This window comes from Adiantum capillus-veneris, chromosome 24, assembly GCF_014529385.1.
Source record: "Adiantum capillus-veneris isolate H3 chromosome 24, ASM1452938v2, whole genome shotgun sequence".
NCBI classification, from domain to species: Eukaryota; Viridiplantae; Streptophyta; class Polypodiopsida; order Polypodiales; family Pteridaceae; genus Adiantum; species Adiantum capillus-veneris.
The window spans coordinates 126839515-126983693 of NC_140954.1; positions in this window are offsets into that span (position 1 = coordinate 126839515).

Genomic DNA, 144179 nt, shown 5'->3' on the forward strand with positions numbered 1-144179 from the left:
ATATGCTCACTTCTCATACCATAGGTGGAAAATCCGCACACCTTAAGGTGCAAATAGAAAGATGATAGGAATATGAGAGGGAGAGAGAGTGTGTGTATATGGTGGCAAATCTGCACACCTCAACATAAGCAAAATGGAAAGAAGGAAGCACAAGTCATACTCACAATGAAGTATATCCCAAATGACACAAGGTATGGCACCAAGATAGAGTGTGTTGATTGCTTGCAAAAGATGAATACAATAGGTAGCGTATGGCAACAAGATGAGAAGGGAACAAGACCGTAGGAGGCATATAATGGAGATATGGGAGTTGATGGCGAGGAATATCGTGAGTGTACCCACCATTCTTCTTCTTGAAATTGTGCCTTCAACCCTTCATTACAAGTGTGTGCATGGTGATGGTGTTGTGATTATGTGATTAGGGTTCATCCTACTAGCATGTAGCACAAGGGTGTGTCTGTGTAGCTATGTGTGTGTGCGTAGTGTCTATGTGTGTGTGTGTGTAGTGTCTGTGTGTAGTGTGTCTTTTGCAAAAGATAAGGCCCCCTTTTATAGTCCAAGAGAGTGATTAGGAAAGAGATTATGAGCAAAAGGAGTTATCACAAAGTAACCTCAAATAGAGGCATTCCCCCAATGAGACAACTCCTGTGCCCTACTTATTGACCAATTTCCTCCTAATCGCCGTCATCATGGAGAGCTTTGTCTCCATGCCACCTTCCATAGCTTGAGTCCAAGAGAATCTTGATAAAACAAGAAAAAATACGGCAATGATGGAGAGAAAACTATAAGAAATTGTGTGCGTCGAGTTGATTAATCATGACTTCTTCTCATGTGGACAGATAGGCTCCACTATTTTGGCCATATATCCCAAATTGTAGCTTCAAAAATTATTTTAAAAATAGGACTGAAAGATCAGCTCAACGCCTACAGCTTTGCTGTTGAAAACATGTTCCAAATTAGAATGGAAAAAATAGAGAAAAATCCCACAAACATAAGTGTCTGTCTTTTCCCTTCCAAAAGTCTTCCAAGTGGTCTCCTCTTGACTTCATGTGCAAGCCTTGAGTCCACAAGTGAATTCTGCTTGAATTTGATAATATTTTGTTGACTCCAACTCAATAATGCATAAGATTCCCCTCCATTTCACTATTGACTTTTACTCTTCACTTGTAGTGACCGTCGGGTAGAATCAACATCCATTGATTTTTTCTTTTCATAGGGTTTGTTCGTACCTCTTCTTACTCTGATATCCAAGTGTGTCAAAACCATAGCTATATACAAAATAAATACATAGTTTTTTTTTCATGCATCAAGGGTATACCAAGAGAGAGGTGGAGCAAAAATTTGAAAAACAGCCATCATTAGCCCTCCCTCTGAAGCTAGAGGCATTTATGTCTCTAGCTCTATACTTGATTCTTCTTCAATTGAAGTGCAAAAGTCTCCCTCCTCAGGGATTTCCATCATAGGTGCTTGATCAAACCTCAAAAAGTACTGCTTCCACCTCCATCCATTGACGCGTGTTTTGTGGAGCCTACCATCTGCATCCATCAATCGCTAACTGCCATTGTTGTAGCGTTTTCTAATGACAAATGGCCCCTCAAATCTGGGTGAAAATGTTTTATCCTTCCTAATGTCAAACGTGTTATCATACCGTGGGACCAACATACATTTCTTAAGACCTTTTTCTCTAAGTTTCTTGTTGAAGGTAAGTCGACGTCTCTCTACCTGTGCTGCACAATAGTTGATAGCGTCTTCTCTGTCTAGTTGAAGCCTCTCTAGATGAAGAATGTGATTGTGGAGATGAGCATTAGGGAGTTGCATCTATCTAGCTAGCACCCCGAGACTAGCCAATTGTAATTCAATGGGTAAAATGGCCTCCTTACCATACACCAAGTGATATGGTGTGAACCCAAGAGATGTGCAAAATGAAGTGTGATAAGCCCAAAGTGCAGCCATAAGATGCTTGTCCCAGTCACTTTTGTGATTTTTTACATGTTTAGTGATGATCTTGCAGATCATACCATTTCTCTTTTCCACCAAGCAATTGCATTGTGGGTAGTAGGGAGTTGAGTGTTTTCTTGAGATACCCAACTTCTCCATTAGCTCTCCTACAAGGTCTCCTCTAAAACCTGGTCCTCTATCACAAATTATCTCAAGAGGAGTTCCAAAATGGCATCAAATATTTTCAAATAAAAACTTTGCTACTTCCTTAGCTGTAATCCGAGTGGTAGCTACTCCTTCAGCCCACCTGGTCATGTAGTCTACATCCATTATGATATACAGTTTACCTGATTGGGACCTTGGCAAAGGCCCAATAGCGTCAATTCCCCAATTCTCGAATGGTCCATAAGAGATTACAAGAGTCTGTGGATCATAGGTGAGACTCCTATCCCCTGCGTTTTGACATTCCTTGCATGTTTTACACCAATGGTGCACATCCCTCTATAGACTAGGCCATACAAACCCGTCTTGTAGAATCTTTCTACTAGTGATGTCAAGTGCAAAGTGTCCTCCACAAACACCATCATGGCAACTTGAAATTATTTCAGTGATCTCTCTAGAGAGAGGTACATGCCTAATAATTTGATCCTTACCCTTGTAATAGAGGTCATCATTGATAAGGAGGTATTTTGTTGCATTGTGCACAAGACACTGCTTTTGTCCCTTAGTAAGATCTTTCGGACACTCTCTTGTGTCCAAGAAACTCATGATCTCAGGCATAGCATCACTACCTTGGAAGAGAGACATCTTCAACTTGATAGCACCCACCACAGGAACATCTTGTAGCTTCTCTCTAGCTAGAGCATTTGCTTCTTGATTTTCTGCTCGAGGGACATGATGTAACTGTACAACTTGAAACCTCCCCAAAATTTCATTAAAATTGCACAAATGGCCTAGCAAGCTATGATTTTTACAAGCCCAAGTTCCTTGTATTTGTTCTATTCAAAGCATGGCATCACCAAATACATTTAATCGTTGATTGAATACCTTGTGTCACACACCACTTTAACCCAAGAGTTAAGGATGCATATTCTACTTCATTGTTGGAGTGAGAATCCAAGAGATGCCCAATGGAAAAAACCTTATCCCCTTGCTCGTTGAAGATGACATTCCAACTGCAGCTTTGTATACTGTCCTCTTGTAGGTTCCATCAAAGTAAAGAGAATGAGCCCCCTCTATCTTTGGGACCTCCAACAAGGGTGTAGTCTCGTGATCATTTGGCTTTATCTTTAGCTTCTTTTCATAGTGGCGATGAGTGAGAATGCCTCCTAGACTAGCTCTTGGTGAGTTCTCCACTTACATCGTGTAATCAAACTCTTGCAACCTTGTGAGCCACTTGGAAATCTTAGAAGAAAACTCCATGTGTTGCATTACATAAGGAAATACTTCTTCCAATGTTAAGATTATGAATGGTCTAGACAGTAAATAAGAGCTAAACTTGGTGGTAGCAAACATTAATGCAAGCACCATATGTTCCACTACCGTGCATCCTTTTTTTGATGGAGTCATCATGCGATTAGAGAAGTAGATAGGAAGCATGAAAGAAGTTTGAGGATCCTTTTGCATCAATACCGCCCCAAGTGTGTCATTGCCCACACTAGGGTTTACATAAAATGTCTCATCCCACTTTGGAGGTGCAATGGTGGAAAGTGAGGGTATAATTTATTTTACCCCATTGAACTATTGTTCATTTTCTTCACTCCAAGTGAAGATCTCTTGATGGGTAACTTGTTGTAAAGGGAGAACCACTTGAGAGAGCAGGTGAATGAACCTACTCAAATACCTCACCTTTTGAAGAAAAGATACAACTGCTTTGTTGTGGTGGGAGAGGTCAAAGCTACCAAGGCTTGAACCTTGCTTGGGTCAGCTTCAATTCCCTTTGCAGAGATCACATGACCATGCTTTCACCAATGTGGAATTTCTCCACGTTGAGTTGGCTACCCAAAGCTTGCAACCTAACTAGAGCTTCATAAACTTTCTTCAAATGAAGAGAGCGGGAGCTATAGATACAAAATTCATCAATAAAAACATGGATTGATTTTCCAAAGAATGGTTGAAAAACAAATCTCACATATTGCTGAAAAGTGGCTGAAGCATTGGTGAGACCAAAAGGCATAACTTTGTAAGCACAAAATTGGTGTGATGAAGGTTGTCTTCTTTTTATCTTCTTCAGTGATGCTAATTTGGAAGTACCTAAGTAGCCATCACATACAATGTAGCGCTCATGTCCTGCTACTTCATTGAGAATTTCATCTTGAAAAGGAAGAGGAAAATGGTCCCTCTTTGTGGCTGCATTAAGAAGGTTGTAATCAACACAAACCCTCCACTTACCATTCTTCTTTGGTGTGGCTACCACTGGAGAAACCCACTCTGAGTCTTCAACAAGATAGATGAAACCTGCTTCTAGGAGTTTCCTTACCTCTTTGAGCAAGGCGTCTTGTTGAATTAATCCTAGCCACCTAAGCCTGTACACTACAGGTTTACTTCCCTCCTTGAGCTTAATGTGATGCTGAACTACTATGATGCCATTGATTTTATGATATTCATCAATGAACAATGTGGTAAAATTAATTAGCATCAAAATATAATCTTCACGCTCCTTTCCATACAACTCACTAGAGAGCATTCATCAATGTAGCTTACTTGCTTCTACCAGAGGTTGTATACCTGGTGTTTCCCCTTGGTTTGAGGCATCAGGTTGCTCCATCTTCTTAGGGTTCTTGAGAATGAACCCCATCACCTCAATGCGACTATCACTTTCTTCACTCACGTTGACTCCTCCTCTGAAGTGGTTGAAGATTCACCCCACTAGAAAACTCATATAGATGTTTCTAGATCCATGTCGCGTTGTTGACCTGTCTTCATGTCATAAAGTATTGGCTTCCCTTTGGCATCCTTAATTTGGATTATGCTAGTGTCCCAATTCTACTTAGCTCTCATAGCCATACGCCAAGGCCTCCCTAGAATGATAGGATACCCTCCCCTTTGAGTGGCATGACAAAGATGTCCACATCTACCTCGGTGTTGAACGCCTTTATCTTAACTGCATTTATTACACCAACACATTTAACTTTTACATTATTTGTAATTTTGGCTCGGCATGGTGCCGGCCGACTCACCTCTAAACCCAAACGGTGCATCATTTTTTCGCTTATGATGCATATTTGTGCGCCACCATTGATGTCGATATTGGAGATGTGTTTCCCTTTGATGTGAGCATCCATCATTGGTACTATGTCGTCTAGATTCCTCCGAGAGATAGCCCCAGCTATCTTTGGATTTGTTCGTTTTGTGCTAACCATCTTTGTCCATTGTCTCCTCGCCCTAGATTGTAGGTGGAGTAACTGGGGCCAGGTGATTTTTGGGCCCTGCACAGAAACATCTTGAACCAAATCATATGGTTTAGAACATTCACATGAAGAGAAATCTACAATGTTAATTTTATGTCGTGACTTGGACGGCTTTTTGCTAGATTCTCCCTTGGATTTCATCTTTTCTTCCTTTTGGGAAGATTCACCATGCCTAGCGTGCTTTACCCCCATGGCATCTACTTCTTTAAACTTGGTCTTACCTTTTGCCACTCCCTTGATACCCTCCTCCACTTTCTCCTTTCCCTTACCTTCAAGACTAATGACACTGACTGCCTGGTTGCCAACTGGTGATGGGGGTAAGGGTGGAATGAGAGGTTGTGGTGGTGGTGCTGGATGTTTCTAAATGGTTGGTTGTAGGATTTTCATGGGTGGTGCTTGTTGTGGTGCCCTTGATGGTGGTGTTCTTGCTCTTGATGGTGAAACTTGGTTTTGTCTAGCTCCTCTGTTGAAATTCTGTCTCCTTGGTGTGGGCAGTAATACATGCCATGGCCATCCTCCCCATAATTGTAGCAGTGGTATTCTTGGTTTTACTTTCGTTGTCCTCTCCCTTGATCTTGATTGCAATTGTGTACATATACTTGCTGCACCAAGTGCACAAATAGATTCTCAAGCTGAGTAGTGATGCGACTCAACAGGTCTTGCTGCTCTTCTGATGCCTCTTGTGGTTGCGTTCTTTGAGTAGTTGTTGTAGTCACTTGGGTTGGTCAGACTGAGCTTGATTCCTCTGACTTGTTGACTCTTGCTTTCATGTGCAGCTTCTTGTCTTTAAGTCGGGCTACTTCCACTACCAATTCATATGTTGCAGGGAATCTCCCCTTCACCTTCTCTTTAAGCGGGGACCGCAGGCCAACAATGAAACGGTCTTTCTTTAGGAAATTAGGCGCTCCTTCACCTTCCTCTAGTGAGGCAACCCAATGCTCCCACAAATCCATAAACGTGGATTCATAAGTGGCATACTCTAGCAGACTTCCCTTCTTTAATTCTATCAACAGATGCCATAACTTTTAAGAGGTTGTGCCTCCATCAAACCTCTTCACAAATGCAGCACGTAGTAGGTCCCATGTATCCTTGGTAGCTTGGGGCAAAGCATTGTACCAAGATTTGGCCTCTACTTTCATCAGTAGAGGAAATATTCTTAACCATGAGGCATCGTCATCCTTGTTGGAAACCACACAAGCGATGTCAAAGTTATCCAGAAAATTGGTGGTGATGTCTTCTCCCTTCTTGCTTTTCCCATTGAATGTGTAAAAAGATACACTTTCCATGGTAGTAAATCAATGAGCAGATAATCACAATTATATATATATATATATATATCTTTTTTGGAATGATTCATAAAGGTTTATACATGGGTGGAAAACTTGAGTAGGAGGTAAGAAGAGCACAAGGCTAGAATAGAAAAAAGATCCTTACAGCCAAAAAGTGGTAGTAATCAAGAAGGGGCAAGATGATGGGATGTGGGGATCTAAGGATTTCATCAAGTATCTCTGCTCCGAATAGGAAAACAAATATTTTTTGGTAGAATATATCTTCCTATATATACACGTCAACATCCATGTGTTGCAAGAAACGGAAAGGAAAGACTTCTGGACTATTTTTGTTATCCATGTTGGGTGTAGGGAAAGTCTTTGACCACTAGATTTGCATACCTTAAGTGTTGACAAGGTGACACCTTCACCACAGGTCTCTACTTCTTGTTGAAGACAACATAATCCTCCATATTGGGTTCAAAACAGACTGGGGGAGAAGAGTCTACCTCAATCGGCTTTCCATTTTGCATGCGGCGATGACTCTTGGATGTTCGTACTTGACTTGAATACTCTAGGCCTAGAGAGAGCGTCGGCCCGCTTGCTTCTCCCAAATGCTTTGGGCTTTGTGGCCTGCACTTTGTGCTTGATGTAGTTGCCGACTCTTCTCTGACCGTTGGAGAGAAAACACTTGGTGCTACAGAAAATTTGACTAATGTGAGAGTGCTTATGCAATTCTCAAAAGTAGTGATGCAAAACTCACCGTTATTTCTTCATCTCCTTTGTCGGAACTCATTGAAAAGATTCTTTGGTTGACAAAAGTCATGACATTTTGTAGCCCTCCCACTTGATGCTCTATATTTGTGATTAGCAAGACCAATGTGAGATGGGGAGCTTACCTCTTGGATATCGACGACGCTACAACCTGGCAGTAGCGCTTTGATGAAGGTCGTTAGTGCTTCTACTGCCTCCTCTTCTTCAGTTCTCCAATTTGAAAAATGTTGTAGCCACTCATCCATGATTGATGGAATGCATGGCCACTCTTTGTCGAGTGAAGTTCTTTGAAAAGCCCTCCTCCGTGGGGGCACTAAAAGGCAGATGGAAGTGCAAAACAGACCCTGTGGCCTCTACACCAAGACTATGCACACTGGCCTCATCATGGGAGGTACACAATAGGGTCACCACCTAGTGAGATATGCGTCTAGGACGCAGACATATACGCAATCATGCATGCCACAAAAAACAATTTCAAGATCCACTCCCGAATGTGGGATGGGGTGGTCGGAAAACAAGATGAGAGGCATGGTGAGTGAGTGAGAACAACCTTGCTACTCATGCATGTAGTAAGGAAGATAATATGCTCACTTCTCATACCATAGGTGGCGAATCCGCACATCTTGAGGTGCAAGTAGCAAGATGATAGGAATATGAGAGGGAGAGAGAGTGTGTGTATATGGTGGCAGATCCACACACCTCAACATAATCAAAATCTAAAGAAGCAAGCATAAGCTATACTCACAATGAACTTTATCCCAAATGACACAAGGTATGGCACCAAGATGGAGTGTGTTGATTGCTTGCAAAAGATGAATACAATAGGTAGTGTATGGCAAGAAGATGAGAAGGAAACAAGACCATAGGAGGCATTATGGGGAGATGGGAGTTGATGGCGAGGAATATCATGACTGTACCCACCATTCTTCTTCTTGAAATCGTGCCTTCAACCCTTCATTACCGAAGTGTGGAAGTATGGTGCTCATTTTCTTTGTGCATGGTGATGGTGATGGTGATGGTGTTGTCATTATGTGATTAGGGTTCATGCTACTAGCATGTAGCACAAGGGTGTGTATGTGTAGGTGTGTGTGTTTCTAGTGTGTGTGTGTGTGTGTGTGTGTGTGTGTGTGTGTGTGTGTGTGTAGTGTGTCTTTTACAAAAGAGAAGGCCTCCTTTTATAGGCCAAGAGAGTGATTAGGAAAGAGATTATGAGCAAGAGGAGTTATCACAAAGTAACCTCAGTTAGAGGCATTCCCCCAATGGGAAGGCTCCGTGTGCCCTGCTTATTGACCAATTTCCTCCTAATTGCCTTAATCCTAGTGAGCTTTGTCTCGATGCCACCTTCCATAACTTGAGTCCAAGAGAATCTTGATAAAATAAGAAACAAATATAGCAATAATGGAGAGAAACCTATAAGAAATTGTGTGGGTGGAATTGGTTAATCATGACTTCTTCCCATGTGGACAAATAGCTCCAAAAATTATTTAAAAAATAGGGAATGAAAGATCAGCTCAACACCTACAGGTTTGTTGTTGAAAACATGTTCCAAATCAGAATGGAAAAAATCGAGAAAAAATCCCACAAAAATAGGTGTCCGTCTTTTCCCTTCCAAAAGTCTTCCAAGTGGTCCCCTCTTGACTTCACGTGCAAGCCTTGTGTCCACAAGTGAATTATGCTTGAATTTGATAATATTTTGTTGAGTCCAACTCAATAATGCATAAGATTCTCCTCCATTTCACTATTGACTTTTACTTTTCCCTCGTAGTGACCGTGAGGTAGCAACCGTCGGGTAGAATCAACATCCATTGATTTCTTCTTTTCATAGGGTTTGTTCGTACCTCTCCTTATTTGGAGATCCAAGTGTGTCAAAACCATAGCTATGTACAAAATAAATACATAGTTTTTTTTTCATGCATCAAGGGTATACCAAGAGAGAGGTGGAGCAAAAATCTGAAAAACAGCCATCAGTGTATGTCAGAGAGAGAGAGAAAGAGACAGAGAGAGAGAGAGAGAGAGAGAGAGAGAGAGAGAGAGAGAGAGAGAGAGAGAGAGAGAGAGATAGAGATAGAGATAGATAGATAGAGAGAGATTTCCTTTACTATACTACAGTGTAGGTGAGAGAGGAAGAGAGAGAGAATAACACCAATGCTTGTGACTGTGTGTGTGAACTTTAGAGAGAGAGAGAGATCCTGTTATAGCTCCAATACGAGAGATAGATTCAGTTAATTGAATGAGCAAAATAAAATGATGATGAAGACAAACTAGTTCCAAAATTGCTGGATGACAAGAGATATGACGATAGCATCAATGTAAAGCTAATTAAACATCTTGGTTAGTCAATTTCAATTTGAAAGTAAAAACATTTTAGAATAAGTCACTACTCCAAAAGGATACGACGACATCTTTCATATTTACAACTACAAAGTTTAGGTCATATTTGCTACCTAAGCAATTTGTGATTCTAAACACGGATGAAATATTTCCCTATGTTGTACAACACATGGATGTGTCTGCTAGAATTACTAAATGGCTAGTTCGTCTGCAAGAGTTTGACTACATGGTACAGGTAGAAAGCACGACAAGGGAAAGTTTGGGGGGACTCATGACCTACCAAGTCTTTGAAGGGAAGGAGAAACAATCTAAGGAAGGAGAAGTCCGATTACCTCCAGTACCACCGATGGTAGAAGGAGCATACTCTCTCTACTTTGATGGAGCCTACAAACGAGCGTCTGACAAAGCAGTTGCAGGCATAGTGTTCGTTGATGACAAAGGGACAAAGGTATTTTCGTTGGGCCAATTGTTAGATTCACATTCTAACAATGACGTTGAGCATGCAGCACTAACCAAGGGTCTACAATGGTGCGTCTCACAAGGTGTACAACGCCTTAATGTATTTGGGGATGCTCTACTTCTGGTAAGGCAAGTAAATGGAGCATGGACATGCAAGAATCCTAGTTTAAGGACTCACTTAAGTGGTGTAAAAACCTTGTTGGGTAAGTTTGAAGAAGTTCAAATACACCATATCCCAAGGGCTCAAAACCAAGAAGCAGATGCCCTAGCAAGTGAAAGACTACAGGAAGTGGTGGTTGGAGCAATAAAACTAAAGCTCCCTCTATTTCAAGGAAGTGATGCCTTGCCTGACATCATGCATTTTTTGGAAACAGGGGAATGCCCATCAGATTTAACAAAGGGACAGAAGCAATGGATGACGCGGAGGGCCACAAGGTATCGACTTATCAATGACGGTTTGCACTGTAAGGGTAAGGACCAAATACTCAGGAAGGTCCCTCTCTCTCAGTAAATCACGGGAGTAATTGCTAGTTGTCACGACGGGGTTTGTGGTGGTCACTTTGCCCTAGACATAACAAGTAGGAAAATCTTGCAGGCAGGCTTCATATGACCTAGCCTCAACCGTGATGTACACCACTGGTGCAAAACGTGTAAGTTGTGTCAAAAGGCCGGCACTAGGTCACTTATGCCTGAACCACAGACACCTATTCTCTCATATGGCCCATTTGAAAAATGGGGTATCGATGCCATTGGGCCATTACCTAGGGCCAACTCAGGAAAATTCTACGAGCACATATGTTGTAGGTTTGGCACACATTTAGAGATCATCTCTGATAGAGGGCCAGGTTTCAGAGCAGACTTGGTAGGAGAATTAATGCAAAAACTGGGCATTACAAGGAGGCACTCTTCACCATATTACCCTCAAGGTAATGGCCTAGTTGAAAAGGTAAATGGAATGGTTTCTAAAATTATTACCAAGCAGGTAAACAATCATCCTGGAGATTGGGATAAGTATCTACTACCAGCTTTATGGGCCTACAGAACTTCATTTCGTACATCCTTGGGATTCACACCGTATCATCTAGTATTTGGTAAGGAAGAAATCTTGCCCATTGAAGTGCAACTACAAAGTCTCAGAGTAATGGCAAGCCAGCTTCAATAGCCCAACATGCATTTGAGAGATCACATCATCAACTTGGAAAGACTGCAGCTGGAAAGAGAAGAAGCAATAAATTATTATGCAGCACAAGCAGAGCATAGACGGCTTAGCTTTAACGAGCATCTCCGGAAAAAATAATTGAAGAAAGGAATGTTGGTGCTCCGCTACGACAATCGCTTTGACACGCGCAAGGATAAGAAACTCCTACTCCGATGGGAAGGTTCTTTCATCGTCAGGAAAAAGTATGGCAATGGAAGCTACCAGCTTATGGAGGTTGATGGAAAACTTCATAAAACCAGGGTAAATGGTTGGCGACTTAAACCTTATTTTCTTCGATTTGACTAGGCTCCACCAATTGACATTCCAGATGAGGACACACCATCAACCGCCACCTTCGACGATAATGATCAAACAGATGAGCAAGAGACATGAATGCCTCTAGCCAAAAGGGGAGGGCTAATGATGGGGGCTTTTCACAAGCCAAGCTCCCATACCCCTCTTCTCTCGTCCCCACCCCATGAAAACCCCCTCTTAGGGAGGGAGTGATAAAAGGCATTGGAAAAAGTAAGAAAAAAATAAGTATGATTATGTAAATATATAAGAAAGGTAAAATAGGCCACCTCATGCCTGCGGGGTAGCCCATCCCCACCTTGCCTCCTTTTTCTTCACTGTTGCCCCGCCGTGTGTCCCTTTTCCTCTCCTCCACTAAAAAGGTCAACCCCCTCTCTCTTCCCCTTGTCCTTTCTCCTTTCTCTCTCCCCTCAAGCTACCCCACCTCTCACCAATAATGCACCCTAACTCACATGCAACTTACCCTATCTTCCAAAATAGTATACCCCACCCCCTCTTTCTCTCTCCTATCATATCCCATGACCCAAATACCCCCCTCTCTCTCTAAAGGGCGCCATATCTCTTGTCTTGTAGCTAAATAACCTTCCCCACACTCACACACACACTCAGTTTCACTAAAAAAGGTGCCCACAGACCCATCCCCACCCAGTGGTTACCTGATTTTTCTTGTTTTCACACACATCTGCACACAGATTCACCTCTGAACACACTCCCCTCTCTCCCCTCTTGTAATTACTTTATTCTCCATGTCACCTCTCACTTTTTTTCATCAACCCATCTCTCTCTCTTAGTCTCTCTCTCATGAGACTGCTATTCTGGCACATATACACACAGCCAGACAAGTGGGTCCCACAGTCACATGGCCTATGTAGATAATGATTTCTTCATTTCTAAATTCTAGAATTCCTCCCCCCTCCTCCCCTATATAAAGAGAGGTCACCATCACACTAAATACACACACAACATCACCAAAGAACACACTATGCACTGTGTGTGCCTAGTGCACACACACACACCCACACCATCACCATCACCGCAATCACCATGCTTGTCTTGAGCATGACCTCTACACCCTTGGCTATGGAAGATGAAGGGCAACTAAATGAAGGATGATGGCCATAACCCTCGTGCGAGTCTTCGCCATCAACTCCCACCTATCCGCCATGTGCTCTACCACTCTCTCCCTTCTCATTCCCCTACCCTATGCTCCCCATTTCATCGCCTTATTCTCTAAATAAAGCTTGAGGTTTTGTGAGTATGTTTTCTTGCAATGTTTTGCCCATGTGAGGTGTGCAGAATCTCCACCTAGTCTTTTGTTTGGAGTGAGCTTGTGTATGTGTGAAGGGTGTGCGGATTCGCCATCCTTTTGTGGTGCCTAAGTACTAAGCCGCTATACCCCCTCCCTCACTCTCTCTCTCTCTCTCTCTCTCTCTCTCACTCACTTGATCTCATTCCCTTTCCTCTTCATCATTACTCCCAAGCATCCATCTCTCTTGGATGAAAAATTTGTTATGGTGGTGTGTTGTTTGCGTCCTAGCCGCTGAAGCTAGGTGGTGCCCCTGTTTTCTTTACCATGACAGGCTCGAGGCGCACCATTCAGTCCTCGGTGTTTTAGAGGCCGTCGAGGTTCAGGGTTCGCTTTGCTCCCGTCACTGTCTACTAGGTTAAAAAACGACTCTCAGAGAGAGAGAGAGAGAGAGAGAGAGAGAGAGAGAGAGAGAGAGAGAGAGAGAGAGGGACATTGGGGAGGTAGAGAAAGAGAGAGGAAGAGGGAGAGCGAGAAAGACATCTAGAGAGAGAGAGAGAGAGAGAGAGAGAGAGAGAGAGGGACACTGGGGAGATAGAGAAAGAGAGAGGAAGAGGGAGAGCGAGACAGAGAGCTTTAGAGAGAGAGAGAGAGAGAGAGAGAGAGAGAGAGAGAGAGAGAGAGAGAGAGAGAGAGAGAGAGAAAAGAGAGAGGGGGAGAGAGAGAGAGAGAGAGAGAGAGAGAGAGAGAGAGAGAGGGAGGGAGAGAGAGAGAGAGAGAGAGAGAGAGAGGAAAAGAGAGAGGGGGAGAGAGAGAGAGAGAGAGAGAGAGAGAGGGAGGGAGGGAGAGAGAGAGAGAGAGAGAGAGAGAGAGAGAGAGAGAGAGAGAGAGAGGGAGGGAGGGAGGGAGGGAGACAGAGAGATAGATAGAGGGAAAGAGAGAGAGAGATAGACATAGATAGAGGGAGAGAGAGAGAGAGAGAGAGAGAGAGAGAGAGAGAGAGAGAAATTTTATTATCATCCTCGAAGGTCAAATATGAGCTATGGGATCAAAGTTACATGTGACGTATTATGTGTATGGCTGATGAGTGACTCTTGATGCTCCAAAATTGTGGTGATGAGAGTCACAATGGATGGGAGAGGAAAGTATGTAGGTCTAAGTCATGGCTGAAAATGTGAGAAAAGCAAGTTCGGATGTGACCAAAAGCTGAGCACTGTAGTAGTGTGTGGTACTCAGACTCTCAAACTTGTAATGAGCATAATGTGCACAGTCAATTTGACTCTTCTCCATTGCCCCAATGCCCTGTCTTGCATTGAAGGAAATGGGAGCTTAGCCGAATGGCTCCGATAATGTGTATCACTGACAAGGGTATAGGCTCAAGCATGTAAGTGAGAGTGCGGTTTCCTCTTTCAGCAAAGAACATGGTTTTGTAGTTGGGGTTAATATGGGTGGTGTAATGTATGAAGCATGACCCACTAGATTTCTCCCAAGCCGTAATACATTGGTGTTGTAGAAAAGCTTCATTCACTTGGGAGTCACTTGAAGCATCATGTAGCAAGTGTAACACATCCCATCTCCCAAACCACTTCTTTAGGTCTTGCCTCCATCCTGTGGTCAAGATATTGCTTTTATGCATCTTTTGAACAATTTTTCTTGCTTCCCATGCAATTGTAAGAAGTTGATGTGAGGGGTTTTGATGCATCTTTATCATGTACTCCACTCCACAACCCTTTCCATGCCCATCATCTCAATTGGAAGAGATCCTGACTCAAGAAGTAGGAGCATATATGGTGTTTGTGTCTTAGCTTAGAGAAAGTTTGTAAGAAAACGCTTTTGGACATTTTCAAACTCTTTCCAAGTAGACTTTGAGATGCTCCCACCCCACACTTCAAATCCATAAAGGAAAACAGGTGTCACCAATTCATCAAAAGGATACTTCTTGAGAACCCAACACTTGATGTTTCCTGCCTTACACATGTTCTCAAATGCATAATATTCTCTCTTTTTTGCTTCCAAACGATGCATACCACATTCATGCAACTTGTGACTGGGCGGAACCTCAAGGACAAGGTACTTAAAGCTCTCAATAACTTCAAGTGTCTCATTGTTGTACACAATGCATGGCTTCTCCTTATGGTTGGTTTTCACAAGCATAACCTTTGTTTTGGATTCATTCACAATCAGCCCACTATGCAAGCAAAATTTCTCAAGGACAACCATAAGCTTTTGTGCATCTTCTAAAGGGTGTGTTAGAAGCACTACATCATCCGCATACAACAAAAGCATGATGACCACATTGCAAATAGTGATCTCTTCAATGCCTTCTTCTTGCATAAAGTCAAGTACTAGGCAAGAGTGCCATAGCCAAGCTCAAGAGAGAGCTCTCCTCCACACTTTGATACCCCCTAAAGTCCACGTTTGGGTCCATATACCCCATGCTTGGAGATCCAAGTTCTGCAAGTGCGTTCATCTTGTTGCCACATGGCACTACCTAATTAACTACCGTTTTGCAAACTCCCCAATATCTCCTTTGATTACCCATGCCTTTGGCCCACCAACTTCATAGCCCTGCTATTTGGGACTCCAATATCCAACTCCCGATCCGTAAAGCCCGATAAAAATATGCCATCCTTGATCCAAAACCCCTCGCCCTTGCCACGTTTTGACTCCTAGGAACTCTCAAAATGAGGTCGTAAAAATGTTAAATTTCATCTGTAAATCAACCTCGAGGAACTTCACCCAATCTTTGACCAGCCCTAACTTGCATTCTGTAGCTTTGTTTGACGAGCAATCAATTTTTGGTAGCTCCTTACACCGCATAGAATGCATAAAATCCTTGGTTAAGCTCCAAAAACACTAGATGGCACGTCTACCAATGTGACCAACTCGGCACAAACCTGGCCCCCGATAAAACCTTGTTTGCTAATAACCTGACATCCGGGACTTGCATTGCCAATCTGAAAAGACTAGCAGGCTCCATAAATCAAGATCTACACACCCATAGCTCCAAACTATCTTGGACCACCTGGCTCCACTTGCCCTTTCTAAGTCAAATCTACATTGCACTACAACTTCAAACTCAATTATCTTGGGCTATGTAGCTTTGTTTGATGACCCGTCTATACCTACTCCTACAACACTTCAAGCTCTTCATTTCCAAGTCCAAAGATTGCACCTAGAACCACCTTCATCTGTCATCCAAATTAGCCCCTTTTCGAGCCCTTCTTGGGCTATAAGCCACATCAGCCATACATGTGTGCTGCTACATGTCTACCCAAGATTCTTCTAGCTGCTCTAGCCCTTTGCCATGCATCTGCAAGCTTGTACATGTCTTCCCATGCCATCTTCTATGGTTGACCAACTTTGGCCATACCATCATTGTCCACCCCCAAGTTGAACATTTATGTTTAACCATAAGAGAATGTTATTCCACTACAAACTGCAAACACTGAGCACACTATGAGAAAACTAAAAAAAAAACTCAATTGTATGTACATAGTTTTATTCCTAGAATATTAGAATCTTGCTTAGGTTGGTTGCCCAACACCCTCCATTAGAACCTGATGCACCATTGGCACCAACTCCCTCTTGAAATAGAGATTGAAACGTACAACATTCACTATGTTCTTGAGAAAGCGACAATCCATCCTCATCAATGAATAGGTACCACTGGGAAAATCTTGGTGGACCTTATAAGGCCCTGTCCACTGCTTCTTGAATTTCTTTAAAAAGGTGAAGTCAAGATAGCTCTCGTACTTCATCACTAGGTCACCCTTCTCGATCAACTTTTTGGCAAATGTTGGTTGAACTTCGTCACTTTTTCTCCTACTGCTTCAGATAGAAATCCATTGCCGCTTCATGATCTATTTTTAAAGTTTCAAGACTCATAATCTTATCCTGCAAAACATCTTGATGAGCTTTATCAATCCACCACAAACCTTTGAGCGCTTCTAACTGCATGTGCACGGGAAACACTGCTTCCTTGCCATAGACCAACTCATAAGGAGTAAAGCTGGTAGCCACTTTGTAAGAAGTCTTGTAAGCCCACAAACATTTGTCGAGGTTAGACTCCCACTCTTCAACCTGCTTGTAGATGTACTTAATAAGCATCCTGACTATCTGCCCATTGGCATTTTCCACCAAACCATTACATTGTGAATGGTATGGAGATCAAAACCTATGTTTTTTTCAGTACACAGCTTTTCCACTAGTGCATGCAGCAACTTACTTTTGAATCCTTGTCCTTGATCATATATGAGCACCCAAGGCACCCCAAAATGGTAGCATATGCAATCAAAAAAAATTTGGGCAACAGTATGAGCATTTACCTCATTTACCGCTTTAGCCTCAACCCACCTGGTGAGATAGTGTATGGCCACCACAATATACTTTTTATCGTTGGGTGACTTGGGCAATGGACCAATAGCATCCAAACCCCGCTTTTCAAAGGCATCATGTGCTACGATAGCCCCTTGATGCTCGGCTACCAATCTTCTTTCCCCAATTACTTGGCACTGATGACATGTCTTGCCCCAATAGTGCACATCCCACAAACCAGAATGCCACCAAAACCCTCTTCTCAAAATAGAAAACAAGATATGATCTTTACCTTGATGTCTCCTCTGCTTGTGGCACTACTCCAATACCATACCAATCTCCTCTTTGTAAAGGACCCTGTGCAACACCCCATCTCAACCATGCATCATTAGATATTCTCCTACTAGACTGAACTTTTGATCTCTCTAAACAATCCTCCTCTTTTGTAGCTTTGACAACCCTTCAAAACATTGACATGTGCTCAAGGAATCATCAATGTCTTTTGAAGTCTCCCTACCTGCATAAGTAGCCAGTGCCAGATACAAACTCAACACATGAGTTTGAACATGAATGCTAGCCAATCAATCTGCCTCCTAGTTTTGTTCCCTTCTAACATTTTTGAATGGCACCTCTTCAAAAAACTTCAGCAGCTTCTTTATAGAAAAAAACCAACTCTTGAGAGAATCCCTCTTTACCTTCCATTGGCCCAAAAGTTGCTTTTGATATCCAACAAAGCATCGCCTTTTACTATCAACCTTGATATGCCAAACTCAATACATTGCTTTAATCCCAAATGTAAAGTAAGATACTCCACCTCATAGTTGGTATGCACCTCTTCGAAGTCATAAGCTTTTGAAAAGATTACTGTGCCATGTGGATCTTGGATAACCACACCTCCACCTGCCTTCTGTGTTACCCTTCTATAAGCGCCATAAACCCACACAATGAAGGCCCCTACCAAGTCTATCTCCTCTTTATCTTCCTCTCACACTACCCTTGGATAAACTGGTAACTCGACTTCTTTGCTCACTAGGATATCCGCCAGATGAGTGTAAAGTGTGAGCTTTGTCCTCAGGTGTGAGTCAAGGAGAGGAGAGTGGATTTATCCCACATACTGTGGAGCAAGGATGTAGAGCTACTTAAAGCTCATTTCTTGAATCAATAAACAACAACTCGTTTTGCACTACATGCTTGTCTATGGTGAGCTTGTGCTAAGCTAAGTCAATTCTCAAGATTGTGTTTATGAGTCCAAGCTAATCCTATCTTGGAACCTAATTCACTTGAGTGATAAGCTTGCTTACACACACTCACACACTTTCACCATGTTTCTCTTTCATCCACCATCGCTAGCACGATCCAAATCCTAACATTTGGTATCAGAGCTACGGTGTGCTAGCTAGGATTGTTGTTGTAATTTTGTGTGTTAGTTTGATTGGCATCTCCTAATCATCATTAATATCCTTGGTATTTCTCTTCTTCTCTTCCTATTGCATACCTTGTGACTAATTAGCATCAATTAGTCACTGTGAGCATGTTCTTGGGTTTGATTCCCTCGGGCCACTACTCTCCTGGCTAATCCTGAGGTTAATTAGTATTATTCTTAACCATTAGGTGTTTCTCTCAATATTTTTCCTACCATTTTTGTGTTCCATTACTCCCAAGTACTCCACTACCTCGCTTTGTCACTATGAGCATCCATAGCGAGTGTCGTGACCTTTGCAATGCATTCTTCCATGCTCAAATTGGACATCTCATGTGAAAATAATCGCTTAATTAATTTTGAACCTTTTTTGAGAGTTTATGCTACCATTTCCTTGTGTTCTACAGCTACAGGGAAGTGTGCTTAGGTGTGTGTGTGTGTGTGTGTGTGTGTGTGTGTGTGTGTGTGTGTGTGTGTGTGTGTGTGTGTGTGTGTGCCTAAGAGAGCATTGAATGCTCACCACCCTTTGTGGAAAAACAAGTCTCAAACTTGCCAAAATCGTGGTGGAAACACCCTTTTTTTTAGGGGGCCTTTAATTTGACCTTTTTAAAGGCAAAGGGGGCCACACACTTGGGCACCCAGGCGGACCTCAAATTGGCACTAGGCCCCTTTGAAATCTCTTTTCGGGTACAACCATTGGCCGATTGTCGCAGGCAAACTGCCGTTCCACCGCGCCCCTCGACCCCCCCCCCCCCCCCCCCCCCCCCCCCCCCCCCTTTTCTTGTCCGATCGGCCGACACAGGTGCCTTCAACACCGTCCGTTTGCAGACCCCAACGGAGGTGATCAACCCCTTTTAAGACAGCTTTCGGGTCCGCCCCTGTAGGGCTCCCCATTCCCACAACGCGGCCTCACAGGCCTTCAAGCTTGGCCTTGCCCTTTTTCCCTTAAAGCTCTTGTTGAGCCCTGCTTCCCGCGTCGCTCTAAGGCATTTCTGAGGGCTTTTTAAGCTTCTGCTCCTACGCTGCTGGCCAAGCCTGCATAAGCTCCCAAGCTCAAGGTATTCCCACCTCTTGGCTCCAGAATCTTATAAAAACAGTGCTTCTAATTAAGCAAGCATTTCTATTTTCGAGTCTGAGGTGGAAACGACAACAAATTTTGCAAAGCTTCCCACTCCAAGCCAACTATCGAATCTTCAAAGGCTCATCCCGGGCATCAAAGAAGAACTCAAAGGTGTATGTGAAGGGTGACTTCACCTCGAGTGAAGAGGTACTTCACATCTCATTAAGAAGATATAAAAATTTCAAATCTTGCAACCAAGCACAAAACTTTTGCAAATAAATTTTCTATCATCGATTGTGCTCGTGTAAAGAGGCAGACACTGGCTAGGAGAGTCTCCTAAGCTAAGACCCCTCTATTGGCACAAATGGGGGACAAGGGAATAGAGAAATTCAATGGGGAGGGATTTCACACTTGGCAAACGAAATTAAGAGGCTACCTTATGAAAAAATGTTTGTGGTCTGTCATTAGGACTGCCCTCGAGCAACAAGCCGAACCCGATGGAATGCACACTAGGGCATCTATACTCATAGCAAGTGCACAAAATTTGGCCAAAGACGAACAAGCACTGGGAATTATCATCACTTCTTAGCATGATAACCATGTGCATTTCATAGATGAATGTAAGCATGCACATGAAGCCTAGCATGTCCTAGAAAGTAATTTTGGAGCTAGAGCCAAGAGAAGCAAAGTTAGTCTTAAAAGACATCTTTATAAAGTTACTATGCTTCAAGGGGAGGACATTGCTAGCCTAGTGAACAGGCTTAAGAGCATTGTCACACAGCTCACTTACATCCAAGTTGAAGTACCAGAAGATGACAAAATGGCCATAGTTTTAAGTGCACTTCCACCTTCTTATGACCACTTAGTCACAATTCTTGAAGAAAAAGAACCAGCACCACCATTCCAAGATGTCATCAACTCAGCCCAAGCAGAAGAAAGAAAGCAAAGAGGTTCACTTACCCCATCAGGAGGAGTTTTCATCGCAACATCTTCAAGGGGAAGATATTCACCACACCAACATCAACAAACGGAAGAAAGTGTTATGACTGTGGAAGAATGGGACACGTAGAGAAAGATTGCTACACAAACAAACCTTGCCACAAATGTGGTAGGAAAGGACACCCTCCTTCTCGGTGCTACTCAAGTGTAGGCAGTAGCAGTGGAGAAAGCAGAAGCAATAAAGGCAAGAGACCTGACAGAGGATCAACTCACATAGTAGAAGACAAAAAGGACGAAGACGAAGGCAGCGTTTGGGAAGACCCATTTTGAAGATGAAGACTCTCTACTTGTAGGGGGGGACTTTTTCCTGTGTGGATACCAGCTTATCATCCTATGTGGACATCACCATCCTTTGTGGATTTTTCTTGTGTGGATATCACCATCCTATGTGGATTTTGTTAGCCTGTGTGGATCATGCATCTTCACTATCTTGTCTTAGTCCAAACCTCAAGGGGAGGATTGTAAAGTGTGAGCTTTGTCCTAAGGTGTGAGTCAAGGAGAGGAGAGTGGATTTATCCCACATACTCTGGAGCAAGGCTGTAGAGCTACTTAAAGAGCATTTCTTGAATCAATAAACAACAACTCATTTTGCACTACATGCTTGTCTATGGTGAGCTTGTGCTAAGCTAAGTCAATACTCAAGATTGTGTTTATGAGTCCAAGCTAATCCTATCTTGGAACCTGATTCACTTGAGTGATAAGCTTGCTTACACACACTCACACACTTGCACCATGTTTCTCTTTCAACCACCATAGATAGCACGATCCAAATCCTAACAATGAGACCGGCTCGTGTAATCTGAGCTTGAACTCAAACTCCTATACCTCTATCACCCACTTCATGATCTGCTTCTTTGTCTTCAAGTGAAGCACCAAAAGATTATTAGCCATCAACACAGAAAATTTACGAATGGTCAAATACACTTTGAACTTCCTATAGGCAAAGACTAAAACCATCACCCACTGCTCCGCTTTAATATAGGTAGCCTGTCGTGGAATTATTACCCTGCTCTCGAAGTAAATAGGCTTATAACGTCTCCCTGCTTTTTGTAGAAATACTACTCCAATGGCCACCGTACCTACCATCATAGCAATATAAAATTCATCCTCTTGGTTGGGAGGGCATCCCATAGGTAGCTGGCATAAAATCCCCTTCACTTTGTCAAACGCTTCTTGAGCTTCACCATCCCATTGAAATCCATGCACTGGTTGATCCCTATTCTGAAGAGGATAAACATACTATGACAACATCCAAAAGAAACGTGACAAATACTTTAACTTATGCACGAACGATGCTAGCCTTGTCGCACTAGTGGGAGGCTCAATGAGAACCGAAGCCTTCACTTTCTATGGATCTGCTTCTATACCATTCTATGAGATCACGTGGCCCAACAGGTGGGCCTGTGGTTGTGCCAGTTTGCACTTCTTTGGGTTTAATTGGCCTCCTTCCTAATCTAGCTTTTGAAAGCACAGCTTCAACTTGGACATGTGTTCCGTCCTGGAACTAAAACAACCAATATCATCCATAAAAGCTCTGATAAACTTACCCAAGTATGGCCCAAACACTTTGCTCATCCAGTCTGGAAATGTAGCATACGCATTCACCAATCCAAAAGGCATGATTCAATAGGTAAAGCACCCCCATGGAGAGATGAAGGTGGTCTTCAACTAATCCTCCAAAGTGATACAAATCTGAAAATATCCTGAAAAGTCATCCATGATAGAATAACACTTCTTCCCTGCAACCTGGTTTAGAATCTTGTCTTGAAATGGCAAGGGCTAGTGGTTTTTCTTGGTTGCAGCATTGAAGGGCTTATAGTCTGCACATATGCGGCACTTTCCAATCTTCTTTGGAGTAATGACAATAGGTGAAATACCTACATCGAGCAACTTGTTGATGTATTGCTAAAGAGATTCCTTCTAAATATCTCCCAACCTCTGTAGCTTCTGTGCTTTTGGCCTATACCTGTCTTCAAGTAGGATCCGATGCTCCACTCCTTTAGCTCCTATCAAATATTTGTACTCAGTCGCAAATAAATTGCGATAGGATGCACATAGATCCACATAACCTTCCTTCTCTTGCTTGGTTAAATCTGTACCTAGCATATCTTCCACCTCTTTAATATTTAGATTACAAACCGGAGCTTATATACCTTCACTCAAACTGGCGGAATCTATGGTGACCCCAAAAAAATTTATATCCAGCTTCAATAAGTCTTCATCACTCTCTTCCTCTTCGACACTAGTGGACCCTTCATCATAGGTCGAGTCGGTTTCATATTTGTAATTGGTGCCATAATCTTTGTTATCACCCCTTTTTTTTGGATGAAAGTGTCTCTCCCTAGTCTTCAGGTCAAGCACAATCTACCCTCCATTCTCTCGATTTGGCAAGGTAAATAACCCTTTCTCCCAATCCTGTTTGGCCCCAATTGCCATCAACCATGGCCTCCCCAATATAATTGGGCAAGAATTCTCACCTACTTTCATGAAAAAGATATCAATTAAGCATTCAATTCCCATGAGCTTTACCTTTACATCCTGCGCCACTCCCAAACATCGAGCTTTGGCATGGTTGGGCATCCATGGAAACCTTTTTCTATATGTTGTAAGGTTTCACAAAGGAATAAAATAATATCATAGAGTTGTTTTACAAGAAGTGTCAAATTTCTCTCTGATTTCTGTCTCGCTCTCGCCTCCTCCTCTACTCTTCCTCGCCACACCATGGCCCTACTACGGCTGCATCCACCCTAGCTGTACGCAACCACACATACACACACACGCACACACACACAGATGCACATGTGAGGTTAAAGGCAATAAAGAGCAATGGTTGTAGCTGAAGCAACCATTTTGTATAGTGCTTTGAAATCGACCTTCTTTACGTGAAAACGGTGGAATTCAAAAATTACTTTATACTCTCTTCTCCTTACCTTATCTATCTTTCTCTCTCTCTTCCTATCTCCTCTCTCTTTCTCCCCACGGATGGGGCGTTAGGTTGGATTGCTTTCAACGATATCATACCTCTACATGGAGGCAGGCATGCAATGCGCATAGTGATCCCTCAAACAAGGAGTTTTTGTGAAGAGATGTTCCACAAGAAGCACGATAAAGAATCTATTCTTCAAAGCACTCTACAAAAGAAGGAGCACTCTTGCACTACGCACAACACAAAACGATGGCGTGCCTCCCCTGACAGAGAGAACGAGGATACTAATGCACTTGTGCCAGGAAAGCATGAGCTCTACTATAGGGTAAAATATGGCAAGGAGGAGGAATTTTGTACAGCACAGGGCAGGGCATTTTGATTCCATCTTCAGATTCTTATATATTTGACGTATCAAAGTTGTTTTTTAAAGTTTAGAGATAAACTACCCCATCATACACGGTACATTGAGGAAGTGTTGCATGTTAGATTTCCAAATGCCCCCGATCAACATTTTTCACAACAGTGGTTGGAGAGCGACATAAAAATATTTTTTGGAAAACAAGCAATCCAGTATACGACACACAGCAGCCAACCAAGTTAGAGATCCAGACAAGAGCTATCATGATGGCAACATGGCAGATGTGGAGTGGGAGTCCAGTATACAGCACGCAGCAACCAACCAAGTTAGAGATCCAGACAAGAGCTATCATGATGGCAACATGGTAGATGCGGAGTGGGAGTGCGCAATGCAAGAAAAGAGCGAGCAGGCTACAACAACGCAAAAGCTCGTGCCAGACAAAATCCCACGTACAATGGCTCGGGATGCAAAGTAGCATGGAAGGACAAATATGTAAGATTGATTAAATTACATCTTAAATTGATGATTATAAAGATTATAGTTGATTATTTGTTATTGTTATTGCTAACGTAGGAAAATATCACTCTTAGTCGACCAACCAGAGAGATGGTCAAGTTTTGGGAGCGGCATATAGAATTTGATGCTTGGCCATGGTTGTTCGAGAACAACCACATCTCTTGTGAGCAGATCAACGTAGCGGTTGGATCTTTACAAATGGTAAGTTTTAACAAAAAAAATTGTATCAATTGTTTTGAGATGTTGACATTTGTTTAATTTGGTTTGAGTTTATGTAGAGTCAAGGTGATCAAATGTATCTGCCTGTGGATGTGCCTGTGGGGACGACGAGAAGGAGGAGGAGGATTAGATAGAAAAATATTTGTCCAAAATTTCATAAAGTCCCAATGTGGCACGATGTATATACAACTATTTTTATTTTATTTTTTATTTTTTTAAATAGTTGATCTTTTGCACATTAAATTGTTAAGGTATAGTAAATTCAATTTCTTTTTTTTGTTTTTTTGTATACTCTTTCAAAAATAATTGATGTTTCATTGTTTTATGCAGGTCAAAAATAAAGGTGCTCATTTGGGCCACCCAAATATCGGTGGCCCAAATGAGAACATTTATTTTTGAATAGGCGCTTAGCGGTAATAAACGCGATAATATCAGTGACAAGGAACGTGGTAATAGCTACGGGTATATTCTCGCTACTGTTGCCACGATTATTTCTTGTAAACCACTACCGCATCTTTTGCTGCGGTTATTGCTGTACAAAAAATATTTTCTCTTTCTATTTTCTTTTGTTTTTCCGCCAAAATGCTAGAGCATGGATTACTCCTCTTATAGTGATGGCTATGGATTGGGAAATATTTGAGTACACTGAAGAAGCAAGAAGACTGGACAAATCCAAATTTTAAGAAGTGAATCCATAAGAATGCTTATGGGTATTTCTTACAAGAGGGGCATTCTTGGAAGCATCCAAAGAAGCAAAAAGGAAGTCCTCAGCGAGTGGTTTGTGAAAAGGTAACACAGCTCCAAGTACTTAAAGAATTCCATGAGTTGCTATGGCCAAATCACGAGGGACTTTGGGCAAATTTTACAAAAATTAAAGATCGATATTGGTGGAAGGCTATGTTTAAATATGTAGTACACTTTGTTGAAGCTTGTACTATATGTCAAATGTAAAGCATCGTAATGGATTACATCCAGCATATCCATTGTGCACGCACTTCAAATGCATAGTCAATTTGATTATAATGCCCACAGAGTTATGGAAAATGAGGTACATTGTGCTTGCTAGGGAAGATTGGACAAACCAGGTTGAAGGGAGGGCTTTGCAAACCAAAGTTACAAGTACGGTATGCAAATTATTACTTGAAGATGTAGTATGCATATATGGATCTGCTGGTAAAATTATTGCAGATAGAGGAGAATTGGATATTGATGAGGCGAGAGACTTTTTTTCTCGTGTGGGTATTGAGTTATCTCTTACTATTGCGTATAACCCTGAAGGAAATGTTAAAAGTGAAAGAGGACATCCTTCCATTATTAAAGCAGTAGCTAAAGCATGCAAAGGATGAATTGGTGATTGGTCTTGATTGCTACCATATTCTTTATGGTCTTACCATACCACAAACACTACAATTTAAGGATTCATGCCATCAGAGCTAATGTATGTTCAAAAACCCATATGCCTCTTGAGGAAATGGTGGATAGGGGGGAGAGGAACATGCCCAATACACAAACACCATTCTCTCTATATCCCAAGATACCCACTGCATCCCAATCCACTAGAGTTCACCTTCAAAACTCACACAATCTGCATATACAAATCATTGTATGCACACATACAAATGCACACACGCTTTGCACAATCAATTGATAGCACACTACACCGGTTTTTCCTGTTTACATAAATTACACAACACACCCCACTATCTCTTTCTCTCTCAAACATAGAAAGGCCCAGGGAGGCACACACACTATTGCCAAATGGTTCGAACAAAGAAAAGATGGCAAGGGGGGGCAAAGGGGATGAAACAAAAACAATCTAGGTATGATTTGCTTCAATTTCAACAAGAAAATAATCTACAATGACACCATGAAATTCAACTACAACAGCTTTTTTGGCACGAGAACGACCACCAAAACCTTTGGCAATCACAACTTTGCCTCCGTGTGGCTCTCCTGGTTGAGAGTGGCAAGAAACCTTTGTGTTGGTTCCCTTGTTTTCACCAAAGCAATCTCAAAGCTTCTTGTTCCAAGAGCTCCTCTCAAGCTTCTCTCCTTCTCCCCCTCCTTAATCTTCTTCGAAAGAGATCCCCCATTGTGGTAAGAACCACCCCCCAAATGAAACATTCAGCCGAGTCTTCCGTTTTTTTCAATTTCCTTGCTATTCTTGGCTTGCATGGCATGTAATGGGTCTCTATTTCTACACCCTGCCTTGACGTCCAAGACACGCAAGACTCTATCCTTAACTGGGGCATCAACGACGTTGTTGATGCTCCTGTTATCTACCTTCAAAACTATTTCCCTTGGAGGGTGCAAGAAGCACCTTATAAGATGACAACTAGGAGAACCACAAACAAAAGGGTGCCACACACGGTAGTGCCACCGTCCATAGCACCAAGCTTTGCCCACGCAGCCCCATGCGCTAGGTGCCATGGCCAACCAGACTTGGAGCTATTTCTCCACAATTCCCACCTCCAGAGGGGTCATCGTTTGCCTTCATACCATGACCTTTGGACCTAGTTACATGCATGTGGGATTTTTTTGTTTCCACATGGCAGCCAATGGGCGATCCACCACCCAATAGCCGTCCAAGTTCTCAAAAAGTTTCTAAAACACCTTTTTTTCCTCCACTTTTAGTGCTTTGCCATTTCCAACGCTGTAATCCAATGCCTGACCTGTAAAATCCAATGGGATCTCCACCATGTGGACTTCGGTCCACTTCATCCATACCACACTTTGAACTTCTTGAGACCTCGAACAACGTGCACCAAAATTAAAAAAAAACACATGGCATCACTTTATCGTAGTTGCTCTCCAGCTTCAAAACTCAGTATCTTGCTGGTCTGGTCTTTGTCTGAGGATTCTTCACTCCTTGCGGCCTTCACATTTTGTGCACTTCACATACATACCCTGGCAAAGCTCCAAAAATCTTAGATTGCACACCAACCAAGGCGATCAATCTAGCACATAACTGGCCTCTAGTGAAACTTAAATTGGCCATAACTTGGTATCTCGGACTCCAAATGATGGTCTAGATAGATTGACACACTCCAGAAGATGAGCATTGTAGGTCCATGCATTCTTATCAACTTTGATCACCTGGAATCACCTGCCCTCCACTCAGATCTACAATGTCCTCCAGCTTTAAACTACCATATATGTCTCTCTATAGCTCCCTTTTGACAAGCTGTCTGGACCAGCTCCCTACACACTTCAAGATCTACATTTCAAAGAAAAAATCAAGCACTTTGGACGCCCTTCACATGTTATCCCATTTGGCCCTCTGTGAAGCCCATTTGGTCTAAGAAACCACATGAAGCATACATCTCCACTGCCACTTGCCTACCCAAGCTCTTTCCATCTTCTCAAGCCTTTTCACATGCACATGTTACCATACATACCACTTGTTGTGCCCTCTACTAGGTTCAACACACTTTGGTTGCACCAACATCTCCCAACCCCCTTGTTGAATATTCATGCTCAACCAAAAAACTTATTTATTCGCCAAAAAATTGCACACACTGACAAACACTATTAGCAAACCGAGAAACCACTACCATATGTACAAGGCCCTACTTCTCCCTATTGCTGCCAAAAATCAAGTGGGTGCCCCACCCCCTACCTCTCTGACCTAGATCAAATGGCCAGCCACTTGCTGCACCGCAAAAATAACCACCAACACCTCCTAGGTCAAATAGTACAATTTGGTCCTCACACTTCACCTGCAATAGCTTACCATAGTGATTCTCTCAAACATCAACCTGCTTTCTCCAATTTTATTTAGCCACAACCTCACCATGTAAATCAACGCATGGAACATTTGAACCTAACCCTTCCTCCCAACCATACAAAGTGAGGATCTCTATACAAAAAACCTCCTTCAAATGGCACTGCAGTTGATTCAAGCACTCCTCCACATCGGCCTCCGTTGGCTCATCTATAGAACATTTCTCATCCACCAACACTTTCATACCTTCATCCATGGAAACCTTGGCATCATCAAGCCCCAATCAACTTCATCTTCAATTCATAGATTCTCCAAAAAACTTGCATTCATAGCATCATCATTGCATCCCATAGGCCATTCTAGCTTCCCCTCTCTTTGGTTAGCACGCTGCACATCATGAGCATCATAAAACATGCCGAACCCTTTGGTTTTCACTTCACCATCATCATCTTGTTGACTTTGTGGGCTAACTTGGCTATCTATAGTGCAACCTTTCCCTTCACTTCATAGCTTCGAACCATGTGCATGACAACGGCACTTGCCACAACAACTACCATGAGCATGGTCACCAACATAGCATTGCATGCCCTCTTTGATAGCACTTTCCACATCAACTCCCATGAGTGTGGTCACCAACATAGCATTACAGGCCCTCTTTGATAGCACATCCTTTTTGACAAGCTTTGGCACTTCAACCTGCTCTTCTTTCACATTGTTGATAACCATGTTATCAATCAAAACAACAAGGTATCTTTACCCTTACCAACACATGTTCATCAAAATCTATTTCCTCGCCATAAGATGTGGCCTTGTCTTCTCTATCTTCCTCGCTTGTTTTCCTCAAAATCGAGGTTGTTTCTTCATCTTCATCAGCACCATATGCAAACTCTATATCTACATCTTCATCCTCCTATTGCTCCAAAAAATCTTGACCTTCATCTAGGTTTTTCTCACTTTCTTCATCTCCTTCCAAGCTCTTGGCATCTGCAACCTAACTGCACTCAGCTACCTCTCCATGCACTTGCTTCACAAAAACAGTCTCTACCTCTTCATGTTGTTCTTGCGACTTCACATCGGCTACCTCTTTTGCACATAGGTTCTCTTTGACAAGAGGCTTATTTTTTTTGACAAGCTTGTACATCATTGGAATATGCACACTACAAACTAGAACACCTCCAAGGAGCATACTATTGGCCTTACCTCAAAAGGTTTTTCACTCTGAACAACTGGCACCACCTTCGGTTGAACCATAGGTATATAATCTGTAGGCTTTAGCAATCTCAATTCTAGCTTCCACTTCACTTTGGACAAATAGATCGTATCATCATAGGTATCCACATTGTATGTGACCTTTTATTTGATTATTGGATGTAAGCACTCGAAAAACATGAAGAGCTTCCTTTGACCCCAATAGCAGCCTCCAATTTCTTCCTGTAGGCTTTAAATTGCTTAAACTGCCGACAACCAAGAGAACCATCAAAAGGGCACCACGCACGACAATGCCGTCATCCACACCACCAAGATCTGTAGGATGTCACAGAGTTAAAGCTTCCAATTGTAGGTAAATGTGTCAAAATTTTGAAAAAGAGGGATGCAGAGCTTCAAATTGGAGATGGAGACTTCAATGTGCATGAAGATAGGGATTTAGATGATGAAGGTGTGTCTTCTAATGAGGATGTTTCCTTGAAGGACTTCAAAACATTGTCACATATTGGAGAATGTGCATATTCAGAGGGGGTAGATGTTGTGCCTCTTTGCACGCATAGGGCAAAAGACAAGAATTTGCATGCATTTTCAAGGTTTTCCAAACTTATGAACAATGCTAGAATCTTATATGTCATCAAGATGACCAAAATGTATGCTAAATGTGGGTTTTGGGATGTGGAAATGAAGTTTGATTCCTGCAAGCCGAGTTGTATGCCAAATGTGTTGTGTTTGATGTTGTTTGATTAATAGGTATGTCAAATGTGGTGTGCTTTGGAAAGCATAAACATGCTTGAGGAGCATTGATTGTCGAATATGACCAACAACGACAAGACTTGGTTGACAAAGAACATCGTGTGTGGCACTACCTTGGTCAACATGTAGACCAAGGTAGTACCACATTTGGTCAACATGTAGACCAAATGTGGTAAAATTGAGGGTGGTTTGCAGATTGGGGAGTGAAAGGGCATACCCTTGTGGTTAATGGATGTGAAGGGGGGGGGGGGGGGGGGGGGGGGGGGGGGGACAGCAAGCAAGGAGGGAAGGACAAGTTCACGAGGCTCGTGTGAGGCCAGGGCAGGCATCGACAAATACGGCCAAGCAAGAAGGCAAAAGGAATCAACAGGCTAGGGCACCCCATTTGGTGCTAGTCACGATTGATTTGGTGCTCCTCCCAACTTGCTATTCCACTTTAGCACCACATTTCCCACAATGCTAGCAACAACGGTGCCGTCGTTGTTAGCAGCAAGCTAACACGGACACCTTTTTTGGAGTTCTCTTTGTAAAACATTTATTATTTTGATAAATTGGAAATATTGTAACTCCTATTTTCTCGGATAAACTCTGTAATTAATGAGCCGGTGCTACAAGCTTGCAGATTGTATCAGCCAATCATTACCCAGCTTTGATAGAACTCCAGATTATTAGTTTTGACCACCCAAAAACCTTGGCTAAGGTATAAAAGCCAATTTTTGTAAGTTTTTTATAAGTTTTTGAATAAGAAATACACGTGAGCTAATGGTGCTCATTCCTCTTCTTCTCGTGCTTCCTACTCCCTCCTTGGTTGTCACATTGCGATTGTGTTTGTTGCATTGCAACCGCAGGTAAGAGCTCTACGCATTGACGTAAACACATCATAGTATTTCATAGCATTTGGCATCGTTGACCAGCGGCCTAATTTCATCATAACTAGGAATCTACATGTTTAAATCAAAAACTAAGCATAGGTGGGGTATTGGGGCATCATGGCTAAGCATTTAGATGCATTCTGGGTCGAAAATGACTAGGTCAAAAATCCACTGCTGTTAATAATTGCAATTTTGGAAGGGGTTTGAGACCATAATCATGTGTGCTTAGGTCTTATAAACATGTCCTAGAAGTTTCGTTACGTTTGGATGTCATTTGATGCTGTAACGGATGTGAATTGTTTGCCGATGAGCGATTGGCTTTTGGTGATTTCAGTCACTTGAGTGTAGCTTGAGTTAGATGCGAGTTTTTAGCTGTTTTCCGAGAGATTGACAACCTCTTGTAGCCTCTATGCACTAGTCAAGTCAGCTTCATCCCATGGTTTGACAAATTAATTGTGGTTCTCGCTAACATGAGCTTCTTCAAAACTTTCAAAACTTTCTTTTAGAAACCGCATAGCTTAAGATTGTCGTCTTTTGCTACGTAGAGGTAGCTTGGAAGTAATTGTACTTGCTGAGTGCCTTTAGGATTGTAGGATTATATAAATAGATTAGGATTTTGAGAATGATTGGTAGACCAGACAAGTCTTAAAGATCGGTGCTCAGAAAACAGTAAAAAAAAACACACACACAAGAAACTAGTTTTATGGATACTTTCCACAACCCCATTGCATGAGAATCTAAGAGTAGGGTAAGTAGGATCCCAGGTGGATTTCGGAACATTGCTCTCTCTGAAAGAATCAAGTGTGAGTTGTTATTGAAAGTTGCAGAATTTCAGGTCTACGCCTAGAAATAGCTCGAAAAGACTCGAAACCACTCAATCCAAGTGAAGCGTAAGCTGAAGTGTTGTATGAACCAGTTCGTAAGCTCAAAGACACTTCGAGCTAAAAATTTCAAAAGTTGGCCAAAACTCAGATTATTTACTATTTCTTTACAATTTAGGCTAAATTAAGTTTTTACTTGATTCATAGGCTTAAAATAGCTCATATAAAGACTGTTTTTGAAAAAATTGCAAAAAAGTGTTCATTTCAAGCCTGAAGTTCATAATCGTGATTATTAACTTTCTGCTCTAAATTGACCAAGGTTCATACCATTGACTCATTGCATGTGTACAAACAACTTTTGTAAAGGCCTAAGAGATTTGGATCACTAAACTGGCAAAAAACTGGGTAAAAACTAAAGTTTGTATTGACCTTTTGAATCTTGAGTGTAAATTGGAAAAAATTTGTCCAAACTTGTTGAAATTCGATTCATGGGCTTATCTTGATGTGATAAACATGTGTACATGCTCAGTTGACCAAAAAAAAAATCAGAAGTAAATAATCATGATTATTTACATTTGTCCCATTTTTCAACTCTTTTGATCAAGTCAGCATACCACTAGTTTTACCATTTTGTAATAAGCCCACAAACTAAATTTGGTAAGATTTGGATCACTGGATTGAAAATTGTGATTAAAATTGCAAAGTTAGTATGCGGACAGATAATTAATAACCATTTGACCAAAAATTTTCCAAACTTGATGCAACTTGTCTACTGACCTTAATTTCAGGTTCGTAATAGATCTGTGTCAAAGTTGGGGCAAAAAGTTGCAAAATTATAACTAGAGTAAATAATCGCTGTTATCTACGTCTGTTTCAAAACTTGAGAAATTTGCAAGTTTGAGTATACCACAAGGTCAAGCATATCAAGTAGACCTCACAAATCAATTTTGGGGAAATTTAGATCCCAAAAGTGAGACTTAACCCAGGTTATTGAAATCGGAGTCTACGGACATAAAACAATTGATACACTTGATCAGATTTTGTCCAAACTTGTTGAAACTTGTCCAGAGACTTTAACAAGTTGTATACTTGACAAATGCATCAAAAAAGTGCAAAAAACTGAAAAAAGTAAATAATCGTGATTATTTACTTATGCTATCCACAGACATCAATTTTGACTTTTGAACTTAGATAGTGTTAGACCAACATAATATAAAGCCACAGAGAAATTTTGGGTTCAATCGGATCAAAATTGATACATGTACACGTATTTTACAGGCTGCAAATCAAACCTTAAAAATTTTGCTAATAAATCGAATCTGAAAGTCAAATTTTGACTCCCATAGCTCCATTTGAAGTGATACACAGAGACCAATCACGAAAGTAGAAAAACACTATAACACAACATGGAGATATCGACGCGCATATATCGACGAAATTAGTGGGCGTCGCTATACGCGTTGATATACACGTCTCAATGTACGTCGATATACGTGTGGAAAGGCTTTACTTCCTACGCGTATATCGACGTGTATAGTGACGCATAAAAATTGGGGGGAAAAAGAAAAACCCGTGAGCAGCAGGGGCCATTTTTGCCTGCGCTCTGCTCACATCTTGGCCTCCACCTGTTGTGCAGGTATTATGGCCCCCCCAACCCCTCTCTCTCTCTCTCTCTCTCTCTACATCGTGTGTGTGTGTGTACGAAAGAGAGAGAGAGAGAGAGAGAGAGAGCGGTGTCGTGCTGTGACACGTACATAGTGGGAACGCATGCTACAAGATCTATCTTGTATTTTTTTAGATACATAATTATATTTCCTATAGTGTACATATGCATATTTAAGTATAATAATAAGCCTTCTATCTTATCCTATTATTTTTCTCAAGGGTAACATATCCTTACTTTACCATCAGAAAATACTATGGGAAAAGCATCAATAGCTCCGCCTCTTTAACTTGGGGCAAAAAGCATTGATTCTTTATTTCTACTATTTCATTATCATCTCACACCCTAGCTAGATCCTATATCTAGGATAAACTCCAATATATATATATTCTATGTATTTTTTATACTTTTCTTATATTTCTTTTTAAATAGCTACTAGGAGAGAATCAAATCCTAGTGGGACACTAGGTGGCATGATTTCAAAGATACACTTATTTTAATGCATTATTGCAAGCATGATTACAAAACTTTGTCAAGGAGCAATGTCATGCTTTCATATGGCATGAGGTGTCCTTTGGAATTAAATGAAAGTCTAGGCTAAGGAGACCACATGAAGACTTTTGCTGCCATAAATGGACCCTATTTTGATGAATTTTTTACACAAGGTTCCAATCCGAATTGGAAAACGATTTTAAAATGAAAATCGTAGCTAATGAGCTAAAGTTTTTGCCCATATTTTTACTTTTTTATTTGGAGCCACGGTTGAGGAGATATAATCAAAATACTGGACCCCAGTCTGCCCACATCATGCAGGGGCAGCTCATTTCCAACTTTTCCAATTCTTGTTCACACTGGCTCCTCTCTTCTTGTGTAAACCCTTGGGGGTTCCCTTCACCTATAAAAGGGGACCTCTTCTTCCTTGGAAGGAACTCAAGCATTCAATCCATTGATGAGAGGAATTCTTGAGGGAGTGAGTAGTAATTCCTAATTGTACTTAGCCATTAACATAAGCCTAAGCCTACACTTTCTCCTAGAGGAAGACTAGCCATTCTTGCAACAAGCTAACTTTGGAAGATCAAATCTAATCAAAGAAGGTCTTGCACTTGATGTATCGATCAAAGTGGAATTATCTACTCTTCTTCTCTCTCCATCAATAATGGTGCCAAAGGGTTTGTCAAGTAAGATGTGTTTTACATTGATGTTTTCTTGATTTCTTGTTGTTTTCAGTTTCATCTCTAATCCAACATATATATATGTATCTAATCTCATCTCCTTAACCAAACATATCTCTCTCACTCTTAGTAATTCATCATCTCTACAAATTTTAGGTTCTCCTTGCTACAAGTACATCTCTCCCCGCAGTATCCTTATTGCCTACGGGCAAGAATAGGGCTTGGGAGGGAAACTTCTCATCTCTTCACTTCTCTCATATCTACATTTTTCTCATATCTACATTTCTCACATACTATCCTAGATGCATAACCCACATGATGATCATTTCTATCGCTTTCACTCTGTACGATCTATTAGAATTAACGTATGGATTAGCCGTAAAATACACTTTCAACAACATATAGTGTTTCTCTTCCGCCCTGAAAGGCTCAATGAAATACTTCTATCACCGGATCCCATCATACTACCTCTCATAGACTATAATTTTTCTTTTGATGTAAGCGTAGTTATCTTGCTATGAACCAAGAGGATTTGTACACACAATTAATCCCAATCACTAGACAAAATATATATATTATGGTAAGCACAAAACTACAATTCCAAAGAACAATTCGTAGCCTATTTGGTCAGCCAAGATTGAATGCCATTAACTCATCTATTAACCCTTTCATATTACCCATGAGACGATATGACCATAGCCTTGATGTTTTCATCTTCGTATTGTTTTGACATTCTCTTTTGCGTTCTTTCTTTGTGTGTGTGAATGCAAGAGAGAAAGAGTGAGTCTTCTTTGATTGCACTTCTTTCCAAACCCTAGTCTTCATGGCATCTATGGTTTAACTTCTTCATATAGTTTTTGTTGAGTTCTCTCACAAACTCTCACAGCCATAAGCCCGGTGCTTTCCTGGAAAGACCACAAATTTCTCGACAGCGGTGTGTGTGTGTGTGTGTGTGTGTAGGAAAGAGAGAGAGAGAGAGAGAGGTGTGTGTGTGTGTGCAGAAAAGAGAGAGAGAGAGAGAGAGAGAGCCGTGTGTGTGTGTGTAGGAAAGAGAGAGAGAGAGAGAGAGAGAGCGGTGTGTGTGTGTAGGAAAGAGAGAGAGAGAGAGAGGTGTGTGTGTGTGTGTGTAGGAAAGAGAGAGATAGATAGATAGATAGATTGATTGAATTATCGTCCTCGGAGGTCAGATATGACCCATGGGACCAAAATCAAAACATTACAACCGCTTCTTCTAAGTAGGGGCAATCGATACATATCAGTTAAGGACTGAGGGTCCATCAAAAGAAAAAGAAAATTCTAAGGGGGGGTCCTATGGATCAGGGGCTGGTTTAGGGGTTCGAAACTCCTGGATGATGGCCTTCCCTCCGCGATATACTGCCCACTTGCCTTTGGCTCGTGCTTCGCGTACTTTTTTCAACTCTTCACTTTTGTGCTTGACTTGTGTCGGGGTGAGTTCTTCGGCGATCCAAAACCTGGTGTCTCGAAGTAGACGTGATTGCTGGAGTAGTCGAAGCCGCTCCTCTTTGTCTTTGAACTCAAGAATAGAGTTTCCACTAGGTGTGCGCTTGGTGTTGAACTTGTTGACGATACATTCTACTGCATCGTAGTCGACATGGACCGGTTGGAGAGTCTCATTGAGAAGATCGATTAACTTGCAGAAATCCTGCTGGCACTCATCCCAGGCTTGGGCCAGCCCTCCGATGCGAAGATTGAGGGCATTCTCTTCGTGAAGCTGATGTTCCCTTATTTATGTTTTCACACAGGTTTCCACTTTGGCGATTGCGATCGTGTGAACTTGAGTGACCTTTTCTTTGACTTCCTTCACCTTATCTGTTGTGAGCCCGATTATGGAGTCAAATCGTGCCTCGAGCGTGCTAAGGCGCGCTTTGAGGTCACGATTTTCGTCCATGACCATGTCGAGGGCAGCTTGCAACTGTCCAATGCGATCCGTCTTACTCGGGGCCGCAAGGACAGCAACAAAACTATCCGGTACCCTTCCCAATGGTTTGTTGATCGTCGTCTTTTCCCTCGCTGGATTCTTTGGTGAGAACATACTCTTCCAAAAATCAAATGTTAACTTTAGAGCTTGGGTGAAGTCACAGAGCTCGGGTTGAACAGATCTTGGATCGGACCGAATAGATTGGGTGAGGTTAGATTGGTCTTGGGTTGAGTGGGCGGCGGATGAGCAAAGCTCGTACCAGATCTTTGCAGAGCCAAGTGTAGCAGAACCGGGTCAGTGTCGTACAGCAGAGGTCGGGGCCGTACAACAGCCGAAACAGCCGTGCTGTGCAGAGCAGGTCTTCAAGCTTATGGGCAGAGGTAGCGCTGGACTGAGCAGAGTTTCAAGCTTAAGGGGCAGAGGCCGCGCTAGACTGAGCAGAGCCGAAACATGCCGCGGCTGTACAGAGTAGGGCTTCGGGCTTCGCTGGACTGAGAAGGGCTTCGATGTTGAAGAGGGGGGGCTAAGTTAAAGTTAACGCCTCCCCCAGGGCAGCCCGTTCGCCTAGGGGGGGCTGAGGAAGATGTTGAAGGTTTCTGCTAGGGTGAGAGAGAGAGACAGAGAGAGAGAGAGAGAGAGAGAGAGAGAGAGAGAGAGAGAGAGAGAGAGAGAGAGAGAGAGAGAGAGAGAGAAGGGGAAGTGTATGAGATAGAAAAGTGGAAGAAATAGGGTATTAGAAACCTTAGTAGCACAGATTGCAAGAGGGCTAGAATATTTTAACTCGGAAGAGGGAGAAAAGCCAAAACTAGGCTGTTGGCCTTACTTCATATCACTCAGCAATTGATGATTAATTAGGTGTCATTTAAGGCACCTCCAAAATATCAACGACTAAGTAACTGTCGGGGGTTCCATCATTGCAATAGATCCAATGACCAACAAAATTGTCAATACGGAGGGATGAGCTACCCTGCTAGGGCATTGAAACACTCACATGGAGGAGCTAAGCCACCATGAAGGGAAATCTCCATATCCACTTCTCTTCACCTCCAATCAACCCAATAACACACACCACGATTGCAAGACGCACACAAACACACTAATCACAAGCACACATACATAGATCTATCGAGCACCACGCACACATAAGCAAAAGAGGGCAATCACACAGGATTAGAGAGGGATTAACCACTAATTAGTTATGATCTAGCTAATCTAAGCATCATAGGCAATCATAAAAAGCATGAGAGAGGCATAGTGAAAGAGAATGAATCATTGATTAGTGTTAATCAAGTCTCATGAGCAAGGAGAAGATCAAGTACTCCATAGCCACACACCTCAAGAGCTCTCACCAAAGAGTGCTCTCAAGAAATGAGCTTGAGAACCCTAATTTCTTTTACACACTGCCTTATATACCTAAGGCTCCACCACTTACTGAATATGCAACCTAGGCATAGTAGCTGACCTATTCTTTACAGCTTGGAACTCCCATTGAGCCCGTAACACATTAAAATATTACAATGGCTTGAAATAAATTGGGAATTTACAATACGTGACCATTTTAGGAAAATGTGAAAAATGTGTAACTCCAATTTTTACTGCTTCTTTGTATTCATCCTTGATGTGCATCTGTACGTCTTCGGTCTTCAACAACTTTTGTTAACTAACGTTGACTCAGTTAACAAGTACCAATAATAATTCATTCTGGTCTTTCTACGTCAATTAGCCGCAGTAAATAATGCCCAAGGATATTAACACACTATTCTTACATTATCTTAGCCGGACAAAAGTTCCCCCATTTTTACATCAGTTTCAGTATCCCCAGTACACAGGTAGCACCAGTACTAGTTCAATACAATACAGTACCAGTACCCATACAGTACTAGTACATAAGTAGCACCAATACCAGTACCAGTACACAAGTAGCATCAGTCCAACAAATTACAATACACATCAGTGTTAGTACTTGTATTAGTTCAGTACCAGTACACAAGTAGTACCAGTACCAGTATCACACATCGCACTAGTATTGGTCTAGTATATTTATATACACAAACAGTACCAGTACCAGTACCAGTATATTACACAAGTAGCAGTAGCACCAATTCAATACAATATAATACCAGTACCAGTATAGTACAATACCGGCTCATTGTTACGGTCCTTGTTCTCAGTGGGTTTAAGATTTCTCTTAGCCCCTGTTTGGAAATTGATTCGTGAAGCCACCATGGTATGGTGTATGACCGTAGATATGGTGCGTGGCCTTTGCGAGTTGACATACTCCGGCATATCTTCAGTTAAGCCCGCACAAAATTGTTGTTTTTTGCTCTCCAGAATCCATCTTTTTGAAGACAGTGGTTTTGAGATGTAAGTCTCAAAACTTGTCTACATATTTATGAATAGAATCATAAGCAGAGAGCTTCAAGCTTCGCCATTGGGTGAGTACTTTGTCATTGGAATTGGTAGCCAAACTGCTTCATGATGGAAGCCCTTAAAGCTTTCCATGGTTGTGGAGCTTCATCGTTTGCCCATGGCCTGACCACCATTGCCTGGCGAACTTTTTAAAATGCATAGCTACATGGTGTAGCTCAGAGGACTTTGTGAAGCCCTCATCTCCAAATGCCGCATTGAATTGTTGGATGAAAGCCAAGACATTGTCCTTAGCACCAAAGGTGCCATTGTAGGTAAGGAAAGAGATGTTCTTTCCTCCCACTTTGAACTTCTTGAGCTTGGACGACCTCTTCCACGCGGCATAGGATTTCCTATGGCCTCTTCTTTTTGGTGGTTCAAAAGTTGCACCGTCACTTTCTTCAAAGGAGGAAGAATTTGAGGAGGATGGAGAAGAGGGTGACCTCTTTCTCGCCTTTTTCTTGCCTTGTTCTTCCTTGTCTGCACCATCATTTTCTTGATAAGAGGAAGAGGATGAAGAAGATGGAGAAGAGGGTGAACTCATTGTCGCCTTTTTCTTCTCTTGTTTTCTGTCATCCCTCTTTGAATTATGGTGTGGAGAAGTGTGCGATGGTCTTCTCCGTTTAGGAGGTGATGTGGAGAGATTTTTGCCCGCCGTCTTCGTGGAGCCATCTCCACCGAGGTGGCAAGAGACTCACTTATTTCTCGTTCTTTTGGTGGGGGCTCTTGAGTTCTCATTTGGGAAGGAGATGCATAGTCAAGTAGTAGATTTTTGAGCCCTTCGTACGGATCCTCTTCTTCTTCCCGAATCGGAGAGAGGCCTCTTTTGGAAGTCTCACAAGGAGGCTTCCTAGGTACTTTCTCTTCTTGGTAGGGAGTTTGGAGAATCCCATGAGCACGAAGCTGCCATTGCACTTCAATTTGGAGGGATGGATTGCCCATGGCTTGTTGAAGCCTAAAAACAAGATAGTTAACAAGCATCGGGGCATCATCAGTAGCTTGCTCATTACCAAAATTAGAGTTATCAACATTAATTTCACTCTCTTTACTATTGCCAGCCATTCTAACAGCTTTTATGTGTAAATTTTTTAGGTGTACTTTGGCACTTCAAGCCCTAGTTGCTACTCCTCTTTACCCCTTTAGAAAAAGCACTCAAGCTACTGTACCCGTGGCTTGAATACCATTAATTGCAAGGAATAGAAGAGAGGGTCGTTCAACACCAAAACAACACCGGCTCATGTCAAGCTTCTAATAGCACAATAGTGGTTAAGCCGTAAGCAAGCCCCGTAGGACTCCACTATTAAGACCATAGCTCTCGATGGTGATGCCCCGTTATCTGCACTAAGGCAAGCGCACTGCAAGGCTAAAAAATCCCTATTCTACTTACTCAATTGCAATTAATAATACCAACCATTTATAGTTAGATTGAGGACCTCCCTTCTTGATCAAGAAAAGAGAAACCTTGTGCCCTGATACCAATGTAACATTTAATGGCCTAGTAACTTGTGTGTAGCGAAAAATAGCATAAACATAGTGAGCATCTCATTAGAATAGATTCCTAATGAGCATAGCAAGAGTGCTTGGATGGAGAGAGCAACAAAAAGCATAACACCTAGTTAGATAGGCGTGAACAATACTTCAAAAGGGAGAGAAATTAAGCTATTGACAACAGTTAAGGACCGGATTTTTAGTTAAGGGCCGGATTTTCATGGAGCTGACGGTCCCCCCTCCAAAAGGCTTTGTACTATAGGTTTCCCTCATCAAACGAGACATTTTACAATATAATACTTTGTGTTCATTCAATAACTTGCTGGTGCAATGAAGATGGAAGCTTCAAGCACCATGCACACACTTATAAAACACAACATCAATTCCCGCACGGTCTCAGACCAAAGACCTCACACACCTTCAAAGATGGTGAGAGCTAGCGGGGTATGAGAGTAGATTGAGAGGAAGAAGGAGTAGTCTTACTAGAAAGAAGTATATCTCCTCACATAATCACTCATAATAGCTTAGCATAGCTCAGTATGGTAGAGGAGATTTGCATGCTTTGAAGCTTAACTCTTGGTTGGATCTGCATCAAAAAGCCAAGAGTTATTGGTGTAGGCCTCCTTCTCACAATCTTGGAGTAGATGATGAGCTTTCCATCTTGAGAGGGAGAGAGAGTCTTCTTTGCTTCACACATGAGATTGTGTGAGTGTGTGTGTGTGATAATGCCTTGCCAAAATCAGGCCCCTCTCTCTCTTGGTCGACCCCTCTTGGATTTTACTCATGCTAGCACCCCATTGGACCCTGCAAAGCTTAGCCAATGAAAATTGAGAAGCATAAGTGATAGCCTTTTGACATGTGTCCCCCTTTCCCCTTTTGTGAGAGCTCTAGGTATTTAACTGATGCAATTAAACTCTCAATGGACCCCTTTGTCTTCTGGCCAATAGGAATTAGGCAAGCCATTGGGCTGCTGAATACTCATTACACCCCTTGGGAGACTGTCCAATAGTCTTCTAGAGAGCTTAATTTCTATTGGTTCTTTTATCAAGTGTTTTAAAATGAATCAAACTAAATGTACTCTAGCCTAATTCTCATTGGTCCACATCTATGGCCATCCAATAGGATTTGATGCACCTTGGGGGAAACTGGGCTAGGGAGCTGACATGTGTCCCCTATTCCCTTTGTGTAAAGGGCTTGCGAGAGAGAGAGAGAGAGAGAGAGAGAGAGAGAGAGAGAGAGAGAGAGAGTATGTGTTTCTCTCTCATCCCCTACTAAAAGGGTGCGCCCCCTCCCATCTAGGGATTTGCAAAGACTTTTTTGACCTTCTCAAAGGCATCTAATTTCCCTAAGGTTTGACCATTGGACTTTACATTGAATTTCCCTAAGGTTTGACCATTGGACTTTACATTGAATTTTGGAACCTTAGCATTTTGGAAGTCTTGATGGGCTGTGCTAACTAAGATGCTTGAGGGTAAGGTGTTTCACAAAGTCAAAAAGATCCCTACAAGGATGGAGCCCTACAAGAGGGTGCTAGAGAGAGAAAACACACACCCTCACACAAAGCAAGCTTGGTACAATGAAAGCATTTAGGACACTTGTCAAGCTCCTCTTCATGTTGCCCTCATGGTGTTCCTAAAGCCTTATGGTTGGCCTCCCAAGGGGTCCAATGATAAATTATTTAATTTAAATAATTTTTTTAACAGTTATCAAGTCCTCTCTCTCAAAACGGAAAGGGGGGCACTTGTCCCAAGGCTACCCTTGTTGCTTGATATGCCCCTTGCATGTGATTGGCTAGGCCTAGAGAGGTCAAATGATCTTCAAGCATGAGCTACAAAGGGGGGTCGACCAAAGCAAGCTAGGGGGTTTCTTGAGGGGTATACTCTCCCATACACACTTACACACACTCTCATTGTGTGAAGTGCAAAGTGCAAGAGCTCCATCTCCTTTTCCAACCTAGTAGAGAACTTGAGATCCTACACCAACACTCTTGGCTATGGAATGCAAATCCAACCAAGAGCCATGCTTCAATGCTTAAGCTTTCCATATTCTCCATCTTCATTACTATGATATTATATATGCTAGCAAGTAGAGTGATGATAAGTGAGGAACTACTTCTTTCTCCTATGGAATGTCTTTTCTTCCTCATCCCTACCCTCATTCCCTGCTATCTCTCTCCACCTTCAAAGGTGTTTGAGGCCTTGGGATAGTTAATGCATTTTCCAAAGTTTATGTTATGCTCTTGATGCATGAAGCTTTCCATCTTCATTGCATCACCTAGGTCACAAGGAACACAAAGATTGTATTGTATCAAGTCTCTTGATGGGAGAAACTATAATACAAATGCCTATTGGAGGGGGGATCGGCTCCACATAAATCTGTTCCTCAACTGTTGTCATGTTCTCTAAACTCTCTCTCTTGCAAAAGTATAGTTCATGCCAAGTTAACTAAATACTATGTTTATGTTGCTACACCATCAATTAAGTTCACCCTCTATGCTCGCAAAGTATTCTCACAAAAGTGCTTCCTTTAATTTCTAATTCCGCTACTCTCAAAGTTCATAGGCCATTTTCATTACATTGGTATCAGAGCATTTGGTTTCTCTTTTCTTGCTAAAGAAGAGAGGTCCTTAAGTAGCCTATTAATGGTTGATTTTGTTGATTATATTAGGGTAAGTGGGACTGGGATCTTATGGGTTTTGTTGAGTCCACTATGTGGGATATGGTGCACACCATGGGAGCTTTGGTCTTAATAATGGAATCTTTTTAGACTTGCCTATGACTTTACCATTATTGAGTTATAATAAGTTTGAAAGGAGATATCCCTTGGCAACTCTACAATATTAGACCCACTCCACTACTCTCTATAATCAACCAATTCGAGCCATTGGTGTAGATACTTAAGTGCTGATTTTCAAAGGCTAAGAGTAGCAACTAAGGTTTTCAATTTCTAAAGCATACACTAAGTAAACACATAAGTGTAATTAGCATGGCTGACAATAACCAAGAGAGTAGAATGAACATTGATAACTTTGATTTTGCACATGAAGGCACTAATGATGACACCCCCATGTTTGCCAATTATCTTGTTACTAGGTTGGAGCAAGCTATGGGCAACCCTGATTTGCAAGCTGAAGTTACTCAACAACTTCGTGCTAATGGGATTACCCTTCCTCTCCAAGAAGAGAGACAGCTTAGGAGGCCTCTTGAAGAGACCCCCGGAAGAAGACTCTCTCCCATACAAGAGGAGGAATCCAAAGAGCAAGAAAGTAATGAATGTTTAGGTTCTTCTAAAGATGTAGCTCCACGAAGACGATGGTCTAGACGGTCGCCAACACCTCCCAAGAGGAAACAATCAACCCACATTCATTTCCTTGTCACTTCAAAAGGGAAGAGAGGAAACAAAGGAAGAAAAAGGCAAGAAAGAGGTCACCCTCTTCTTCTTCTTCTTCACCTTCCTCTACTTTTGATGAAAGCTATGGCTATTCTCCTAGAGAATACAAGAGGGGAGGACATCATAAATCATACCCTGCATGGCGAAGGTCACAAAAGCTCAAGAAGTTCAAAGAGGGAGGAAAGAGTATCTCTTTTATCACCTATGATGGCACCTTTGGTGCTACCAACGAAGTATTGGCCTTCATCCATTTGATGTGGTCTTTGGAGACGAGGGCTTCAGAAAGTTCTACAAGGTACGTCATGTAGCTATGCACTTCCCAAAATCGCTTTGTCAATGGTGGGCTAGCCTTTGTGGTAACAGTGAAGGCCCAAAGGCATGGAAAACTCCATGAGTTTCCATCATGAAGCAATTCCTTGCAAGCGATGCAAAAGACAAAGTGCTTACCAAATGGTGCAGTTTGAAGCTTCTATCCCATGAGTCTACCCACAAATATATAGACAAGTTTTGGGATTTACATCTCAAGGCTACTGTCTTTCAAAAGATATATACATGAGTCTACCCACAAATATATAGACAAGTTTTGGGATTTACATCTCAAGTTTTGGGATTTACATCTCAAGGCTACTGTCTTTCAAAAGATAGACTTTATCAAGAAAAAGCAACAATTTTGTGTGGGACTACCTGAAGAGATGGCCGAGTACGTCAATTGTCATCAACCGGGTTCTATCACCAAAGTAATCCACCACAACATGGTTGCTTCGCGCATCAATTTCCAACAAGGGGCTAGACGGAATGTCAAGCCCATGGAAAACAAAGACAATAGTGATGCAAAGTGGAAAACCAATGCCCAAAATTCTTTGCAAGGCAATTCCAACAACAACAACAACAATCGGTCCAAGGAGAGGGAGTTTACAAAGGTAAAAACAAACTCTTTCTTGAAGAGCTTGAAGCTTTTTGCAAGGACCGTAAGTGTTTTAAGTGTGGGGAGCAAGGAAATGGCTATTTTTCTTGCCCCAAGAGAAATGCTTGCAATGAGACTCCTATATATTCCACCATCGAAGCTCCAAAGGAGGACGCTCATTGCAAAGGTTCATCTCCTTCCTATGCTTGGGGAAAGGTAAGGGAGCATGATGCCTTCATATTGTTTGACCCTGGCTCTACTCATAACTTCATATCAATGGAGTTGGCCACCAAGTTGGGCATTCAAGCTTTCCAGATAGGAGATGTTGTAACGGTGTCGGAGTGTGCGGTTCTCGAGGGTCGACCGAGAAAGCACCGGGCCTTTGGTTGTAGATAAGAGCTTAGCACATGCTCAAACTCGGATAAAAGAGTGCAGATAGACTTAATTAATGTCTTAATACACATAATACTGGTGATTAAAGAGAGCTTAAGAGAGAGAAGACTACAAATAAGAACTCTAGTAATTGACACGACAAAAAAAAAAACAGAGATTCAAGACTCAAGAGGTCCTAACAACTGACAGCAGATACATCTTAAGATTTTTGATTGCTCTCTTACAATCCATTGCATATGCCCGCTTTGGTATGCCCTTCGAATTGCAATCCTCGTTTTGAAAACTCCCCAACTTGCACCACCATCCAATTATTTTGTGCTCTCGTTGCTTTTCTTGCCCTTCCCTTGTCTTCTCCAATTGCTCTCAAGATCCATTCTTTCCTTCTATTTCCGTCTATTTTCCCAAATCCCCTCCCAATAACCTTTGAAAATGGCCCAAAACGAGAGACAAAAAAAAGAACAAAAGAACACTTTTCAAGTTGAAATTACCCCTCTTATAGGAGGTGCCAACCCCAATAATACAACAATTAGACTCCTCCTACCTGTGAAGCTTCCCTCATGAGCTTATTTTTAGAATTTCTTTTGCATTCAATACACTTGGTACATCCCATTGGGTATTACTTTGCATGGTAGACACTTGGGTCATTCTCTCTCTCTCTCTCTCTCTCTCTCTCTCTCTCTCTCTCTCTCTCTCTCTCTCTCTCTCTCTCTCTCTCTCTCTCTCTCTCTCTCTCTCTCTCTCTCTCTCTCTCTCTCTCTCTCTCTCTCTCTAACTACATGTGACTCCTCCCCTTTTTCTGGCCTTTCCCTTTTTCTTTGTCCGGCCATCAACTCTCTCCCTCTCACTCTCTGCCACTTTTGCATCTGACTCACCCCCTACACCTAGCACTAGTGATATCGCTAGTGGGGTCGGGGGCTTGAACTTCACTTTAAAAGAGGAGGCCCAATTGGCACGGGAACGCCACCCGTAGGTGAATGCCACATAATCACTACTAGATATACCACCACAGTGCCACAACTGGCCGCCGTTTGAGCTCCACCCAAAACGCCTCCATCACCGGCCTTGCGCAGTGCCATGGGCACCACCGCAGCATCCCGCCATAGTGACAAGCTTGAGAGAGAGAATTCTCTACCAAGCCATGCTACAAAGGGGCTCCTCACCTGGGTGCTTGCATATGGGATTAGCAACAGCCACCACGTGGCAATCCCTGGTGAAGCCATCCTCCCTTGGTTTTAAAAAAATCTCTTCTAAAAAAAAGTGGAACACCCCATTTTTCCTCCCAACTTTCATAGCATAAAATTTGATGCTCACTCATCCGATCCTTGGCCCGCAAAATGCTATCAAAATCCACCAACCCAAGCTTTGAGCTTTCTTGTTCTTTTTGAATTTGAACTTCGTCGGGCCCACAGACCAATGCCGCCAAAACACAAAAAAATCATCTGCAACCACCCCTCGTGCAATTGTCCCAGACTTTGATGAATCGTAACTCCGCAATCGGGCATTTAATTTGACAAGCCATTGATTCTTGGCAACTCCATATGAAGTGCTCTACCTTCAAGAACCCTTTTGAGGCCCAAAAACTCCCTGATGATGCATTTTCCAAAGCGGGCAACCCGGCTCAGAACCGGCCCCTACTGAAACTTCAAAGCTTGATATCTCGACATCCATGACTCAGTTTGCCGATCTGAAAAGACCAACAGACTCCATAATTTAATTTTTATTCATCTATCATTTCAAATCACCTTTGACCACATGTTCCCATCTACCCTACCAGTCTCATATCTGCACCCACTTCCAGCTTTAAACTACAATAACTTTCTCATCAGGGCTCTGTTTGATGAGTCGTCTGAACCAGTTTACTCAATGCTTCAAGCTCTACCTTTTTAAGCAAAAAACTAGTCCTTCAATCAATCTCACCTGTTAGCCCAATTGGTTCGCTTTGAAGCACTTCTGGTCTACAAATACCCACATAATACATACATTCTTGTTAATCTAATGCCAAAAGCAGTAAGCAATTCTAACATAGATTATAGATTTCTCAAAGTTCATAGATGCCAACATAACTTTGTTTTTTAGCTTGTGTAGACAAAGTGGCATGACATCCACCCCCCTCTAAACCTGCACATCCTCCGGTATGTGCCAATATCTAGAAGTTGTCCAAGCTAACATCTTCGTTAGAAATCACATCTTCATCATCTAAATCCTTATCTTCGTCCACATTGAAGCCTTTGTCTGCAATTTGAAACTCTTCATTTTCTCCTTTTTTTTATAGCTTGACACGCTTACCTACAACTGGAAGTTTCAACTGTGTACCATCCATCTCACATAATTTGTAGGTAGCATTAGGAAAACCATGCTTAACCACATATGGGTCAAACCACCGCTTAACCATCTTCCGCATAGTTGTGTACTGGTTGTCCAAATTGCTATCATAAACAAGAACTCAATCCCCTTCTTGAGTACAACAAGGCCTTAGCCTATGCCATTTGTCAAAAGCCTCCTTATTTTCAAACACGCACTCCTCAATTTCTCCTTTGCAGCTTCTATATATTCGCTTCTCCGCTCTAGTTGTCGAATCCTTGAAGCAAGCAAATCTTCTCTACTCATTTCTAAATCCCAAGGAAATATACTCCATGTAGTCACTGCCTCTTCAAGGGGCATAATAGGCTTCTGTCCATTCATAAGCTTTGATGGCATAAAATCTGTAACTGTGTTGTGTGTAGTACGGTCCACCCATAAATCATAAGGAAGTAGCGAAGGCCAATCACCAATACGGCCTTTGCATGCCTTAGCCAATGCCTTGACAATGGGAGGATGCCCTCTTTCACTTTTCCCATTCCCTTCGGGATTGTATGTAGTAGTGAGTGTTAGCTTGACACCCATACAAGCAAAAAAATCTCTAGCTTTGTCAACATCCAACTCTCCTCTATATGCAATAATTCTTCCAAGACAACCATATCTACATATGAAATCTTCTAGCAAAAATTTGCATACCATACTTGTAGCTTTGGTTCGCAAAGCCCTCCCTTGAACCTGGTTCATCAAATCTTCCTCGGCAAGCATGATGTATCTCATTTTCCATAACCCTATGAGCATTGTAATAAAATCGACTACCCATTTGAAATGCATGCACAATGGATATGTTGGATGTAATCCATCTCGGTGCTTTACATTTGAGTACATTTGACATACAACACAAGTTTCAACAAAGAGCTCCACATCTTTACACATACCCTTCCACCAATATCGTTCTTTGATTTTAGCAAAAGTGGCCCAAACTCCCCTGTCTCCTACCCATAGTGACTCATGAAATTCCTTAAGTATTTGAAGTTGTGTTACCTTATCACAAACAACTCACTGAGGGGTTCCTCTCCACTTATTTGGATGCCTCATAGGAACCCATCCTGTAAGAAATACCCATAAGACTTCTTTTGAATACGTTGTCAAGATTTTTTTGGAGGAAGGGATTGCGCATATGTACATACACATGCATGATGCATCAAATAAAGGATTGCCCATTTTCCATAGCCAGGTGGTTACGTGGGGCCCACATGTGTACAGTTAGGACACCATGTACATAGTGCATCAATTTTCACTATTACCAGTACCAGTATGTTTTTTCTACAATAATGAGGAGTTGGTAGCACGTAAAACTTCTCGAGGAAGCTATCCGCGGGCCGACGACATGAGGTAAGCAGGTGCGTCAGATGGCTGAATGGGGTCAATATTTGCACGTGGATGAGTATAGACACAACGTGGATGTTTTCTTGTGATAATTATGCAGAAAGGTCATCATGAGGACCATTTTTTGGGGCCACTTCACGTGCTGGCGGGATGCATTATTGAAAAGAATGAGTGCCAGGTGTGTGGATGATGCAAAAAGGTGACAACTATGCACTGCGAGGTCAGTTTTTGGCCTGTTCGGGGTCCGTTTGAGGTCATCTAAAAGACCAAGGGTGCCCAACTAATAAATCTAAGTGTGGGAACTGAAAAAACAGAGAGAAGACCAGAAAAAATGTGGAGAGAAGAGAAGGAACAGCCGCAAGTGTGCTTTTGCTCATTTTGGAGCCTGTTTTGGCCGTAAACTGCTCATCCGAGGTTGGATTTGAGCACTTTGACATCGTAGACTGGGGTTTTGGGCCATTTATGGACGCGATGGCGTTGTCCATTTTGCCAAATTACGCACTCTTTTTCTACTGTTTTTGGTGTGTAAGTTTCTCCTATGAGTGAAGCTTCTGCTCCAATTTGTGATTGTATCTAGTATCTTTTACCCATATTGTGTGAGCTATTTGCCCCATTGGTGTGTAAGTTTCTCCTATGAGCGAAGCTTCTGCTCCAATTTGTGATTGTATCTGGTATCTTTTACCCATATTGTGTGAGCTATTTGCCCCATTGGTGTTGGCCCAAGATCTATTGTATCTAAACATCAGAAATTCTCCTATTTTGAGCTAAGTTTTTGGGTGTGTGTGTGTGTCTCTCTCTCTGTGTGTAGAGTGGGTAAATAGACAATCTCTCTCCTCTCACTCCATCAGTGTGTTCCCTGTCTCGGCGAGGTGGATTGTGTAAGCCGAGTGGTGCCTCATAGTGTGTGTGTATATCATTCCAAGAGTGTGTGTCGGGTTGTTATAGAGTCATTCTGTGTGTTTCCATCCTCACATTCTTTTGGCGCCCCCACGGAGGATCTTCTTCGAGTACCTTCTGCTTCGAGCTTCAAGCTTCAAGATTCGGGATTACACGTTGCAGACTACAGGTTACAGGTTACAGGGATAGGTACAGGTACATGTGATTCACACAGGTATAGGTAGCTGGAGTACAGTAATATACTAGCAATGGTGTCACTTGCAGTTGTTGTGAGTATGCATCATTTGGCGCCTGTTTGTGCGCAATGTCTGTTGATATTGTACGTTACTTGTGGAAAATGCCATTGTACGCCTTTGTGGAGCCATATTTGGTTTTATTTGGCAGTCCCAGCCATTTCTGAGACTTGACTATACGCGATTTGCATTAGCCTTCGTGGGAGGGTCGATAGCGTGAGGTTTTATTGAGCTGGGGGATTCTCAAATATGGAGATCCTTTCGGTGATACAGGTAGCTGGAGCACCCTTTTTGTGACCTCGCCATAGGGTATGTACTAGTGATTCCTACTTGATGCTCGGGTTCTATTGTTGGCAGTTTATGCATACATATACAGTCTACATTTTGGGTTCACACTGCTCTACTTCTGGGGAAACTCTGTCAAAATTTTTCCAAGTTATGATGGCTGGTTTTTTGGTTTTTTGAGCCATTTATGTTGTTATGCTGATAAAAGTTTTGCAAATCAGAGGATAAGACAGGTGTGCTTTCTTGGGAGCTTCATGGTTGGCTTTAATGGATGATCAAAATGGCCCTCAATTCACTCCTTTTCATTTAACTCAGAGAATCCAGATAAATGTTCATGTGTCGAGGAAGATTTTTTTCCAGCAGCGCATAGTCTTTATGTTTGGGCCAAGAAGATTAAGAGAGATCGTAGAGTGTCCTTTGCCTGTTGTAATTCCAATGATTAACTATGAAAACTCATTTGATGTGCATGTGTTTGTCCTTATCTAAAGCTGAGATCCATTGAAGTTTCTGGGGATTGGGTAGTGAAAAGTTTTGGGTTCTTGCACGTGCGTTCGAAGGGGTTCTCAAAGCATCGTAATTTGGGTAGCCATGGCTTTCTCTTATCCGGAGTTTCATGGAAGAAGTGATGAAGATGTGGAAGAATTTTTGGAAAAGATGGAGGTTGCCTGCATTAGCAACCAGATTCATGACCCGACGCAGATGTTACGCCTTCTCCAAATTTGTTTGAAGAGTGATGCACGCGTTTGGTCCAAAGCATTTGAAGAGGAGTTGCGTATGGCTGATCCACCCGTAAGGTTGAGTTGGGATAATCTACGACATGGATTGGAAGTGGAGTTTGTGAAGACAGAAGATCCTGACAAAGTGTGGCAAGAAGTACAGGCTTTAGTGCAAAAGGAAGGTGAGCCGGTAGATGCGTACATACAAAAGTTTACATTGGCATGAGAGCGGATGTGCAAGGCCTTAGCACCACAGGTACCTCCACCTGACATGATGAAGAAGGACAGGTTCTTGGATGGTCTTTGGGAGAATATACGTTGGAGAGTGGAGCTAAGGAAGCCTAGGACATATGAAGATGCACTAGAGGTAGCAAGGAACAAAGAGTGGAAGTTGAGGAAAATGAGCCAGTTAGGGGTGGAGTCTTTGCCCATGAGATCTGAATTTTAGCCTATGGATTCTTCACAAGGTCACATGCTAGCGTTTCATCATGAACCAGTGGTTTCTGTTACTTCTCAGGCTATGCCCAGGCTATGCCAGCAGTGGTTACTACATCAGTGCAAGATGATGGGTTAAGGCAAGACATGAGGCAAGTGGTAGATTTAATGAAGAATCTCAGCCTAAACCTACTAGGTCAAGTGGGAAATAATCGAGGTCGAGGGAGGTTTGCAAATAAGCCAGAAGGTGAAGAGAGGCCTAGGAATGGTGTTGGACAAAGCAATGGTAGGTTTTGGAGGCAGACGCCCACGTGTTATAATTGTGGAGAATTGGGTCACATCAGCCCGCACTGTGATAAACCACCAAGGATGGGAGGAGACATGTATCTATTGCCAAGACAGGTGCTAACTAGGTCAAATGATTATGGCATCGAAATTAAGGGAGATGAAGGAACCAGTGGATTAACCCAAGAGGAAAAGGGAAAGACAAAAGTGCTAAGTGTAGTCACCTTGGAGAAGGCATCAAAGCTAGAGGATACATTAGTGATGCCTATTGGGAAGAGAACCACAGAGGACAAGGAAGGAAGAAGTGCCCCACATCCTAGCAAGAAGAAGGGAAAGAGCCAGGAAGGCGAGGATGTCAAGGCCAAGAGGAAAAGAAGGGCTCGTCGCAAGTTTCATGTTTCAGATTTTCCACTAGGGGATGGGCAATTAAGCTATGACTTGAAGGAGGATCTGACGAGCAGGAAAGCCAATGTTACTGACGAGAGCAAAGCGAACCCCGAACCCCGACGCCCTCTAAAACACCGGGGACAAATGGCGCGCCTCGAGCCTGTCATGGTAAAGCAAACAGGGGGCACCACCTAGCTTCAGCGGCTAGGACGCAAACAACACACCACCATAACAAATTTTTCATCCAAGAGAGATGGATGCTTGGGAGTAATGATGAAGAGGAAAGGGAATGAGATCAAGTGAGAGAGAGAGAGAGAGAGAGAGAGAGAGAGAGAGAGAGAGAGAGTGAGGGAGGGGGTATAGCGGCTTAGTACTTAGGCACCACAAAAGGATGGCGAATCCGCACACCCTTCGCACATACACAAGCTCACTCCAAAACACAAGACTAGGTGGCGATTCCGCACACCTCACATGGGCAAAACATTGCAAGAAAACATACTCACAAAACCTCAAGCTTTATTTAGAGAATAAGGCGATGAAATGGGGAGCATAGGGTAGGGGAATGAGAAGGGAGAGAGTGGTAGAGCACATGGCGGATAGGTGGGAGTTGATGGCGAAGACTCGCACGAGGATTATGGCCATCATCCTTCATTTAGTTGCCCTTCATCTTCCATAGCCAAGGGTGTAGAGGTCATGCTCAAGACAAGCATGGTGATTGCGGTGATGGTGATGGTGTGGGTGTGTGTGTGTGTGTGCACTAGGCACACACAGTGCATAGTGTGTTCTTTGGTGATGTTGTGTGTGTGTTTAGTGTGATGGTGACCCCTCTTTATATAGGGGAGGATGGGGGAGAAATTCTAGAATTTAGAAATGAAGAAATCATTATCTACATAGGCCATGTGACTGTGGGACCCACTTGTCTGGCTATGTGTATATGTGCTAGAACAGCAGTCTCATGAGAGAGAGACTAAGAGAGAGAGATGGGTTGATGAAAAAAAGTGAGAGGTGACATGGAGAATAAAGTAATTACAAGAGGGGAGAGAGGGGAGTGTGTTCAGAGGTGAATCTGTGTGCAGATGTGTGTAAACACAAGAAAATCAGGTAACCACTGGGTGGGGATGGGTCGGTGGGCACCTTTTTCAGTGAAACTGAGTGTGTGTGAGTGTGGGGGAGGCCATCTGGCTACAAGACAAGAGAGATTTCAAATTTTAGAGAGAGAGGGGGGTATTTGGATCATGGGATATGATAGGAGAGAGAAAGGGGGGGTGGGGTATACTATTTTGGAAGATAGCATAAGTTGCATGTGAGTTAGGGTGCATTATTGGTGAGTTATAATGCATTATTGGTGAGAGGTGGGGTAGCTTGAGGGGAGAGAGAAAGGAGAAAGGACAAGGGGAAGAGAGAGGGGGTTGACCTTTTGAGTGGAGGAGAGGAAAAGGGACACACGGCGGGGCAACAGTGAAGAAAAAGGAGGCAAGGTGGGGATGGGCTGCCCCGCAGGCATGAGGTGGCCTATTTTACTTTCTTATATATTTACATAATCATACTTTATTTTTTTATTACTTTTTCGAATGCCTTTTATCACTCCCTCCCTAAGAGGGGGTTTTCATGGGGTGGGGATGAGAGAAGAGGGGTATGGGAGCTTGGCTTGTGAAAAGCCCCCATCATTAGCCCTCCCCTTTTGGCTAGAGGCATTCATGTCTCTAGCTCTATTTCTTCCTCCGCTTAGGTGTAGGATCCGATATCGAGTTGCCTTCTGAACTAGCCATTCCATTTGGCCATTGGTGAGATTTCTAGGATATTCATGAATCTGTAACGGGTCCGAGTGATAACTTGTTCCTTGGAATAGTGTCAATTGATTAAAGGGGAAGCCCATGGCTTCCAGAACTTTGTGCCAATGTCCTCCTGGATCCCAAGTGAAAAATAGGATCATTGTTTGCAGTGTCCGAACAATAAAATTTTTATGCCAAATTGGATCAAATTTGTAACCACCAGTAGCGAGAGGGGAAATGAGCATCTTGGCTCCTGCAAAGACAGAACTGAAAATTATGATTCCCAAGAGTGTACCAAGAATCCACCATATATGGCCGCCTTGTTGGTGTGGTGAGCTCAAGTTGTCTTCAGAGTCCTGCTTACTGCCATTCGAAAAAACTGCAAGCATATCATGCTTCTTTTGGGTGTGCTGAAACATGTCAGCTTCCTTTACTGATACTAATCGCAAGACACCTACCTTGCTGCTTAAATACAAGCGTAATCCACTTACCGTTCTCCAAAGAGAGGATGCACTATTTGTAAAAAATTGTATCAAATTGCGAAGGAGGTCTTCATTCTTGCATTCTATCAGGATTTTGTCTATCCATGGCTCCTTTGCTCTTATCTCCATGCTGATATTCTCTTTATATGTTAGAGCAGCTAGCCATAGCCATAGGTTTGATGCATCCCATGCAAACACAATGCTGTGTTGTAGAGGAGTTTGGAACATCCTTAAAAGGTTGGCAACATATTGATCATCAAACTTACTATGAACATCCTCACATAAACTGGAGGCATTACCCATCTCCAAGTTTATAACACCCTTTAGTAGACTAGAGGAATTACCCATCTCTAAGTCTATAACACTACACAATAAAGTCTTACTCGGCTGCCAAGCATCTGGAGAAATATCCAACTCCAAACCTTCAGTCATACTTACCTCTTCGTTATGGTCCTCTAGTGAAACTGCCTTGATGCAAGATTCCTTTAGCTTGCTACACTGTCCTGGGTCCATGCTGGTGCACAGGCTTCCGTTTTCAAAGCCCTCCCCTTTGCTTGATATGTTGTCCACCTTCTGCAAAGCCTTGCTAGCAGGCTGGTCTTCCTCTTCTCTTGTATCTTTCATGCCCTTTGCATTCCTCTTACTCTGACGAGGCCTAATCAACACTTTACACCTTCTTACGCTTACTGCCCAATGCTGTCGATTGATCGCTTTGGTGCCTATTTCATTCAAGGTTAAAGATGTACTCACATTTGTAACACAATTTTCTTGACTTACCTCCCCCACCTGGGTAGCATCTTTTGATTCTTTAACCTCTTGTTCCACTGCTTCAGTTCTTTGAATAGTCTTCTTACATAATCCTTCTTCTGTTACACTCATCTTGACCTCTTCTGCAAGACCAATGATACTTGGTGTGCGGGTACCAATTGGTGGTGGGCATAGGATGATTGTAAGTGGTGATTGTGGCAGACGTAGAATTTGTGTTGGTGGGGCTGGTGCTCGGGGTGGGGGTGTTCCTTCTCTAGAGGGTGACAATTGGTTCCTCCTACCTTCTCTATTATAGTTTTGTTGTAGTTTGGGACAGTAGTACATACCGTGACCATCTTCTCCGCAGTTGTAGCAGCGATACTCTCTGTTTTGTCGTCGTGCTCTTCCAGGGTCTTGATCTCTTTCTTGACTCCTCCCTTACTGTATTAAGTGGACAAAAACTTTCTGCAGCTGGTCAGTAATATGGGCCAACATATCTTGTTGGTCATCTCTTACCCCAAGAGCCAGTGGTGGTGGTGGAATGGTGGTTGTCGTAGTTGGTGGTCGACACAATGTTCCTAATTCTGTTGACTCGGTTTCTTTGGCTTTCATTCACAGCTTCTTGTCTTTAAGGCGAGCAATCTCAACGGCTAACTCGTACGTAGCCGGGAATCTACCTTTCACCTTCTCCTTGAGAAGCAGCCATAAGCCATGCGTGAACCGATCTTTTTCTAGGAAATCGGGTGCAGCTTCCCCCCTGGCCAGTGACTCAACCCACTGTTCCCACAAATCCACAAATTTGGACTCATAGGTGGCATATTCTAAAATACCCTCCTGCTTCAAGTCTCTCAACTTGTCCCACAACTTTTCTGAAGTGGTACCTCCCCCAAAGCGCCTCTTAAAAGCGGTTTTTAAGGGTTCCCAGTCATCCTTGGTTGCTTGTGGAAGTGAATTGTACCATGATCTAGCTTCTAGCTTCATGAGATGCTTAAAGATTCTAACCCGGGATTCATCCGTATCTTTGTTGCTCACTACACATGCTACTTCAAAGTCATCTAGGAAGTCTGTTACCAAATCCTCCCCCTTCTTTCCTTTAAATGTTGGAAATGCTACACTTGCCATGATTACTGAGAGAGAGCTAGAAAGACACACTGCTTAACTTGCAAAAGTTTTTTTCTTCTTTACAAGGAGGCGTGTATACCCTCTTATACTAGGACATAGATTAAAACTTCAAACGGTACATTGCCTTGTACCAAAGGTAAGACAAATGGTTGATCTGATGCTAGAACCTCCAAAAACCGCTCCCCAACCGGCATGGTGTCAATGACGTGCTGGTAGTGAGTCTTCAAATCCAGTATTACCTTGATTGAGCGTACACGTGTTGGTATGTGTGATCTGTCTTGAGGTAGGTTGTACTAATTCATGTGAAGCTTAGAGGTGCTTAGTCACTGTCCAAGCTTGTAGGAGAGGGTGGTGTTCTTTCCTGAAACAAACTCAGTAGATCCCTAGTTTCTCTAGTGAGAGTGTGAGCCAATGATTCCGTTATCTGTGATGCAGCATCAGGTGCGACTTGAAAACTGACTGTGATAATTACCTCGGTGACTTGAGTTACCCGATTCTCAAAGTAGAATAGTGTTGATTCTCTATTGTGCAGAGCTCCTTCCATTTTGTTGTTGTTGGTTGGTTGTAGGTTGTGGACATGGTTTCGACCTTCTCCTTCTTCTTCTTGGCACTTGGCCTATGTATATCCACTAGGTTTGGCGTGTTGGTTGACTCTCCCACTGCAAATCGATTACCGTTATGCCTGGCACTCGAGCTTCGATGGAGATGCGGAGTTCGTCTAGTTGTGCTTGGAGCTCTTCTTCTTCTGTCGTCCAATTAGCAAATCCTGCTAGCCATTCATCCATTCACAATAGTTTAGGGGTTTCAGTCTTGTAAACTAAAGGGTTTCATGAAAAGATCCTCCGTGGGGGCACCAAATGACGGGAACAAAGCAAAACCCAAACCCCGACGGCCTCTAAAACACCGGGGACCGAATGGCACGCCTCGAGCCTGTCATGGTAAAGCAAACAGTGGGCACCACCTAGCTTCAGCGGCTAGGACGCAAACAACACACCACCATAACAAATTTTTCATCCAAGAGAGATGGATGCTTGGGAGTAATGATGAAGAGGAAAGGGAATGAGATCAAGTGAGAGAGAGAGAGAGAGAGAGAGAGAGTGAGGGAGGGGGTATAGCGGCTTAGTACTTAGGCACCACAAAACGATGGCGAATCCGCACACCCTTCGCACATACACAAGCTCACTCCAAAACACAAGACTAGGTGGCGATTCCGCACACCTCACATGGGCAAAACATTGCAAGAAAATATACTCACAAAACCTCAAGCTTTATTTAGAGAGTAAGGCGATGAAATGGGGAGCATAGGGTAGGGGAATGAGAAGGGAGAGAGTGGTAGAGCACATGGCGGATAGGTGGGAGTTGATGGCGAAGACTCGCACGAGGATTATGGCCATCATCCTTCATTTAGTTGCCCTTCATCTTCCATAGCCAAGGGTGTAGAGGTCATGATCAAGACAAGCATGGTGATTGCGGTGATGGTGATGGTGTGTGTGTGTGTGTGTGCACTAGGCACACACAGTGCATAGTGTGTTCTTTGGTGATGTTGTGTGTGTGTTTAGTGTGATGGTGACCCCTCTTTATATAGGGGAGGATGGGGGAGAAATTCTAGAATTTAGAAATGAAGAAATCATTATCTACATAGGCCATGTGACTGTGGGACCCACTTGTCTGGCTATGTGTATATGTGCTAGAACAGCAGTCTCATGAGAGAGAGACTAAGAGAGGGAGATGGGTTGATGAAAAAAAGTGAGAGGTGACATGGAGAATAAAGTAATTACAAGAGGGGAGAGAGGGGAGTGTGTTCAGAGGTGAATCTGTGTGCAGATGTGTGTGAACACAAGAAAATCAGGTAGCCACTGGGTGGGGATGGGTCGGTGGGCACCTTTTTCAGTGAAACTGAGTGTGTGTGTGAGTGTGGGGGAGGCCATATTTGGCTACAAGACAAGAGAGATTTCAAATTTTAGAGAGAGAGGGGGGTATTTGGATCATGGGATATGATAGGAGAGAGAAAGAGGGGGTGGGGTATACTATTTTGGAAGATAGCATAAGTTGCATGTGAGTTAGGGTGCATTATTGGTGAGTTATAATGCATTATTGGTGAGAGGTGGGGTAGCTTGAGGGGAGAGAGAAAGGAGAAAGGACAAGGGGAAGAGAGAGGGGGTTGACCTTTTGAGTGGAGGAGAGGAAAAGGGACACACGGCGGGGCAACAGTGAAGAAAAAGGAGGCAAGGTGGGGATGGGCTGCCCCGCAGGCATGAGGTGGCCTATTTTACCTTTCTTATATATTTACATAATCATACTTTATTTTTTTCTTACTTTTTCCAATGCCTTTTATCACTCCCTCCCTAAGAGGGGATTTTCATGGGGTGGGGACGAGAGAAGAGGGGTATGGGAGCTTGGCTTGTGAAAAGCCCCCATCATTACTTTTGGGCAGCTTATAGAGATGGTGCCTAAGCTAAAGCGACAGTGGAAGAGGATGGTTAACCCAATGGAGAAAGATCTAGAGAGAGGTTCAATGAAGGTATTGGCGATGGATGAGCTACCAGACATTTGTCCAATAGTAGACGTGTGGCACAAAAGAAAAAAATTGGGACAAGGTTATGTAGATTGTGGAGCCCAAATATGTGTGATAACACACTCATGCGTTGAGAAGATGGGTCTTACAGTAACTGGGGTGTCAGGCTTTCGGATCAAATTGGAAAACCATCAGAAAGTAAAATGTTTGGGTGTTGTAAAGAGCTTAGAAGTGGAAGCATATGATGCAAAGGCAGTGGTTGATTTTCATGTGATGCCAGCGGGGTTGGGAGCATATCCTATTATACTTGGTAGACCATGGTTACGTGCAGTGGGAGCTGTTCAAGATTGGCAACGTGGTACTATTATCCTCTATGGAAAGACAGGTGCCAAGAAGCTTTATAATATGGACACAAGGAAACTATTGGAGGAGCTTTATGAAGATGAGGATAAGTCTAGTGATGAAGACTATTCCACGGTGACAGATGAGGACAATGATAGAACTACCAGCTGTGATGAGGATGCTAATGTAGCGTTTCTTCTGATGGACACAGGAATCCAGGAGTCTGGTGTAGTTGCATTTGCAAATGAGGTTGAAGATGAAAGTGAAGGGCCTTATGAAGTGATTGAAGGGCTGATGCAAACCAAGGTTGAGTTGTCAAAGAAGCAGGAATTGATGACACAAATGATCAGTGGAGACCTCTTAGCTATGGAGAAGGAGATATATTTGCACATGCTGGGTAGTTTTCTTGATTTGTTCATTACTTCATATGAAGAGATCAGAGGGTTCAAGGGCGAAGAGATGCATATAGAGTTGAAAGAAGGTGCTAAGCTAGTGCGGCAAAGGCTAAGAAGGATGGGTCAAGAGCGAATGGAAGCCTTGCGAGAAGAGGTGGACAAGCTATTGAAGGCAGGGTTCATAGTCCCTGTGGAGACCACAAAATGGGTGAGTCCAGTAGTAGTCAGTCCAAAGAAGGATGGTAAGTGGAGGATTTGTGTAGATTTTAAACCCTTAAATGCATCCACTAAGAAGAAACCATATCCTCTTCCATTCATTGATCAGATCTTGGATTCAGTGGCAGGTTATGAGAGGTACAGTTTGTGTCATGGTTTTTCAGGCTATTTTCAATTGAAGATTGCTCTTAAAGACCGCACAAAGACAACTTTTATTATGCCATGGGACTGCTATTGCTACACAGTATTGCCGTTTGGGTTGTCAAATGGACCATCTTTCTATCAAGAGAGAGCAAATTGGGTATTGAAACCATTCATTGGTAGTTGTGTTAAAGCTTTTATGGACGACTTTTGTGTCTATAGCAGTAGGGCTGAACATCATGAGCGGCTGCAGATGGTATTGGCTCGATATGATGAATGTGGAGGACAACTAAATCCCAAGAAATGTCATCTAGCACAGCCAAGGGTGAAGTTATTGGGCCATATGGTGTCAGGAAATGGCATTGAGGCTGATCCAAACAAGGTTAAGTCTATTATTCTTCTTCCATCACCTACGAGGACGAAGAAATTGGAAACCTTTATACACAAAGTGAAGTACATGGCACGGTTTATTCCATTGTCTTCGCAGCTTCTTTATCCATTACAGCAAGTGGCAAAGCATGATCCATTGCAATGGGATGACAAGTGTGAAGAAGTGTTTCAAGAGGTGAAAGAGGTGTTAGGGGGGTTGTCAGCCATGCAGGCTCCTGATTGGGAGTTGATTGGGAGCATGTGTTTTATGTAAATCCATCAGTAGGGGATGATGCCATTGGAGCCATGCTATTGCAAAAGGGGAAGGTCAGCCATTATATGAGGCCATTGTATTGTGCAAGCCGAGTGAATCTGGTAGTAGAGAGAAAGTTCTCGGAACTAGAGCTAGTGATGGCCAGTGTAATATTTGCTTGTCGACGATTTCGTCATTACTTGCTACCACGACCTTTTGTTTTCTTGACGAGTTATGCATCTTTGCCTCAGTTAATTAATGGCACTAACATGTCAAATGTGGTGAAGAAATGGGTAATTGAGCTGCAAGAGTTTGAGTTCTCTTTTTTAGTGGAAGACAGTACAAGGGCTACGCTAGCTGATTTTCTCACTTACAAGGAGAATCCCCTCCTTGTTAAGGAAGAGGTGGTGAGAAAGGTAGTTGAAGAAGTGACATAGATCAACAATGCACATGTTTTGTTCTTTGATGGATCATATAGAAAGAGCCATGATGCCGCTTCAGGGGGTATAGCACTTTATGATCCAGAGGGGAAGCTAGTATGCAAGAGAGGGTTCAAATTGGATGCTCATAGTAACAATGAGGCTGAATATGCTACTTTGGAAGCCGGATTACACATTTTTTTGAAGCATGGGGTTAGAAGGTTGAGCATAAAAGGTGATCCCTTGTTAGTTGTGAAGCAAGTGCTAGGTGTGTGGAAGAGCACGAACAGCTCATTGAAGGAAATGTGTTTCAGAATTAAAGTCCTGTTAAAAAATTTTGAAGCATGGAGCATCAGACACATTGAACGTGCTCTAAATGGAGAGGCACATGAAGTAGCTCAAAGCATGATTGGGGAGCTATTTGTGTTGAGGACCACTTTACCTCTTTATCATGGCTGGGAAAGTTTGGCTCAAAAAGAGGAGTTTTTGCTCACAGGAATCATTCCAAAGGAGATTCAGAAGTCTAAGAAGTATGGTTTTGTGCATAGAGCGTATAGGTACAAATTGATTGGTGATGTCTTATACATGAAAGGGACTGATCTCGTGTTGAGACGTGTACCTTGGAGGGAGGAGCTTTATAGAGTGTTGGAAGAGAATCATGAAGGCGCATGTGGCGGCCATTTTGCTCTAAAGATCACTTTGCATAAGATCTTGCAAGAGGGGTATGTATGGCCTAGTTTGCACAAGGATGTTCACCATTGGTGTAGGTCTTGCAATAGGTGTCAAGCATTTGGGAAGAGAGTGTTGAAGCCAGAGCTACGAAAAACCATTATGGCGTTTGATGTGTGTGGGGGATTGATGCAATAGGCCCGCTACCTATCACAAGCAAGGGAAAAAGCTATATTTTGACTACAGTGGACTATCTCTCTAGATGGGCAGAGGCTATCGCAGTAAAATAGATCACTGCAAAGGATGTGGCAAAATTTGTGTACGATGAAATATGTTGGAGGTTTGGGGTGCCATTGGAGCTACTTTCAGATAAGGGGCTAGGATTTAGAGCTAAACTGCTAGATTTTTTATGCGCGAAGATGAAGATTAGGCACCAGCATACCACTCCTTGTTATCCGCAGTGTAATGGCTTGAATGAAAGATTCAATCGTGAGTTGGTACAAATTCTTTCAAAAGTGACAGAGCACCAAGGAAAGAATTGGGATTTGGAATTGCTTAGTGCACTATGGGCTTACCGTACGTCGGTGAAGACATGTACAGGGTTTACTCCATTTCATTTGGTGTATGGAGAGGAAGCACTATTGCCTGTTGAAGTAGAGTTGCCTACAGTCAAGATGTTAGAGAAGTTGCTTGGGCCGCTTAGTGATGCATTCAAAGAGAGGCTCTTGCAGTTACAAGAGGTTCAGTTGGATAGGATGAGCGCATTGGAACATTATGGGCAGATGCAAGATAGGGATTTGGCAAAGATAAATGAAAAGGTCAAAAGTAAGGGTATTAAAAAGCATGACTTGGTTTTGCGCTACAATAGTAAGCTGGACAACACCTTCCAAAAGAAGTTTCAAATTAAGTGGGAAGGCCCTTTCAAGGTAGTGGAGTGTTTCCCGAATGGTACATATCAGTTGGCTAACCTGGATGGGGTTCTACATAAGTCAAGGGTAAATGGATTGCGTCTTAAATTGTATCATGCTAGATTAATGATGGTGGAACAAGATGAGCTGTCTGTGGAGCAAGTAATGTCTGTGAGGGATGAGGAGACCTGTGACACTGCGAGTCTCATATCGCTGTTTGCTGTTGCTGATCATGAATGATCTAGCAGGCTAGGGGATGGGCAAATTATGTCAGGAGTTTTTTGGAGCAAGGATTGCGCATATGTACATACACATGCATGATGCATCAAATAAAGGATTGCCCATTTTCCATAGCCAGGTGGTTACGTGGGGCCCACATGTGTACAGGTACGACACCATGTACATAGTGCATCGATTTTCACTATTACCAGTACCAATATGTTTTTTCTACAATAATGAGGAGTTGGTAGCGTAAAAATTCTCGAGGAAGCTATCCGCGCGCCGACGACATGAGGTAAGCAGGTGCGTCAGATGGCCGAATGGGGTCAATATTTGCACGTGGATGAGTACAGACACAACGTGGATGTTTTCTTGTGATAATTATGCAGAAAGGTCATCATGAGGACCATTTTTTGGGGCCAATTCACGTGCTGGTGGGATGAATTATTGAAAAGAAATGAGTGCCAGGTGTGCGGATGATGCAAAAAGGTGACAACTATGCACTACGAGGTCAGTTTTTGGCCTGTTCGGGGTCCGTTTGAGGTCATGTAAAAGGCCAAGGGTGCCCAACTAATAAAGCTAAGTGTGGGAACTGAAAAAACAAAGAGAAGACCAGAAAAAACGTGGAGAGAAGAGGAGGAACAGCCGTAGGTGTGTTTTTGCTCATTTTGGAGCCTGTTTTGGCCGTAAACTGCTCATCCGAGGTCGGATTTGAGCACTTTGACATTGTAGACTGAGGTTTTGGGCCGTTGCGGATACGATGGCGCTGTACATTTTGCCAAATTTCTCACTCTTTTTTTGCTGTTTTTGCTGTGTAAGTTTCTCCTATGAGCGAAGCTTCTGCTCCAATTTGTGACTGTATCTGGTATCTTTTACCCATATTTTGTGAGCTATTTTCCCCATTGGTGTTGGCCCAAGATCTATTGTATCTAAACATCAGAAATTCTCCTCTTTTGAGCTATGTTTCTGGGTGGGTGTGTGTGTGTCTCTCTCTCTGTGTGTAGAGTGGGTAAACATACAATCTCTCTCCTCTCACTCGATCGGTGTGTTCTCTGTCTCGGCCAGGTGGATTGTGTAAGCCGAGTGGTGCCCCATAGTGTGTGTGTGTATCATTCCAAGAGTGTGTGTCGGGTCATTATAGAGGCATTCTATGTGTTTCCATCTTGCTCACAACGTTTAAAGTCTTATCCAGTCCATTCCTCCTGCTTCTTTAGTGTACTCAAATATTTTCCAATAAGCAATCATTCACGTTCATATTTGTCCTCGGCAAAAGACTGTAATGCAAAAACCGTGTTTTTACATTCTACATGCAGTTTTGAAGAGGTAAAGAACCTCAATCCCACATCTTCAGCTTTAGAAATCATAGTCTCTTCATCTTCAAACATGGCCCTGGACAGCATGTCAGCTACCTATTTATCTTTCCCTACAATATGATAAGATTCGGGATTTAATGAATTAATATATGCTAGCATGGCTATGTCTACTGTAGAACAACTTGTGATCATCCCAAGCAATGGTAAGAAATTTGTCTTTACTATTACAAAAGAACCAATAAAGTACTCTTTGTCACACCTTAGGGCAGTTGCTACACCCCAAAGTTAACCCTTTTAACCTGCGGATATGCTCTCTGTGGAGCACTTAACACTTTAGCATACCTTTGTCCTTTCTCGTCATCCTATCATGTAGGACTCGTGTCAACCTTCACAAATAATTGGCTTTCCACTTTTGTAGTTTGCTTTCCTTAATGTAGGAGCCTCTTGTAACATCTTCTTCATTTTACACACAGCTTTTGAGTGTTCTTCTTTCCAAAAAAATTTATGTCCCTTCCTGAGCAACCGGTAGAAAACCTCTGCAACATGTTAAAAATGGGGTAACCATATCAAGTTAAAAACACATGCACCTAAAGATCTTTGCACTGCTGTAATTGAATTGCATGTCTCCTTCATCCTTTGAATAGCCTCCACTTTGACAGGGCTTGGTCTTCTACCAGATGGTCCACATAAGCATTCCACAATCAGAACTTCTTTGACCCCGATCATAGACTTTTGGCTTGAGAGTATAAGGTTGACCTCTTCAAGCCTTGATAATATCCTGTCACAATCAACAATATGGTTAGCCACAAAATATTTGCCCCCCTTTGATCTTTGACTTCATCTTTTTCACCCTCTTCACACCTTTTATTGGCACGTTGTCAATAAAAGGCATGGTGATCTTAGGAATGAAATCCCGTGACACTTTGTTCATCCCGTTCATCATGTGGGAAACTGAATTAGTTGCTCCCTGTGGTAGTGTACACAATGTGACTAATCCCAAAGGTGTACGCATGGTTGTCAGATCCCTACTTTCTATAGACACTTGAATACAAGTCTCCCATGGACACCACTGGACTAGTACCTACATTTTTTATAGTTATCTTGTTCACTAGCTACATAATCTCACGTGGTTGGAAAGAAAAAGCCTTCCCATGCTTATTTAACATTTCTCGAAAACATGCTATCTCTTCTTGATTTTAAAAAAAATCTACATCACCAATTTGCAATTCCTACAAAGTTTCTTCAATAAATGAGTGCCCAATTTTAACTGGATCTTGAGGAATAGGCTGTCGAGATGCTTTCTTCATAATAGTGTCACTCTCTTTTGGCAATGGAATAGCCAGAGGTCTGACCTTCTTTGGCATTGTTTTGTATTTTGTATTTACCTGTATCTCCTCTCAGCATCCAACTCTGCTTTGAATTAGAAAAGAATGTCATACATATCAAGAGAGTTTACCTTAACCATCTCAATCCCGGCTTGATCATTGGATTGCATGGATGCATCCAATTCCCCCATTGTGTCCACAAATGCATATTCTTCAAAAATCCTTGAAATTGCTTCATTTGGATTCAATATCTCACATTCTTGAAACATACCTTGAGCATTACAAACATATTGCTTCTCCCATTTGCATAAGTCGTTGAATTTCTTGTAAGATACTGAGCCTTCTGAAGATAAACCCAGAAATCTTGAAGAAAAATCCTCTCTGCATACACCTGCTGTCAGCGAGAACTTCTCCTGCGAAGCACCATCACAGTCTCGCTTTACAATGGCACTTGAAAAAAATCTGTGAATTCCCTATTTTCTTTAAATTCCTTTATCAACTTTGGCAATGGATGATCCCTTAAGGTGTCCCTGTTCCTGATATGGTCTACACAAATAGCTAGAAATTGTATCGTTTTCTTCCCATTACGACTTCGGATCCTAACATATGCAGATCCATCATCCAAAACCTTTGTTTCCATTCGCACCACAATAATATAAGGCTGTCCCAAAATAATTGGATAATTTGAGTGCTCTTGCACAAAGAAATCATGCTCATCACTTACATCTCCTATAGTTACTTTAACATTAGGACATGCACCATACAAATCACCTGATTCTGCATTAGCAACTCGGATACGCCACCCATGTTTGACATCAATGGGCCACTTCCATTTCGAATATAAGATCTTTGACATAAGGTTTATTTCTCAACCATGATCTACCAATGCAACCATCAGCTCGTCATCCGAATCGCCTATCTTCACCAAAGTTTCAGTAGTAGCTCTAGCCCAATGATTCCGGGTAAAATGGCTTCGAGATATTTCTTCACAATACTCATCCTCATGAAATCTGATATTCTTTACCACCTTGGAAGCTCGTTGTCATTGACTATGCTTCCCCATTCATCATCCCCGAATTCTTCTTCATTAACACTGCTCAATTTGGCTTCAATTTGTTCATAAATGCTCTGCACTACATGTGTCCTAGTTGGATCATTTTTAGAACCGTACATTATTTGACACTTTCTCTTCATAAGATCAATGATTCTATCATGAAAATTCTAGCTTTGCAATACCTAGGATTTCTCCTAGGGTAAAATCCACCCGACTATTCAGATCCGCTCCTCAAGTACCCTCTTAACCTCAATTGCCTAATCAATATCAGACCTCAGTTTATATGATGGGCCTCGACCTTTCCCTGTTTTCTTCTCCTTTTTGGCTTCATCCATTAGAACATCAGGCGGGGTAGGAGCCACACCTCAGCTAGATTCTTTTTCCTTTTGTAATGATGACCTAGTTGTCTTCTTTGCAGCTCCTTCTAGATCCTCTTCCCTTTTTTGCTTTTCTTTGACAGAAGCCTCATTGTTTTGAGACTTTGCTATATATTTGTATACTGAGAGGGAGTCTACAATATCCCCCCACCCAATGGTCTTTCTAATGCAGTTTACCACTTGTCATAGCTACTGATATCCGGCCTTCCCGCTTTTTGCCATTGTCATAGCGTATGGCCAAAAAATTCCATTTTTGTGGGGAACTTCAATAGGCTTTCCTTGTAATTCGCTTTTAATTTTCACTCCATAAGTCAATGCCTCAGCTACAATTGCATGATATTCTTGCAACATTTCTTCCATACTCTTCTTCATACCTCCTTTCCCATATTTGGTCTTTAAGGGAAAACTTGTTTCTTGAAGATGTATTAGCCCATCCTTACAAAAAACCACGTCTTTACGCTTGGCTTTTGTAAACTCATTACACTCACTCCTGACATGATCAAGACTATTGCACGACATGCAGTTTTGATTACCACTTCCCCTCTGTGGACCGCCTTGTTTTGATTGAGATGTTGAACCTTTTTCTTCCAGCTTTACAGCTTTCAAATTGATGTTTAACTCCTAGATTCCCTTCACAAGCTCATCCATGAAAGACTCTTCTAGCTTTGGGGTCTTCTCCTTTAATAACACATGGATCTTTTCTTCTTTTTCTTTCACATTTGTATTCATTCCAACTAACTTGTCCAACCTTTTCTATCACTTCACCACCATATTGACCATTTCAATCACTTATTTCCAATCTGACTTCAACCCTAACTCCCCTGCTGAATCCTCAAGGAGATCCACTAAGCTCTTTTGCAGTTTTAAGTTTACAGCCTACACAAACAATTCTACCTTTTTAGAATTCAAAGTGGTACATTCGACGGCAATAGCTGACCAAATCTTTTCTCAAATTCCCGAAGAAATCTAGGTGCAAAAAGCCCCATATTGCAGTATTGCACCCACTTTAGAAAACTTTTCTTTGCAACACGCTCCTTATCTTGAAGAAAATATTTGTCTTTGAGAGCTTTCTTGAATGCCGCCCATTGTTGGACGGGTACGCCGCGATGGACGTCAGCATAGCGAGAACTCACCTAACATATAATGTCAACTGAGGACGAAGCTCGACCCGCACGCGCGTGGAAGCAAGCAAAGGGTGTCAACCTCTACTCGACCGACTAATGACTACTTCCTACAGAGATATCAACTCTACATGCCATCGGTTCTATGAATGTGAGAGTCTCCTATGATGCTATCACAAGCCAAAAGCCCATTAGACGTTCTTGAAACGTTACGAAACTTGAGGGATATCCTATCAACACCAATAGGCCACTCTCCCTAAGGTCCGTGATAAAAAAAAACCTACTCAATACCCTCCGTGTAGAAAACGCGTAGGATGTCTTGCCAATTTTTGCAGGTCGACGTTTCCGAAAACTAAAGTGCCTAATGTGTAGCTCTACTCGCTCTGATCGCGTGGATATGCTGAAATGCAAAAACGGACAACAGTTACTCACCGAAACTCCAAAAGTAGCTCGCGGGTGAACCTACCAAAACACACACGAACGTGCGTGATGTAAGCATCAACGCGTAGCTCTCCTCATGGGCAACACACTACTGCTCTCCATTTGCGATTCCGACCACCGTAGCTCCTATAGCACAGACACACACTCTCTCACTCTCTCGCAGTCTCCGAACGACATAGAAGATCAGATTTATTAGAAGTCTCTTTACAAAGCTTTAGGTTTTGGCTTATATACTAAGCCCTAGAAAACCTAATGTCCGACCAAAATGACCTTATTTGTCCCTAGGCTTCTATAGAGCTTAATTACAACACCGTGAGATGGCTTTGCTCATCCAACAAGCATTTGTGGCCTCAATACAATTGCTAACTTAAAATATGAAGTTCCCGTAAACATTACAAAAGTGGCCGTAATGGCTCAAAATGATAATAACGGGATATTTGATGATGTCCATGAGCTTGTATCTTCACATTACAACATCCATCTTCGTCTTCATCACTTCATCAACGTCTTTATTTGGAGTCTTTAGAGAATCTTTGGGGGATCTTTATGGAATCTTTGTGGAAGCGTTGTTGAAAGGTTGACCTTTCAACACTCTCCCCCTCCGAAGTCTTGTCGTCCCCGAGAAGACCCTATGTCTGCAGTGGCCTTGGCGAGTGGTTCATGTTTTCGTGTTGATTGAATCTTTTGTTGTTGCATTTGCTTTTACCAGATGCTTTGTTTGTTGTAGAGTTACCTTTTTCTTGTACATGTAGTGTAGTTGAAGCCATAGCTCTCCCCCTCCGATTCGTTGTTGTAGGGTGAATAGGTTGAGTGGGGTTTGTTTTTGCAGCAAGGCTTTATCATGGAAGCTCTGTATTGTTTGTTCTTTGGGTGTCATCCTACATGTGTACCTGTAAACTTGAAGCCTTTTTGAATTTTTTCTAGGCCGCTCCCCTTTGATCCTGTAGTTGATGAGCATGCAGTTGTTTGGGGTTGGTCTGCTTTTCTGTGTTTTAATAAGAAAAATAAAATAGTAAAATTAAAATGTGACGTATATTACAAAATGAAGGTCTTGGATACCTGGATAGGACTAGAGGGAAAAACCCAGTGGGAAAAAAATGCCTTTAGTCACCATTAAGTGTGAGGCTATATGTACTTATGTTTGATGTAACCGAGTTTTGTCGAGTTAAAGTACTTATGGCCGTATGGCTACTATTACTGGATATACAGTGGATAAGTGTTAGTAGCTTGAAGTCAGAGTCATTGTTGTTGAGCAAATGCTTATGAAACCTATTACCACTTTGTCATCGTCATTTTGTTGTGTAAGTGCATGGGTGAAACACAAATCGTTTCAAATGCAAATGTCCAATGATGGGACATTATACATGCTTGCACAGATAGATGCATGGGAAACAATATGCGGTGCGAGAGGAGTTTGAATGGGTGCTTCCAGGAGTGAATGTAGCTAGAGAAGCAAAAATATATTTGACTTCAAGCGCTACCGTTACTCACAAGAAGGGTTTTTGTCGACGAGGTTTTTTCCACTCTCCTAACTATGTTCATGTGCGTGAGTGTTTTCTGGACTACTCCGCCACTCCACCATTTAAAATAGTAGACTTTGACTCTTATGCTCACCTCTTCCAACATGAGTGACATGACTTTATGTATGCTCAACTCTCCAGCTTGAGCTTTAATCTAAATATCTAGACTCATAGACCACAAAGAATATTAAGACATGAAGCTTGGGTCTAATGCTTGCCCATTTAGTGGCTCAGCTTCCCGACTCTTGACTCTTATGACATTATTTTTAGGCGACTTGACTTACTCTCGGGAGCTTTCGACCAAGAATAGGTTTTGAAATTCAAAACTCCCATCCTCGAAGAGAGGATTTGTAAAGGACCATATTGGCAATATTGGTTTCTTTTGCCATACCTAGGTGACCTTGGTTGTCAAAATTTCTTTTTGTTGTTGTTGGTCCCTTGGTTGAGAAGATTGGCTCACTCCATTCCCCGTAACACTTTGTCTATCATGTCTTGACATTTCTTGAGAGCTAGAGATGACTTCAATCTTCTTCGTTATTTGTTGTTCTTTTGGCATCCATTTGTATCTGCATCGTGTGATTAGCGTGTCTTTACAGATATCCTTTGCCTTGACTGTGACATTGTCCTTGATTTTGCCTTCCATGAAATTGCGATTATTTTCAAGCTGAAGTCGTTTTCTTGAAGAATGTTTACCTGGCATCTTTGGTAGCCAGATTCTCCGATTTCCTTGATAGTAACCTTGTGCTTGAAGAATTGTAGATGGCACTTCCCATGATGTTTTTGATGTCGTATTGAGATGTACAAGAGTGCCATTTTTGGGATTATTTATCGATGAAGTCCTATGTTGGTATGAAGGCCAGTTGGATTTGAAATTTCCTGCATCCCTTTGGCGAGCCTTGTTGGTTGGTCTCCTTTGGCGATATAAATATGAGATTTGTTGCTTATGGGGACGCTTTTTGAAACCTTTATCCACCACATAAGCCGAGGTCTGTGGTTTTGGTAACCAAAGTTTCTTTTGACCCTCATAATAGCCTTGCTCTGCTAAGCTGTAGTGGGAGGCTATCCATCCCATGTGTTTACCTTTCGTCAATCGTCTAGGCTCATTTACCCATATTGGGTCCTTGACCTTGATTTCTTCAGCTTTGATGTAGACCTTTGAAAACCTTTGGCGACTGTGATCTCGCAGTGTAGGGTAATTCAGTTGAAAGATTTTCTTTGGATTCTGTCTTTCATGTGGAAGCATGTGGTCAGTTGATGTCCAAGCTCTGTCTTGAACTTTTCGGGGCTGGATTGAAGACTCTGATTTAATGGGTTGCTTCTGTTGGTAGGACATTCGTGGGCTCATTTTGGCTTTGCCATTTTCGGAAGCCGATAATCTTGGAGCAGTAGTAGGCTGGATTTCTTGAAAGCTAGTCATGATGACCATTGTTGAAAATTCAGGTTCTTCTGCCAATTTTTTTGCCCAGTGCTTGGACAAAATCAAATGTGTACTCATTTTTTATGAATACACCACTAGGAATTTGTCTTTGATTACCTTTGACCGTAGTTTAAGGGAAGCTTCTGCAATCCCTAAACTTGTGACGGCTATTCCATGTGATATAGGAACCTGTACTTAAATTTCATACAGTTCTGGCTTACCTAGAAGTAACCATAGCCCATAAGACATGACATTAGTCATGGCAGTGCAATCTATCTCTGCTGTAAAGTTGAATTTCACTTTCTCATACACATCCAACGAGAATTTAATCTTCTTGTTGGCTGCCAAGTAACTGATGTCCTCTTTGCTTTTTGTACTTGTCTTGGACTTTTGTGCCTTGGAAGATTTATCATCCTCTTGTATGTTGAACTTCTTTGTCATTTGACTGGTTGTAGCATGTCCCAAGTGCTTACTATCTTCTGCTGTAGAGCTGCTTGTTGGTGTTCATTGCTAGTTTCTGACTGTGATGCCTTGATTCTTGATTTCAGAAGCTCTCTATCACTATTTACTTCTTCTAGCACTTGAAGGTCATTAAATGGTGACTTTTCTTGGAAATCTTTTGAAGTTTGTGTAGTAGGATGTAAAGGTTTACTCTCTTCTTCTGATGCAATGGTCGCCGTGGCCTTTGGTTTACTCTCTTCTTCTGATGCAAAGGTCGCCGTGGCCTTTGGTTTCCATTGTTCCATGGGTTTTTGTAGAGTCTCTTCTTGAAAATATTCATTCATATCGTGTATTTCTTGTCCTTGGTAGTCAATCTTGCACTCAGTCATTTCCTGTTCTTCTGGGCATTGTATGTCTTCAGTTACATCTTCTTTTAGCTTCTCATACTCTTTGATTTGTTCAATCACCAATGAAGAGTCCACAATAGAAAATTTATTTGGTAGACTTTCAGCTTCATCCATTGACTCTATTTGCATGTCTTCCACTTGTGATGTGGCACTAAGATTTTTTGTTACCTCTGCCACCTCTTCTTGTGTTGGCTCACTATCGTCAGAATCTTGGCTTCTTTTGCTCTCGAACCTTGAACTATGAGCTTCATCTTCATCACCTTGTGGATGCTCTGACTTATCCTCACTGAGGTTCCTTAAACGATCTTGAATCAGCTGATTCAATTGATCTTTTTTGAAAGCCTGATTCTCTATGATAATGTCGTTGACACCCTTGACTTCAAGAAACTGTGTCTTGAGCCTATCTTTTGTGCTCTGTGACAAGATCTGCTTCTTTTCCAGAGATCTTGTTGGGGATTCTTTCTTCCGTTCCCTTGTTTTCACTGTCTGAACTTTGCTTTTGGCTTGTTGCTTCTTCTTTTCCATGTAGAGCTTTACTGGGCAGTCCTTCACTAAATGACCAATGGCACATTGGTCGCAATATGTTGTTATCTCAACATGTGCACCCTTTGGACAAGGTAGCTCTCCATAATACTGTTGATAATGGTTTCCTGTGGTATCTAGATACAGATATGACCTCTTCTTTGCATGCATGAACCTGTAGATTACGACTGACTTAGGTGTATCCACTGGCTTTGTCTCTTTATCCTTCATCGTCTTGTCCTTGAGAAGCTGAAAATAACTTCCATTATTGCTTGCATACAAGATCAAATCACTATCCATGCTTTCTAGCAGTTGTAATGCTAATTCTTCCATCAGTATATGGTCTTTGACGTGGGGCTTCTGCATAGCCTTAGGGCTATGTTTCCGAGTTGATTTTGGCGAGTTCTGCACAGAGGGTGAAGATTGAACCGAATTTTTGTTTTCCGTTTCCCTTGATGGTGCTTTTGGACGGGGTCCAAGTATGTGACTTACAGGTTGCCCACAATTGCTAAACTCATCCATATTTTTCACATTGGCTATTTCATAGTGCCTATCGTATTTGTCGACCACAATGACATCTTGACCTGACCATCTACATTGGGCATTGTGAATTTCCAGTGGCCTCTCCTCCGGCTCGGCATCTTCCAATGCTTCTTGAAATTCCACTTGGACTCCTTAAAAGGACACTGCTTCTTGTAAAGCTGGACTTCTTAATCCCACTCTTGAAGAGATAGGGTCTCTTTGTTGAGTTTGAACTCCCCCCATCTGTTGTTGGCATCTGTTCAATGCCTGATGATATGACTTCTTGTGCTCTGTTAAGTAGCTCTTGAGACCGAGCTAGTTCTTTTTGAAGTTGTGCTATCTTCATAGGTGATACTTATGGCGTATTTCCTGTTTGTGCAATTTGGTGTGTTTGTGCTTTGTCTTGTGCTGGTGCAGTGCACGAGACTTGTACCGTGTCTTTCCATGTTGTGCCTTGTGTTGTGCCACCCATTTGTGCAGTGACAGTTGTAGTTGTTAACTCTTCCAAGTGCGTAGTTAGAGGTAAACCCCTGACGAGATGGTATACATTACCACCTTTAGACATGTAGTCTTCTCCTCTTGAGCCAGACGCTTCTGCTATAAAGTAACGATTGTTTTCTACAGGAACTTGCTCTCTTGTAATATCTGTGGATGTACTTGAAGCTTCTTCCTGACTGGTCTGATTCCTTTGAGACGCCATTGCTTTCGTCTTGACTCCCTTGTTGTACCTGTTCAGTGATAGCTCTAATTGCTTGCCTCAATGCTAATAAAAATTATTAGCACCCTTGTGTCGGTCTTTTTCGCTTGAGTTTCTTCAGCTTTTGTGGATGTCTTAATCTCTGAGTTTTTTGAATTGGGCTTTGCTTGCACTGCTTGAACTTCTTAGCTCCCTTGCTTGCCAAGACTGATATTATCTTGTTTGGTTGCTTGCTTTTCCTAGAGCTTTTTAGCAGGCCTCGATCTAGTGGAAGCATTGTGATAAGTTATGCAACTTACCACTATACTGCAACGACTGCTCCCTTTGTAGTGATTCTTGAGTCGAGCTAACCTGTGTTCACTTTAGCACACAATCTACAAAATTCTATTTAGCTGGCAAACTTTTTCACAATGAATGCAAAAATCCTTGATGTACCTTTGACGGCCACACTTGTTCCTTGAGCACCTTCCAGCGGGTGACCAATGGTTTTCCCAAAAGATAATTTCAATCTGCTAACTTAGCAGTCTTCAAAACCGTGACCGTTTCCTCATAATTCTTTCGAACTATCTGTTTTAGACACCCCTGACTTCCGGATGCATTTTGAGGCCTTAAACGATGTTTTTTTCGAATTTGAACTAAATGGTTGCCGCTGGCATACATTTAGTTCAAGTGTCACTTTAAGATCTGTAGAGTCGCTCTCAGGCTACGTTTTGATATAAAAACTTTTCCAATCCGATACCGTTTGTGAAAGTTATGGCCAAAACAGTGAATTGCATATTAGAATGGTCAAAATGACTCCAAATTCAATTTTGAAAGAAGATTTGGGATCTCTGTGACATTGTGAACACTCCTGTATGATCAAAATTACAGTTGGACCCTAAAACTGGCCTAGAGACATCCTACGTGTAGGATGTCTATATGCTCAGAATTGAACAAAATTTGATCCATAGACTCCCCTTAAGTCTAGCAACACAATGGTATGCTCAAAATTTCATTTGGACCTAAAAATGGCCTTGAGAAATCCTACGCGTAGGATGTATTTTTGCTCAGAATGACTTGAAATTTTCACCCCAGCTTCTCCTTGATGTGCTGATCACAGTGGCATGCTCATAGGTTGGTTTGGAGTCCTAAATCAAGCTGGAGACATGCTACACGTAGGATGTCTAACTGCTCAGATTTTGTCCAAACTTGATCCCAAGATTCTCCTAGTGCTCAGCAACCCAATGGTATGCTCAAAATTGAATTTGGATGCCAATAGGTCAAGATTTAGGCTGCAAGAGCTTCTAGTGCACTCCAAGAGTAGGATGTCTGACAATTCTTGTCTTTGCTTGGTATATAGGAAAAACAAGGTCCAAATTCACTTTTGAAAAAAGTTCTGGAATCCTTGAGACACTGAGAACCTCCCTATATGGTAAAAGTAGAATTTTGACCACTTTATGACCCTGGAGACATCCTACGCGTAGGATGTCTTTTTGCTCTGTTTCAGCTCAAACTTGCAGTGTAGCTTCCCCTTGATATGCTAAACTCACAACTATTTTTACTTTTTGATTCTGACACCTATAGGTTGGTCAAATGATCCAGAATCTGCTCCAGAAGCCTGATGTCTGTTCTGATGAATTCCTAAGTCAAATCAACTCCAAATTGGACCAAATTTGACTAGAAGGCTTGTCTAAGGCTATATGATAGCATGGTATGGTCACATGAGAATTTTGGTCTCTGAATCATGCAGTAGACATCCTACGCGTAGGATGTCTTTTTGCTCAGAATGAACCCAAACTTGGACCAAAGATTCCCCCAGTCTTCAGCAACCCCCTGGTATGCTTAGATTTGAGTTTGGAGGTCAAAAGAGCCAAAACTAGATATTCTTGCCTTTTTCAGTAAAAAATGCTAAAGTCAGCTTAAAACCCAATTTTCTCACCCAAATGAGTTGAAAACTCTCACATGCACTCAAAACATCATGTAGAACATGAAGTCACCCTATGGTTTGGTCTCAAAAATTATGCCTTGGGCACAATTTGGGTAGGATGTCTGGCAATTTCAGTCTATCTGGCCTTATCTTGTCAAGATATGGTCAAATTTCCACTTTCGAGGTGAAAATAGGGTAAAGCCTACCTTCTGAACACACTGGTCAACTCAGAATTTCAAAATTTCCACCAGATCACCCTGTAGATATCCTACGCGTAGGATGTCTACTGCTGATTTTTTGAGACTGAAGTGTCCGTGATGCTTCATTATGCTCTCAGCAAGTGCAAGTATGCTTCACAATTGCACAAACATGAAAAAATCACTCAATTAAGCCTTTGCTGAAATTTTACATTTTCTGACTCCGCCTTTTGGCTTTTGGTCAACAAAAATAGGGAAAAACACTCAAGTCAATATGTTACCAGGGTAAAACCTACCCTCTGAACCCACTGGTAACCTCAGTTTTCCCAAATTCCCTGCCAAAAGTGCCCTGGAGACATCCTACACGTAGGATGTCTACAGTCTTAAAATGCAAATTTTTTATGGCAGTAGTACTCCCTATGCTCTATAGAGCTCTCAACAATAATCACAGAAAATTTTGGACTTCAAATCAGCTTCCAAACACAATTTACCGTCTTTCTTACTTAGCATTTCTCACTTCTCTGATGAGCCTAACAACAAATAAGACATGCATAAAGTACTCTAGATCAACAATCAAGATATCCTACTTACCCAACTCCTACTCATCATGTGAGATGGTGATTTTGATGTCTCGGTTGCTTCGTGGCCTCACACAGACTCTCAAGTCAACCTACCACCACATCTACCACTCCAACTCCTACTCTCTACACCACAACCTACTACTACCTAATACTACCTAAGATGAAGGATCTAGGCTAGACACACGCTCCCTAGACTCCCTCTAAGACCAAAAGAGTCCACCACTCTCCGATCCTATCTAAAAGAATGAATATACTCTGGCAAGCCAGAGGGACCTCTATCCTCAAGGACTAGCCTTGGTCACCTACTTGGGCCCTCGTCCTCGGCAGCGGCGCCAATGTTCGCTGGGTACACCACGATGGACGTCAGCATAGCGAGAACTCACCTAACATATAATGTCAACTGAGGACGAAGCTCGACCCGCACGCGCGTGGAAGCAAGCAAAGGGTGTCAACCTCTACTCGACCGACTAATGACTACTTCCTACAGAGATATCAACTCTACATGCCATCGGTTCTGTGAATGTGAGAGTCTCCTATGATGCTACCGCAAGCCAAAAGCCCATTAGATGTTCTTGAAACGTTACGAAACTTAAGGGATATCCTATCAACACCAATAGGCAACTCTCCCTAAGGTCTGTGACAAAAAAAAACCTACTCAATACCCTCCGTGCAGAAAACGTGTAGGATGTCTGGCCGGTTTTTGCAGGTCGACGTTTTCGAAAACTAAAGTGCCTAATGTGTAGCTCTACTCGCTCTGATCGCGTGGATATGCTGAAATGAAAAAACGGACAACAATTACTCACCGAAACTCCAAAAGTAGCTCGCGGGTGAATCTGCCAAAACACACACGAACGCGCGTGATGTAAGCATCAACGCGTAGCTCTCCTCGTGGGCAACACACTACTGCTCTCCGTTTGCGATTCCGACCACTGTAGCTCCTGTAGCACACACACACACTCTCTCACTCTCTCGCAGTCTCCCAACGACACAGAAGATCAGATTTATTAGAAGTCTCTTTACAAAGCTTTAGGTTTTGGCTTATATACTAAGCCTTAGAAAACCTAATGTCCGACCAAAATGACCTTATTTGTCCCTAGGCTTCTATAGAGCTTAATTACAACACCGTGAGCTGGCTTTGCTCATCCAACAAGCATCTGTGGTCTCAATACAATTGTTGACTTAAAATATGAAGTTCCCGTAAACTTTACAAAAGTGTCCGTAATGGCTCAAAATGATAATAACGGGATATTTGATGATGTCCATGAGCTTGTATCTTCACATTACAGCATCCATCTTCGTCTTCATCACTTCATCGACATCTTTATTTGGAATCTTTAGAGAATGTTTGAGAGATCTTTATGGAATCTTTGTGGAAGCGTTGTTGAAAGGTTGACCTTTCAACACCCATGTTCCCCCATGCGCAGTCTGAAGCTCCTCAACTTGCGCACGCAGTTTAGGCATGACTACCAACACAAGATTTTCCACTGCAGTTTTCTCATCTGCTCCCTCGTCTTCCATAGCCTGTTTATATATTTGATAGAATTTAGTAACATCACGGCCTTCAAACCACCCCACTTTATCTGTCACTGTTTGCCTGGGTTCACGAATCCGAGCTTCTATTTTTCTTTTTGAGCTTTATGTCATCATCTGCCATGGTGCAAATGCTTTTGATGCATAAGTGTAGTGAATTGTTGTATCAAAAGAGTGCACATATATTTAATTAATGGATTAATACATGTAGGATTGGTGATTAAAGAGATTATAAGAGAGAGAAGACTGCAAATAAGAACGCTAGTAATTGATACGACACAAAAAAACAGAGATTCAAGACTCAAGAGATCCTGACAATTGGCAACATATACATCTTAAGATTTCCTTTGCATACACCTGCTTAGGTATGCCCTTTGAATTGAAATCCTCGGTTTGAAAAACTCCCCCAAGTTGCACCGCCATCCAACCGTTTTGTGCTCTCGTTGCTTTTCTAGCCCTTCCCTTGTCTTCTCCAACTACTCTCAAGCTCCAGCCTTTCCTTCTGATGCCGTCCATTCTCTAAAAGCCCCTCCCAATAACATAAAAAAATGGCCAAAAAAGAGAGACAAAAAAAAAAACAAAAGAACCCTTTTCAAGTTGAAAATACCCCTCTTATCGGAGGTGCCAACCCCAACAATACAGCAATTAGACTCCTCCTACCCATGCAGCTTCCCTCATGACATTATTTTTAGAATTTCCCTTGCATTCAATACACTTGGTACATCTCATTGGGTATTACTCTGCATGGTAGACACTTGGGCCCTTTTCTCTCTCTCTCTCTCTCTCTCTCTCTCTCTTTAACTGCACGTGACTCCTCCCCTTTTTTTGGCCTTGCCCTTTTTCTTTGTCCAACCACCCATGAACTCTCTCCCTCTCACTCTCTCCCAATTCTACATGTGACTCACCCCCTACCCCTAGCACTAGCGATATCGCTAGTGGGGTGGGGGGCTTGAACTTCACTTTAAAAGAGGAGGCCCAATTGGCACGCGAACGCCAAATGTAATCACTGTCAAATCTACCATCACAATGCCACAATTGGCCACCACCATAGCTCCACCCAAAACGCCTCCATCATCGGCCGTGCGCAACTGCCATGGACGCCACCGCAACATCCCGCCATAACCACAAGCTTGAGAGAGATCTCTCTCTACCACACCATGCTACAAAGGGGCTCCTTACCTAGGTCTTATAAGCACATCCCCACCGCATAAGCTCGCATATGGGATTATTTGCAGCCACCACATGGCAATCCCTGGTGAAGCAATCCTCCCTTGGTTAAAAAAATATATCTTCTAAAAAAAAGTGGAACACCCCGTTTCCCCCCCCCCCCCCAGCTTTCACAGCATACAATATGATGCTCACTCATCCGATCCTAGGACCGCAAAATGCTATCAAAATCCACCAACACAAGCTTTGAGCTTGCTTGTTCTTTTTGTATTTGAACTTCATCAGGCCCGCGAGCCAACACCGTCAAAACACAAAAAAATTCATCTGCAACCACCCCTTGGGCAATTGTCCCAAACTTTGACGAATTATAACTCGGCAATCGGGCATTCGATTGACAAGCCGTTGATTCTTGGTAACTCCATATGAAGTGCTCTACCTTCAACAACCTTGTTGAGGCCCAAAAACTCCCTAATGACACATTTTCCAAAGCAGGCAACCCGGCTCAGAACCGGCCTCTATTGAAACTTCAAAGCTTGATATCTCGACGTCCGTGACTCAGTTTTCCGATCTGAAAAGATCAGCAGGCTCCATAATTCAAGCTTTATTCATCTATCACTTCAAATCACCTTTGACCACCTATTCCCATCTACCCTACCAGTCTCATATCTGCACGCACGTCCAGTTTTAAACTGCAATAACTTCCGTTTGATGAGCCGTCTGAACCAGTTTACGCAGTGCTTCAAGCTCTACTTTTCAATTGTCACTTGTTAGACCAATTGATTCACTTTAAAGCACTTTTGGTTTACAATTACCACATAACACATACATTCCTGGTAATCTAATTCCATAAGCAGTAAGCAGTGCTTACATAGATTATAGATTTCTCAAAGTTCATAGATACAAACAAAACTTTGTTTTTCATTTTGTGCATGCAAAGTGGCACGACAACGGCCCGCACTACTTTCAAGGGACAACAAGCCTCTGTTATTCCCTTGATTGGGAAGTTGAGGCTTCATGTCCAAAGCTATGTCGACAAAGAAGACTTTTTCATCTCTCCTCTCCAACATGTAATTCCCACATGGAATTTATTGCCTTGTGAAGATGGAATGAGTAGGGAAGGCCATCTTGATTTGCACATAAAACAATTAGAAAGAAGGTCTGAAGATATTGAGATTGCAGTAGCACGATTAAAAGATGCAAGGTTGAAGAATAAGGACAGATTTGATAAAAGGCACAAGCTCAGACCTAGAGCTATTGAGGAAGGTTATTGGGTGTTGGTGTATGACAATAGTCTTGATAACCAACATTCAATAATAAGAAAGATTTCAAAGAGATGGTTTGGTCCTTATGTGGTTAAGCATGTACATGGGAATGCAACTTATACCTTGCATGAGTTGGATAGGACAAAAATGAAGATTCCCATTGTAGAGAAAATAATTAAATTGTTCAAAAGAAGAGGCGATACAGATCCATTTGTTTCACAAGAAAGTCAAAATGAAGTCTTTGATGATCATGTTATGGATGAAGATGAAGCAAGAGATGATGATGGACAGGACTTTGTTGCAAATGATGATAAAATTGATATGTATATTGACTTAAATGAAGACTGAACCTGCAAAAGATATGTGTGGCACATGCCAGAGGATGTGCAAGTTTAGAGGGGGTGGATATCGTGCCATGGCACCTGAATAATGTGAAACTAAAATATCTACCTCACTCTCAATGCTTTTGTTATGTGGGACCGAATGCTATAACGTACTAAGTGTGATATATGCGAAAATAGATGCCACCGTTGCACCTCTATATATACCTTGTCGAAACAGTGAGGCCCTAGATGTGGCACTATGGCAAGTTTTGTCACATAAATATATTCCTACCTTGCTATATAAATGTACAAATGTCAAGTGTATCGAAGTGGCATGCTCGTTTTGCCTAGAAAGTTCAATGCGAACAATTTTGGCCAAAAATAGCAGGTTTCATGCGCTGGCGTAAGAGATGCATTCAAAGTGCTTGCCAAATGGTAACATGAGGTTCAAGATGAAATTTAAACCCAATGGATTTTTCCACAATTTTAGGGATTTTCCCCAACTTGTTTGGGCTTTTTACGAGCAAAAAAGGGCGTTTTTGGGGTAAAAATGACATAAAATGGTCAAAATCGCTCAAAATGCCACATCATTCATGGTTCCGTGACTATGAGGAGTGGGGGAACATTTTATAACATCAAGATAATCACTTTAAGATACTCAGGGAAGGGATATAAAGCCTGCACTTATGGTATGCTAGTGCAGTCCTATGCTTTTCCACCACTGTATTTGAGGCTATGAAGCAACCAATTGGGGGTTCCCCTCTTCAAATACCTACTTGGGAATGTATAATGAAGTTCTGAAGCTTCCATGAAATAACTACGACAGATAATTGAAGCGTTTGTATAGGTTTTTTATCAGGGCGAAAGAGCACTGCAACTTGTAATTGGCAGCGAGGCTACACCAAATCATCACACACAAGAGTTTTGAGTTGATCTTGGTTCTTTTCCAAAGATAATCTTTCATGGATGGAGATTTTTTCTTTTTCATTGTGTTTTTAGCCTCAACTATTCTATGACTTGCTTGATTTTGTTGCAAACTCTCACAATCAGAGGCCCGACGCTTTCCTAGCCGCACTCTGCACTTCTTGACAACGAGTCCATATCTATGTATATGCATTGGGTACATGGTCACTCCAAAGCAATTACAGCTTGTTGCCAGAGTGCAGGCACCATCAATACACCAAGTACATTGAAAGCACACTCTTGCCACAGGATGCATCGGCTTCTAATGCTTAATAGGGTGATGGTTACAAAAATTGGTACGTAGCTTAAATATAAGTTTTAATTTTGAACATATTCCATTTTATAGGATTGTCTATAATGTCAGCTTGACAAGCAAGTGTTGCTTCTATCAAGCACAGTTTGGGATTTAGAGGAAGTAAGTACCTTAAATATAAGTTTCAATTTTGAATATATTCCATTTTACAGGATTGTCTACAATGCCAACTTGAAAAGCAGATGTTGCTTCAGTCAAGCGGAGTTTGGCATTTAGAGAAAGTGTGATATTTATGTTTCCTAAGCTATTTACTGTCACAATATTGAGCAATTTTACGGTTCTTAATAAGATGTCTATTTTGGCAAGGCAAATTCTTTATGAAAGCTTGACGAGGTTGATTCTCTTTTACTTTTGGCATTTGGGTGTCAAAACAGAAGCACCTATTAGCTATGAGCACTCAAGATGCGTTTTGTCTCATCTTTTCAATGAACTTACACAAAGCACGGATTCAGTTTAGGGAATATTTCATGTGAGCTTCCAACGTTTCAAGTATGCTATTAGCATACGAACTTGGGGAAACTTGGCAACACATCTACCTATTTTTTATTGAAGGTTGATATGACCAAGCTACGAGGGCATACAAGATAGATCCGACATCTCTAAATTTCTCAACATATATGGCTATGAGCCAGCTCGAAACAAAGGCAACTCTTCTCAGAGGGGCAACAAGGTTAGCCAATTTCAAGTTCTTCTTGTTTTTTGTGATTCACCTTTAAATCGAACATGATTTTTTGGTTGTGCAAAGCAAGTGCTTTAATAATTTAATGAAAAGCAAGGCCTCCATTTCCTACCAAAGTATTATCCATTGATTTAAGATCAAGGATCATGGCACACAGATTTGGCAAATTGGAAATAACAAGATATAAGCTCACAATTATGTTGGGCAACAACAAATTGTGATGTATCCATGCCATTACCAATTGTGAAAGGCACGTATGCTACCAACTCAAACTATTGAGACCATCATTGATGCCAAGGGCTTATCACACTATTTTTTGATATGTATGCATGGTGCACCAATATGGTAGACTCCATCCACTATAGCATAGTTAACACTTTCGCCATAACATCATCTACTCTATTCCAAAAGATTTGAGGCTGATAAAATTGCTTCTGATTGTTGTATATGACTACAGCAACGTGCAATTTTTGTGCACAAGGTGTTGGAAATATAGAAGATGCTTTCTGTGGATAGAAAGTAGACATGGCCTTGCTATCAAGCAAATAATTCATGTTGCAAACCCAAGAAATCTAGTATGACTACTTTCTTTGGGGTGTTAGAAATTATCCTCTTCTATTCGTGGAGTGGTATATTGAGGGGTATGACCCAACTAATACACAACCACTCCACCATTTTTTAGGGTCATAGTTTGATCTCATTATAGTTGTACTTTCAAGTAAAGAATCATGCCATTCACCAAGGGATAGTGGAAAAGTTCAACTTTCCCAGTTGATTCCACTCACTTTTAGGTATGGTCGACTAAGATGGTTGCCATCAACTACTAGTAGAAGAATTTTCCATGTAGAGTCTAGCTAAGGGGTTTCACAATGTAGATTCTAAAGTAGGGTTTTTGATGCAAAGGCAACACCCAGCGTTACGTAATCAAACACAACACCGCAGATAGATCTGGACGGGCTATAGAATCTAGTTGTTGCAATGTTTTCAAAGGCATTTGCAAAATTTATTTATTTTTAAAGTCATGCAGTGACAGCCGATTTGGGTTCTAGTCAGTAACAAAAAGGTTGAGACCCCTCTCAAATCCATCTACACTACCACGGATGGATTTGGAGGCTTTAGGTATACCGTTTTTTAAAAGAATTTTCCAAATGTTGTGTGTTAATAGACAACATGGTGGATATGCAATAATTTGACTGGTAGCGTACAACGATGGTAATGAAGAATATTTATTGCAAACTCTGAGGGTGTTGAAAGCAAACATATTTTGTCTCCATAAACAGGTCTGAGATCCACCCCCAAATCAATTTGCGGCGTCGCAAATTGATTTTTTTGGGGGGGGGGGGGGGGGGGGTCTTATACCCTTTCAAAACCCTTAAGGTAAGAAGGTCCATAAAAAATCACCCCCCAAAGAGAGGACAATGACACCACCAATAATAAAACAAAGTTGGATCCACTTTGTACAATTCATAAGGAAATGATTTCACCCCGTTTTCTTCTGTGCAGAGAGTCCAAGGATGCAAAAGACTCTGGCCACTATTTTTTACACATCACCGCTCATCTTGCACGGATGATGATTGGAGGCGTCAGCCCCACCAACCAGCACAAGCTCTTTATGATATGGACATGGATAGCTCCCTTATGTGGATCCGATGCTAGCCCTAAGAATCCTGCAACTCACTCCTAGAGATTAATGTGCCGGTGTTTGACCGCTTCACCCCCCATAAAAAGATCTTACAGGGCACGACCAAACTTTTGGGCTTGAACAAGGATTTCTACACTTTTTGGTTGCAGCTGCAGTAGAGACGATACTCCAAAAGATTTTCGTACTGCCTTCCAAGGCAATCTCCAACAAGAACGGCCCGATCCCGCCAAACACGCCGCTTTTCTCACAAAGAGAAGGGCCATCTTCTTTTTGGCTTTCTAAAAGAAACCCTTAGTGTTGGGCTCGGTTAGGGGGTGGTGGAGACTTACCTTTCATTTCATGTCTGTCTTTACTTTTCTTGCATTCTATTGTTTTAAAATGCTAAAGTGAAGTTTCACCTTACATAATTTTAGTAAATTTTACACACACACACACACACACACACACACACAACATATATGTTTTTTTTTTCATTCTATTGTTTTAGAATGCTAAAGTGAAGCTTCACCTTGCATAATTCTAATAAATTCTACACACACACATATATTAATTAGTTCTTTTTATTTCAGCTTACGATTCACAACTTCACATGGCTTTACATTTTTTGCATTATATAGCTTGATTCCAATTAGTGTTAACATTAAAGAAAGTCTCTTTTATTAAGCGGTTGCTAATCAAGTTTCCTCCTCACAAAGAAAAAAACCAAAAATACTAGCAAAAATTTTGAGATTTGCAAATTGTTTGGACGACTTTCTCACATATTTCATCCGTCTTTTGTTTACTATGGTTTGCAGCTAGCTAATCTCGATTTTCAATCGGCTCAAGACTAAGCTGATGCAATCCTTTCCCAAACACTGATACCAGTTTAAAAAATTTTATCACTTTTTTATTGTTTTTGAAAGTCGTTGTGACCCTTTCACTTGTTTCTTTTGCAAAACTCACAATTGTGAGTGAATTATATTGATAATCCCAGATAGCCGATGTAATTATGGTCTCAAGAGAAGGGCCATCTTCAAAGAATAGATATTATATAAAGCTAAATAGGGGACGGTTTAAGAGAGATAGAGAGAGAGAGAGAGAGAGAGAGAGAGAGAGAGAGGAATAGTGAGCATCTATATGGCTCAATGAGTACAAGGACTCTATTGTTGTTCTACCTACATTTGGTAGGAGGTATGGGTGGCGAAGGCCACCAACTGACCAATGCTAGCATCCATGGCCATACCCCCTCCTTTCACATTGGCAATATCATCCTTCACAAGCCAGGCGAGCAAAGGTAGGTGAGCAACTAAATTTTCATCAAGTCCCTTGCACACATCATCAGAATGGCGACCAACCAAAATGAGCAACAATCCTAGGTATTTCTTTGGTCTCTTTGAACACTCAGCATCATCACTAGGTGGACTTTGAAGTGGGCCTTTGAATCAGATCATTCTTGATTTGGTAAAGTTTTGTACTTAAAGTGAAGGCATATTGATAGTTATGCCATCTATCACCCTTGCAAGTGAAACCTTTTTGTAGATTCAATAGGGGAGCCAGTAATTACGCTTTTAATGTGATGTCCAATGTTCAAAATGGATAGAACACTGAAAAATCGACATAGGCTTGAAGGCAATGTGAGTCTAGAATTCACATAGGCTTGACTCAAGGATGTAAAAGAAAGCTCTTTATTGCAAGATTTTCTAGGAATTCTCATTAGCATTGGGAGAGTTGTTCTACAAGATTTTGATAAGATTATTTTTTTTACAATCACCACCCTTTGTTTTCCCTCTAATGCTATCAATTCTACATTGATTTATCTTTTTGCACTTAGAAAAAAATCAACAAAGTATGTGTATGTGGTCAATTTATGTATAAGTGTAGCCAAATATGTATGTGAGATGGACATGGCGATCATCTTGCTTTCATAAAGCCCCAAATAAGCAACATTCAAACCAAATGGTAGTCACTGGATATGTAATAGTGTAGGATGATGTGGTAGGAAAAAATGGTTCATAAGAAAAGAAACTATGAATTTTGGTCAAAGGAAAATTTGAGCGCCCTTGGACCCTATAAGAAAAAACAATCTAAGCACTTGAGCAACGCAAAATGTGACAAGAATATTGATATCAAGGCCCAAAACAATGGAGGTGCAATATATAATTGCAAAGCTACAAGGTTTATTGTATCTCAAAATAATATTTATTTATGCTAGTTTTATATGCAAATGAACACCCCTAATGTGGAAAATGTATTCAGATTATGCATGGGGTGCCTCTTTGTGTTTGTGTTTATGGATCTCTTCCTCCGTACCTCTCAATCTACAAGCTATCATTGAAGCCACCATAGTGAGACAGATTAATCTAGATCCTTATTACAAAATGGAGATAATGAAAGATGCCAGAACCAAGCATTGTGATGTCATCAAGGGATATATTTATCAACACCCACATCAACGGTTCAAAGATAGAGATTGCTAGAGACAAAGGGCTATGGTTCCAAAATTAGTTTGAACAAAGGTTCATGGGTTTATACATTTCTTTGTTATAGCTAATGTAGGTGGAGGGAGTCCTCCTCATATTTATGAATGCATCGAGTTAAGGATTGTGACTAATGCCATTTATTCATGCATCAAAAAATTTCTAGACATTGTGCTCAAACATGCATCAAAAAATTTCTAAATATAGGCTTCAAGTTTAGTATAAAATAGTGTTGTGATATACACTTCACGTTGACTTTAGGTTGACTATAAATTAGTGTTTGGAAAGAATTCTTCAAAGCTTAGGTTCAATTTTGGTTAAATGTAGTGCCACCTAAGAAAATTAACTTTCTATTTTGAAAAACAAAATCTCTCTCCTACTCTATATACCTATTTATTTGGAGTGAAACATGGGATTCCTTGTCAATGCAAGATCACTTTGACTATCACAATATATCATTGGAGTCTCATCAATGCCAAGATTTTTGACCAAGTGAGATAACCATACAGCCTCTTTGCTTGCCTCCGACAATGCAACGTACTTTCCTTTTGTAGTGAAAGACGACGTACAATCTTGAAGACATGACCTCCAAGATACTGCTGCTCTAGCAAATATGATAACATAGGCAGATGTCCATCTCCTATTGTCGACACAACTCGCATAGTCTGCATCCGCATAACCCACGATGGATGCGTCACTATTCCCGAAGCGTAAACACCTCCCGACCGTACCTTTGAGGTACCTAAGAATGTGCTTCACTGACTCTCAATGCTTGCTCCCAGGATTTGCCATATATCGGCTCACCACTCCCACTGCAAAAGCAATGTCTGGCCTTGTGGCTACCATAGCATACATGAGACTTCCCACTGCAGAAGAATATGGTACCTTAGCCATTTTAGCTCACTCAGCATCAGATTTGGGTGCATCTTCCTTGCTGAGTTTCAAGAATGCCTGCATTGGGGTACTCAATGCTTTCCCCCCTTACATATTGAAACACTGCAAAAAAAATTCAATGTATGTTTCCTGAGATAACTCAAGAATACGACGTTTGCGATCTCTTTTGATTCGCATGCCAAGAAAGTGTGTAGCATCCCCCAAATCTTTCGTTGCAAAATTATTGCTAAGTGTTTTCTTCAAGTTGGAAATTTCTGTAATGGATTTTCTAGCTATAAGCATGCCATTAACATACAAAACTAGAATGACCATCGAGCCAACATCTAGCTTTCTTGTGTACAAGCAGTGATCCTCTTTGCTCCTTTTATATCCTTGAGACCTCATACATGCATCAAATTTATGATACCACTGCCTTGAACCCTGATTTAAGCCATAAAGTTCCTTTTTGAGCTTACATACTAGCTCCTCACGAGATGCGTTCCCCTGAGCAAACCCTTCAAGCTGCTGCATGTAAACATCCTCATCAAGATCCCCGTGAAGAAATGCTGTCTTCACATCCATTTGGACAAGTTCCATGTCCTCAATCGCTACAAGACCAAGTACGGTTCTAAGAATTGTCATCTTGACCACATGAGAGAAGATTTCATCAAAATCGACTGCCTTTTGCTGTTTAACCCTTTGGTTACAAGTCTAGCCTTGTACTTTGGCTTTGGATCACCTGAGGTAAATTTCTTCTTGTAAACCCATTTGCAAGGTAAAGCTTTTGCATCATTTGACAGTTCTACCAAGTCCCAAGTGTCATTAGCCAGAATCGAGTTATACTTTGATTCCATAGCTTGCTCCCACTTCACCACATCATCCGTCATCATGGCTTCTTGGTAGCAGCTTGTCTCACCGCAAACGATCAACATGATGTAATCAAGACCTGGCTCAAAACGCGCAGGTGGAGGAGAGACTCTAGTAGACCGTCTCACTCCTTGACCATTGCTATCCGCTCCCTTTGGAGCATTGCTAGTGGAAGGTACATCACTAGCCCGCTGAGTTGATTTCACTGTCTCTGAGGCAACATCCTCAAAAGTGACTCTCCGAATCTTGATTTCCTTGATAGGTTGTTTATGCATCTTCAACTCATTGAAGATCACATCTGAACTACGGATGACTCGACGAGATTTTGGGTGCCAGAGACGATATCCCATCCCTCCATCTGCACCATATCCAATGAAAATACATTTGTGTGACTTTGGCTCTAACTTCTGTCGAAGTTTTTTAGGCATGCGAGCATAAGCTTCACGACCAAAAACACGTAGATGGTCATGGTAGGGCTCACGTTTAGACCATAACTCTTATGGAATCTCATAATTCAATGGCGTACTAGGTGAACGATTTATAATGTGCACTGCAGTCTAGACGGATTCTGCCCACAAGCCTTGTGTGAGATTTGCTCTAGAAAGCATGGATCTGACTCTTTCCTGAATTGTACGATTCATGCACTCAGTAAATCTATTGTGAGCTGGTGTGTATGGTGCAGTAAACTACCTTTTAATCCCCCTTTTAGCACAAAAATTGTCAAACTCCCTGGAGACATACTGTCCACCATTGTCAGTCCGCAACCTCTTGAGTTTCTTGCCAGACCGATTCTCAATGAGTGCCAAAAAAATTTGGAACACAGGAAGAACTTGATCTTTATGTTTCAAAGGATATGCCCACACCTTTTGAGTAGAGTCATCTATGAATGTCACAAAATAGCTGCCCCCCCCCCCCCCCCCCTTGAGATTTGGTTGACATAGGACCACAAACATCACTATGTACTAAATCTAGAGGTTCACCTCGCTTTTGACCCAATGGTAAGTGCACGGACCTAGTCTGTTTGCCATAGATACAGTGCTCACAAACAAGAAAGTCAACATAAGACAAGACAAGTAAGTAGTCAAAATGAGTCAGAGTTATCATTCCTTTTTGGCTAATATGACCTAGCTGGCAATGCCACAACTCAGTAGACGGTAGCTCGGCTATAGATATGTAATCATGACCAACATCTAACACATGCATGGAATACAAGGTACCATGCTTCTGACCTCTGTGTACAACAAGATTACCTTTGCGTACTATCCACGAACCATTGCCAAATATGGTGTTGTAGCCCAAATCATCAAGCTGACCAACAGAAAACAAGCTTTTAGTCAACTTGGGCACATGCCTAGCATTACATAAAGTAAAGTGCGTGCCATTCCTTAGATGCAATCTGACATTTCTAGCACCCTCAATGTCTAGTTCATAAGCATCACCAAGTCTCACTTTGCCACAAGAGTGAGAATAAGTAGAGAACCACTCTCTATGTGGTGTCACATGGAAACTCTCACCAGAATCTACTATCCAATTCTGTGCATACTGCGCATCTTTTGTAACAAGAGCCTCGACAGGTAGATCTGCTGTGAAGACCAATACATCAAAGGTAAGTGGCATAACAACCACTAGAAGAGTCTCTACAATAGGAGCATTTGAGGACTCTAGCACATTGATCTCCTCTAACTTTTCTTTGCCCTTGTTTGAATCATCAGACTTAGAAGTTTCACAGGATTGTTTATCCTTCTTGCTTTGCTGCCATTTTCTGTAATCCTTCTTCACATGCCCTTTTTTATGGCACTGATAGCACTCGACATTACTCATAGAACCTCGAGACTTACTACGTGAGCCCCCACGTTCCTTGCTTTTGGCATGACTTTGAGTGCGACCCCTCTGTCTATCACTAGCAACATACACATCACCATCCTTCTTGCCTTCGAGAGATTTCCTTTGAATCTCCTCGGTAAACAGACCGGTACACTAGACCGGTACCAGGTGTTGAGTTGCTAATTTTAGTACAGAATGTATCCCAAGACAAGGGTAAACTGCATAGCAAGAAGATACATTTGATTTCCTCATCGAAGATCAAACCCTGAGTGGTCAACTGAGTGAAAATGATATTGAACTCTTTAATGTGAGTAGAAATAGTACCCTCTTCCTTCATATGAAGTTCAAGCAGCTTCTTCATCAAGAAAACCTTATTAGTGGCACTTTTGTTCTCATAACTGGAACACAACTTATCCCATACATCTCTAGCAGTCCTTTCTCCAACTATAGTAAAGTACATAGATTCGGCCAAATGCAAACGGAGGGTAGATTTGGCCTTAGCATCAAGTCTCTCCCACTCAGCATCTGTATACTTGCCCTCTAGGCGCTCCATGATAGGATCCAGCTGGCCTTTTTGTATAAGAACATCTTGAATCTGCTCTTTCCACATAGCAAAATTTGTCCCATCAAATTTCCGGATATTTTAAATATCCTTTTCACCACTATATAATATGGCAATAAACACTGGTAATTCTGAGAGAAATTTGGCAGAGTTTCCCAAGAAAAACTGACAAAATCTCAATCCAAAACTATCACAAAAGATCAGTAATGCATTAAAAATAATGCTCTCAGAGTATAAGAGAGGTGCATCAACCACTAACTGTGCATAAAAAGTCAAAAGCTGACCCAAGACTACCAACACGGCGTGAAATGCACCTAGCTCTCTCTATACATGTCCTATGGCGAGGCCAAAAAAAAGGGTACTCCAGCAACCTGTATCACTGAAAGGATCTCAACATTCGAGAATCCCCCAGCTCAAGAAAGCCTCACGCTATCGACCCTCACAAAAGGTTATGTAGACAAGAAACCAGTCTAGTCTCAAAAAGGGCCTCCAAACTGAGTCTCAAAAATGATCGGGACTGCCACAAACAAGCAAAATCGGCTCCAGAAAAGGTACATATGGCATTTTACGCAACTCAACGTACATCCACTGTCAACAATATTGCAAGGTGCAGTGTAGACGCTCAAACAGGAACCAAACAAAATGTGCAAGCAATAAACAAATCCCTGTGGGGAGTAAAACCGCTCTCAAAAGAGCTCAAGCACTATCAAAAGTGCCAAAACAATGCATATCTGCATCAAGTACTCCCACTGAAATGTGTGCTGATGCTAACACTGCAACCTGTAAGAAACCTGGATGTCCTGTATGTATGCAAGAACCTGTGAGGAGATGGATGCTTGAAGAACCCGAAACAATGTCGATGCCAAAAAGTGCTCCTAATCAGCCCATAAACACCATCTCAATAACACATTATAGCCATAAAACGGCTATATACCATCCCAAAATAGTCTCTGAACAACTTGCACTTGTGTCCTATACATGTACTTGTAGCAAAAGTGGATTTGAAAAATACAACTCTTGAAGCGTAGCTCGAATGAAGCTTTCAACTGCACGGACAACTCCGAAAGGGGGGTAAAACTCCAGGACACCTTCTGGAAACGCTCTCAGAACGCGGAATTTGCTCACCTTTTTGCACTTTTGAAAGTTATTAACTAAGTCAACGCCAGTTAACAGAAGCTGCTAAAGACCGAAGACGTATGAATGCACATCAAAGATCAAAGTGAAGAAGCAGTAAAGATTGAGGTTACACACTTTTCACATTTTTCAGAAAATGGTCACGTATTGTAAATTCCTGATTTATTTCAAGCCATTGTAATATTTTAATGTGTTACAGGCTCAATGGGAGTTCCAAGTTGTAAAGAACATGTTAATTACTATACCTAGGTTGCAGATACAATAAGTGTGGAGCCTCAAAGGTCTTGGGCGCCGGACATTACACATTTTAGACCTTGGCTAAAGTATAAAATCCAACTTTGTAAAGTTTTAATTAAGTTTTTGGATAATGAAATACACAGCGTGAGCCAACGGCGCTCGCTCCTCTCCTTCTCGTGCTTCCTACTCCCTCCTCGGTTGTCACATTGCAGTCTCGTTTGCTGTATTGCAACCACAGGTAAGAGCTCTACGCATTGACGTAAACACATTACAATATATCGTAGCTTTTGGCATTGCCGACCCACGTCCTAATTTCATCATAACTAGGAATTTACACTTTCAAATAAAAAACTAAGCATAGGCGGGGTATTGGGGCATCATTGCTAAGCATTTAGATGCATTCTGGGTCAAAAATGACTAGGTCAAAAATCCACTGTTGTTAATAATCGCGATTATGAAACTTGATCTAAAGTGGGGTTTGAGACCATAAGCATGTGTACTTAGGTCTTATAAACATGTCCTAAAAGTTTCGTTACGTTTGGATGTCATTTGATGCTGTAACAGATGTGATTTGTTTGCCAATGAGTGATTGGCTTTTGGTGATTTCAGTCACTTGAGTGTAGCAGGAGTTAGATGCAAGTTTTTAGTTGTTTTTCAAGAGATTGACAACCTCTTGTAGCCTCTATGTACTAGTCGAGTCAGCTTCGTCCCATGGATTGACTATTAAATTATGGTTCTCGCTATTACTGCAATAAGATAGGATGGTGAGCTTAGACATGCGTCCCACATTTGACGCCGCTACCGGGGAAGAATAGACCTAAACTAGGAAAAATACGAGCGTTTTGTGTAGTTGTCCATTAACTTCCTCTAGGTTCACCTAGAGTAAAACTTTCTTTTTAGAAACCGCATAGCTTAAGATTGTTGTCTTTTGTTGTGTAGAGGTAGCTTGGAAGTAATCGTACTTGCTGAGTGCCTTTAGGATTTTAGATTTAGATTAGGATTTGGAGAATGATTGAAAGGTGAGAAAAGTCTTAAGATCAAGGCTCTGAAAATCGTAAAAAACAAGAAAATGAGTGTTTGTGGACACTTTTCACAATTCAATTGCAGTAGAATCTAGGAGTAGGGTAAGTAGAATCCGAGGTGGGATCTCAGAACATTGCTCACTCCAAACCAATCATCTCTGATTTGTTTATGTGAAGTTGCAGAGTTTCAGGTCTACAACTAAAAAATAGCACGAAAAGACTCCAAACCACTCAATCCAACTAGAGAGTAAGCCTAAAGTTGTATGAACTAGTGGGTAAGCTCAAGGACACTTTGAGGTAAAATTTTCAAGAGTTGACCAAAACTCAGATTATTTACTTTTTCTTGACATTTTAGGCCAAATTAAGTTTGACTTGATTCATAAGCTCAAAATAGATCATGAAAAGATTGTTCAGTGAACAAGTTCAAGAAAGTGTCAGTTTTGGGCATAAAGTTAATAATCGCGATTATTAACTTTTAGCTCAGATTTGACCAAGGTTCATACCATTGACTCATTGCATGTGTATAAACAACTTTTGTAAAGGCACAAAAGATTCGGATCACCAAACTGGCAAAAAACTAGGCAAAAACTAAAGTTTGTACTGACTTTTTGAAACTTGAGTGTAAATTGGGGAAAAATTTGTCCAAACTTGTTGAAAATTGATTCATAGGCTTATATTGATGTGATAAACATGTATACATGCTCAGTTGACCAAAAAGATGCAAAAAGTTGTCAGTTGTAAATAATCACGATTATTTACATTTGCCTCATTTTTTGACCAAGTCAGCATACCACTAGTTTAACATGTTGTAATAAACCCCCAACCAAATTTGATAAGATTTGGATCATTGGATTGAAAATTGTGACCAATTTTGCAAAGTTGGTAGTCTGCGGACATAAAATTGATGACCATTTGATCAAAACTTGTCCAAACTTGATGAAACTTGTCTAGAGACCTTAACTTGAGGTGCTTAACAAATTTGTGTCAAGATTGGGACAAAAACTTGCAAAAATTGAGCTGAAGTAAATAATCGCGATTATATACATCTGCTCCAAAAATTGACAATCTTGTACATTTGGGCATACCAGAAGGTCAAGCATAGATCATAAAAAGACTGTCCACTGAAAAAGTTCGAAAAATTATCCATTTTAGGTCAAAAGTTAATAATCACGATTATTTACTTTTGATTCAAAACTGGAGCAAATATAAATAATCGCAATTATTTACTTTTAAGTAAAAAATGACCAAGGTTGATATCATAGACTCTAAGCATGATTGCAAACATCTTTTGTGAAGGCTCATGAAGTTTGGATCACAAAACCTTGATAAAAACTTAAATCTGTACTGAATGTCAAGAACTTGAGTGTGACTTGGTAAATCTTGTTCAAATTTAGTGAAACTTGACTCATAGGCTTATATTGATGTGCTAAACAAGTGTACATGCTCAGTTTGACCAAAATAATACAAAAAATTACCAAAAGTAAATAATCGCGATTATTTACTTTTGAAAAAATACCCTGCAGAGTAAATAATAGCGATTATTTACATTTGCTCCAGAATTGAAAAATTTTGCACAATTGAGTATACCACAGGGTCAAGCACATTGAGTAGACTCCACAAATCAAATTTGATGAAATTTGGATCACAAAATTGAGATTTAAGCTAGATTCTTGGAATCAAAGTCTGCGGACACTAAACAATTGATAACTTTGGACAAATCTTGATCAAACTCAACCAAACTTGTCTAGAGACCACAACAAGGTAATTACTTGGCAAAACAAGCCTAAAAAGTATAGAAACTGAGAAAGTAAATAATCAAGATTATTTACTTTTGAGCCCTAGAAACAAGATTTTGGACTTTTGAGCTTGTACAGTGCTAGAACAACATAATACAAGGTCACCAGTCAAGTTTGGGTTCCATCGGATCAAAATTAATACATGATAACTCAATTTTCAAGTTGCAGATTAGTCCTTTAGCTCCTTGCAAGGATAGAATTTGGAAATCTCATTTGTTGACTCACTTAGCTCAGATTGAAGAACCAGGTTGTAGGCAAAGAATTGGGAGCTTGACAAGAGCTGAATTCAAGTCAAGTGGAAAAAACGGATAACAATCTAATTGCAGGTTAGGTTATTCAAGGCCTAGATTTTCATCATTTCAAAGGCTGCAATCAATTCTGACACTTTCGAGCTAGAGTTAATCAACTCTTGTGAGTCTAAGAGAAATCAACTGCCAAAAGTACTTTGGCAAAAGTAGTCCTATCAAACCCGAGCATTTTTTTTTGCTAATCAATACCAAAATCCGCTAGGAAAAAGTTTTTACAGAACCAGTCGACATGGACTCATCTAGAGATGAGAGTTCAAGTACAGTAGAGCAAGCAAATAGCAGTGGCAACACAAGTGCAACTGCAACCGACCAGATTTTGCAACTATATGGCTAGAATGGAGACAAAGTCTTGTACACAGATGCAGAAGGCTATAGATATTTAATGAGTAGTAAAAGCAGCACAAAAGCCAAGATCTTATTGATCAGAGTAAAGCCAGACTCAGAGAACTCCCAGATGTTCACTGACTTCAGTGGAGCCAGGTATTGCAAGCTCAAAGTTGAGGTGCAGATAGAAGTTCAAAAAGTCAACCCAAGTGTTTATCCAGAGACCTGCACAAGTCCGCAAAACATACATTTAGTGCGTATGCAATCAGGGTCATTGTACATGGATTACAGTGGTCAGATCTATAGTCGAGAACCAGAAATGGAAGATCCAACAGATCAACCAATAGAAGCAAATCTCATTGGAGAACAAAGCCAAAGACAAAACAAAGGTCAAGATGGAGCAATCTATAGCTTGATGCTCAGTGTTTTAAAAGAAGATGCCGACAACTTGACAAGCATAGAAGCAGAAACTTCTCAGCATGAGCTTGACATGATAGAGCCAGGTGAAATACCACCAGTCATGGCGTATTGCTCAGGTTGTGGACGAAAAGGTGGACATTTTTCTGAAGATTGTCCAAGAAATCTAGACAACAGGGATACATCAACTACCAAGCAAGGTACAAAGCAAATTGGAAATGATAATCTCGATGTAAGTGCATTTAACTTGTTACTTTTAATGCAATCCAATGATTTTTCATTACCATTAGAAGCACCAGTAATTGCACTACAAGTTCAAAATCATCATAAAGATGCACAGACACCTGAAAAGCTTAAAATTGATTCTTTGAACAACAAATTCTTGCATGAATTTGGTCAAGTTGTCCAGATATCACCGAAGGTTGAAAAGACTGTTAGGTTTGCAAATGATTCTGCATCCACCATTCACGAGTCAAAGGGACACATCAAACATAAGGATGCTAGCTTTGTATGGTACACATAATTCATATGCACACTATGTAGACCAAAAAGGGAAACTATACAAAAATGATCAACTTGTGTTTGAACGGCCCACATACCAGAGCCCACATACCAGCTCATAGAAGTACATCGAGTGATAGATCAGAAAGGATGGCTCATTTCAGAGGAAAGAATCTATTATAGCCCATCCTCTCTACGGCTGAAGGATATTTACCCGAGTGAAACCAGAAATTTATTCAAAGCCAAACCCTCCTCTATCGAAAATCAAGCTTCAATGTTGTGACCAAAAGAACATATAATTTGACCAAAACAATCGTAGATATAGGGCGAGAGTCTAGCATCTATGATGCCTTGGGTCCTAAAACCACAAAAGTCCATATCATAGGAGACCCATGGGATAGAAAATATCAGGGCAAAGATAATGCTATCTATAGCTTGACTTGGGGAATAATTTGTCATGTTTCAAGGAGATACATAGGAAACTATGCATAAGGTTTACATATGCCAAATGTCAACAGTGCTACCCAAAGTGTACCTTCACAGTCCCAGAAGGTGAGACTAAATTAGAGCCAAAAAATTTTGAACTCTTACAATGAAGCAAGCTAGAGTGATCACCCTAGGAAGGGGGGAGCTGCAAATTCATCAAGCTCAGCTCTAGTACCAAAAAATGTTACACCAGTTAGAAGCCAAGAGCTTCTAGCCAACAGACCCCTTCAAAGCAAAAACCATTGGAAGACCATATGGTTGTTGGAAGGTTTCCATTGACCCAGAAACCATCAAAATCTGCAGAAAAATTCTTTTATGAAGATCATCAAAGACAAAAGTTTCGGTTGATCTCCATGAGTCAGAGTCAAAACTGACAAATCCCATAGTGTTCAAGCAATTGCATGAGACCAAGCTCGCATATGCATATCGAGATGCAAATGGAAATGATTCTCAACAGGTTCATGACCTTGTACAAGCCCCTATGGATGCTAAACCTGAAGTGAAGGACTATCTGAAGATGATGCAAAGCCTCAAGCTGACAGAACAGGTGACAAAAAAGTCAAATTCAATGAGAGCTAAAGTCCAAAAGGCTACACAAAGGTCACCACCAAAATTTCCTCCGAAGAGACAGATTCTTCCAGAAAGTACAATGGATCTTCTAAGATCAAAAGTTACTCAAATGCAGGCACACAATGCTCAACAATTGCAAGAAAAAGGTGCGGTATTACAACAAAACGAGACAACATCAAATGAAACAGGTGATCAAATCAAAGAAGATGCAGATAAAGCTCAACCAAAGGACACTGCCACAACAAAAGCAGTCAATAAAGAAAGAAATCCTGAGACGACCAAGTGCACACTGTTGGTGAAAACAAAGAAAAGCTGTCATGAGAAATAAAGATAGATTTTCAACTAGACAAAAACCTCATGTCTTTTTGCACTTGGAAAAGATGTGGCCAACCACAGTTGGAAGATGCTCTTGAATTTGTGAGGATATCAGGAGACAAACGAGCAGAATGCTGGGGAATCATGCCCACCACCTGAAGTAGGGTCACAAATCATCATAGCTCAATTCCATGTGATCACAACAAAGGATATGCCAGACGACATCATAATGGGAATGCCAATGGCCCAGAAGATGTTAGAGATACAAAATTCAATGAAGATGCAGTCTTCAGAGGCAACAAAGAATGAAGACCAAGATTGGTCACCCACGGATGACAACACAAAGTCCTCAAAGACAATTCAAATGGAAGATCTTAATGAAGATGATTCATCTCCATCAAACAGAACTTCAGAAGAGCTAGAAGCAGATCAAGAAACAACAAGTGCAAATCAAACAGAGCGAAGGGCAACCACAATAGCTATTAAGCAAAGAATACCATCAAAGGCAAAAGTTGAAAAGAACAAAGTTGCAAAAAACCAAGAACCAATAGGAGTCTAAATATCAATCACTCATTGCCAGCTAAATCAGTTGATGTAAGTCAAATTGGAAAACAGAGTCTCAAGCTACTCTCCATAGAGACACAATCAGATCAAGATGAGACCATGTAAAAAGAAAAACAAATACAAATATCTTCAATAGAACCAACAATGAGAATAGCTATAGTTCTCAGTAGTACAGAAGGAGCAAGTGTCAGATGCAATGCTCTACTGGATAAAGAAGCAAAATACAATATGGTTGCATAGAACATCCAAAGGATCCTCCAGATCACTCCATGAAAACATGATAGCAAAATAATGCGAGGTTTGCATACAAGTAAACAAGAAATGGTTGCTACCCTTAGCATCCAAAATCATGAAGAGCAGGTGAAGTTTCAGGTGAAGCCTTCAAAAGAAATGCTTGCAGATGTCATCCTTGGACATCAGTGGTTAGACCAACACAAGGCCTACAAAGAAGATAAAATGCTAATACTCTCTTCTCCAAGAGGTAGCCATCAACAGTTACAGGTACTGTTAATGCTAGATGCAGAGTTGTAGGAGTCACTAGAATCAAAGACAAATCGTGCAGACAAAGATAAAGCTAAAGTGGAACTTCCACCGATTAACAAAGAAGGTGTGAAAGCATATGCCTCTACATCAAGAACCCTCATGGCTCAGCTTCTTCAAGCAAGTTAGGCTTTCAAAACTTCAAGTCAATTGCCGACCCAACTGAAACCTCAATGGAGACACCCAAAAAAGCAAAGGTATATCAGCCAAGTACTCAAGAAAGCAAAGAAAAGTTAAGAAAGTGTTCGTTCCAAGCGGTTTAGTCAAAGTCAATGATCCGATTTGGGTTAAAGACGGGAAATCAACACAGAAAGACAAACACATGGGATGGATAGCATCACATTGGAGCTTAAAGGAATAGGAGTACTATGAAGGTAACAGACAGATATGGGTGCCAAATCCGCAGGTTAGGGCATATGAAGTAACTTCAAGTCCATACCAAGAAAGAAGGCCCACAAGGTATCAACCTCAACAATATCATAGGACACCTAAGAAGCAGGTATACAATAGAACAACATCGAAAGAGGCTAAAGTCTACCACAACTTCCAAGAGGATACATAAAAACAATGGATCTCAAAGAGTCTTCACCTTGGACAAGGATTTCACACAAGGTATACAAAGATTTGGCTACCAGTCAACCACAAGCCAACTGCAACTACACCAGTTGTGCATGAAGATCTCAAGAGCTCAACAAAGTCAACAAAGGAGATACAAAGGTCATAAAGAGATTTCGATGCCTAAGTCTTCCAATGCTCCTAGTCAAAAGCCAGATGCCGATAGCCAACAGAGGCCTACAACAACATCAAATACTCCCATCAACATGCCTACTTGGAGAATCAAACAAATACGAGAGTCTTCACAGTCAAAGAACGACAACCCAACCAACATGAATGCAAATTCAAAGATGATAAAACAGGTATGGAAAAATAAACCTTCAATGCCAACTTGTTCCTTCACTAATCCTCTTTTTGAGGATTCAAGCTTACTTTTATCTGAAGAAATGTTTGTAGTAAGCACGAGAATGGTAAAATTCAAGTTGCTAGGGTGCAAAAAACACTCTTTGGCATAGTCAGAGTCGAGCTATTGAGCCATAAAATGAGCAAAGCATTAGTCCCAAAGCTTCAAGTCATATTAAACTCTGTGCTAAGAGTCATAGTTATTAGGCTTACGCTCAAGCTGGAAGAGCTGAGCATATCTAAAGTCATGTTGCTCATGCTGGATGAGATGAGCATAAGAGTCGAAGTCCATTAACTTACAATTGGTGGAGTGTCGTAGAGTCCAACACTCACGCACAGTGCACAGTAAGATGAGAGCACATATCCTCGTCAACGAAACCCATTCTTAAAGGGGTGCCAGCTTGCAAAGCCATGTTATATGCTTTTATAGCTACACCATCTTTCTGAATAACCCCTCAAAATCTTTCTTGCACAACATATTGTTTTCCATGCATTTTTGTGTGTGCATAAATAGGATGTCCCATCATTGGACATATGCATTAGACACTCTTTTTTGCTTCCACCTATCCACCACATATGCTATGAGCATATAAACTCGAGAGTATTTGACTATGCTTGCATGATCTTTCATTACGTGCTAGACGAGCATAAATGATACTCGAGGGTGTATATGATACATGCGAAAACTCTCTCTTGTGTAGCAGACTTGGTTAAGGAGTTAGATTCAAACTATTTCCAAGCAACGGGTTACATCCAAATGACCAGGTTAGAAAATTTTGAGTTTTTCTTGTTTCCTCATGTTTTCACTTTTACTTGGAAATTATTGTTGCTATGCAAAGCAAAATGCTTTGGCAGTTTTACGCAAAGCAAGGCTTCTTCCTTGTGCAAAGATACTGTCCATTGACTTGGAATCAAGGGCATTGGCACACAAGTTTGGGGAACTGGCATAATAGGGATATCACCTCACATAATCCCTACTAATCTAGCGGTGCAAGGCACTTATGGTTTTGGGCTCTCACCTTTGAGGCCGTCACTCTCACCAAGGGTTTACCACTCTGCATTCACTGCCTGCTAGCCAAGTGAAGTGAACTCCATTACTTTTTGGTTTATCTTCTGCTATAACACCAAACACTCTGTTAAGCACACAATAAGTTCTGGATTGTTTGACATGATTTTTGGTTGCTGTCAACGCACAACAACACTAAAAAGAACCTAAAAGTTGGACTTGATTCACAGGCATAGTGCCCTATTCAAGTCATCCTCGTATAGTCACAACCCCATACAAGGTAGATGGGTCAAGATTTGACTTGTGTTTTCTATTGCCTCTCTCGATGAGAGCGTCATACAGACAGATTGTTGTATTCTTATAGAATAAGCTTCAACCCAGGCATAAGATGCACACGTGCACATGGATTGGGTACGCACTATAATAGGTTAAGAAACCTTCCTCAACCTAGCATGCTATGTCTTTCTCTCTCTCTTTCTTATTTCTCTCGAAGAATAATGAAAACTTTCTAAGAAGCTTTTGATACATGTTTTGCTCATGAGTCAGCCTGAGCGAAGGTGCTCTAACTCTCAGCTAGAAAGTGACCAAGACGCCACCCAAATTATTCTTCCTTTGTTGGTCGATTGAACACTAATTTTTTATTGGCTTAAGGGCTATGAGCCACAAAGGCTAAGAGCCATTGTCAGACCTAGGGTAAGACCCAACTATTGGCATTCCTTGGGTGATTGTTCTCAAGATCAAACAGATCTACCAAATGGAGTACCCATCGACGTTCATGGACAAGCAAGATTCTTGTAATTATGGATATTTTGGGTGTCATTTTTGCACTACATGTTTTTAGTGCGACGCTCAAGTTGAGTTTCCGATAGTCTTAAACTCACAGCAGCTGATCTATCCCATGGAGTCTAGATGCAGCAAACAGTTGAGACAGCATGGTTGTCCATCAGAGCTACACATTTCACTTGTGTGTATTCCATGCCTTCTCTATAGCACTATGAGTGTCTATGGAAGCACAGTTTTGGGGTCAGACCCTGCGGGTGATTACTAAATCACTCCATAGGCATTGAGAATCACAGTTTCATCTATCATAGTTGTACTTTCAAGGAAAGAAGTCCGCAATCTACCACGGGGTAGTGGACACATTCAACGTTTCCGGTTGATTCCAATCATTTTTGTACACGATAGACTATGTTAGTTACCGTTAGCTGCTAATTGAGTAGTTTCTATCAAGGGCCTTGCCAAGGGGTTTGACTATGTAGATTCTAGCCAAGGGGTTTGGATTGCCGAGGCAACACCCAGGGTTACAAGTTCAATTTCTTTATCTTCACTAACCTCTAATTTTAGTGATTAGAAGGTCAAATAAATTTTGATATGGTATGCTTACAGGTTGAGGGATATACTTGACTTCCGGGCAAGTATCAGGTATTTTCCACCTCATTGTAAGTATATGCTTTTTGGGTTTATTTTCCTTTCCAATTAAATTTGCTTAAGTTCTGTCAAAGGGATGTTTGAGCGAGAAGTCTTTCATCCAGCTTAGCTCTTTAGCAACATGATAAGGTCATGTAAGTGCATAGCATTTTAAGAAAATAGTGTCATTTTGTCTTTTCCCTATTCATCAAGATACTGTGATGGATTTGACTCTTGTTGAAATAGTTACAGACCTACATGGTACGGTTCTGTCTGGCACATGGTATCGCATGGGATACAACATGGCCTAGGAACTCAAGGAGTTTGGTTTAGCCAGTGTGGAGAAATGATAATGAGGGTCCCTCTCACTCACGTCGCAGTGTTTGTAGTTACCTCTACACACAAGTACATCTCGTACTTTTTTTTTGACATCCTTATTTGAGACACATTCCACATGTGGAGAGTATGAGTCTCTAGGACTGACACTGGTGCCTAATTCCTAATGATGTATCACGACAAAGTCCCTAGGTGCTGGTCACATCCGTTTGTTAGACCATTTGGAGCACACAATATCCGGAACAATTTTAGTGGCCAAAAATTGTCGGGTACTAAGTATAGACTTGTTGCGATTACAAGTTCTGTGAAACCACCACATAACGGATGGTTCTTTCTACAAATAGCCAAGTGTGCTATATTAATGAGAATGTCTCATGGTTGGTACTTAGGTGTGATTGAGTTTTCACATTATGTTATGGTCCAACTTTCATTGCAAGGCTTTCACGTACGTACCGTGGAAAGTCTCGTCATGGAATTACGGTTGGGATCTGTTTGTGTTAAATGCATGCACACTAGGTGTTATGGGCCCTAGTGTTTAACGCGAATTCATTTAGAGCCACATGCAAATTCTTGGACTTTATTCTTTCTGCACCCTTTTGCATTGCAAGTGCAATCTCTCTTGCAGATTTACTATGATTTCACACCTGGCCATACACGAGGCCATACATGATAATGGTTTAGTATGGGTATTTGTGATTGGATGATCTAAACTCTATGAGTTGACTTGGTCAGATTCAAATCAAGTATACAACTGGAACCTCACTTGGTGAGTCGTAGGTTATCATCAGTCATGGAAGACTGTCTGTAATTGATTGGGGAAAGCACCTCACTCTTATTCTCTACTATTTATCCCGCATTGGATGGTCATCTTACAAGCATTCTATTTAGTACTAAAGGATATGCTAAGCGCATACATTAATTAACCATGCTAAAGGATATGCTAAGTGCATACGTTATCAAGAAGCAACAACAACTGGATTGGTTACCTTTCTAGTTGGGAGTTTGTTTCACATGACAAAAGGCATGTTGCGACTAGCTTTAGTCTCTGCCTCTTATTCTTAGGTTATCAACCTTGATCATCATTTTGGATGAGGTAGGTTACTGACAAGAAACAACAGCAAGTCAAGGACTTGGTTGGTGTTGATAAGTATACCAGCTGGAAATTTGAGCAGAGTTCTTATTGCACGTTGCAGTACCTTCAAAAAGTTTGAAACCTGGGTATGAATTTTGGGTCGGTTAATCAAGACGGTTGCACAGGGACAACAATGTGGAGGAAATCAAGATGTTAGTCTTGATTTTATTGAACCTCCCACTGAACTGGGTTCCGATCCAACAAACCGTTGGATCCATGAGGGATGCCACTGCACGGTGAAAAACATTAGTGTTCTTATGAAGATACCACCACTTGTGCTTTCGAGGAGGAAAACGCTTCCCCAAGGGGAGAGTAATGTCATGCCAAGGGTAGGACTAGGCAGGCACGGCCCTGGAAACATGCCAAACACACATGCAGTAAAGGGGTCTATATATGGAAGAGGGCCAAGGGCCTATATATAGAATGGTTGGAAGGTTATTCGCATGTCTTTCGCATGTATGTCTACCCTGCGTCTCACACATGCATGCCTAGACCACTAGATGGTGTGGACACTAGCGACACTCACTCTCATGTCATGCAAAATCTCTCTCCCCCTCGTTTGCTATAGACGGCTTTGCTCAACCCCCTCGAGTGGCAGTTACCACTGCCATGCAGCTCGCACCTGGAGGTAAGTGAATAGCCAATCATCGGTTCCAACCACCTTTCATTTGAGTGGACAATAGTGACCATGCATACTCAAAGGAGCACATCTCCTTCTGTTAGCAGTTGCCAGATTTATGTTCTATTTGTAGAAGACCAAGAAAACATAAACAAACCGCTCCTCTAATCTGGACAAGCTCATCCAATTACTCTCTCTCTCTCTCTCTCTCTCTCTCTCTCTCTCTCTCTCTCTCTCTCTCTCTCTCTCTCTCTCATGGCCACCCACGCAATCATTGTCTCTATCTCAACTTAAGTGGTCCAACGTCCATCACTTTTAGCATGCAACCTATTTACATCTATGCAAAAAAAAAACTCCTCGGCCACCGTTGGGCAATTTTTTGTTCACCAATGTACTACAGTTTCTACCTCTTTACTCTCCCTTGTCAACAGGCAGCCATGCGCACACACACACACACACCCTTCCTACGCTCGCAAAACATTCACCTTCAATCTTTATGGACTCCATCTCTCTTGATTGCCATCGGCAATAGCTACGCTCTTCGTTAATCTCACCCTGGTTATCGCCCGTACATGAGAGCTTCAATAGGTTGCATCCATAAGCAACTAGTAATCCATCGCCGACTCTTGCACCAACAATGCCCCACAAAATTGCAACAATTCTACATCAACAATGTTGCGTCTGCAATTCAATACAAGGTGCTACGCAGCACTTGGCAATGGGCTTACGAGCTTTTTTACTCCATTAGACAATGCGGAATAAAATCGTCAAATTTATTCGACAAAAACCGTCAACTCCGGATTGCAATTTGCAGCAGATCAACCTAATTTAGTAATTTTTCCCCTCGTGATGGAGACGAACAATGCGAGTAATCCTTCCGATTGGAATATTGATTCATCTCTCCCACCATGCTTGCAATGACTGACCAGAAAAGAGCACGCGATGACGACAACAAAGATGAACGTATGATCAAAATTTTGAAGGCCGCATTTGAAGCTCAACAATCCACCAAAGAGGCAAAGATAAGTAAAAAATCTTTTACGTTTTTCAAGTTTGATGGACACAAAATTGGTAAAACATTAATATCTTGGTTAACTCTCCACGATTATTTTGCTGGCAATCTTTCACTGAAAAAAGATAAAATGAAATGAAAAGATAAAATGAAATGTGCCACCAGTGTGATGCACCTTTCTGGTCAAGCATCACACTGGTGGAGCGTGCTTTGCATAACGGTAGAACGACCATCAACCTGGAAAGGTTTTCAAAAGCGGGTAAAGGTCTTGATGCCTGTCGTGCATGGGCCAAGTTTTCCTGGATGCAAGACGGTAATGTTTCCGACACAACACAATTCCACCATTACACCCACACACACTGCACCTCAAAATTCAAACACATATCATCATTCCAATCCCCATGCACGTTGCAATGGTGTTTGGTGCCTCAAGTGCCGCCAATACGGCCATGTTGAAGCCAAGTGCACCAACAATCTCCCACCAGGACCCTGCCAACCCACAGCTCGAATACACAACATCGAAGATGAATTAGAAACTCTGGACAATGCCATGGGTGATTGGACAGCTACAACACCACCTCACATACTAGGTAAGCCAATTTCAATTCATGCCTTGCTCCATTAGACATGCAAAATTCAAGATTCAAGTGTGTATTTTACACGATGGTAGTAGTTCATACGATTTTATTTTTAAAAAATTGGTTAGAAAATTGAATTTAACCACCACATCATCTGCATATAAAGTAAAATGTGCTTTTCAAGAAAATAGGTACAATGGCACACGTGAATTAAATCTCTCATAATTACTGTTGGTATACACAAAACAACGTTGGGATGGGAGAAAAGGGAACAACACCTTGCACACAATACACTGCCTCTCTATAGCCCACGGTAATAGTCCGCACCCCTACCCACACGGAAACTCACACACACGCACACTTTCTGCAAAACTCTACTAACATGCTCGCCTTTGAGTATCACTGGCTACACATATACAACCATAACCATCTCATCATAACAGACCCATCAACACAACCATACACAACGATGTATACACTTTCCCCAATTCTGTAAAGACACCCACACCGGGAGGCTATACCCGCCTGGACCGTACACAACCCTGATCTGAAAACATAACCGCTCTTCCTCTCTCTATGCACTCACACACAACTTGTCCGGAGCCAACGCTACCACGGACTCATTGCACTTGACAAGAAGGACAAGATGATTATAGCCCAACCATGAAAAATGATTACCATAGATAAGTTCTGTATCATTAATAGCTAGATACAATAATGGCGACGGTCATATACACTTTTTGGAGTGCTTTGGCTTCATTCACACATGGAGCACCTTCCCCTAACTTTTGGCATCCCTCACATGTCCTATCAATCTTCCATCTTGTCCTTTCATGGCATCACCTCTTGGCTATAGTCCTTGGACATGCCTTCCCATGCAATTTCCCCTTCACTGCAAGCCCTGGCGGCTTTTCCCTACCTTCCTCCTACCCACGGCTGCACCCAATGGCGTTCCCTTCTTGCTCTTGGCCTCCTTCTCCTCTTGGCTGTGCTCAAAATGGCGCCCCTTCTCACCCTTTACAAGCCATTGGCGGTCACCCCCTCAAGCGGTCCCTTCCTTCTCTACTTTCCCCAGGCAAGCCCTGGCCCTCATTTACATAATCGAGGCCCTACCCTCCTGTGTACTCGCCATCTTGATGGCCTCCCCTTCTATCCCGAAGCTCTGGCGGCTTCTCTTCAGCCCTCTTGGCGGTCTTGTAGTCCTCTGAGATAGCCAGCCCTTCAGCCTTCAGCTCTGCCCTATCACGTGGAGTCCACAATACATGCCATATTCTCCCTCAAGGTGGCTGCCCTCAACACCTACTGCAGTCACCCTTGTGCATCAACTCCTCCTTGCCTGCATCCGGTTGCCATCCCCTGCAGCTCGCCTTCTTGCAGAGACCCTCGTTCCCCCTCAGGGAAGCTCTCGGATTGTCTTTATATGGAGATCTTGGCCTTCCTCCCTCTCGCCATCCACAGCCACCCCACAAACCAGTGCTCCCTATCCTGAGGTGGCTGCCCCCCTCGGAAGCACTCGGCCTGCTTTTGTTTACGGCCTCCTCTTGCATGCCGGGCCTCCCAAAAGCAGCGCTATCTCCTCCTCAAGCTCTAGCAGCCCTTCTTCTCGACCCTCACCTCCTCTGTGGTCCTCAACTGCCCTACCGGTCCTTGGCGACCTCTCCCATCCCCTGCATGGCACCTACTCTGCATCCAGATGGCGCAACACCCCAATGTAATCTACAGTAGCGATGCCACCTCTCTGCATGCCATGGCATTCATCATTTTTTCTATTTTAATGTAGCCTTTAATTCCAGCTTTACCTTTTTTCCCTTAAAAAATTGAGCTTGGCCTCGTATTACACGCTTGAATTGCTTGGTGAACGTCATGCATCCAATGAAAACACTATATTAACCTCCACATACTAGAACGCACTCTAAGAAGAGCGGAATTGCTACAAGTGTCGGCAACCTTCAAATCGCATCCATTGAGTTGATGCTAACCATTGGGCTTCATGCATCCATAGAACTTCGTAATTGCCAGAATAGTGAAAGCATTCAACATAGTACACATCATGGCTCTCGCTGACGATTACACTCAACCAACCTTTGACACTTCTAGGTATCCCGACCAGTACTTGAGCTCGAAAACCACCTTTTGTCTGCCAAAATTTACATTTGACATACACTGTCTGACAGTGTCGGCCACAACTCGCATCAAGCAATTGTACAAGTATTGTGTTGCCCAACTGCCATCTTCCATGTACATGCTTCGGGCTCTCTCTCTGGGTCGAGAGTGTTTGCCTGTACCATCATTGCCCAACCACTAGTTGAGCATTCATGCTCAACCGTAGCATTATTTAGATAATATATCATTGCATAAGAAGAAACTGATAGATACTATGTACAAGAGCTAGATAAAGAGTAGTAGATAGATAGAGAGAGATTCAGTAGCTGTAGCACCCGCCCGGATCAAATGGAAAGCCATAGGCTCTCCCAAGCATAGTGTAAACTCCACTTGGATAAAAAACATGGCATTTAGCAGAGCCATGCTTCCGTAATATTTGCATATTCAACCATTTTTTTGCACCTGTAAACCCAAAAATAAGCCTTTCGTGCAGCTTGGCATATCATCGATCTTCAACTACCTGTATCCATACGCCGGCTTCATACACATAACAAGCTTGTAAACCAACCTGTGAAGCATCTCCACAATACACCATGATTTTCTCACCTGCTAGAGAGCTCTCCATAGCATACCTCTCATCACAAGAGCTTTGAAAACCGTGCAAAACTACCTGTAAAGCAACTCTCAAAAGCATGTCCATCAATAGCATAACACCCACCTTTGGCAAAACTGATCATCCAAAGCAGACACTGGCATATCTTCACCCGTACACTCTTCAAACAACACTAGAAAAGGCGGCAAGCCTTGCATACCTTGTATTTTTACCATAACTTTAGCAACCAAAACCTGCAACTCATCATCTACATCGACCATCGGCTCATCGAGTCCCCAATCATCTTCATCAAGACATTCTTCTTCACTCAACATGGCCACAAGGCAAGAGAGAGGGTTGCCCAACCCCCTGGTATGCACAAAATGTTTCTTCACCTTCAATCCGTTGCTCTTTGACCACCTTATCGACATGCATAGCATCATATGTCTCATAACTTGAGAAAGCAGACTCCATTTCCCATGTGCTGTTCGTATCCAAGGCACTGCTATAGCTCAAATACACCTCGGCTTTCTCCACAAAACTCACAGGCTTTGGCACTTCCGCTATCTTCTCCATTGCTTGATTTTTGGAAGTCACTTGGTGAAGCACATCAGGTGGTACTTGGTAGACTCCTCTCTGCAGCTGTTGAGGCCTCATAGGCCCATACGGTATCGTCTCTACTCTCTCATCAGGTCTATCCGCTACTACCACATGTGCATCAACAAAGGGTCCGATTACCTGAAGCTCTTCCCTAGCAATTGGCCTTGGCACCAATGGACTCGCCAGAACCTGCTTTGCCTGTTGATTCTTTAAAAGCTTCTTCGTCCTGCTCTACGCATAGGCTACTGCCTCCTCGTACATGCACGGCCCATCTATCTCGACTTTATCCCGCACTTTTACATGCAAGCAGTCCACAAACTTGGTCATCTTCAAAAAATCTGCATTCTTTACATCAGTTACCTTAACCAACTTGCTCCATATGGCCTTGAATTCCCACATGAATGCTCGAAAATCACCGTCAAGGCTTTGCTTTAGGTTGTCCATCATCTTCTTCACTTCACTCCACTCCATGTTGGCCACATATCGGCTTTAGAATGCCGCTTACGATGTACTCCAATCCTATTTTTCTTCCGTCTGCAAGCCATCGTACCATACCTTTGCTTTTCCACGAACCAGGAGTGGGAAATCTTGGGCCACTCCCTCTTCTTTTGATAACTCGCTGTCCAACAGAAAAAGACCATAGTTTGCAGCCAAACCTCAACATCTTCAGCTCCTGTAACATTTGGAAAACCCAACCATGCCATTATTGTTAGATCCTGCTCTTCAAACTGCGACACCGTCTTCGACTTCACCAAGGAGCAATCATTAGCTCCTCAGTGGGGGCACCATTGATGGGATGGGGGAAAAGGGAGCAACACCCTGCACACAATACACTGCCTCTCTATAGCCCAAGGTAATAGTCCGCACCCCTACCCACACAAAAACTCACACACATGGACACTTTTTGCAAAACTCTACTACCAGGCTCGCCTTTGAGTATCATCGCCTACACATATACAACCATAACCATCTCATCATGACAGACCCATCAACACAACCATACACAGCGATGCATACGCTTTCCCCAATGTTGTAAACACATCCACACCAAGAGGCTATACTCGCCTCGACCGTACACAACCCTGAGCAGAAAAGATAACCACTCTTCCTCTCTCTGTGCACTCACACACAGCCTGTCCGGAGCTAATGCTACCACGGACTCATTGCACTTGACAAGAAGGACAAGATGATTATAGCCCAACCATGAAAAAAAATAACCATAGATACGTTCTATATCATCAATAGCTAGATGCAATAATGGTGACGGCCATATACACTTTTTGGAGTGCTTCGGCTTCATTCACACATGGAGCACCTTCCCCTAGCTTTTAGCATCCCTCACATGTCGTGTCAATCTTCCATCTTGTCCTTTCACGGCATCACCTCTTGGCTATAGTCCTTGGACATGCCTTCCCATGCAATTTCCCCTTCACTGCAAGCCCTGGCGGCTTTTCCCTACCTTCCTCCAACCCATGGCCGCACCCAATGGCGTTCCCTTCTTGCTCTTGGCCTCCTTTTCCTCTTGGTTGCTTGGTTGCTCAGAATGGCGCCCCTTCTCACCCTTTACAAGCCATTGGCAGTCACCCCCTGAAGCGGTCCCTTCCTTCTCTACTTTCCCTAGGCAAGCCCTGGCCCTCGTTTACATAATCGAGGCCCTACCCTCCTGTGTACTCGCCATCTTGATGGCCTCCCCTTCTATCCCCAAGCTCTGGCGGCTTCTCTTCAGCCCTCTTGGCGGTCTTGTAGTCCTCTGAGATGGCCAGCCCTTCAGCCTTCAGCTCTTCCCTATCACGTGAAGTCCACAATACATGCCATATCCTCCCTCAAGGTGGCTGCCCTCAATACATGCCATATCCTCCCTCAAGGTGGCTGCCCTCAACACCTACTGCAGTCACCCTTGTGCATCAACTCCTCCTTGCCTGCATCCGGTTGACATCCCCTGCAACTGGCCTTCTTGCAGAGACCCTCGTTCCCCCTCAGGGAAGCTCTGGGCTTGTCTTTATATGGAGATCTTGGCCTTCCTCCCTCTCGCCATCCACAGCCACCCCACCAACCAGTGCTCCCTATCCTGAGATGGCCGCCCTCCTCGGCATCACTCGGCTTGCTTTTCTTTACGGCCTCCTCTTTCATGTCGGGCCTCCCAAAAGCAGCGCCATCTCCTCCTCAAGCTCTGGCAGCCCTTCTTCTGGACCCTCACCTCCTCTCTGGCCCTCAACTGCCCTACCGGTCCTTGGCGACCTCTCCCATCCCCTGTATGGCACCTACTCTGCATCCAGATGGCGCAACACCCCAATGTAATCTACAGTAGCGATGCCACCTCTCTGCATGCCATGGCATTCATCATTTTTTCTATTTTAATGTAGCCTTTAATTCCAGCTTTACCTTTTTTCCCTTAAAACATTGAGCTTGGCCTCGTATTACACGCTTGAATTGCTTGGTGAACGTCATGCATCCAATGAAAACACTATATTAACCTCCACATACTCGAACGCACTCTAAGAAGAGCGGAATTGCTACAGGTGTCGGCAACCTTCAAATCGCATCCATTGAGTCGATGCTAACCATTGCGCTTCATGCATCCACAGAACTTCGTAATTGCCAGAATAGTGAAAGCATTCAACATAGTACACATCATGGCTCTCGCTGACGATTAGACCCAACCAACCTTTGACACTTCTAAGTATCCCGACCAGTACTTGAGCTCGAAAACCACTTTTTGTCTGCCAAAATTTACATTTGACATACACTGTCTGACAGTGTCGGCCACAACTCGCATCAAGCAGTTGTACAAGTATTGTATTGCCCACCTGCCATCTTCCATGTACATGCTTTGGGCTTTCTCTCTGGGTCGACAATGTTTTCCTGTACCAACGTGATTTTTTAATTGCACCATTGCAATCCACCGACATCATCTTGGGCATGCCTTTCCGTCACCAACATAATCCACAAATTGATTATCGCACACACATTGAATGTTACTTTCAATGACAAAAGTATTTCACTTTCTGTTGATGCATCACTCGCTATGTTCCCCTTGATATCATACACACAAGCAAAACGTGCACTACCAGAGAAAATGGTGCGGTAGAGGTGTTCCCGCTCCTGGTTTGAGGCTATGGTTCGATAGCCTTGGTGATAAAGAAAAGGCAGATTATGAAGCCCCAGAGACGGCTTTTCAAAGAAGACTCATTGCGGATGCACAGCTGGATGCAGTAAAGCGGAAGCCAGACGGATTGAAGCAAAGCTTCGAGGGTGATTTTCAAGCATTCGAGTGGGAGTTTGAAGCCCTTTGGGGGAAATTGATCAAGGTAACTGCTGCTGCAAAAAATGCGAGTTTTTTAAAGTTGTGTAAATTCATGGATTGCCTGCATGAGGAAGTGCGAGACAAAGTGGAGATAGATGGTCCAGTGTCGTATGAAGAGGCGGTAGCTCTAGCGAAAGGACGGACCAAAATGAGTTTGAAGAAGCGCAAGAGTAGGTAGGGTTTGCAAGGTGCAGTGATGCCAAAGCAGTGTAATGTTGCGGTAGCCGAGCCACATCTGGTGCAAATAGAAGTGCAAGTGCGGGAAGAACCAAGGGTTCTTTGGCTACAAAGAGACATGATGGTTCCTATGCCGAAGATGCCGGCTAGAGCGGTTCCAATTGTGGAGGATGTGAAAGTGGTTCTGGTGAGGACAAAGGAGGTGCTGCCAAGTCTGAGTGTGGCTATAGAAGTCCTATTGAAGTGCGGTAAAGAGAAAAGAGTATGGTTTGTAGACGAGGTCAAAGTGGTGAAGCTAGAGGAGGTTTTTGAGCTTGAAACAGAAAAGGAGACTGAGTCGAGTGACAGTAGTTCTATGGACGCAGACACTAATTGGGAGATCGAGTCATCCCTATCCAGATATGATGAGTTCGACCTCTTACATGTGAGTGGAGAGGCAGTGAATGTGTGAAAGAAGGAGCATGAAATGCAAGCTGAGGTGCCTAATGAAGACCAACTGGAGCAGTTTAGGCCTACAAGCAATAGTGTGCAGGTAACGTTGGTGTGCGGTGCTATGCTAATGGCCGCGTTGATGAAGGTAGCAATGGAGTATGCCATAGTGGTGCAGCAGGTGCAAAGTTTTGCAAAAAGACGTAAAGCAGTCGTGCCGGTGGAAGAGGACGAGGGTGATGCAATAGAGAATGTGTTTCTCTCTTCCTTGGTAGAGATTGATGATGCAGCGATAGAAGGGCTGATGATTGCACCGGACAAGCAAATGGTGCTTATTGACCTTGAAGGACTAGTTGAAAAGGAGGAGCTCAATGATGCTCAAATTGAGTGCATGGCAGGTGAGAAGGACACTGCACAGTCAAAGATAGAGGTGCTTCCTATGCAGACAGTGCCCTCTATGACAGGTGATGCAGATTCCAAGGCGGTATCCAATTTTTCTAAGGAGGTCTATGGGTGGTGGTTGAAAGTAATGGTGATAAAGGTAGCTGTGCAGTGTGACATTGAGCAGGTGTAGGATTTGCTAGATGAGGATCTAGCTTTACATGGTTGGGAGGGTGAGTCAGGTATGTTAGGTCTACTTGGTGCAAGCGATGGTGCTCTATTTGTGCGAGAGAGAGAGAGAGAGAGAGAGAGAGAGAGAGAGAGAGAGAGAGAGAGAGAGAGAGAGAGAGAGAGAGAGAGAGAGAGAGAGAGAGAGAGCCCGAGGGCCGCCATGTGTACAAGGAGAAGGCAAGGGTCATTCCAAGGCTGGCCGAGCAAGGGCCAGCAGAGGTGAAGGCAAGGCCGAGCAAGGACAAGCCAAGGCAAGAGCAAGGTGGGAGCCAGACCAAAAGGGTGAAGGAGGAGAGAGAAATAGAGAGAGAGGAGGCTGGTGGGAAAAAGGTCAAGGGAACCGGATAGAGGTGGTCAAAGAGGAGCCAAAAAGGTAGTGCAAATTTTGGGTATCCAAGAGAGGTAAAGAATGAAGGAAAAAGAAAAAAATAATAAAAGTATCTAGGGGCGATAGCGACATCGCTAATGCCCCCCCCCCCCCCCCCTCAAGTGCAAAAGAGAGAAAAATTGAGCAGATGAAGCAAGGTGCCCCCCTCCCAAAGATACCAAATTGGGATGCCAGATCGTAAAAAATGAGAGCAGTTTCCAAAGTTGAAACCCCCCCTATAAAAATAAAATTTTAATCAAATTAGGGGCTTGTTTGTGCCGTTTGAATGCGTGCAAAGTGGAGCTCTCTGACAGAGGAGTGTGCCTATCAAAGCCCTTTGTATTTTCTTATGAAAATGGCCATGGTGATGGCTGTGCAAGCCTATGTACATGTTTTGTGAAGTGCAATCAAGCCACAGTTGCCCAGCTTTGTTGTTGTTTCCCCTTCCCCCCTTCTCTTTCTCCTGCTTTCATGTGTCCCATCGGTGCCAGATGTGTGGAAGTGTGTGCCCTCCCCGAACCGATGGTGTTTTGTGTGAGAGAGAGATATTGAGCGACTGTGTGCATGTGCAAGGGTGGAGACAGACCGTGGCAGTAGGTGTGCGTTGTGTGGTGGATCTGTGGAGTGCGTGAATAGTGAAAATTGAGCAGGCCGTGGTCTGCTAGTGTCAAGCGTGTTTTTGAAGGTGTTTTCTGAGAGTATAGGGGTGTTGTGGATGCCCTGAGCTATAGAGAGGCCCTTGTGTTTGTGCCGGGTGTGTTCCCCCATTCCCCCTCTCCAGCGTTATTGTTGATGACGCTCTCTCCTTCCTTGAGTGATGCATACTTGCCGTGTTGTTGACATGTGATTTGAGCTTTGATTGTTGAGGAAACTTTTCTTCTTGTTTTGAATTATCCTCTTTGTTTCCAGTATTGGCTATCGTGAAGATGGATTTTGACGTGTCTGAGTTTGTAGAACTGATCCTATTTGTGGCGTGGATATTATGATGGATGTGCTTTCAAGGTGCACTACAATTTGAGTTTTCCACAATAGGTAACCAATGTTGAAGCACTGTGTGAGCTATGTATGGTTGTTGTGGATAGCTCACTTGCTGAATTTTGCATTGCTTGTTGTTGTAGGCCATTCTTTGACTTGCCATTGTTTGATGGAGCATTGTTGTCAACCTTGGGGATAAAAGATTCTCTTAATAAGCATATGAAGACTGCAATTTTTCCTCCAAATTGTTGTCGATTGATTTGGGTAGCCATTTCTTTATTGCTGATGTAGAAGGAATATATACAAGAAGATGATGTGATTCTAGATTAGGGTCTAAAACCTAGATGACCAAAGGGAAAAACCCGGTGGGAAAAAAGTGCCTTTGGTATACGCTCTTATTGGAGTTGAGCATTTGGACTTGAAGTACTTGTCATGCAAGGTAAGTGCTTGGGAGAAACAAAGGAAGAGTGCCTAATGCAAGTGCCAATTATGAGACACTCTATATGCATACGAGAATTTTTTTGAACAAAAGCATTCAGTGTGGAAGATGGAGTTGATGGGTGCTTCAAGGAACAAATGTAGCACATGTGATATCAAAGGGCTTCTCAATAGCTTCCACGTTTCCAAGAAGGGTTTTTGATGTAGAAGCTTGTCCACTCATACCTCACTGTGATGAGTGTGTGAGGTGGCCGCATACAAGCCTACGAGATGGGAGATGTCCTATCCACAGACAGTGCCTTCAAGGGGCAAGAAGCTTCAGTCACTCCCTTAATCGGGAAATTGAGGCTTCATGTCCAAGGCTATGTGGACAAAGAGGACTTCTTTATCTCTCCTCTCAAGCATGAGGATGTAATCCTAGGGGCACCATGGTTTGACCGCCTGGTTGCCAATGTTAAATTTCCTGAAAGGAGAATCTCCTTTAAGTTCAGGGAAAAAGACATGTATATAGATGCTAAGGAAATGGGTAACACTATCCCCATTGTACATACACCAGCTTTCAACAAGTCAATAAAGAGCTCTATTTCCGTGTACATGATTTTTGTTAAAGATTCTCAAAATGAACCTAATGCTTTAGGAAAAGAAAATAAAAGCAACCAAAAGGAATTAGAGTTATCCAATTTTCTTAAGGGGTTTCAAGATGTTTTTATTGATGACATCCCTTGTGAGCTACCTCCTAAAAGAGGTAATGATGACCATGCAATTGAACTTCTTCCAGGAAGTTCACCGCCTAACAAACCTCCTTATAGAGTTTCTCAAGCTCAACCAAAGGAGATTATGCGGCAAGTGCATGAGTTAGTTGAGAAGAGCATGGTTAGGCCTAGATCATCTCCATTTTGCTCACATGTACTATTAGTGCAAAAGAAAGACGGCACATATCACATGTGTGTCCACTATAGAGCACTAAATAGGATCACTATCAAGAATAGGTTTCCCGTTCCACGGGTAGAAGACCTATTTGATAAGCTACAAGGATCGACCTAATTCAATAGGATTGACCTAAAAAGTGGCTATCATCAAATAAGGATAGTTGATCAAGACATTGTAAAGACCGCATTTCGCACCACATTTGGTCTTTACGAATACATTGTCATGCCTTTTGGCTTGACCAATGCACCATCCACATTCAACCGCTTGATGCAGAAGCTGTTCAGGCCTCATCAAACCTTCACTGGAGTGTTCTTTGATGATATTATCATCTACTCTAATTCATTAGATGAACACAAGCAACACCTCCAGGTAATATTTCAAGTTTTAAGAGAGAATAAACTTTATGTTAATCGAAAGAAAAGTGAATTTTTCTTGCAAGAGATTCAGTATTTAGGTCACATTATCTCTCAAGATGGAATCCAAATGGATCCATCCAAGTTAGAGGTAATAAAAGGATGGCCTAAACCAAAGAATCTTCATGAACTAAGAAGCTTTATAGGTATGTGTGCATACTATAGACGCTTCATAGAAAAGTTCTCACAAATTGCGGGACCATTACAAGACCTAACAAAGAAAAGCGTTAGGTATACATGGTCTGCTAAGGAGAACAATGCTTTCGAAAAGCTTATCTCTCAACGTGTGCTTACACTACCGGATCTCTCAAAACCATTTGAGGTCCAATGTGATGCTTGTGGTGATTGCCTTGGAGCTGTTTTGCTCCAAGAAGGGCACGCCATAGGCTATGAGAGTCGAAGGCTTGACCCTGTTGAGAAAGCTATAGGCATATATGAAAAGGAACTCCTTGTAGTTCTACATGCCTTAGACTCATGGAAGCAATATTTATTGGGGACTCCTTTCATTCTGCGAACGGATCACCAAAGTCTTAAGTACTTCATGACGCAGACCAAGCTCTCCGACAAACAAATGAGGTGAGCAAATTTCCTTTCGCAATTTCATTCCCATATTGCCCACATTGCTGGCAAGCAGAATCAAGTAGCTGATGCACTTTCAAGACGGCTGAGAGTGAATGCGGTTTCCATAGCAACTCACAATGATCTATCTTCAATGATAGATGAGTATGCTATTGATCCCAATTTTAGAGATGTGATTTCAGCCCTTGCATTAGGGAAGAAAGAAGAACCATTTACTTTACAAGATGGTTATCTTCTCTACGGCAATAGACTATGTGTTACTAACTCACTACGTGAGAAAGTAATGTATGAATCACATGCTCCACCTTATGCGGGGCATAGAGGGATTCAGTCTACCTTAAAGGGAATTGAAACATATTTCTATTGGCCTACCATGAAAGTGAACATACAAGAGTATGTTTCTAAATGTGTGGTATGCCAAAAGACAAAATTTGATAGAGGGAAGCAACTTGGATTGCTTCAACCCTTGCCAATCCCTAATTCACCATGGGAGAGCATATCCATGGATTTTATCTTTGGATTGCCTAAGTCTATCCATGGGAATACGGGAATATGGATGATAGTAGACAGGTTCAGTAAACAAGCTCATTTTATACCTATCAAAAAGACTATCAAAGCCCATCAAATGGAAACCCTCTTCATTTCACAAATTTTCAAGTACCATGGCTTGCCAATGTCCATAGTGTTGGATAGAGATCCTAGAATGACCAGTAATTTGTGGAAGTGTCTCTTTGAGAATTTAGGGACAAGGCTAAACTTCTATTCGGCCTATCATCCACAAACGGATGGCCAAAGTGAAATAGCTAACCTAACCATTCTCGATCTACTAAAAGCCTATGTAACGGAGGTAGATCAAAGATCCCAATGGGAGAAGTACTTACCCTTACTGGAGTATGCTTACAATAACACTGTACATACTTCCATGGGAAAAGCACCTTTTGAGGTAATTGAGGGAAGATCAAAAAGTCCCTTGCTACTTAAGGTACACGGGAAGATCTTCGCTACAGATGAGTATAGCCGAGACCTACAAGAATCTTTTCAAAAGATTAAGGATGCTATCTCTATCTCACAGCAAAGGCAAAAGGCTGCTGCTGACAAGCACAGAAGAGCCCAAGCCTTTAAAGAAAATGATTGGGTCTTAGTAAAGTTTCCCAAGGCTCGATTAAGGCACACGACGGGCAAGAATCCTACAGGACACCAAAAGTACTATGCTAAGCTAGCAAAAAGGTACTATGGTCCCTTCCAGATTCTTAGGCCAATCAATGAGATGGCCTATCAACTCAAGTTGCCCAATAATTGGCTCATACACAATGCTTTCCATGTGAGCCTATTAAAGCCTTACAAAGGAGAGCCACCTCAAGAACCAACTATTGAAGACCCACCGGAGATCGAGGACCAAGAGGAGGTGCTGCAGCCCGAGTCCATTCTCTGACATGAAGACAAGGTACTAAGAGGCGGTAAGACTATCCGATGATATCTTATTAAGTTTAAGAATTATCCTTTTGAAGATGCTAGATGGATGCAAGGCATACAATTAAAGGATAACCTAAACCTTGTCAATACTTACAATGCTTCCCAAGAGTAAGAAAATGTACAAAATGTTAAAAATGAACAAAGTTTTTTTGTCTTATAAGACTCTCTTTTTCTTTATTGTGCACAAAAATGAAGTAGTATGCATGCTTAGATCAAGTTTGCGGAGACAACGTCTCCCAAACACCAAGTAGAGCTTGTCCCTCTACTATGGAAGACTGACAGGACTAATGTGCAGACATCATGCTTGCGGAAGCCTCAGGCTCTCAAGCACCAAATTGACTAGTCATCCATTGTGGAATGATGTCATAGGGCAACATAGGGATCCTCTACCCGCTAAGAAAAGGACTCATGAATATGCTTTATCTTCTCTACACCATAGTCGAGGACGACTATGATTTCAAGAGAGAGGTAATGTCATCATAATCAATATCTAATTCTCCTAAATGATTTTCTCATGTTAAACTGATCATTTAATATGGGGAAGTGCCAGGGGAGAAAAAGCTAGAATATTGGTTAAGCTAGCAGACCGGCCACAGTAGGGATCCAAAGGGGGGGCCATCTGCAAAAGAGCCATGTGCAACAATGGGCTAAAAAGACCCTAAGGTTTAGCCCATTAAGACTTCCAAAATGCTAAGGTTCCAAAATTCAAAGGTTGTGTCCAAAGGTCAACCATAGGGGGAATTGGATGCTTTGTGTGTGTCCCAAAAAGTATTTGCAATCCCTACTTGGGAGGGGGCGAGCCTTTCTTCTAGGGGATGAGAGAGAAATCCACACACACACACACACACACACACACAAGCTCCCTTTACACAAAGGGAATGAGGGACACGTGTCAGCTCCCTAGCCGTGATGCCCACAGGGTGTACCCAATTCCTATTGGATGGCCTTGGAGGTGGACCAATGAGAATTAGGCTAGAGTAAATCTAGTTTAATTAATTTAAAAACACTTAATAAAAGAACCAATGAGAATTAAGTCTCCTAGATGACTATTGGATAGTCTCCCAAGGGATCCAATGAGCATTCAACAGCCCAATGGCTTGCCTGATTCCTATTGGCCAGGAGGCAAAGGGGTCCAATGAGAGTTTAGTTGTATTATTAAATTACCTAAAGCTCTCACAAAAGGGGAAAGGGGGACACATGTCAGAAGGCTAGCACTTATGCTGCTTAATTGTCATTGGCTTGACTTGGGGAGGTCTAATGAGCGTAGAGGAAGAGAAAATAGCAAGAGGGCTCTCCCAAGAGAGAGAGGGGGCTGATTTTTGCAAGGAATTATCACACACACACACACACTCACACACAGTCTATGTGTGAAGAAAGAGAAGACTATCTCTTCCCAAGCTTTAATGGAGAGCTCATCACCTACTCCAAGCTTGTGAGATACGAGCCTACATCGACACACTCTTGGCATGTGGATGCAAATCCAACCAAGAGCCAAGCTTTAATGCATGCTCATCTCCTCTACCGTGATAATTACTAAGCTAAGCTATGCTAATATGAGTGATTGACACTGATTTTCATTGTGACCTCTTTGTGTCTCATTTTGAGCTGACGCATGAATGGCCTGCCCAATATGATGTCAAAGTTGTTGCTCTTTTCAAAATTCATTATGGAAAAGGTGTGCTCATACTCTATGCCACACGAGGATATAATGATTTTTTCTAATATTCCTATCAGTCTTTGCATGTATCCATCTGCTAATTGCAATTTCAATCGAGTTTTTGTTAGAGCAGGATTTCCCCATTTTTTCTATATTTATTTGGTTGCAATGAAAATTCCTGCCCCATTATCTAATATAGAAATCGTATTTGCTCCTTTGTACTCAATTGGTAAGGTGGGTTTCCTTCTTCTCCTTCACAGTAGTCACCCACCTTATTTACTAGTATTGGCTTTGTCTGTGGCTTCTTAGGCAAGGTGTCATCCATGTTTTTGTCCACTAGTTAGTCATGTGAAGGGATTTTCAACCCCATCTTTTCCAGGTGTTTGCCCATTTGGCCCCATAGATGCGGTCTATTTTTTACCAACTCTGAGAGATAAAGTGTGCAATGTATAGGAGAAGACATTATTTCATGCAAGCTCTTGGTATCCATCATTTTTGCTGTGGCTTTCCACTAAGAAGGGATCATTTTAACCTTCGATTTTGTTTTGCGTTCTCCTATGAAAGATGGCAAACTCTATAGAGAGTGTGGTTTACTCTCTTCAAATGCAACAGACCCGACATTCCCATATAAAGATCTTATTTCCCCTGGGAAAAATTCGTGATCCATGTTATCTCAAAGATAGGTGCTGATTGTAAAGTAGCACTACCATCTTTTTGGTTTTTAATCGATTCCCATAAGGATTGTGGCCATGGTTCTTCTACCTCTGGAATTGGAATCACTGCTTGTGAGCCCACCCCTACTTCCCTTGTATCTAAAGGTGCCTCAACTTCTAGCTCTTCCTGGTCTCTGTTTAAAATACCATGGCTCTCCAATTCCTGGATGTTTTTGCAGATTAGCATCTCCAGAAGCATCTGGAACATGTGGTTTTATAACAGAATGGGCCACACAAATGAGCTCCTTGCACATTTCCAACCTCTCTTTTTCATACCCTGGCTGAGGTTATGTAGGCCATCTATCCTTTTGGGCTTGATTGGGTTTTAGCCTAGCTTCCTAGGCCTTCAAAATTGCATAAAGGTTTAAAGATCCTGTCAACCAAGACTGAACCTCCTGAGTTAGTCTTTGACTCTTTAGGTCCCTTTGCATTTTTCTTTCTTTCTTTCTCTCATCTAAGCTGTTCTTTTGTTTGAATAACTGTGTTGGCGTAGAGGGTCTCTCCCATAACCGTCACAAAATACAAATAATTCTATTTGTGGACCCTTGTTTGGACAACTTCGTGCCCAATGGTCACCGCACACTCATAGCATGGACCTTCTTGTTTTATAGCTGGTGATCCAGCCAATAATTGTTCTTGCTTGGTAAGAGTGTTCTTTGAACCATACTCTTGATTGGCTACTATGAACATAAGCGCATTCGCATCCATGGAGTACTAGTTTTTCACCGGTTGTGGCACATACGTTGACTGAGTGTAGTTGACTACTACTCTACCATCATCTAGAAGAGGTGGTTGTTGCCCTAGCACACATTGTGGCTTTGGCTGAGTGCTACACCATGGAGTGGGATCTCCACAAGTATTACATCTCCACAAATGTGGTTGTCGTACAATCGGGTTCTGTATGTAGACTTAATTAGCACTTCTAATCACCTCCTTGACCACTTGGTCAAAGCAATGCATCATAGAAGTTTGAAAATCTTGTTTTATTGCAGATTACTCTTTGGAGAAGGGTCACTACTAGTCAAATTATTTGTATCTTCGGTCACCTGTCGGTAGGCCTTACAATTGTCAACTAGATAAAGAGCTTCTCTAGTGACTTGCTCAAACATAGTGCATCCTTTTAAATGCACGTCCTTTTTGAGAGTTTCATTTCTCAAGCTCTCTATGAAGAGAATTGATAATATCTCATCTTGTGGTATCTCTCTCAGAGGACATCTCTCTATGTATTGTCTGACCCAAAGCAAAGCTTCCTTCATTTCTTCATCCTTTTTTTGTTTGAAAGCATAGATCTAGGACACTGTGTTTTGTGTTTGATTCCCCTTTTTGAGAACTCCTCTACAAACTCTTGTAAGAGTTGTGCTATGTTTGGGAAATCATCTCTGTTTAGAGGTTGGAACCATGTCAAAGCCGTTCCTTCTAATGTCAAGACAAATCCGTCATACTGAGTATGGAAATTTACAATTTGTTCATCTCTCAAAACTTGTTTGAAGAGTGAGACATGAGCACGTGGATCCCCTAACCCACAGTACTTTGTCTTGACACATTGAGCCACTTGATATGGTCGTAATCATTGTGGTTCAGGCACACCAATCTAACCAATTTGTGGTCTCGTGGAAATACGTCTCTCGTCCTCTCCTCTAATCTTGGAGATAATTCTGGTGGAATCCTCTCAAGTATGTGCTCTCGCATCGTTATTGACTGAAAGTAAGAAGAGATGGAGTACCCTTGTATGTGTATTGTTCTAAGTCAATTGGATTGACACGTTTGTACTCTCTTCCATACTTATCTACCATCAAAAATTTAACTTCATGGGCATCTATATACGTGAACGCATAGAGATTCTTATGGAATGGAATCTCTCCAGCATAGGGTTCTATACACTTGTAGAAGATATATTGATCCTTGGTTTGTGAATCTATATATACCCTCATGAGCATAATCTATAAGCACTCTCATGCGCATAATCTATAAGCACTCTCATGGATTCATTAGTTTTAATGAATCTTACGTTTTGTTTATATATTAGAGGATGCCTCTCCTCTAGGTAGTCTCCCAATCCCACAGTTGAAGGCATTGCAGTGTTTCTTGCGTTTTTTTTTTGTTCCTTAGTGGAGTAGAAAACCCTGGTGGTGGATGATTTGTCATGGTCAAGGCTCACTCAAGATTCTCAAGATAGTCTCTTACAAGCCCACTTTGGCTTAGTGCAACTTATCTCTTTTTGCCCTTGATCAGGTCTCTCAAAAGTCAATAATTTGTGACCTTTTGGTCTTTAGAAACTGGTCTTGGGGTACCCTAAAAGTTTGAATTCAAGAAACCTAAAAAATTCAGCTTGCAAGCTTTCTTCCTAGCTTTACTTGACTCAATTTGGAGTTGTCTATCAAAAGTTAGAGGAATTTTGGTAAACTGTACTTGAAACAACACTCAAAATAGTTCCACGGCCAGAACACAGGAACTCTGGTTTGTATCTTGGTCTCTAGAAGGTGTTTTTAGCTCAAACTTGAGATTGGGATGTTCTCAAGTATGTCTACAAGATCATGAAGTCAGATACCCCCACTATGCTGAGGTACATGGATTGCAATCCATGTTCCTTTGTCAAAATTTTTCTCCAAATTTTGAAAGTATGTAGAAAAGGTCACGTGTAGGCTCTGTAGCAATTTTCATCAAATTTTGAGGTTGAGGTACATGGATCACAATTCATGTTCAACCACATCTTGTGCTAATCTCTTGGCAGCTTGTTGCACTCTATGTCCACAAGCTAAATCTCAAATCTTTTTGGATTTGGACTTGGTTTGATAGGTCAAATAGCCAACACTAGGTCTGCAGAGTAGTTTTTTGTCTATCACCTGTTTTGCTCCTTTTTGACCCAAATTTTCTCAATTTTTTTTCAAAACTGGACTTGGGGATATGTTTTTTAATGTGTGCACTACTGATATGGAAAGTTTCAGGTCAAGCTGTCACTATGGCTACATGGATCGTGATCCATGTTTGGAGCCCACATTGACTTCTCTTGGTACCATCAGATTCAACATGATTAGTAGGTCCTATGGTATCAGAAATTTTAAAAATGGACCTTTGGATTAAAATTTAGGTCAATTTTGGCACCTTGTCAGAGTACTTGGTAGTTATGGGCTTTTGGTTTAATTTGTGATATCCAAATTTAGTTTTGAAAAGACTAGTAGACTCCCTTTGATGGGCTCTAGCTGTGGTGAAAATTGTATCGGTCTGTGACAAAGGAACATGGATCGTGATCCATGTACCTATGTGTCAGAAGGTACTAAAACTTGGCTCATAGCTTGCCCTTGGTCTCTTAATATCTACTGTATGGTTTCTGTGTGATTTGGACTCGTTTAGGACAGGAAAAGGTCAATCCCTAGGTCTGTTTTAGGGTTTTCCTCTTTGCACTATTTTTGGCTCTTTTTACCCACTTTTTGAACTTTTTCCACAATGCTTCTTTGGGGACTTTTGTTCACAATGGCCTTTGCTACAGGCTGCAAAATTTTTGGTCCTAAAATTTCTTAGGGGTACATGGATTGCGATCCATGTTCCACTTTTGGACTTGATCTTTGGTGTGTTGATAGCTTGTGCTCTTTGTAGCTTGTTCTGTTAGGACAAAGGTCCTATGGCTAGGAGCCCAAATATAGCACATATGGCAAGGGGTTCTTATATAAAGGCAAGGCCAAGACTATATAGGGGTTGGTTGGGAGGAGCTTTAGTGTGCTATTCCCCTCACGTTATCTAGAGCACAGCTCTTGGCTATGGAGCCATGGACCACGGGTTCCATGGTCTTACATTGGTATCAGACCAAGGTGAGAGGAAGAGGGAGACACTCTTTCTTTACTCTAACAATCTTCCGTCTATTGATTTTCTTAAGAAGAGAGGACAACAAGAAGCAATAGACACAGACAAAGATTGATCGTTTGCAAGCTAAGTGTAGATTTTGATTAATTCTTTTGTTTAATTATTATCTTAATTGTAATATTTTGTGATGCACTGCAGTTTCATGGCTTGCACTTGGGTTGCATGCTACTATTTCTGCTTGATTTTGTGTTAAATTACATTCATCTTCTATCAAGCACTTTGCATGGATTTGGATGCATAGATGTAGCATGATTTTCTTTGCATGCATAGATCTAGCATGCTTTTCTCTAATCACATCTTAATATGCTTAATTATGTGATACAAGAAAACCTGTGGCACTGTGCGACAATCTTGTTTTCAACACCTGCACACGTTATCGAGGCAACGTGTAGATGCTGCTATGAGAACTACAAAATTCCTCACGGACTGAGGAGTTGTGTGGGAAAGAAGAAGAGTGGTTAGAAACATGCTTGGTGCAAAGAAAAAATAAAGAAAGCATGCGAGGGAATTAACAAGCATGAAGCATGCATGTATCCATAACGGACGGGCTCAGCTCTGAGATGCTTACTTGTCTTTTTTGCTTATTAATACTTTGATTCACATCTTGCAGCAGAGATGATTTTGATAGCCTTGGCACCCAAGGCTCTAATTAGCCGTTAAAAACACAACAACAACAAAAAAGGAGCCAGCCCTGATATCGGCAGCAAGGGCGCAGCCCAAGGGCTCGCCATGCATGGCTTCATGGAAGCCTTGTGTTGCTCAAGGGACTGCTCACCAAGGTAGGGACTGCTCACCAAGGCCGTCAGGGGGCAGTTGATAGGGTGCCATAGAGGCGCCATGGTCGCAGCAGCACTGGCCAAGGGCCATGCTTGCAAGGCAGATGCCATGAGGGTGCCATAGAGGCGCTGGCAACTGTAGCGGTGGCCATGGGCCACGCTGGCAAGGAGTTGCACATGAGGAAAATAGGTGCCACAGGCAGCAGTCAATGCCTGCACTTGAGGTTGTCCTATCCGTGGTTAGCGGCAGCACCACCAAGGCAGTGTGCACCTAAGTGAGAGCAGCACCAGGGGCTACATGCCAAAGGGAAGCCACTATTTTTGGGTAGCCATAAAGGGCATTGCAAAGGCCAGCAGCAACTGGGCCATCGCAGGCAACAGTGACACAAGTAACGTCGCTACTGGATTGCAATCTTCATGAGGAAGAAACGAGGAAGTAGCACTGCCACACATGGATCGAAAACACCTAAACTAAAGCAATGAAGCCAGGGGTAGTAGCATGTGCACCACGAGAAAGGGCAGCTACACGGGTGGCTGCGTGTTCGCCAAGGGTTTGAGAGGAAAAACCAACCAGCATTCCCCAATAAATTCAACTATCAAAAAGGATTTTTGGTCCACGCATGTAGTAGTACCAGGCGAGTAAGGCAACATGAAGGGCTATATGGTCATAAGATGTGGAGCACCTCATGTTTGGTTTCCATGCAGAAGGATGACAAGGGGCAGTGCCCACTCTTATGTAGCAATAGGACTGCATGGCAGTCATTTCAAAGGGCTTGGAGTCACTAGTTATCATCCAAGTCGGAGTGAGCAGCAAGGCTGCCATGATTGTAGGTGGTATATGCGTAGACTAGTTGAGCATTGATCACCAATGACAAGGTCCACATAGAAGGGTCATCGGCTCCATCGCAAGAACGGGCATACCTACGAGGGCATTGGATGACCACAAGCCGTGAAGTCCCTATATGTTTACAGCCAAGGGCCGAGGCGACTACGACCACTAGGCCAACAGCCATGGCTGTCACGATGGGTAAGCCAAGGATTACAACAATCAGAAGGGGAGCTGCGATGCCATGGTGCACATGATAACAACTCCAAGACATTCAGAGTATGTTTTGAAACTTCATATAGTATATGTAATGAAATTGGATGTAGCCACAATGTAGAACTTGTCCATGTACCTTCGACATCATTGGCCAATTCCAATCTTTGAGTCCATGCTTTACGAGTCCGTCATGACACAGAGTAATAGCATGTACAACATGTGTCTTCATCTAATTTGACTCACCTATGTGACATGCCTCTGTGTGTATGAGACAAGCTTGATTGCATGAATGTCTCCTCCATATGTGTATGACATATATGCTGCAAGGACGACAAGTTTTAGCATACATGTGACAAGCTCAACAATTCTACAAGGATTTGTTGCATACGTTTGTTTGCATGCTTGACAACTTTGCATGCAAAACAAGGTATTTAGTGGCAACTTATGGGTGGTATGCATGGCATGTTATACTATATAAGAATTTGTCACTTCTAAGCATGTGGATAGCAAGCTTTATCAAGCATGGTTTGCAATATATACATGCATCACATGCAAGGCATGTGGTGGCATGTAAGATGCAATTTTGATCAACATGGTTTGTCTATATGACACTAGGCTATGAGCCTATGTGTCTCCACTAGTGCAGGGCACTAGTAGTGTCTGACAAGCAAGGCTTATATTACAAGAAACTAGGTTATAAGTCATATTTTGATTTGTTCAACCTCTGAGTTTCTCACATAACAAGCTATGAGAGCTTATACAAGAATACATGGTATTGATTTGTATAGAGTGCATGCACAAGATTAAGCTCTGAGCTTGCACCATTACAAGATTTTCTTTGGAATCAATCTTGTGCAACATGTGGTCCACAATTTAAAGGAAATTTGGGCACATACAGGCAAATTAGTCAAAGGCAAGGCCTAAGGCCCTAATGGAGGATTATAATGCCAATCCCTATGCTTCATAGGGTGCATGAACATTTTCCGAAGAAGACTATTGAAAGCAAGGCTTTAGTGTTTCTCTCCTAACGGCAAGTAGGTGGTGAGTAGGCATATAAGGGAACCCAGATACAGTAGGCATCCCACAAGGTGGACATGTAATGGCTTACTTCCAACAGTTCACACAGTGAACTTACGAGGTAACCAAGGTGTGCATTTTTCTTGAGCAATGCTAACTGTCTGGTAATTGATGATGGTCTTGTACAAACTTCATCACAAGTCTTCTTATGTTGCCATGGTCAACCATCACAACCCAATCGTCCAAGTAACGCCTACAGAGTAAGCATATTTACAAAGGTACAAATATCCTTTACTATAGCTATTTTGGTGGAATGGGACACCTAGATAGTTATAGTCATTGACTATTGTACCGTTAATTTGCAGACTACATAAGCATGGCTTATTTCTTTGATATGGCTTGGTTATTTATAACGGTATTTACCAATGATGTATTCACATAATTATGTGATTAAGGACAAGGTTTGGGACTAGGAGCCGCCAACTAATTCTCTCTAGTTGCAAATTCTATTGCATAAGAGAAATATCTAAACCATTCTTGGTTTTGATGAAAGAGTTTATGCACTATACGAGTAGTGATTCTGGAAAGGCATGGTCCTAGGCAGTTACATCAGATGATACAATGTAGCCATTCTCTTTGTATGAAAAAGTGGAATCTCTTTTAGTAATGGCTAGGAGCCTAAGAGGACAAGAGAATTTCTTTCACTTTAACGCTAGTGATTGAATTCTCTTTATTTGACAAGTCCTATACATTTGTATAGCTAGCCATTGGCAACTCGAGGATATCAAGGCTATCAAGTACTCTTGATAGAATTGTCAAGTCAAGGGTTGTCTGCAGCAACCCTTTTGACAAAAGTGAAATTTATTCACTATTTATTGCAATTCTATAGGCTAGGGTATGTTTTTGTCAAAGCATGCACACTAGGTGTATGGGCCCTAGTGTTTGGCAGTAACATATCTGAGGTGGCATGAGAATTGATTGGTACATAGTAGTGCTCATTAAGGAGACAGTGCACACGTTTAGGAACAAAAGTTGTTCAACTTGTACCAATATGAGTGTGGAGTTTATGTTTATGAGGGTCTCTCTCACTCTAGCGAGAGTGTTGTAGTAGTTCCTGCATACATAAGTACTTTGCGTACTTAAGAGACGACTATACAGCTAGTCTCTTTACCTGAGACATAATCCGCATGTGGAGAATATGAGTCTCATGGGACTAATACAGGCGCCAAATTTTTTGTATTATGACACGTCCTAGTTCACGTCACTCCGCTAACAATTGACCATTTTAGCACCGTATCTGGAGCATTTTAAGGGCTAATAAAATGTCCGGTACATAGACTTGTGATACAAACAAGTAGTATCAACCTTAACGGAGGGTTGTGTAGCTAGTATGATTCTGTTGATTCACTTCTTTGTGATGAATCATATCCACCATCGAATAAAAGTTTATCTATGATAGACATCCACTCTTGCTATGAGAAAATAAGAGTATTTACCCTATGCTATGAGCATGATGCAATAATATTTTTCTTAATCCTTGCATACATTATCATTGAACTACAAGTCCAATGATATTTTACCATTTATTTGGTATTTGACCTTATGAAGGTCTAGTCTGGTTGTTTGTCTCTGGACTAGTCAACCATACGGGTAGGACACGGATTTTACCCTTGCAAAGCTCTGAGCTAGATCTAGGAGCTTGGGGCTAGGATCTATGAGATGAGCCATGATCTCCAAGATGAGTACGATAAACTATAGGCTCATCCCCTCAGGCTAGTATAGTGTCATATACAAAGAATCCTACATATAGTGACTTTACAATAAGCACTCTATCTAGAAATGATTTGGAATCATTGCTATGGTTTTTGATCACAGAAATAACATTACTACTCTTTTGACTTTTGTTTTTGAGGACAAAAAATCTCCTTGAAGGGGGGGGGGGGGGGGGGGGGGGGGGGGGGGGGGGCGTAATGTTAGGACAAAGGTCCTATGGCTAGGAGCCCAGATATAGCACATATGGAAAGGGGTCCTTATATAGAGGCAAGGCCAAGACTATATAGGGGTTGGTTGGGAGGAGCTTTAGTGTGCTATTCCCCTCACGTTATCTAGAGCACAGCTCTTGGCTATGGAGCCATGGACCAGGGTTCCATGGTCTTACATGCTCCACAAAGAATTTTTGGATTTGTATCAGGTTTGCCCAACCAAAACGGAGTTCTACAGTCTGCTATGGTAGTTTTGACAATGTTATGTTTTTGGCTCTTTTGATCACTTTTTACAACTTTTTTGCATGTGGTATTTTGGAAAAGTTGTTCCAAATGACACTAGTTACCTACTGCTCAAATCTCAGTCAAAATTTTTGATGAGGTACATGGATCACATTCCATATTTGACCTCATTTTGACATGAAACTTGGTCATCTTATAGTCCATGTTATAATGATACTTTTCCCCAAATCTTTTGAATTTGGACAACTTTTTTTTAGTCAAAAGTGAGTTTTTTTGTCTACCCTGCTGTTTTTGGCTTTCTAGCAAAATTTTGGTGTTTTGATCAACCTTTTGCAATTTTTTGCTATGGTCCCTTTTGGCAAAGTTGTTCCACTAGTTATCATGGATGTACTTGTCAAATATCAGCCTCAAATATTGTCAAAAGGTACATGGATCGCGATCCATGTTTGACATCATTTTTTCATGAATTTTGTTTTGTTGGTTCTCTATGCCCTATAGAAGCCAAATCTCTCCCCTTTTTGAACTTGGATCCCAAAAAGTTGAAAAATCCCAAATTTTGTGTCTAGAGTGCTCGTTTTACTGTTTTTGGCCTAACAACCAATTCTGATGCGATTTTTGAGTTTTTCTTTCAAGCAAACTTAATGAGAGCAATGTCCCACTAATTCTCAATGTCACTGATCACTTTTTTCCAAAAATGGTCTCTGGAGTACATGGATCGTGATCCATGTTCCTCCACAAATTTTGGTGAGACTTTCCAAATTGCTTATAGATAGTATGTTGATATCTTTGATCCACAAATTTTTGAATTTGGATCACGTTTGAGGTCTCTACCATCAGATTTTCACAATTTCAGAGTTATGGTTATTTTGGCCAAAATATGGTTTTCACCCTTTTTTCCATCAATCTTTTAGCCCAAATTTGATGGTGGTATTTCTACTACTCCTAAGTGCTAAAATGAAACATCAAATAAAAACAAACAAAATGGTACAAATTAAAGTCAAAATGAAAAATGGAACAACACTCTGAAAGGAAAGAGAAAATCAAAGAATGAAATGCTTTTGGCTATCTCACTCACAACCCTCTTTACCTCTTGAGAATAGATCTAGCAAGTCCTTGACTTCTAGACTCCCACAAAAAATGTTATAGATTAGCTTATTACTGATGCAGATGTACATGATGTACTTGATGTGGAAAGGGACGTTGAGAATAAAGAGGCTATGGTTATGCCAAAATGGCTGGTGCATACTTTGTATGATAGTAAACTGGATTCACCTATGCTAGCTATACTCGTTCAAGTTCTTTCCATGCATCATATGCATCAAATTGTTATGCTTTGGCTATTTTTGAATTATGTGATGAAGAGGAATCTCTTTGTTTTGATGAAGCATAGAATTTAAAGAAATTGGATGGGTGCAATGCAATCAGAATATGATGCACCTATAGAAAATGAAACATAGACTTTATGACTCCTGGCAAAAAGGCCATTAGTAGTGGGTTTACAAGTTGAAACATGAGCCGAATGGTGAGATTGATAGCTACAAGGCTAGACTTGTTTCTGCAAAAGTTACGCACAATAGAAAGGCATTGACAATGAAGAGACTTTTGCTCTCACTTGTTGTATGCCTATTGTTTGTTTTCTATGTACAATGGCAACTCACTTTGGACGGAATGTACATCAATCAAAGATTGTTTCTGCTTTCTTGAATGGTAATTTTTGAAGAATTATATGTAACACAGCCTCACCATTTTGTCAAGAAAGGAAAAGAAGAGAAATTGTGTAAATTTAAGAAAACGTTATATGTGTTTTTGATTGTTTTCCTTTAGTTTCAAATTTTGATTGGAGGCACTCTTTGGAAGCCACCTTTGAGGGTGTTAAGGTGATATTTTTAGAAAGTTTTGTATGTGGGAAGTGAGGTCCTTAACACAAGGAAAACGATTGGTTCTTTGAGTATTTTTGTTGTTCATGGTTTTGATACTCGTTGAAGCCCTTAGATTAAGGAAAAAGTAAAAAATTGTATGGTTTGCTTCATTTTTGTAGAAATTGCCAATTGAAGGTTGATTTTTGGAGAATTCAAGTAGGATGTGACTTTTCAGCAGTAGATGATGACAAGAACCTGACAAGGTAAACAAATTTATGTGAGACGAGTCCGGACAGAGCCGATTGGGAGCTACAAGCCGTTGACAATGACCTAAAATTTGGGATTGAAATAAAGTTTTATTATTTTTACAGATTCATAAGTAGTGGATAATTTTAGTGCCATTTTGTGATCATGTGTAGGATGCCTCCTTTTGATCGTATTTTTTGCCTTAGTTTACTAAAAGACCGGAGTCAACTAATAAAATAGACAATTTTTGGCTAGCTATTCTAGGAGATAGCCTCTATCATCAAAGAAGGCTTTGTTATCATGTCACTTCACTTGCACGATGTGAAGCAGGTTAAAAGGTGCAGATCTTACTTGATTGAAGTGTGTATGTTAATTGTGCATTGATGGATCATGATGATAGGCAAATGCAATGGTGAATGTATACCAGCATGTCATACCAGGTGTGCAAGCCCGTGTAGAGATTTGATGCTTACAAAAAAAGGGTTATATGGAAAAAGCCTCTTAAAACATGCAAGGAAAGTTGGGTAGTTGAAAGCTATGTGGTCAATGATAAAGGAAAGTGGAGAAGAGACTAATTGTATTGTATGAGGGAGGCGGAAAAGTGCTATTTTGTAAAATTATCACGAAAGTCATTATTGGTACAAATGGTCCTCAGGAATTGTAAAGTGTGAGCTTTGTCCTAAGGTGTGAGTCAAGGAGAGGAGAGTGGATTTATCCCACATACTGTGGAGCAAGGCTGTAGAGCTACTTAAAGCTCATTTCATGAATGAATAAACAACAACTTCATTTTGCACTACATGCTTGTCTATGGTGAGCTTGTGCCAAGCTAAGTCAATACTCAAGATTGTGTTTATGAGTCCAAGCTAATTCTATCTTGGAACCTAATTCACTTGAGTGATAACCTTGCTTACACACACCCACACACTTTCACCATGTTTCTCTTTCATCCACCATAGCTAGCACGATTCAATTCCTAAAATTTGGTATCAGAGCCATGGTGTGCTAGCTAGGATTGTTGTTATGCATGTGTGTGTTAGTACAATTAGCATTACTCTATCATCATTAGATAAATCCATTCGATTTGCTCTTCTATTGCATACCGCATGCCTAATTAGTATTCCATTGGCTAGCATGAGCATGTTTTTGAGCTAGAGACTCTTGAGCCACTACTCACTGGCTTATTGGAAAATTAATTAGCATAAGATTTCATTAATTTGTCATTATAAACTTGCATTTTGCATTCAAAATCTGCTCCTCATTTTAGCAAAATTGGCATTCACCATTGGTGTGTGTGCATAGCCTATTTCAAGAGATCTCTACCGACTATTTCCATGCTCAAATCGCACTTCATATGCACATTCTAGAGCTTGATTAATTTCCTCTTGAACACCCTCTGGATTTTTTGCAGAAAAACTCTCATCAGCTTTGTTTAGTGTGTGTGTGTGTATGTGTGTGTGGTGAATTTAATGCCAAAGAGGAATTTCCCTTTTCCTCTTTTTTCTTGAGAAAACAAATCTACCAAAAAGGTCGTGGGAACCTCCTATTTTTAGGGGCCATTGACCATTTGAGGGGCCACACTTGGGGTGCCCGTGGCAGATTTGAAAAGGAGGCGCTCAACTGTCTTGCATAAGATTTCGGGTCCGAACGTACCCCGGTCGGCTGCAAAGCCTACCGACTTCTTTGCGTGCGCCCGTATGGCAACAGTTGACTCACTGGCGACCGACTGCGCAAGTGCGCCCCTCCGACCGGCCGACGCACCTCACCCCGTGCGCTCAAGCCTTTTCTAAGTCATTTGTGGGTCCGCCTCTACGAGGGCCCCTTCCCGTGGCTGCCTGGTTTTTCGCCTTATGCCAAGCCCCCAAAAGCTCTATAAGCGGGTAGTCCTGCCTTACTGCATCCGAGCCTCAAGAGCTCCTATCTTCCCACAAAGGGGTGCTCCCACCCTATGCACCAGCTCCAAGGCAAACCTCCAAGAGACTTCAAAGCCTCCAAGAACCCTGTAAGGGCTTTCTCCCACCAAACTGCAATGAGGCGCCCTAAAGATTTCAAAGCCTCAAAGGCATCAAAGAACCCGACCAAAGGTGACTTTTGTGAAGAGGGGCTTCACCGACCGTGAAGAGGAGCTTCACAAAGTTCAAAGGAATTCTCTCTCTCTCTCTCTCTCTCTCTCTCTCTCTCTCTCTCTCTCACACACACACACACACACACACACACACACACACACACACACACACACACACACACACACACACAATGAACCCTTAAAATTATTGCAACCAAGCACAAAATTTTGAAAATAAATTTTTCTATCATCAATTGTGCACCGTGTAAAGAGGCAGACACTGGCTAGGAGAGTCTCCAAATTGCTAAAATCTCTCCATGTGTGAAGAATTTGTGACAAATTGTATGAGAAATTCCGCATGCTTGGGCTCTCGGAGTATGACCAAGATGGAAGAGAGCATTAATTTTTGCATAAACCTTTTCATAGGATATTTTAGCATATTGTTGCATGTCATTATGACGCATGGAATAAATCTTGATTGCACAACAAAAAAGGGGATAGAAGCACTCATTCGAGGGGAGGATACGAAGTCAGACCATGAAGCAGTTAGAAGCAACGAAGGCAAGAGACTTGACAGAGGATCAACTCACATAGTAGAAGACAAAAAGGACGAAGACGAGAGTAGCGTTGTCTTTTATGAAGACCCATTTTGAAGATGCAGACTCTCTACTTGTAGGGGAGGACTTTTTCCTGTGTGGATACCAGCTTATCATCCTATGTGGACATCACCATCCTTTGTGGATTTTTCTTGTGTGGATTTTACCATCCTGTGTGGATATCACCATCCTTTGTGGACTTTATTTTCCTGTGTGGATATCACCATCCTATGTGGATTTTCTTAGCCTGTGTGGATCATGCATCTTTAGTATCTTGTCTTAGTCCAAACCTCAAGGGGAGGATTGTAAAGTGTGAGCTTTGTCCTAAGGTGTGAGTAAAGGAGAGGAAAGTGGATTTATCCCACATACTGTGGAGCAAGGCTGTAGAGCTACTTAAAGCTCATTTCATGAATGAATAAACAACAACTTCATTTTGCACTACATGCTTGTCTATGGTGAGCTTGTGCTAAGCTAAGTCAATACTCAAGATTGTGTTTATGAGTCCAAGCTAATTCTATCTTGGAACCTAATTCACTTGAGTGATAACCTTGCTTACACACACTCACACACTTGCACCATGTTTCTCTTTCATCCACCATAGCTAGCACGATCCAATTCCTAGCAGGAACAACACATTTTTGAGCATTTTTGCATCGCACGCACATAGGCTAATTCTGCACCAGTTGAGAGATATTCACGTTTTTATGTTCTGTTGTTTATGGAGAGCCTACAAGAAGAAATAGGAGAAGATGAAGGAAGAGGAGAAAGAAGAGTAAGGAGACTAAGCTCCATGGCACCCTCATAATCAACAGGTTTAAGCCCGCTCTATTACACCTTCATTCTCAAGCTCCATAGCCCTCATGCCTAAGCTTCCATAACTCTAAGATCTCTCTCTCTCTCTCTCTCTCTCTCTCTCTCTCTCTCTTTCTCTCTCTCTCTCTCTCTCTCTCTCTCTCTCTCTCTCTCTCTCTCTCTCTCTCTCTCTCTCTCTCTCTCTCCGTAAGGATCCTCGCTCTTGCTCTCTCTTAAATTTTTTAAGGAGCATAAAAGAGGGCATTAAAAGTGGATACAAATGGGCATTAAAGAGGGAAAAAGCACCAAGGAGGACAATAAGGAGGATCTAAACAAGGTAATTGAGAAGCAACAAGAAGGGTTTTACTTTCGCTCTTGGTTAAGGTGAAGAAATCAAAACAAATGTCGTGTTTGTAGCAATTAAATTTTTTATTTGATTTTAAAGTTCATTAATTATACATAATCTGGTTCCAGTGTGCCATTTGGGCATAGTTCTTGCTTTGTGCATCTCTCTCTCTAGCATCTCTCACAACCGATAGCCCGGAGGTTATGATATCAGCGAAGCTCCTTTTGTAATCATCAAATGTCAATGCAGGTTCCCTATTTTGTTTTTATCTATTCTACATACTCTATCAATTTTTTTGTTTCGTCAGTCTTTTTTGCTCTCTTGTGTCGTGTCACAAGTGATATCAGAGAAAACTTGATTCTATGGTAGAGATGGAGGGATATGACCAGGGATTGAAGGAACAAGGTGAGCTTATCTAGAGGCTCAATAAAGATCTTAGCAAGTGTAAAAAATATGACAAAGGAAAGGGAATACCTGATGTAGAAGGTGGAGGTGGGATTTGGGTGGAGTTGCCACACCAAAAAGGTTCATCATCACCTCCACAAGGCGAAGGAAAAGGGTCAAAGAAGCAAAAGAGAAATGATGTTGATGAAATGGATGATAATGCGGGAGAAAAATTGATCAAACAAGTCTTCAAGAAGGCTAAGATTAATGAATTTGTTGGCATAGGAAAGACATGCAAATATTTGGAAGAATGGATTGAAGATCTCGAAGACTTTTTGCTTTATGGGAGTTTTAGAAGAAGCAAAGGTGAAGATAGACATCGTGCAAATTTGTAGTGCTGCAAAGATATGGTGGAAATCATACATGCAGACTCATACTAATGAAATAATAATTTCATAAAAGGAATTTTGTGCACAAGATGAGAAGAGGTGTTGTTCTCCTCACTACAATATGGAGAAGAAGATGGAATCCTATGGTTTCAAGAAGCATGAAGTAGAAAAACCAATTCTGGCAATGGGTGAGCACAAAGAGAAATTCCTGTATCTACATAGATATACTGTAGAGGTAGTGGGTGATGCATTAAAGATGAATTTTATTGAGGGCCTACGAGAGGTATTGATATTTTAATTGAAGGGTGCAGGTTGTGTTGATTTCCTCAATGATGTGGCAAAGGATGAAAATTAATAAAAGTGGATACATTTAACTAGACTAGGAAATGATTTCAATGGGCCATTGTTCTTAAATAACACTGCAACAAATCCTCAAAACCTTCCTAATTAATTAGTCTTTTCCAAATCATCAAGTTAAGAATTTATAATAGTGTCGAGGGCCTTTCCCCAATGGGGAAAATGGAAATGGCAACCAAAAGAAGCAACCTCTAGTGTGCTAGCAACAAGATTCAGAGTTCTTCAAAAGAGGTTAAGGACTTGGACTATGCTTTCAATGTGGAGAGAAAGGCCACCAAAAGTTTGAATGCCCAAACAAAGTGATCAACATTAGGAGAAATATGAACCTTGTGTGGGCCTTGTAAGGAATTCTAGTTTTTAGGGATTAAGGCTAATGTTGTGTGGGGTTAAGGGGGCAAGAGCATTGAAGAAGGTAGTTTTGAGTAGGTTTTTCTAGCCTTTTTTTAAGACAAATGTAGGATGTGGACCTAAGGGGTTACTTTCTCTCTCTAGCATTTTTAAAGTGAAGGAAGCATAGAAATGTGACCACATCAGCAAAAATGTGGGTCACTAAGAGTCAAAATTTGACTTTTTATTTATTACTTAAAACTCCCTCCCAACATATATACATAACCAAAAATCATTTTTTGACCCATTTTTTAACCCACAAGCTTAGAAAGTCCATTTTTTCAAAAATCTTTTTCCCCAAAAAATAAAAACACTTTGTTCTCTCCTCCTCCTTCCTCCTCCCTCCTCTCTCCCTCTCCTCTCCCTCCCTACCCCCCCCTTCCTTCTCTCCTCCCATCTTCCTCAATCTCCCTACCCCTCCCCCTCTTATCTTTTCATTATTTGCTTCCTCACGCAATAGCTTCCATGGTGCTCACGGACATCACAAATGGTTTGCCTCCACCACCACGTAATCCGCACACCAAAAGCATACATATTCGCTTACCCATGGTGTTGCAACAAAGATTGCTAGTGAGGGTGATCAAAGGTCATCACAGGAACGTCGCACCGCTCGTGAGACCAATGTTGAAATTTCGGTGGATGGCCATTTGTACCCTTACGATCCTATAAGCCACTTCCATCCATCCTTTAATAGCCTTTCGACATTTCTTCAATTTCTTGGGAGGAAAGAAGCAGGCTTGTTAGGCTATTGCAAGCGGTTGTGTATGGGTGCATGTGCTTCTTTGAATATGTGGATTCACAAATGTCAAGCTCTTCACCTCAAGACTATGGCATTATAAGAGAGTGTTGCCTCTTCAGAGAGGGTGGTTGAAACTCTTCAACAACAAATGCAAGAAAAGGAGTCCCACATTAAGAAGCTTGCCAACACCATCACATACTTGAAAGAAACACCCCTTGGTGCAAGGGAACGCAAACACACGTATTCATCCAATGAAACTCTTGCACATTTGGGAGGAGCACGCAAATGACGAGTGACAGCCACAAGGTGATTTGGTCTTTACTTGCATGATGCATTCTTACTTCACACTATTTTCTAACATTTATTTTTATTGGTTGCTAGAAACTTCATCCAGGAGGCATGCGATAGAACAAGCCAAGATGATCGAACCAACCTTCTCACTAGTTGTCTCAATACCCAGGATGTTATTTCTATCTTACAATCACCTGGAGGTAAGCACATTAAGGATGCAGTCACCAAGGACCTTATGCGTAAATTGAGAAATGTGGTTAGTGATGATGACATGCAACAAGCTTGTGATGAGGCTGGAATCAACACCAAAGCCTATCAGGCTATTTTCCAACTCCTAAAGAATGCCCTCAAAGAGCATGGCATTGTGCAAAACCTATTTCCCGTTTCTCACAAGGTCAACTTCGCAAAGAAGGCCACAAACGAAGATGTGTTCTCCCACATTGGGACATACCTACACATTGAGGACACAATGCCAACTTCCGTTTGTGCTTCATGCACAACAAAGACAAGGGAAAAAGGTAAGAAACAATCCATAAGACCTTCGGAGAAGGGCATCCCTTACACAATGTGGAATAATATTTTTGTGGACCTTAGAAGACTTCAACAAACCATGCTTAGATTTTACGAGAGTTACCTGAAGAAGGTGACACACTTTACTTTTTTCTTTGGTATTGTTCTTATCATAGACTTTGAAGTTTCAGGTGTTGGCACTATTTATTTTGTAGTGCTTGGCACAAAGGTCGCTTTTGTGCTGAAACTTGATGAGTGTCAAATAGTGAAAGGTCAAAGGTTAGATAGGCTAAGTGTCACTCTAATGAACGAGGCCCTTTTGCAAACCAAGCTAAGGGATTCAGTCGAGCCATCTTCCACCCCGTCTTTTAGCGTGCAATAAGAGAAAGACATTTTGGTGGGCTGGGTGCTATTGAGGTGCCCAAAGAGACCAATGGAGTACTTTCATGATTTTTGAGAGAACTCCATGGATCACAGAAGTAATACACTCCCAAATTACAGGTTAGAAGTTGGAGGTTGAGGGTTTTGGTAGTTATGATGTGGAGTGGCATTTAGGTGGGGACCTGAAGACCATAAAGTGTTTGCTTGGCTGCAAAGAAGGGGCTTGTTTTCTCATTCCTTGTCCATTTTTCACTCGAGGATACAAACCTAATGGAAAAAAATCACATAAGAGCATTGCAAAGGTCGGTTCCATGCTTCCATGGCAAGGGCATGGAGAACAAGGGTTAGGTTGTCGTGATATTGGAGATGAAGGTAGAGAATGGGAAGTGTCTATTCTGAGATGTCCCATGCTCAGCCCCAGACCGCGATCAAAAGGACCACGCTTGGAATCCAATCTTTCCATTTCCTCTATCAAATGTACATTTTTTTACATTACACGCATTCATGCGTATTTTTGATAGGCTATTGAAGCTCCACATTGACTATGCTTTCACAATGAAACCATTGGAAAATTCCTAGGAAGCAATCGAAAGAGTGGAGGTACTCTTGAATTCCAATGGCTGTCACGGTGGAAATGTGTCTATCATTGCTGCAAAGAACACAGGGGAGTCCCATGAAATTGCTCAACAAGTGTCAATGAGCGGAAAAAAACCAGACACTTTTTGAAGAAAGTTTCCCAAGGAAAGTGCTGCTCAAAACAGGTCCAACCAGCAGGCAGGTAACCTTTGGGACCTTTGGAAGGAGTTATGCAAACCTACTACTGACAATGATTCAAATGATGAGCTTGCAAACAAGCACAAGAAAGTTTGGGCACATTTTGATAAAATGGTCAAGCTTATGGGCCTTAAAAACACAACATAAGAACAACGCAAATCATTTCAAGAAGCCTTGGCGGATTTTACCAAGGTCTTCACCCTTTCTTGGGGTGAAAATAACATCACACATTACATGGTAAGCCATGTTACGTGGTGAATTTATTAAAGGGATTGTTTTTATTAAATAATGTGGATCGTTTACTCATGTGAACAACATATCTTGTTTGTGCATGGTGCATTTTTTATGCACAAGTATGGATCGCTTGAAATTTTTAGCACTCAAGGCATGGAGATGTCCCATTATCGAGCAAGGGGAGTGTACTTCAAAAATACTTGACATGGTGGTGGAATGGTGCAATCCAATTATTTGGAGGAGATGTTCAACTGGAGGAGCGTGCGTGACAATCCAAGATTGCTATTGAAGTGAGGAAATGGACACCGACTACCTGAGTCTTGGATGGTCCTGCTTGTGATTGGTGGCGTGGCGACTCCTCCCTATCGGACTCTGTTGTTTGTTGGGCCTCTTCTTCTCTCCAGTGCTAGGCATGTTGCTTCATTCTTTTTCTAGGTTTTTCTTCTTGTGGATGTGGAGATTCAACAGCCCTCGATGACTCTGTTGCCCTACTACCATGCCCACTGCCAGAAGAGTTGCTGGAACGGCCAGGTGTTTGTAGCCTTTTCTTCTGCCTTTAAGCCATGCTGACTTCTCACATCCTTGGACATACAGACACTGAATCAGAGAGTGAGCCACCATGGGTGCAAGCTGATATACCGCGCACACATCGGGTGCCTGTTGGGGGGAAGACACTGCCTCGAGGCCAGGGAGCTCTCCCCACAGCACAACATCGGGAGCCAAGGGAAGAGGATGAATCAGAAGAGGCTGCAGATCCATTCCCTAAGCATGTAAACAGGTGCAAGTCAAAGTTTTTCAAGAAGCCTAAACACTGCCAGCCAAAAAATGTGCAAGTGCCCCCAAGACAACCGCAGCGGCACCGAAAAATAGCAAGGGAATTCACAGAAATCCGCCACTACCAAAAGGCTACACCGATTTTGATTCGACGTGCCCCCTTTGCTCGCACAGTGAAGGAGGTGCTTCAAAGCTATGAAATCAGTATAGAATGAAAGCAATAGCGCTAGAGGCTATTCAAGAAGCTGTAGAGTCCCACATCATTTTGGTGTTGGAAGATACCAACCTATGCGCCATTCATGCAAAGCGAGTGACAATACAACCAAAAGATATGTAGCTTGCACGTCGATTGCAACGAGACTTTGAGCATTAGCCAAAGTTACCCCTCTTTTTGTATTGCACACCCTTATCTTTGTAATGAGATGACATTGCAATGACAATATGATCAACAGTTGTGTCTACTGTGTCTATTATCCATGTGTGGCCCTTGTGGCCACCCTTTTTTTTTGCAATTTCAAGTTCTGTTTACCCATAGGATATCAAAAAAGTTAACATATTTTGAAACCAGGTGTCTATGCAACATTAAATTAGGTTTTTCAAATGTCCAATGTAATTGGACCTTTTGGTGCAGGGATGTATTAGGTAGTGAAAAGAAGTGGTTGCTCTAAAGTAATGAATTGCTTTCAGTTAATTTATGTTTTTTAGGTATCCTGGCAGGTAGAGAAGCCTACCAGGTGCCAAAAAAAGGGTGGCCACAAGGGCGCGCAAATGGCCCATCCATCAGTTTCCTTGCTGCAGCAATGGAGATAGTGTAGAGAGAGAGTGTTGGAGTAGAGGATGAGTGTGATGGTTGCAACCAAGGAGGGGTTGGAAAAGGGGTTCTAAAGAGAGAAAATCACTTTTTGCTTAAGGACTACTTTTGGGGGGGTTCTGGGTAGTAAAAAAAGTTTCTTTTAAAAAAAATTGAATTTTAGGGTTTTTGTGTGCACGTTTTGACTTTTTGAGGTCAAAAAATGCTTTTTTGACCATAAAATAGATTTAAGGGGGTTTTAAGAAGATAAGATTTGAGTTTTGAAAAATTTTAAAATTTTGGGATTTTTTCAAAACCGGATCAAAAAGGAGGGAAGTTGGAGGTTCCATATGCCCCCCCCCCCCCCCCCTTCTCACTAGGTAAGAGCCCATTAAGAAGTGTAAGACTACTTTGTCCCCCTACAATTTTGAGGGCATAGAGTGTGTGTCACCACCCTCTTCTCATTGGCTGGCCTCTAATTAACCTTAATCGCAAAGGGCCCCTAGAGGGTTCATATTTTTCCTAATGATAATGCTGTACGGCCCAAGATGGATGAAGTGGAGACTATTGGTGATGCAAATGATAAAGGTAAGTCATTTGAGTCTACTCTGCGGTGCTTTATGTCTTTGGTGCATCATTCAAGGGATTTTGTGATAAGATTCATGGGTTCAAATATTTGAAATGAAATTTCTTGAGCTATTTGGGTAATACACATTGCTTCTTGTCTTCTAAATTGGTTGAGAAATTAATTTTGAAGTTAACCCAAGAGACAAAAAGACCTATGGAATTTGCCATTGGTAATAAAACTTATACAAAAAGGCTAATTGAAAATTTGTCTTTTTCTTTGAAGGGTTAAAATGATAAAGGTAATTTTTATGTCATAGGCATTTGTGTGTATGATGTCATTATTGGCATGGATTAGATGATGCAAAATCATGTTTTTATTGATTGTGAACAAAAGAAATTGTCTTTTGCATCTTATGATGGTGGTAACCATACTATTAATGGGGAGAAAGGGAGTCTAAATCTATTCTAATTTTGGCCCGTGAAAATCATAAGGGGACTTAGACACATGTGAGACATTTATAATTTTTGCAAATCCATTAAAACTTGAACCTGAAGAAGAAAAGGGGGAATATCCATTGTATGTGGAAAAGGTTCTTGATGAATTCAAGGACATTTTTCTTGATGACTTGCTAGGTATGCCTCCCCGTAGATCACTAGACCATGGGATAGACCTATATCTAGGAATTGAACCCTACTCATGAGCTTCATTCAGATTCAACATAGATAAACTTAAAGAACTAAAACTCCAACTCAATGACTTGCTAAAGAAATGGTTAATCAGACCTAGTGTATTTTCTTTGCTAGTCTTATGCTTTTCCAAAGAAAGAAGGATGGGACATATAGGTTGTGTATTGATTGCAGGGATTTGAATAAAAAAACAATTAA